The following is a 102,950-nucleotide window of genomic DNA, read 5'->3' as shown; positions in this document are numbered from 1 at the left end:
TCAGTCATTGCTGCCTAGCCTTAAAGATTAGGAGTCAGATGGTTGCAAGCGTAAGCTCCTGTCTTCAGTTCCCCAGTGCTGAATGTTCCCAGGGGGTTGCTGACACAGGAGAGAATACCACAGATTGGTCAACCCTTGCACAAAAAAAATTACTGAGGAGTACAATGAAAAAAAAAAGGAACAAGTCGTACATGTCTGGTAGAGAGAATGCTCCCAGTCTCAGCAGCAGCAGCTGCTGCAAGGTTCGGATGCCAACCTGAGCCTTGCGGAAGGATATTTCCCCCTGCAGAGATGTGAGATACTTTGCCTGATCTGGGTCTAAACGCAGAGAGAAAAAACTAGATGGCATTTCAGACTTGCTTGAGTGCCCATCTAACACTGCAATCTACCTGAACTTGGAATCTTAATGGAAAAAAGAATGAAATTAAAAGGCAAAAAAAATCAGAATTTAAAGGCTATTCAAGTATCTAGTCATAAACAAATAGCTTCTAGATACCTTTAGAGCTAACAGAAGTGGGCCTAGAGGGGATTAAAAGAAATATGAAAGCATGAGTAATTGGAGTAAGTAAACACTGACTGTTTCCTTTTCCCTGATATTTGCTTTAGTCAGATCTATGCATATAGAAATCAAGTGACGCAAGACTCTATCTTCCGCTCACTCATTCCACCCTCACTCTTCTGCACATGGAGTTCACTAATCTTATCTGGGAACTTCTCCTAAAATAAAACAAGCGAAACCAAGAAAATACCATAAATGACAAATAATTAATTTCTCCACAGAGTGTGGTACTTCAAGTTTGCACTGAAAGCTGAACCCACCAGCAAGATTCCCAAGGAATCTCATCCCCAGGCTGTGCAACTGCACTGAAAGAGAAGGCGAAAGAGGCTGCAAACAACTCCTAAAGAAGGGGCAGGCAACTGGGAATCCACCCTCCTCAACAAAATGCATTTGGCAAAATTAGGCTTAATTCTGGATTACCCTTTCTCTCTGTTGCTGGAAATCAATCGTTTCACTCGGTCTGATGACAACATAAAGACTAACAATGCTGAGCACATATTATGCACACATTTATTTTGCACAAACTGCTTTGTGCTGCAAGAGAATGTCTCACTGGCAGATTGCAAAGCTCCCCCAGACTGAGTGAGGATTACAAAAGAATCACCTTCTGCTGAAATAAAGCCCTTTTTCAAACACAACAGCTAGTTAATAACAAACCGCAAGACGTGCGCACAGTAGTTTAGTACAGGAAATAAGCTCATACTTCAGTGGAAGTGCAGGGGGACATTAGGTAAACAGATTAGTGGGGCTGGGACTTGGCCAAAATATTAGTACTCTGTAAGTATGCTGACAACAAGCACCGCTGGATTTTTCACTGTCCCTTCGCGTGGTTCACAGCCACTTCTTCCCCATCTTGCCAAAAATACTGCTCCTCTGCCAAAGCCGGGTTTTCTGCACGAGGTCTGTGCGAGAGACGTGGTTCCTGCTGCCCGCAGAGCCACTTCCTGCAGCAGGCGGCTGCGCTTGCCTCGCTTCTGCCGGCCGAACAGATTGCGACAGAGCCAACCTGGACCGTACGAGTGGTCCTCATAAGAAACATCAGTTGGTGAAACCAGTAATTTGCTGGATGGGTGGGAGCATCTGCAGCGGTGCTTCTGTGGGCAGAAGGGCCTGTCCTGCTCATTCGGCATACAGCAGATGTTGTCACAGCCGTGTGGAAGTTGTAGCTGAGTTGCAGTTCTTTTTTTCTCACCATTTCACAGCAGAAGGGTTGCTGTATCACACCCTCTTAAAATAGCTCAGGGGTTTTAATCCCTTGTTAAATTCACCAAAAGTTCAGTGCCATCTTTTTTGTTCTTGTTAAGGAAAATCTAAACTACCTTTGTCTGTTGTAGCAGTAAAACTCAACGGTGCTATCCTGCTTTCTTTCCTAGCTACTGCCTTGTCACTTAGGCATCACATCCCACAATGATTAATATTTTACTTGGCTCTGACTGATGCAAACTCTTTGACACTAATCTCCTCCCTGGCAACCAGGTACATCTGGAGTTTTCCAGGATGAAAACAAAGGGATGGTGTCAAAAGCACTCTCTGAAGAGAATACGGTCCATTTTGAAAATGACTGTAAGGTTAATTCATGGCAGGTGTGTATTTTCTGGATCACCTTTTCTACACACAGAGCCACAGCTGTAAATTTTGGGAGGTCTGTTTTGTATTAGAAAGCTGCAAGGACTATAAAGGTGAGAAGCTCATTTCAATAGTTCCTTTCTCCTCAGGGTCCTTGGATTTTATTTCTTTGTTGGTAATCATGAAACTAAGGACAGAATTTGGAGGAAAGGTTCATTTTTGGACTGGGAGGAGGTTAAGGGATGGGAAGCAAATGGAAGGGCCTTCACGGTGGAGAGGAGGCAGCAGCGGGTGCTTGCTGAGACTGGTTTTATTCAACATCTTCATTCACGACCCGCAGAAGGGAACGCACACAAAGTCTCCAGGTCTCTGGATGCTCCTGACCTCCTTAGGGCAGTCAAATGCCATGGCAACGGCAAAGAAGTCCTGCAGGACCTCACAAAACTGAACAAGTCGCAATGTTGGCATAGAAGCGTCAATGTGGATAAACGTGCGGTAATGCATGTAGAGGAAAATAATCCAAACCAAAGCTCTTCGATGCTGATCCTGGAACTGGCTGTCATGGCCCAGGGAAGAGATCCTGAAGTCACTGTTGATAGTTGTCTGAGATCATCAGCCTTGTGTACGTCTGCAGCCAAAAAAAGCCAACAAAATGTTGGGCAACATCAGGAAGAGCACTGAAAGACAAAAGGCATCATTTTGCTGCTACATGTAGCCTCAGCGTGCCACGTATTGAGTCCGGCTTCCACGCCTAGTCTCTCACAGAGAACAGGAACATACCATTAACTCGTGCAGAAGATGGAATTAAACCACAACTTGTACAGAGTCTAAATTTGTGGAACATGTTTTAGCTGCCTCCAGCCCTAGAAAACAGCTATGAGATGTGTGTGCTTTGACATCCTCAGGCAAGAAGTTGTGCTTCTTTCTGAAACAGAGGCATTAGGGCAAAGTCTTTAGTACCATTTCCTGATCTTGTGTGTTACAGGTAGCTAAAGATTACTCCCTTTTTCTTTCTAAACAAAGCTTTTCCAAGTACAGCTTTGGATCTCTATCAGCTGGTTGCTCAGGGTTTACAAATGCATGATGGCGTTTTACCAGTCACATCCTAAGGCTTTAGGATAGCCCCGGTACTTGATTTAAGATGATTAATACACCAAGAGTTTATTTAAAATGCCTCTTTGTCTTTCCCTAGAGGCTACTTGCATTGCCTCCACCAGCAGCAGAATCAAACACCTATTTATTGACTAAACCCACTGCCAACTGGCATTAAGAAGTCTCTTCTATAAAACATATTCTAGTCCCAGACTTTTTCTGCAAAGTCACAGAATTTCAACCCTTAAAAAGTAATTTAACCCGTGCAGATGCTGGAACCAAGAATGAGATCGAAAGAGCAAGATCACACTGTTTGAAAAGAGCAACAAATTTAATAATTACTGAAGTGACAGTCTGTTCTGGCTGTTGTTTTGGTACCCGAGTCCCGAGCAAGGGTCCTGGTGGTGAACAGACAGCGCGTCTTGACCACATCTTACCCATGTATGGTTATATTTGCCAGCTGCAGAAAAGTATTTAAGAAAAGTTACATAGTCAGTGACCTAATCATTCATTTTGATGTGTTTGTTGCCAGCTGACTTGACTGAACAGCACAAACATTCCAGCTACTGAGCAGATCCTTGCAGTGTGCCAAAATTTGAATGCTTCACGTTAAAGCTGTAATTCCTGGCATGCTCAGGAAGCTCCTCTTTTCTGCACATGCTTCTCTTAGAAAGCAGAAGGCACTTTTTTTGTATAAATATGCCACGCGTTCACAAACACCAAAAGAAAACTGCAGTCTGTGTGACAAAAAGGATGCAGAGCAGAGCAGATTAAGGGCAGTGCAAATTGGAGAGGAGGGATGGTTCAGTCTTCAGCTAGGAAAAAAAATAACAAGAGAAATGATCTCTCTGTGCTTACATGAGATATATGCAACTTGTATGTATAGAAGAAAAGAGAAGTTGCTTGAGAACGCCAATAAATCCTTTCTTACCAGTCTAAACTTCACATGAGAAAGGTGGACTGAATTCTGCTTTGCTACAATCACGTAAACCTTCTGTGATTTTACTGACTTTGGGGAGCGTACCGGTAAGTACTGCTTCTAGTTATTATAATTGCACATCTAATTAAACACTTTACGGAAGTGGACATTAGACTGCTACCAGGGGACCCACAGCATGAGTGTATGTTGCTTTCAGTACCACGGGATTTCATAAACAGTTCAGGAAGAAAAAACCACAGTAACAGATGTCTACGTGAGGCACGTAACCCCTTCGGCTCTAAGGACTAAGTTTTTGCCTAATCGAACCGCTTAGTCCCAGAAGCTAATGAACAGCCACTTTGTGCCTCTTACACTTGGCTCGATTAAGATGTATAATGAAATGCAACACATCATTTTCTGTAATTTGATTTATCCCTTTTTGCTGCCACCTAGCAACGTTACATGGTGTTAAATCTTCCAGCTTATGCTGTCCTCCCATCCTCCCCACTTTATTTCTTCTTTTTCCCCTTCTTGTTTCTCCCCTCCGTTTGATTTATTTATTTTTATGTTGTTTAGTTTTTATGCAGCTCCTTTCTGCATTAACCTTAGCATTAGGCAGCCTGGAAATCATCCTGCCTGAGAAACGCACTATGCACTGCAGGCAGCGCAGCTACACCACCGCTACAGTAGAATACAAGCAGCAGAGAGCTGCAAGCAGCAGCCACTGGTACCCGTTCTAAATTAATGACAGCTCTAGGAAAACGATAGTTCTGCCAGTGCAGAGAAGCCACTCATCAAAGCAGGAAAACCAAGGCACAACAAGCCTGGGTGCAGAAAGCAACTGGACGAATGAGTGTCCGACGTACCAGTGACAATGGAAAAGGCATTTGGTCTTCTCAGCAGGTCCACGTGAAATGTTCTGACCAGGCCAAAATAGAGATGCTGAGCGCTGATAAACTCAGCCTGCTGGCACCCGTGTTGCGCCATTCCCTCTCTGCCCAAGTGCTATGGGGAGATCGTGCTCTTCTACCTAATCCAGCCGGGGATCTGGGTGGGTTTTGTCAGCCTTGAAGCTTCAGGAATTGAAACAAAAGCCAAATTTAGTAAGAAATTCCATGCTCAGGATGGCTAAAGAGAAGCCAGCTGACAAGGTTTCTTTGCAAAATGAATGTTTAGTTTCACGCCTCTGTTCTTATCCTTCCTGCTATTCTAAAAGGTTCTTCCGTTACTGGAGTGAGCGACTGTGATATGGCAGTGACTCACGTTTCCATCTCTTTATCTAGCTGTATTACACTTAGAAGAAAAATCCCAGTCCAACTGCTGTGCAACTGTGCAAGATAAATTTTACAGACCCCAGCAGCACCAGAACAAGGTCCAAACTGCCACATGGTGTAAATTTTAGTAGGGCCTGCAGTCAGCTCTGCAGCTGGCTGTCAGGGAACTGGTGATACAATTCCTAGCTTCAAAGTGCGTGAGCCTCCATGCCTGAAAAGCTGCTTAATCCCAAACATGGTTATGCAGCACTTCTAGATGCCTGGGCTCAGACAGAAGCAATGCTGCTGAAAACAAACGAACAAACAAACAAACAACCCCCCAAAAAAACCCACACATAAATACATGCAGGTATTAAAAACCCCTTAAAAGCAGCATTGCCCACATCAAGCATCCATTGCACAGCGTTTGTTTCCTCCTAGTGGACCAGTGTGTGATTGCAGTGCTGGGCTCCTCCAGCTGAAATTACCCATTAGATTAACAGTACTTGAATTAAACGTGCAGAAATACCTGTAACTTACATCCATCTCCTCTTCAAGACTGCTGATTATAGCAGCCCTTGCGTATTTGACATTCAGGCTATTTTGATGAGTCACACTCAATTACTGCAGAATCAGTACTTCAATTTGTTCACCCTCCTAATGAAAAATAACAACGTAGAACAGAAATTCAGTTTTACTCTGGGGCACGAATCCTTCACTGCTTTAATATGAAGGATTAGCACGACGTTTTCATGTAGGAGTTTCCATCTGGGGTAAAAATTGTGCGTTTGCAGAAGAATTTCTTTATGTTTAAAGCTTCGTAAAAAACTAACCAATTTTCTTCATAGTCTAGAGATTATTTGAGGAAAGCACTAAAGAACAGAAATTTCAGAAAACACTGGAGCAGGCAAGCACTCAGACCATCAGAACACGATAACCTATACGGTACTAAGGAAAAAAAAATGAAGCGTTCTCTGTGATGTTCATCAACAACTGCTGACAAGTTTGTTTACTTGAATTCAAGTATCTCTTTTCATCACCACATTCAAACAGCTCACATATATGAGTAACAGGAACTTTTAGGTACAGCACAGAAAGCTGTATGTACATCAAAATAAAATTTAACCACTTTGTGTCAACGTTTAGAAGTGTGACACTTCTCCAAAACAAACTCACAGGATGTAAATCAACAAAGACTCTGCTTCTGCATCTTTGCTTCCCGGGAACAAAGACTTCTCATGGAGCCCACTTCCGTGACACCCAAACTCCAGAAAATGTTTTATTGGCAAATGCCAGGGAATAGTTTTATGACTTGAGAGACTCGTCTGAAGCTTCAGAACTTCACCTCTCAGAATATGAATGCAACTTTCAGTGAACTTTTATTCCTTCGAGAGCAGCCAGGCTTTGCTGCTAACAGGAAAAGACATCTCAGAAGGAAAACCCAACCCAGACATGGGTTTATGATTACACAGCATTGGTGTACAGCACTACTCACAGCATAACTCTCCCGGGAAAGAAACAGCACACCCATGAGATAACAGGACATTATGACCTCATGATTAAGATGAGCTCAAATGTGTATTTGACAAAAATACAGAAATATCCAGTGTCATAGTCTAATAATACAGAAATAACTTTTTTTCGGACAAAAGCAATGTATTTGATAATTTAAGGGTAAAACAACTTTCCACACGCATCAGTACTCAGCCAAGTAAAAAATATCAAGTACCTTACAGGGAAGACAGGAAGAAAAGATAGAAACTAAATGTATTTGACTGCATCTTTATACAAGTAGAGGTCTCTGACAGACAGTAGTCACCCCTACTATAGCACTCCACCTGCACACCCTCTTTCTCTACCTCTGTGCCACCTTCTCTGCCTTTTGTGCCTTCTGCCAAAGTTCAGACGAGTCAGCTAAGACCTCACCCTCTGAAAGTGCCACGTCAAGAACATGCAAAACATTTGCTGCATTCTTAGCCACTCATACCAACCACATCCTTAAAACAAACAAACAAACAAACAAAAAAACCCCAAACAAACACATACCACCTCTACTGGCCCAACCATCTGGAAGAATCCTTAAGGTTCCAGGTTAAAATGTCAGCTTCTTGAAAAGGTCTTCCTTCTAGCTCTGAGGTAGTCTCTCTGTCCCAGGACACTGAGAGCTCAATCTCACACAGGCTGCAATTATGCTAATGGACTGAGTTTAATACAAACCTGCCCTCTGCCACCCCGCTCTTTGGGTTTTGCTTTGTAGTCATTTGCATGTTAATAAATCAAAGCTATTAAATTTAAGGACACCAACATGATAGCCATTAATGCAACAGTATCAGACGAGGCAGACAAGTGCCACATGAAAGGAGGGTAAGAGCTTTCCTTGTCTCATCCTTCCTTTCCCCCTTGTTTCAAGCTGTTGCCAAAGCCCTTCCTTGTCCACGTCAGCTCTTTTGGTAAAAAGAGAACCACATTAACCATTAGCCCAGGGAGGCAAGAGTTATTTAAGATGCATGGAGCCTAAGGCCACTTAGTAAGAAAGGTGTGCCTCCTCCCTCCACAGCAGAGAGAGTCCTCCGGAACCAGCCAGAGCAATGATGAAGCAGACAGTAATGATGGGTGGGGTTTTCATCTTTATTTTAGCTTCTGGAATAAATTGGCATAGCCTCCCCTACAGAGGTGTCCTGTGGTCTGGCAAAGTTAGTTTCACTGCTAGAGGCTACAAGTGAAACTAAGGCTTTCCAGCAGCAATGACAACTCTGCCGCGCCCTGCCCATCACCTCTTCGAGCACTTCGTATCATTCCAGTTGTCTGTTAAGAAAGCTCTCACAGAGACCATCTTCCTAATCCTGCTCTCAATACAGGTCTACAGTTCTGGCAGTATGTTCCTGATACCGTACAGTAGTAGGGTCAAGTTTCAACACTGCTGTAAAACCAAAGGTAAAGTTGCCCTTCAGCCCCACCTTGCTTTAAGCCTTTCATGTTGTCTTGTTCACAGTTAGCAATTTTGAACTTGTTCTCTTACAGAAGCCACACAGCACAGTACTGTAATAGGCCAAACGTGATGCCTGTAGAAAACACAGCATCATCAGAGGTTAAGCTGCATTTTGGCACCATGGTTTCTTTCCTGCCACTGCCTTTTACACAGGAATCTATCCAGACCTGTCACTTTACAACCTCTCCAGGATTTTGAACACACGCTCTACTGAATAGCGTCAGAGTAATACACATGTATTTGCAAATAATTTAATACCTATATTCTGATGAAGTACATTCTGTGCGTCATTTTAGTTTCATACTCAATGAGAGGGTACATACACTTCACCGGACAACAAATTTAAACCATGACTATTTAGTAAATTATGCATTGTAGTGATTAAAACAAGACAAGCACCAGAGAAAATACACATGCTGAAGCCTGATGTATATACTACACGGTAAAGTCTTCAGTGACACAACCAAGAATTTGTGTTTCCCCCCCCCCCCCCAATTACAGTGTGAGCAGAGGATTTGTCAGACATTCATTTCGTAGCTTCTACTGTCCACTCTACGCCTCCTTCCTCTTGATGATCAGAGGCCCAACGTTGTCGCCAGTTTCCTCGTTGTGTTTTGTGTGAGAGCCATCACACAGCGGGAACTGAAAAAAGAAAGAATAAACACATCTGAAGTAGCTAGGTTGAAAGTTCATTAGAACATCTTCTCATTAAATCCACTGTGACCACAGACCACCACTTTTATGCTGGCATCCCAGGTCTCCCAAGTGTTAGCTGAACACTTGTTTTGTCCATGTGAGTGCAGAGTGGATAAGAGGCTTGTCACTGAAAAGCAGCAACTCTGCTCTATTTGGTGTTCCTGCCTTGGGCCGGCACGAGGAAAACACAGCCTGAGCTGACCTTCAACCATAACCTACCTGAAGTATCTTGCTCGCAACCTTGCCCCACACTCTGTTTTCCCAGGCAACAGCCAGAGCTGGCAACAGCCAGAGCTCAAGACAAGTGGAGTGAGGGAGAGAAACGGGAAGAGGTCCTCAGCTTTATTTTCTTCCTGGTTTTCTGTAGCACGTGACGATTAAAAAAGGTTTCCCTAGCTCATCTCATATTTAGGTGAAGCACCTACGTGTTAGTCCTGCCTCCAGACAGCTAGAGAGGCAAGCTGCCTTTGCTTCATCCTGACACAGCTAGCTTATCTCATCGACACACAGGTTGCTTTGCACAACCTGGTTTCCACATTAGGATTTTGACCTGCTAATGGAAATAAACTGCACTTCCAACTGACACGGCTATTCATCAAAGGGTAGCACTGAGGAAGTAATTTGCAGGAATGTTTGTTCCATAAAAAAAGCCCTAGAACAGCCTGGTCAGAGCAGAACCCACAGGGACTCCCTTATTAGCCAGCTGTAACTGCCCAGGTCCCAGACCACTCTGCTCCTGGGCAGCTCTTTTCACGTGCAAGAGCCAAAGGACGTTCTGTGAAGCAATAAGAGTGAGATTAGATTCCAGCACTTCTCCAGGATGCATTTTCAGGGCTATGCCTCCTCTGCAGAGGAAACTCTGGAGATGATCGCAGAAATCAGTTACCATTTTGTTTGCTTAGAAGTATTGGGAATCAAAGTTGGGCATTACTCAGCTTTTGCTGTTGCAACAGCAATATTCCCTCGCAGTACAGTCACAATCAGTCTGTGACACTCCACTGATCCAAATTCATGCCTCAGTCATAGCCCTTGAAAAAAATCAACACCTTATCACCCACGCTTATTTAGAGTAAAAGATTTCAAAGTATTGCATGAAAACAATATAATGAAGACAATATACTTGCAAAATATCTCCTAGAGCTCTAAAAATAAAGCTACATGACCTGTAGGGTAGCGTTGGGGCGTAGGGGGAAAGAGGTGAGGTGGGTTTTTTTTGTTTTTCACAGTTACAAAATGTCAAAACCGGCGCTATAAATGGCAGATGACATTTCCAAATAAAGAAACCCTGAATTCGGAGAATACTTGTATAGGCAGATTCATGCAGGAACTTTTATCATTGTGACTCAATCACTCGGTACTGACAGATACTTGGAAAAAAACTGAGCAAACAAGAACATATGTTCATGGGACACTGACCAGCTTCCAGCCCAGATGTTCCTGGGCCAGTTGTTTTTCCATGCAACACCACAGTCCACTGGTCTTCACACAAGTATTGACCCAGCTTCCATCAGACACAAGCATCTCAAATGCCCTGGGGAGGCAAGCCCAAGGTCCAGCTATAGCAACTTCATCGCTTCAAGTTTGCAATTAACAAAAATGGTGGGATTCATAGGCTTCAGATAGCATCAAGACAGCTTTAACAGCTACCAACTCTGATTGCTCTGAATTCATCCTCTGGGTCAGCTGCTCTCAGAACCACTGGCTCCCAGTGTCTACCCACTGCTCTTCCAGAGCACCCACTTGGTCACCTTGAAGACCAGATACTGAAGAGATGGATCCTGGGCCTGACACAACATGTTCATCCTTGATTAAGATAAAGGAGGCTAACAATAGTGGCCAAAGCTCAGCCCCTGAGGGAATTGTGCACTGATCTAGAGAGCTCAGCTTATTTCCCTTGACGCTGAACAGGTTTAGATTCTCTACCACAATTTCTTTTGATGTTCTGCAGCAGTACTCCCCAGCCTGCAGCCTGGGGACTAAAACTTCTATGGAAGACACAGAGGTTGCAGTTCATTGCAAAAAGAAAGCAAATTACTTTATCCCCCCCGGCCCCCCAGCTCACACACTTAAATATGAAGAGTAAGAAAATAAATGCTCTAACTTTCAACTAATTACAGTTTGGTTCTAAGACAAAACTCTTGCCTCTACACTGGTAAATTTGAATACTATTTTTTTTTCCATAAAATTTGACAAGCTATGAAGTGCCTGCAGAGCACAACACTGAATAGGAAAGGGCCATTTAAAGAAACACCTACCACCTACTTTAACAGATAACTACATCCCAATACAGACTTACTGAAAATACCATGTTTGGGTTTAAAAAAACCCCACATGCACCCCACAAAGACTTTGGCCAGCATAATCAAACAAAGTCTTTGAAGGATACTATTTCAGAAAAAAAAAACAAACCAAACTAAACAACCTGAAAATAATCCTTTTTTAAGCGTTACTCCAAAACACTCTGGTATGGTCCAACTGTTCTGTTCTTCGCCATACAGGAGGGTCACCATGTAAAGCCAGCTGTAGTGCACACGTACCATCAGTGCACACAGAAGTATCCTGTGGTTCGTAACGCTACTGGTTCAATTAACAGCCTCGCGCCTCAGATAAGGCTAAATCTGACAAGAGGTGCCCACGCAGTCATACAGGAGGACACTTCTTCTAACCTGTATTTGGCACTGAGATCCCCATACGCCGCTTATTTAACAAAAACACAGCAGTTACTCACTGCTTATTTGTTGTAATTCCCTGAATTGGAAGCACACAGATTCTACCATTTTGACATCATATACACATTATCTTACAAATTTTAACAGGACTTTAGTTTGAGAACTGTAAGAAACGGACAATGCTACCTAACTACTTCCAAAGACGACAAGCATGTGAGGATGAAGAAGAATGTCTCTGTATTTTATTACTGCTTGGCAATAACTGAACATGAGGAGAAGCACACATACTATCTTAAAGATTATGCTACCCACCATACAAGGTGAACTGATCAGGGCAAGAAGGCAGCAGCAAAACTGGAAACTGCAATCTTTGAAGCAGAACATGCTGATTAAAATACTCAGAAAAAGAAAACAAATGCCTTAAGAAATTTTCCATTGACCTTCTTAATGCGTTTAACAAGAACTTTCAGATCGGAATTCTAAGAACTTATTATAAGGTGGCGCCGTCTACTTCCTTTCAGTGTGTGACTACAGAGCCCTAACTCAGTAGGACAGTATGTTCCTAAACTGACAACACACCTTCAATATGCCAAAATGTACTTAGTAAGATTTTTACTTCCCACAAAAAAGATAGTATCAAACAATAGCTAGAATATTGGCAGGAGCTGCAATGCAACCACTAGAACCAGACACTATTGTCCATTTCTGTTTAGAAAACAGAGTAGGAAGCAGAAAGTAACAACACCAGGGTTCAAGTTCGTATTTTTTAATTTTTTTTTTTCAGAAGGCCTTGAAGGAGGTGCCTACTCCATTTCAACCTGAGGTAAGCCCAAAATCAGATATAAAACCAAAGTGCAGACACTTAGAGCAGCCCTCCTCCTCCCCTCTTTTTTTTACTGAAGGTGCAGCCCTCACAGCAGCTTCCAGTGTTGGATTCTGGCTGTCAGTTGAGATTTACCATAAAGATTTAGCAGCAATGCTGCAATACACGTGAGTGATACCTGCATGCTGTACAGCCATCAGTACTGCATGTAAATGTACACAATTCCCTGTTGTATGATCATACAATATGTAACTTAACTTAGCCCATGGAGCACACTGTGGCCACGGGAGAAGGGTAGGGGGTGAGGAATTCTGTTTTTCAGTTCAGGCTCCGGACAGAGCAAAGGAGACAGGCCCATCCCCACAGGACTATTTCAGAACCAAGTCACGATGCTGTTGAATCCCAGTAGCGTTTTAGGAGCATTTAGCAGAGGTTTTACAGCTGGGGTTGCAGGCAACTTCGCTCATGATAGTGTAGAGTTGCCTAAAATTGTGCAAAATTCAGGGAGGCATCCAGAGCATCAGCGGAGGAGGGAGGGCAGCTAAAAAAATAATCTGAACATGAGGAAAAACTTCTTTACTCTCAGGGTGGCAGAGCACTGGAACAGGCTGCCCAGGGAGGCTGTGGCATCTCCTTCTCTGGAGATATTCAAAACCCACTTGGATGCAGTCCTGGGCAACCTGCTGTAGGTGACCCTGCTTTGGCAGGGGGGTTGGACTAAATGATCTGTAGAGGTACCTTCCAACCCCTGCTTTTCTGTGATTTTAGTGTTAAACCAAATATAGCTACAAACATTTAACTTACAGTTATTTTCACCTGCAAAGTAATGAAGTCAATCTGACAACAGGAAGAACTAAAAGTTACACTACCTGGAAAATTGCTATGTGGCCTGATTAGACAAGTGTCTAAGGCTTGAGAAGTCTAATACGCAGTTTACCTATGGAGGGAAATATAGATTTCAAGGCTGTTGGCCTCAGTTATCTGGCTTTGAAGGTTTATATTATTTCAGTCGCCACACATCAGCACCTTGACTTCTAAAAAAGCTTTTAAATGTGTGCCAGTGGTAAACGGATGGGACTACTCATACAATCCGCTTTCTCACATTACAGATCCCAGAACTACCACTACAGATAAATTATACAGATCTCAGCTACATCAAATGTCACAGTTCTCTACCTCAGATTTAAATCTGATCTTAGCATTATTAGAAGGCTAGGTATCAGGCTTAGCACTAATTTTAGGCAACTGAGGCAACCCAACTTCATACACAAGTAAGTTGGACCAGCGTCTGGGCCAGATTTTTAATTGCTCAAAAACAGAGGCTTAAAGTATGCCATCATGATTTCACTGGCTTTACTTCAGGATTACCCATAGAACTATTTTGAGTTGCTAAGGCACAAACGCATTAAGTTCATCTATCTATATCCTTCAAAAGCTTTTAACCACAATGATTTCTTTTTAGATTACCTCCATCACCACTGGAAACAATTCACCACTGTACTCACTCCCATGGCAAAAGGCAGCTATCTACAGTACAGAGTACAGTAACAATAAATTCAGGACAGAGCAGCAGTACCACTGTAACAACCATCTGCACAAGTCAGGCTCTTCCCAAAACAATTCCGCATTGACTCTGGCTACAAGAATCAATGATGGGCTCAGACACTGCAAGTGACAATTTCACATCAGCTCTGGTACACCAAGAGACTTCTTAATCGATTTGTGTTGTAACACCATGAACCTGTAGCAAGGTACTTTCTGACTGACAGAGTAAGCTTCCAACTTCCTCCAGTAAAAGGCGTTTAAGGCCCTCTCAGACTGTGGTTCCTGAGCTCCTAGTGCCAACAGGCCACTAGTTTTGGATAAACCTCAGTATTAGCACAGACAGCGCACAAAATGGTACGTGTCACTAACGACTGTGATTGCTCCAGAGAGCTGCTCTCCTTTCAAGGGATCTGCCTCTTCAGAGCTACAGAAACATTTTGTTCACTATTAGCACTGATTACAGACTTTACGCTGAGCAACAGTGACACTACATAGTTTTATGGATTAAAATACTGTTACATCTCCCTGCAGAATAGTTTAGGCGAAGTTAGTTTCCTCCAAATAAAGCAGTTTGAAAATAGTTTTGTTGAAAGATGCATGCACATGAACAGAAATGGACCATTTATTCTTCTCTTACCTTCTTAGATCTCCAACAACGACAGTACACAGCCTTGTCTCCCAGATCTTCCATATCAAATGCATGGACTACCTTGGGGTTATCCTTCTGGATATGGGGATTCACCATTGCTTTGCAGCATTTGTCTTTAGAGAGAATTTTTTTGTAAGCTAGATACCCAACAGCAGCTGCTCCAGCAGCTAGGGAGACTGCAGCAATCCATTCAGCTAGAACAAAAGCGAAGAAAAAAAGAGACGGTCAGTTTGACCACAACATTCTATTGAAACTACTCAGTAGTAAAAACATCTTCATGCTTGTGGCAACACCTCTACTTTCCAACAGACCTTTTTGCTCTGTAGCAGTAACACAGTGCTTTAGAAGAATATTTTCTTTTGACACATTTGAATATTCACAATTTTCAATATTTTCTTTTCTTTCTATTTTCTAGTTAACCTACTCCTTTCTACTGATCAGAGTTCTCCTTCACCCCAATCCCTTCCACACAAGGGTGAGGATTAACCCGGCAGCATTTGGGGGTTTTTTTAACCTTTTATTTGGGAAGCCCTGATACCAACATCAGTAGTACAGTACTTCCAACTTCAGCACATCAAACCAGCTATACGTACACCCTGTAGCAGCAAAAAACTCTGTTGTTTGTTTCAGTTGCAGGAAAATCACTAAAGAAGAATGTTCAGTATCAACAAGCCAAGCAGGATCCCCCCCCAAGGGATGGGTACTGAGTAGCTTTTAATAGAATACATCTTGTAACTAAAAAAAGTTATCAGATGTTTGGCAATGGGAAAATTATTTAACATACTACCACCAGTAACAAAAGCCAGCTTAGATTAAACCCCTACTGTGATGTACAGGAAAGACGAAGGATCCAAAAATATTAAGAATAATAGCACAAGTTTATTTTATTTGACTCCCTGAAAGCAACTTTCATTAAAAAAATCCTATCGCTACCACCTCTCATCCTCACTTTTCCTCCCTCTAGTTACCTCCAAAGTCTTCGCAGTCTTGCTCGCTTAGTGTAATGTCCTTTTCTGCAAGGAGTTTTCCTACTTTTTTGTGGCTCTACTGTTTTCTCTCTGCCTCATGAAAATATGCTGGACTTTGGCCCGAAGGTTCTAGTTGCAGCAACAGCCCCAGCTGTTTCTCTTGGAGCAGCAGGTGGCTGCTCTTTCTTTCCTTTTTATCCACCACTTCTACTCACACACATACACGTAACACGTACATAACAGAGTTCGGCTGACTCTACAGACAAATAAACCAAACAGGAATTTAAGTACCAGCACATCTACACAACTTAAGAAAAGTCGAACAGTCTCCAGTCGGGAACTTCTATACTGCCCTTCCACTCACATTGCATTTGAAAGCCAGATGGCATCTTTGGAGCAAGAGACATTACTACATTAAAAGCTAAGAAGAAACAAAAAGCCTTTTGTTAGTTCTTTCTACTTTCCACGACCAGCTGACTTGCTGTATTGCCACTGGGAGCTCGCACTAAAAGGACTAAGAAGGTCTTCTGCCCCTGTCCCACAGCCTTTTCCAAAATCCATACCAAGCCCTTTCCCCAGCTAAAACATGCTGATCCACAAGGCTCTGCATATAGCAATATGTGGAATTAGACGTGTATTTGTATGATATCTGCAGCCCTGTAAGAGCAGTGAAGGTAGGTACTCCTCTAGTGCTACTAAAGGAGTAAAGGATGTAGAAATCCTCTGGAGCTCATTTTCTTTGTAAATGAAGCAGAAGAGACCAACATACACTGAGACCTCCCCTGCAAATGAGGGACAAACCCTCCCTGTAACAACAGGGTGATACTAAGATACAGAAAACCATCTTTAACATCAAAGAATTTAGGGCTCCCAAACTCCTTCTAACAAGAAAAGCCTCAAAGAGCTTATTGGAACTTCAGTGTTTTATATCCATCCAATGGATTCTCACCTCTTTATCTCCCCATTACAAACTAGCCAGAGTAATGCATGAATTTTAATAGGGTAAAGAAGTGAGGAGTTGAAATTAAAGAAGGGATTTTATGAAAATCTGCTTTAATTCAGCAAAACAACCCAAACTAATCCAAAGAACAGCCACAGCTTAAATCAGAGGCAGGAGGTTCTCCCAAGGAAAGCCACCACCAAGAGTCTGCAGCACCCTTTCCCCTTCTTCCTGGAGCACATTTCCCCAGGCAGAGCAGGGCTGGGGCAGGGACCAGCCAGCTCAGGGACAAGCTGGGTCTGACAAGTTTAAAGTGATTTCTGATGAAATGTCAAGCGTAGCCAGACCAGTGGCAGGCAAAACAGAGGGACTGCCCACACCGGGGATTTCAGAAAAGCAGCAGTTGCAAGGACTGCCCAAGCTGCTAGCTGACACGTTGCAAATGGATCAAATCTTAACCAATGTTTTCAAACAACTGATGAGGGGACAATGACAAACTGTATCCATTCCCTTAAGAAAATTAAGGGGAAAGAGCGACTTTAATGAAGACCAAGGATGACTCCTATAACTGAACCACCTTTTAAGGTGCTGCACCTTCAGGAAGCCAACCTATTGCACCTATCCAAAAGTCCAGGTCAGCTTAACAAACCAGCAGAAGAAAAGATTCTGATGATAAAAATGCTTCTACAACTTTTAGCACAAGCAGGGAAGTCCATACTAAAATTCAGTGGCTTTGCAGCACATTCAGAGGAGCTGTTCTGTGCATCTGCAGCTAACCCAGATCCCTCTGGCCATCCTTCAGGCCACCTACAACATAACCATGCACAGTACATCCAGCCCCACAAGCAGAGAGCATGAATTTAAAGTAATCGTCATTGTGTACTTCAGTGACTTTCTACTGCTTCTCTTGGGGGCCAGACTCATCTATTACAGACATGGGCAGACTGTAAACATACAAACAGCTTAATATGTTTTTTCTTATAATGGATCGTAGTGTATTTTTTACTGTATTAGCTTTTTTTTCATCACTTCTCTGGAGCTGTATCAGGGTGGAAAATTATATCAACCTGTAATACAAGAAAACTAAACATTTAAAGCAGTCTATTCTTTAAATTTCAGCATTGCTGTAATAAACAATGTACATTTATGAAGACTATTTGAATTTAACAAATAGACTCTCTCTCTCTCACTCTTATGATAGTATCATCCTGCAAAGTTTCAGGGGCAATAAGTCTTGTTGTCAACTGTTGTTTTGTTTCTCAAACAGATTTGGAAGAGCTGGAATGCCCAAATGCCCATTTCACCTTCCAAACTAAGTTAACCTAAAACTGCACCTGGAAGGAAAACACTTTCAGAAGTTTTTAAATACTTTAAACTCTGTTTCAAGAGGCCTCTGGTGCAAATTCAATAGTTTGCTGCCAAACTCTTAAGGCCATGCACATATCACTTGAAGAGGTGCCTGTTAACAGAGTGACATTGATGTGGAATGTCAAGGGGTTTATTTCTTTTTAAAACGAAAACAGTCAGAGCAATTTCTGAGTGATTATCAAACAAATCCCAATTCTGGTATAATACCAAAACCCAATGTTACAAGTCACTACAGGCCTGTGTAACATGGCAGAAAAATTGTTTCAATGTTCTAAGCACTAAACAATGGAAAGGGTTTGGCTAAAACTCCAGAAAAATTAACACACGAAGGAGAGAAGGGAAAAGAGATGGAAAGAAGGAAACAGAAGTCCAAGAATGCAATCCCAGGAAAGCAGGCAGTGCATAGAAGTAAACAAAAAAATCAGAACAGTAACAAGCCAATGGTAGGAATTTATTTTCTTCTATATTCTTTGGACATATCCTAATGAATGAGAGATTTGGATCACAAAGTTTCTCCTCTCTCCTCTTCTCTCTCCAAACAGCTAGAATATTACTCTGGATGTTTCCAGACGTAGTTTTAGGATCTGCCAGTGAGCTCAGACAGATTTTATCTGCAGGAAGAACAGACATTTACCATCTGCACTGACAAGCGTATGAAGAAACTGAGATGGTCTTGGCTCCACCAGGAGTGCAGGATCCTCATTACAACACGTATCAATTTACTTTCCACGAACTGGCAACAACATGGGGGGTAGCCGCACCTCTACAAAGTTAGTCCAAGACAGTCCTAACAGGCAATTTTCAAATTACTTCTGCTGCTTAAAAAAAATGTTCATGTAATTGAAAGTCAGCTACAAAGTAATAACTCCAGGCATGAAAATCTGTATTTTTTTGTTTCAGAAGCGCTTATAACTTTTAAGCATTGTTCTCTTTTTGCTGCCAATGAAGAGGCTATTATTGTCCAAGGGTTGTTTACAACAGTCCAGTAGTGTAACTGTCCACGACGAAAGGCCACCTTTCTGCAGGCCATGCTTGGATAAACACATGACACTTGCTTACTGAGGAGTCATCCAGGATAACTGGCTGCACGGAAAGCCTAATAGTAAAAGCCAACCAGCCAAGCAGATAAAGTCACTCCTACCACTTTGCAGCATTCACAACAAACAGGATTATGACCGGCAGGCTTTTTTAACCAAAACTGAAAGGTAAAGAGGCCACCTGGGGGAGAAAGATTCTTGGATCTGGTCAATAAGGGGCAAAAGACAAGTCACCATGATCAGATCTGTGGTCAGTGTGGTGTCACACCTGCAAACAACCACATTGCTTGCAACAAAAAGCACTAGCTGTGCTATTCACTGCCTTCCAAAGGTTAACCTTTCAGCATACACACACACCAATATACACAGAAGCAACTAACTCTTCAATTACTACCAAGAATTAAATCCCACAAAATTACAGTAAGTTTCTAGTGTGTAGTTTTCAGTAGGGAATGAGGCATTACTATGACTTCCAAAGTTTCACCAGCCTGAGACACAAGTGCCTCACACCAAGCTGAAGAAAAAGGTATGACCTCCCGGTGGCCAGGCACTAATCAAGTTTAATATTGACAGAAATCCTATTAACAGTATGCCACCTCCCCCTAAACAATGCACCCTCCAGACTGCTCTGATCAGCTGTTCCCCTGTTTTCCCAGGTTAGGGAGGATAATTTCAGTCTGATTAGGAGCACGTTCCTCTCCCTCCCCCACAAACTAAGTTTTCTTCTCCATTCCTAGTGTATAGAAACTGTTCTAATTCTTGCAAGCTTATAAATGACAGTAAGCTGCCCTTGGGAATGCAAGCTGGCTATGAACTATTATCAAGTCACCCTCAAGGCTTCGGTTTGACTGTTTTAATAAGCACAGCCTTTCATCACTGTAACCCACTTTGGACTACAGCAATGCCTTTGCCAGCATCCTCAGTACCACCCATCTGGATGGAGTCCACCGATTTATGGTGTAAACCATAAGCAGCTCTGCAACTGGAAACCACAACCACGCAGGTGAAAGTCATTTTTTAGAGGAAGTCAGATAACTCAGCTCCCCAGTCCGTCCTCCATCCATCCCAACCCTTTCATCCTGCCCCGTTGCCCAACAGCATTTACACCACACAACGCTACTTCAGGCATGGTTTGGATCAATCATTACACAGTGCAAATATCACCATTAACCCTACTGTACAGCATCGGGTTTTGAGAAGAAGTTAAAACCCCAGAAACTGACAGGTTTTCATGAAAATTAGGCCCGGCGGCTTCGCGTAAACCACGGGGCCCGAACAAAGGCAAGGCCCGACAGCGAAGCGGCAGCGGGAAAGGCAGAAAAAAAACCAGCACCGCCTAAAACGCGCTGTCCCCCATCACAAATAAAACCCAGCGAGTGGCCGGCATCGGCTCCGAGGGCTGAAGCGCACTCAAGGGCCGCACCTGGCGCGAAGCTGAACGCTCTCTAGACTCTCACACAAGGCCAGGCCAGGCCAGGCCGGGCCGGGCCACCGACCCTCGCCTCCCCTAACCAGCTACAGACGGGGTTACTAATGCGCACATCCAACCAGCCGCCTCCAGGTTCGCCGCGGGGGGAACCCGCGCCCCCGCAGGAGGCAGCCACGCCGCCATTTTGTCCCTGGGGGGCCGGCGGGGTGCGAAACGCGGGGCAGCGCCCCACCACCTCCGGTGCACGCAGCGCCGCACACAGCGCACCGCGCCGCACACCTCCCCGCCGCCAGCACGCGGGGTGCACGCAGGCACCCCCTCCCGCCCGTGGGCGCGCTCCTGCGCGCGCGCACACATCCACCCCGCGCGCACACGCCCCTACCCCGCACGGCGCCGTTCTGCCCCAGCCCCATCGCTCCCGCTCCGACGCCGTAGAGGGCACGCGCAGCTCGGCTTCGCTCCGCGCCCCGCCGCGCATGCGCCAGCAACCGCCCTCCCGCAAAATGGCGGCGAGGCCCCGCCTCTTAAAGGTCTGACCGCGAAGTAAAAGGGGCTCTCAGGGCAGGGGCCGCCGGCGGGGGCCGGCAGAGCTGTTGCGGAATCGCACCGCGCAGAAGGGCGGGGAGTAGGGAAGGAGCTCTGTCGGTGGCCTGGCGCCCGGCACAGAGCCCTCACTGAGGATAGAGGGGGCTCTGAGGCCTGCAGAGGCGCCTACAAGTGTAAAATGGGTGGTGGGCGTCCCTGCGGGTCCTGAGGAGGCGCCGGTTTGGTGTGCCCTTAGGTTATCCTCTGCTAGTAACGCTAAAGAGTACTTTGAGTCACTAGGGCGCTGCAAGCCGCTTCGAACGTGCTGTCCTACGAGCCCTCTCCTGCGAGGTTGTGGAGAGGTGAGCTAAAGAGTGATACCTTCTGAGCGGCAGCTGCCTAAACCTCACCGACTCGGTACTGACGCGAGAATCACTGGCTAAAAGCTGTCATCAGAACCCTGTACCTGCTGAAGGACTTGCTCGTCCGGGACCTACTCAACAGCCTTTTCGACCAGCACGGCCCTCCCGCTCCTTTCGCGCGACACCGTGACGGTGGCGCCCAGCCTTCCCTGCCACGCAGGGGCTGCAAGTCTGCAGCTCCGCGCGGTTCGTCTCCTCCTCTCCCCACCTCGCCGTGCCGGCGAGGGACGCGGCCTTCAGGCGCCGCAAGCTCTTCCAGCGCAGCCGGCCTCACAGCACTGCTGTTTCCCAGCCACCCGCACGATTCCCAGGGGGAGAGGACAAGACCAAAACAACGCCCACTCGCAAAACGCAGTCAATTTTGAGCGCCGGCAGAAAGACAGACGGACTACGGGAGTATCACGCAGGTGTCCCCCGCGGGGCGGGGTGCGTTCCGCCGGCCGCCAGGGGGCAGCAGCGCCGCCGCTCTCCCCACGGACTGCACTTCCCGGCGCGCCTCGCGAACGGCGCGGGGCTACGCAGGCGCAGGCGGACACAAAGGGCCTGGCGAGCGCGCGCCCCACGGTCCCCCTCGCCCCGCCCCGCCTCCGCGGCGCGCGCGGATGCCGTTACTCGCCCGCTCGGCCCCGCCGGCCGCGCTCCCGGCCGCCGCCGTCCGCCCCGCGCTCCCATGGCGCTGAAGCGGATACAGAAAGTGAGTGGGGCCGAGCCGCGGAAGGGAAGGAGCGGGGTGAGAAGGGCCCTCCGCCCCGTTGCTGCCCGGGGTTGTCGGCCGGCCGGGCCGCGGCTCAGTGGGAGGCATCGCGGGAGCTGTTAGCTCCGTGTTGTCTCCGCCTGGGGCTCTTCCTTCCCCCCCACCCCCACCTCCGTCGCCCGGGTCGTGCCCCCGCTGCTCTCCACCGGCTGCCGGTCCCGCCGGGCCGCCTTAGGGGGCGGAGGGGCCCAGCCCGGTGCGGGGCGCGGCAGCCTTGGTCGGAGCGGGCATGAGGGGCAGAAGGGGTGGTCCTTGTCGGTCTCCTTATGGTTTCGGGACTCTTCGCTTTCTTGAAGGCCCCCCCACCCCGAGGCGGTATTCTAAACTGTCGTTAATAAAACAGCTGACTTGTTTCCCGGGGGTACGGCCGTGTGGTTGCGAACTAGCGGGTGAAAGGCGACGTTGTGTTAACGGGTTATCTTTGGTAGAGATGCGAGTACAGTATCTGCTGCGAAAATACTGCCCTGCTGTTGTGCGCGGCTTGGTTAGCCCTGTGCGTAAGTTTTTTTTTTCCACATTAGGAAGTGTTGTCAGCCTAGTACTTGATGTGACCTTTGAGTGTATCCCAGTTGTGGAGTTTTTGGATAATATTTGTAAACAGCCAGGCTTTAATCCTGGAGTAGATTTCTAGATTCCTTTTGTTTGGCAAGACCTAACGGGTCACTGTACAGTACGGACAGAAAAAGCATTATGGATGGTAAACATGGAAGTTGAGTTAATGTTAGTGCATTAGCCGTGTTATAAAATATGCACTGTTCTGTTGCTCTTGATGTGCCATGTTTAGTCAGCGTTTGTGCTAACCTGGTTTTGTGACCGTGCTGAAATTTGTTCTTCTGGATTCCCTTTTGCTCTTTGAAAACGTTGGTATTATAGAAATAGAATTCTATAATGGCCAGCTAACCCTGTAGTGAGCAGATTTGGGGTACCCTACAATAGACAAAAGTTATTTGGATGGATTTCTATCAGTAGTCATGTCTCATGCTGCAAATCTTATTATGCCTTTACAGGTAGTGCAATTAAGGGAGATTTTTGTTACTTCATATCCCGTGTTTGTTGTGAATGTTGCATTTGAACATTGTATCAAATATGAATGAGTAACTACAGTGACTTTCTCTAGCAATAACTCTGTCATGCTTCTACATATTATTAGAATGCTTTACCTTTTGTTGCCTTTTTAATTTCACACCTTTTCTTGAACATCTCCTTACCCTTGTATTTATAAGAAAAGGACGGTTCTGAATAACTTCTCTTTCCTCTTCTTGTTTGGTTTGATTCTGCTAAGGTGAACAGACAAAGAAAAAGTGGAAAGTCTGGTAATCTTCTGGTATTTTTGAGGTGTAGCAGTAGCTTGTGGCCTTCCAAATGAGGTCCTGCTAGAATGGGATTGTTCTCTGTATTTTTCTCTTATCACACTGCCTGCATAACTTCTCTTTCTGCTTTAGAGACTTCCATATGTATCAAAAACCCACAGTTTTCCTTAGTGTGGCATTTAAAAACTTTGTGTTTGATAGATGTGAAATTATGAGTTAGGCTGTTTATGAAAGAGTATCTTTCATCCTGTTAGCCTTATTAGATTCTGTTTCCACTCTTTGAAGAAATGCTTACCAGTGTGCTGACTTCAGGGTAGTATGAATTTCCTGATTATGCAATAACTTCTACCCAAAAAATTAAGAGATATCAAGGGAGGACCTACCAGAAGAGTTGAGATGAGATTCAGAGCTAGTTACCTCTTGCTTCTGGTTTGCTGCAGAAATTACTATTGCTGGTTTTCTTTTTTCATTAACTACCCTCATCACTCTCTGCTGCCTTTCCAGGGTAAGAAAAAAGCACTACTAGAGGGACTTGGCCAGCAGCCTGCCTCCGGAGCATTAGAAGAGGAAGGTGACAAGGAAATAGCGTAGTTTCAAATGGGAAGTTAAAATGAGGGGGAGAAGTTCAATAAAACTATCTGGATGTCACCGTAATATGTAGACCTTTCCTGAAAATTATGAAACTGGAAGTTTAATGCTAGATGAAATGTATTTGTGTGATGGTGTGTTTATCACATCTACCTAACTGATGTTTCAGACTGGCTATAAAGGTTGTATCTCAAGGATAGCAAAGGTAAGATCTGGACCAGAGGAAACACTGTAAGGACTTCATAGTTTCGCAGAGTGCCTAGAGGAACTCTGGAGAACAAAGCGCTGTCAGAAATCACAGTGGTATTACTTGGGAGCTTGTCAGTGTAGACAGACTGTCTGAAGTTAAGCTTGGGTGGTTTTAGGGTGGTTCAGAATTGTACTTTAACACCGCTGAGGGATTTTGGTGGCACGCTTGACTGTTTGTTCACAGTAATTTTGATAATTTGTGTGTTGAGGAGGGTAGCATCTACAGAGGGAGCAAAGCTGTAATACACAGAAATGTTAGTAAGCATATTTTGTCTCATACCAGTTGGGACTCCAGCTTCCAAAGAGTATTATGCCATTGTGATCTTGTTGTTGCATCCGGTCTTTTGTTGATCAGCCTTGAGGGACTCCTCAAAGGAGGACAGCATGCAGACTTCTAGACTATATGTTAGTGATGGAAAGATGTATTGCGCTTGGGAGCTTGCTTAAAAAATGAGCAACTGAATAACCAATGGAAAAGGTGATTGCTGCACATGAAAGTGTGTTCAGCTTAGTGCTGTGGGTGGAAGAGCAGTGAGGACATGAGGCCTTGCTGTGCAAGCACAGCCATCAGTGCTGCCTCTGTGATGAATTCATCTTGGAGTTCCTTGGAGAATCTCAGAAGGATGGGGGATTCTTACTCATCTTAAGCTGAGGAGCCTGTGTTAGCTTAGCTTCAGTGCTTTGCATTGCCATTGCGTGAAAGAGAGGCACTGTGTTTCTATGCTGTCAAAAACTTCAGGCTGTGCTCTGTGTGTGATGTAGAATAGATGTTCCTTGCAGTAGGAGTTGTTTCTCTGTAGACTGTGACACACCAGTGAAAGAGCATGTTTTTGTGGGCATTGTAAATTCCAGATGTTGCAGATGATGCAGACAAAGCAAGTAGAGTAGGTTTTGGTTGGGAAGGGATGTGGTGCAAAGAAGACTTTATTGTTACCACCTCTGGAAATTGAGAAACCATAACTTTTGTTGCTGTAAATTGACTCAAGTAAACAAAATCATGAATATTTATGGTTTAGGTTTTGACTTTAAACTGTTGAATCACACACTGTCTTTGGATGGTCATAAACATACTGAGGAAACTTCTTTTTTTGATCTGTAATACAAAATGTTTTAATTCACTTTCAAAATGTCACCTGTGATGTCACAGCAATATTTTTTGCATTAAAACAATGTATAAAAATAGAATATGTATTTCATTACTAAGGCTTACCTTTATATTGAGAAATGTTATAAGTCTTTGCTTTACATTTACTAAATTTATGAAGAACAGAGAATCCTTTAACTAGTCTAAGTATAATCACTGGGTTTTTTTGACAGCTGGTTCTAAACAGCATTAATATAATAGCAGCAGTGTATGCATGGAATTGGTAGGAAGTGCGCCTGTGGTCTAGAGTGTGTTTTCTTTTTATGAAGAAAATAGCTGACAAATATAAAACCCTGTATTTGAAATAACAGTGTGGAAATGGGCTCTGGTTGTGGTTTTTTGTTGCTTAGAGAATTAAAATAGCTTCTAGTGATGCTTCCTGCCGTTTATTTTGGTCTTCTGACAGTCTGCAGTCTTTTTTTCTGACTTTTTAAACTGAAAAAAAAGGAGACATTTTAGGGCTTTTTTTTTGTTACTACTCATGCTCATAGCCTTTGAGTGTCCGTGAGTACTGTGCTGAGAACGTTTATCTCCTTATTATCAAAGTATGCTTTACAGTCTTGTTCCAGTAGCTTTTTAGGAGAGAAGTCTGACTGCTAATGAAGCTTGTAAGTGTTAAGCTGGCCTTCCAGTCTTCACCAACTTTATATTTTATGAAATACATCTTGTATTACACTTCAATAATGAGAAGTAGTCTGCACATTCAGAAATATTGCCAACATTTATAGTTTACCATAGTGCATGGTTTATGTCCGTTAAACTTGATTTTTAGGTTTTTTGCCTCATGCTGCCCACAGAGCTATTCCACAGTGTGCGTGGTGCAGTAAAAGATGATAACTTGGAGGCTTTGCTGTGTCCATCGCCAGTAATTGTTGTGTAGCTTTTGTAGCCTTATGCTAATGTTCCTTTATTAGCTACACCTGGTCATGCATCCCGCTTACTTTTGTGCTCTGCTGCTGTTCTGTAGTTACAAACAGGAGAAATATTTTGCTGTAGCAAACAGTTAAAGGCATAGAATTAACAGGATTCTATTCTACTCTGTAATATTTTCTGTGTTTGAGAGGATTAGAAGATTTATTCCTACCACTGTCCACAGCTTAGCTGTTTTCTCTGTACAAACTTATCCTGGCTGTACTGGGATAGTAGTGTGGCATGTGTTGGCGCTCTTGATAGATGCTTTTATGCTGTGACATTCACCAGCATTTGAAATAACCAATGTTTGGTTTTGCATCTCTTGCAGACAAAATTTTGGTATTGTGTATACTGTAATTTGTACTGTTGGCTTTCTCTTTTGAAACAAAGTCTGCACTGCTTTGAGTTGCATGGATCCTATTTGCTACCTTACATACATCAAAGTCTTGCACCACCATTTTCTATACCAGTGACTAAAAATATTGATATAGACAAGGCCTTGGAAGTAACCAGACCTGCATCAAGCAGCTACCTGGTGATAATCCATAAAACATGGACAAAGCTGCTGTTAACTTAAAATTACAGGGAGATCTTTAGTGTTGACTATGTAATGGCTTGCATGCAATTCTCTTGCACTTCTTGAGGTTTCAGCACATTGTGCTTTGTAGCTCTTCAACCTTGTCCCTTGACAAAGCAAGGTTTGGGGCTTCTTGTGAAAAGCATCTTTGCTGCTTTGTGCAGAGAATTCTTATATTCAACTTCTCATTCTTTTGTGAATATGTAAAGTCAGGAAGCAGTTTTTCTACGTCTACCTACTCTAGAAAATTGTCACAACTGTTCTGCAGTGTTCGGTTCTGGACACTGGCAAGTCAGTGTGACTTGGGGACATTCTAACTATCTCCTTGCACCATTTCAAAAGATGTGGGAAAGCTTGAAGCCTAAATCTTACAGCTTTCCAGATAATTTTGCTTTTAATATGAAGCTTGAACAGCATAATTAACACTATAAAGCTGAATAGTTCTTTGTTTTTATCACAGTGTGATCTGAGCTCTATTTACAAAGTTTGATCGTGTTACCATTTGTATTTTTAAACCACGTTAGCTTCAGTACATTATTTCTTATGATTGGAAAACTGGGCTTGAATTTGCTCTATTACAACTTCAAAGTTTGGTGTGGCTTTGCGTTTCCTGGCTGCAGAAGCTCTCTGAATGTATCCATGAACATTGCTCTCATTTAGTGAAGTCAGTTGAGAGTCTTTTCTTCATCGTTAGTATGGAAATATTAATAACAAGAGTTGATAGTTCTGGGTCTCATCAAGGTATGATTAAAAACATGAGTTTTTTATCATGGACAAATTTCAGCCTTTAGCCGGAACAAACTGAAAGTGTGTACCTGAGGAGCCTTCCCCCGGTTCCTGCCAATTATGAAGTACATATGTACATATGAAAGAAAACCAATTTGTGTAGTTTTGGGATATGTGAAGATTTTAAGGAAAGCATCTAGCAAATGGAGTTGCAAGTCTACAACAGTGTTCTCAAAATTAAGTGCTTGCCTAGCAGTTTGCATACACGTAAGTGATGTTTACCTGTATTTTAGAGACTTTCTGAAGAGTTTTAAGCTATGTATCTTTCCCGTCATTGCCTTTAATTTAGTACTCAGCAATGACCGTTATAAAATGTGTGATTTTTGGGCTTTGAGCTCTCTGTTTTGGCTAACAGTCTCATGTAGCTGACTTTTTTTTAGTGTGTGTATGACACTTAATCTTCTCTTGTTGGGTTAGATCATGAGTTGCAAATTAGAGTAGACAGTGGCTGTAACAGCTCTGCTGCTGGTAATGCTTGTTACAACTCCCGTGACTCCTGGAAACTTGAGACTTGTTGACTCCCTTCGGGTTCTGGCAATGACTTGGCTTTACATAGATTACTGGTTCTCTGTATGACTCCCTTCGTGAAATTTGAATCCTCTGATTAAAAAGGGAGCTGTGCTTTTAAAGGTTTTTGCTATTGCCTGTATTAGTCAAAGTCTGGACCAGAGTGTGGTTTCTGGACCAGCGTACAATTTCAGCAACGGAATAAAGTTAAGGGCAGACAAATAACACTAGTTGGCAACCTGAGCTATTTTGGTATATGAAAGAACCGTCTGTCTTGGTTAAAATCGCAAGGATTGTGACTTCAGAGCAAGTAGTGACATTACTACCCTAGTAACTGGCTGAAGATAAGGTGCAGTGCCGTTCTTTCAATTCAGGGCGAAGAGTGGGCCTGTAAGAATTGTGTAAGTGCCTAAATTTAGGTGCTGGGTCCATGGTAAATTGGGTCCCTCTCAAAGAGTAGTGTGCGAGTTGAGATGTTTACTGGATGTCATAAATGGATAAATATATCACAGCAGTTGAGAAGTGCAGAGTTTTAACCCTTCAAGTTGTACGTAAGGTCTGATCACACTGCATACACGAGTTCTACGCTTGAGTTAAACTTAGTTCCAATTTAAACCTTGATTTTGGAAGTAGCTGGCTTGACTATTGAGGTGGTTTTTAGTAGAAAAGTTTCCACCGTTATGCCTTAAGCTGAACTCAAGGAGGTATTTGCAGACCTGCTTATGTCTATTGTTGACTTGAATGTGTGTGTTTTGAATAATTAGTCAAGTGACTTAATGAACAGTGGTTTAGGACACATCTTTTAGCTTATTTCAATGAAAGTATTTACACGTAGTCGTTGAACTTATCGCAGCACAGTGCCTATCAGCTTAGATTTGGAAAAAGTTGGTTGTTATTAGTACAGTGAGATTTTTAGACATCAAGAGTAGTATATTGAATTAAACGGGGAAAATGAACCAACATTAATGCCTGGCTTGCTTTGCATTTGATATAGTGATGATAAATCAGGTGAAAAGCTGAGCTGGTTTTGTGTAATTACATAGTAATTTTAAATTATTTGGGACTGTGTGGACTTCTGTAAGAGAAATAAATCAGTTGACCTGCAAAAGCTTCTCTAAATGCTCTTAAATTTCAGCATTCTTGGGAGTTTTTTGGTAGTCACTTTGAAAAAAAGCATGCAGGAAATTAAATCAAGGTATGTTGAATGAGATGTAGAGCTAATATTTTTCCTTTATTTTCTAGTTTACTTAGGAAACTTTATGTGCATAGATCATCTCTAGGCAGACTGCACACATTTTGAGCTAGTTTAACTCGGCTAGTGTACATAGATTAGGCCAATACAAGAAGCTTTTGTAAAAACAAAAGCTAAAGGAACAGTCAGATTAGCACATAAATTTCGAAATTAAGCAGTGAGTTTACAAATAAACCAAACCCACTTCATTTTCTTATTTTTTTTTCTGTGTCTACTTCAGTATATCCAGCTTATTAGGAAGCCTTAAATACTTTTGATATTAATATATAACGCAGTGCTGTCTTTAGCTGCCGACCTGTCTGGCAAAAAAAGCCTTTCAGTATCAATGGGTATTTCTTTAAAAATACTGAAGGTCTGTTTAAATAAAATGTCTTTGTGTTCTTACTTGAAATGACTCTGAGTGGTATGTATTTTCATGTAGGTGTCTTTCAGATACTTGTGTGTTTCTTACAGGAGCTAAGTGATCTGCAGCGAGACCCACCAGCCCACTGTTCTGCCGGACCTGTTGGAGATGACTGTAAGCTCTTCATAGCACATTGACACAGTTGACCTTTTTTTGGTTACAAAAAAGCTTGGAAAAGCTCTAATTGTTGTATCTGCTTGACTTTCAGTGTTTCATTGGCAAGCAACAATTATGGGACCTGTAAGTATATAATTCATGCCCCTTAAAGTAGACCTCATCTCCCTTTTTGTTATGCAAGGATTCGTTTGGGTTTCTGTAAACATGGCAGTCAGATTCATCTGTGCTGAATTTATTAAAGATATAGGGTGGGATTGTTGTTCTTGGTAGTCTGGTACTAGTTTCTTTCTGTAACTGTTCCAAAATCCGTCCTCTTCATGAAGTTAGGGGTGCTTAAATCAGTCAACTGCAAAGTTTGAATTGGTGATGTGGGCTGCAAAGTGAAAAGCTTGCTTTTCAAAGACGATCATTTCCATCTGAAAAGATGAAGAGTGGGTGTAATACAATGTTAAAGTTGGTAACTGTAAACAAGAGTGGAGTTGCACAGGGTGATTTTGGGGGCTTTTAAATAGAGTTTTTTGATAGCTGTGATGTGGCTCTGGCAAAAAACAGATGGCTTTTGCAACCTGTAGAGCAGCAATTGTGGGTACTTTTGGTTTCTGTGTGAGAAAGGCCTGCGTTCTTTGGGTTGAGGGAGATCTCTGAAAACGCCATTTATGACTCTTGTCAGGGACATGACATAAGAAAGGACAATAAAGCTTAAGAACAGAAAGTTTCAAAGGAAAACTGAAAAGGGTTTTAGCAAAAAGAGTGAAGAACAACACAACCTGAGGGAAGGGGTGTTTATTATTACTATGGTAAGGAGTTTGTATTTCTGCTGTTTTCCTTTTGGGCTTACTAATTTAGAAAGAAGACTGTGGTTCAGATGGTGAGCTGAATTGCTGAGAGTTGAAATTTTGAGACAACACTTTATCCATTAACATGCAGCATCACATGGAGGAAAAAAGTGGTGTTATATCTGCTTTGAGACTATTTCTGCCTTTTCAGCACAGCTGCTCTGAAGCAGTGAAAGATCAGTTACTAATTTGCCAGTGGTATACTGGAGTCTGTTGTCCAACTTGTCAATGGCCCAGCAGCAATTGAAGTGATTGTGGGAATTTTTTTCTGTAGTATACTAATACTTTTGCTGTTTTTCTTTTAACAACTCTGTTCTTTCATATACAAAGTCGTTCTGACCCTTCTCCTTCTGCACTGCTTAAAGATGAATGACAAAACAGCAAGAATTTAGAAGTTAACAAAAGCTTATGTGCCAATTGCTGCCAATAATGTCTCTGTCCTGAAAGACACTGATGACCTGAGTAAGAGTAATACTAGCACATAAATCCCAACTTAAATTCCATTTTTTTCTTCCAGCTTGCAATTCACCTTTCGTATTATGTAGTGGAAAATATTCTTTTCTTTGCTTCAGGTTCCCCAGATTTCTCTAGGTAAGGACAAGAATGAGCGTCTCTTGCCAACCTTTCTCAGCCATATCTGCTGAGATACGAGAAAAGAACACTGTTGGGATATGAATCCTTTATCTTGATAACACAAGGAAATAGGAATGTACATCCTGTATGTTTCCTGGTTGCCTGAAGGAAGCATAGGACTAAAGCTTACCTTCAAAATTCATTTCCTTTGTGTGGAAGTAGGGCAACCTCTTCTCCTGTCTGTGGGCATCATTGATTTTGTATACCTTACTTATAAAACATAGTGTGACTTCACTTTGCCTTCTCTCTGACACTGAACTTCTAATCTTCAACTTTTTAACTTTGACAAATCCATTTAGTATGCATGCAAGCAGTCCTTTCAAATGTAATTGGAAGTACAGCAGCAATCTCTTCTGATGTTACCTAATGCTGACTTCTTAACAATACTATATATAACCTGCCTTGCACTGCAACGCTGGCCGCATTTTGAGTATGTAAGCCAAGATGTCTTAGTGGACCTTTCATGACTTTACCTCTTACTCACCTCTAAAACTGTAATTTTTGCTCATTTCCAAGGTAAACATTTTCTTTGAAAACAGTCTGCCTTTGCTTCCTTGAGAAAACCTACAAACTCGATCTGCAGCTTTGCTGAGATTGAGTTCCTATGTTGCTGTTTCAAACTTACCAAGTAATGAGAAAAGTTTTCTTCTCCTTCCCTTAATCATAAATGGCAGCACTGGTCTCTATCATTTAGCATTGAGACTTTCCCCCTCACTTTTCTAGTTAATAAAAATGAAAGATTTCCTCAACAAATGACTGCAACAAAGTTATTTCTATCTATTAACTGTGTGCAACCTGGACCTAAACCTGTGCACATGTTCTCTAACAAAATGCATGTTCACAGATTTGTACAGGTCACAAAGATGTTGTGTGTTTTAAAACTCCCTGATGTCATCATGATCAACTGAGTTATGTTGGAAAATCGTACTCTTTGCATCTGCAAAGAGAAACCACTTCTTAAGGTGAGTATATTTGTAGCTTAAGGATGGAGGAGGCTCAGAGCAGCTGTGGTGTTGCACAGAAACAGGATTTGGAAGACCTGCTCTGGGTTTTGTGTTCCCCTTGGTGCGGTGGAGCTGATGGATCAGCAGTTTTGTAGTTCCACCAGTCAAACACTGCTCCCTCCCTTTTTCTCCCCAAGAAGGGCAGCACTCAGTAGCTGTGTTGTGCCACTGCTGGAGTAGCCATGGTTGGCTCTGCTGTAGCTCTGCAGGCCAGTGGGAGGGCTCAGTTCCCACTGTGCCTTCCCAGTACACAGCCCATAGTGGGCTGTGGCCTGTAGCGTGGACTGTGTGCTGGGGAAAAATGGATTTTCTAAGATACTCGGAGCTTTGGGAGGTTACCTATGCGCAGAAAGGAAGTGGCAAAACAACTGAAATATATTAATGCATTTTGTTTGTTTTGTTTTTTTCCCCCAGCCTGATAGTGCGTATCAAGGAGGAGTGTTTTTTCTCACAGTGCACTTTCCAACAGACTATCCTTTCAAACCCCCAAAGGTAAGTCCTTTCTCTCAGCACTTAGGCAATTTTTTGGGTCAAAGCTTTGCTTCTGTATCTTAGTTCTTTGAGGCTTAATTTTGGAAGTTAAAACCAGAAGGGCCGGCAATAGGGTACATGTTCATAGTGGATGAACAGATAAGACACTGCAATAAATTATGTTGGCAGATCTAGTATGACTGGAACTGAAGGGACAGTGTTAAGGCTTCTGAATATAATAAACGTAATTTGATGTTACTTGGGTGTTTTTTGTTGTGTTGGTTTTTTTTTATTCCAGATTGCTTTTACAACAAAAATATACCACCCAAACATAAACAGTAATGGGAGTATTTGTCTTGATATCCTGAGATCGCAATGGTCACCAGCTCTGACTGTATCTAAAGGTAAACTCAGATTTGCTAATGTATTTATGAAATTGCATACGCTGTTTTGTGTATTACTGCACTGTCTAAGGGTGGTGGTGGGAACTCATTTATCCTGCACGTTACAAAAGTGGTAAATTCCATTGAAATTCTTGTTATGATCCGAGATCTTGCACAATTTATTTGGTGTGTCACATTACATAAAATATTATATGCGTGGCAAAGAAGTGTTCTAAAACAAGTTGGGTGAGATAATAAATATCCAATTAGTCTGAAATGCAACTTCTGTATTATAGCTGATTGTGCATGCAGAACTGAGGAGAAACGGGTGAGCAGAGCTTTAAAATCAAATTAATTTTGATGTAAATGGAAACCCTGATACTGATGTGTGTGGGCTCTTTGGGTTGCCTGAGCATCCTTGTGTGGGCTAAGGCCTCAATTACACTTTATTTTAACATGAGAGAAATTGTTCTGGTTTTCATTCCTCTGAATATTTTAAGATGTGGCTGCTTTCAAAGTCATCAGTAAAAGATTTATTAAAATATTCTAGCCCTGTAGTTAAACTTTCTGAAGTCGAACACTGTAGATTTTTGGCACGTTGAAGTTGCAGTTAAGCAGTTCTTTTGCTGCAGGCATGTTGTGTCACTTCAAAAACTGCTTAAAATGTGGTCCTATTGTTTTTTCTCACCCATCTTCAAAATGCTTAGGCACACTCTTAGTCGTATTACAGAAAGGTCTCATATGACTCAAAAGGTTAAACAGTATCACATCTTGCTCATGTGCTTGAGAGCTCTCTAAACCATGTGTCTTTTTTTGGAACAGGGTCATTGCGTTTGGTGTACAAGCAAGGAAAAAAATTGTTAGTCTGTCCACTGGAAATCGCTCTACGCTAAATAAAATCTAAGTTTAACACTTTCCTGAAGTAGTTGCTGAAGACATGAATTACTCTCCTGTGTAGTTGGTATCAACTTTCCACAGAAACTGGTGGTTTTATTGCTGAGCAAAAATTGCCTTATTTCTAGTTACTTCGAAGGTATAACAAATGAAAGTTGGCACTTACATCATATTTAACAGTTGGCATTTACAACTGAAAAATCTTGAGTTTTTAGATCTTCAGCACTTTTCTGTGTCTTAACTTGTTGAGCATTCCTTCAGTTATAAAGCGGAACAGTCTGATGGTCTTACGTGTTCTGATTTGATGTGCTTTTAATGTGCTTGCACATTATATATTTCATAAACTGGAAATTATCTCAGTGGCTCATGGAAATTTCTTCTTTATAGCTCTTGTTTTGATGAATCAATCTGATGATAACAGACTGATAACACCTCTGATTGGCATGACCAAGTATTTTAACACAATTTTCTAATATTACTGGTGTATTTGGCACTGAAAAAAATTAAATATGTCAGTATGAAGTGGTCGAACTTGCTACAGCTGAAATTAGGTGTTAGTCTGGGCTCTTTAGTAACAAGACAAAGCAACAAAAAAAATCCTGTTCTACAGCAGATACTTAAGCATCAAACTCCCTTTCACAAGACTTTTAGAATGATTTAACTGTGTACTCTTGTATTCATATTAGTTCTGAGTACAAAAATAGAAATCCCCTGAAAGGTATGGACTGAAAATGGTAGAGAAATCAAATGTCCTTGGTTCAATACCAGGAAATTAATATGGAATTATAAGTGAATACCTGCATATTATGCTGATAAACTGTTTTCCCAAAATGGAAGTCAAGCTTGTATCAAATTAAGTGAAGTGTTCATATGAAGGAGAGAATAACTGTCAGCACAGAAGTGGAGAAGAATATGCACAAACAGAGTATTGCACAGCAGTGTAGTATTGACAATTTTAATTTCCTGAAGTAATTGTAGATGGAAAGGCTTAGTTTGGTCAAATATTTGTATGTAACTGTGGTCTGTAGTTTAATGTTCATAAGTTAAAACCTGGGAGAGAGCATTACAAAAGGTACAGGTCCATGGGTTGCAAGTTCTCTAGGCTAGTGTCACGTGTTGTTTAGCTAGGACCTAGAAAAAAGGATGCCGTCTAAACATTGCTGAGCAGAATTGCTATGTGAAAGCTTAATACTAATATACATTCTCTTTCCAATTTCCCTTCCACCACCCTCCTTCAGTGTAGTGGAATATAGTAAAGGATTACAGAAATAAAGCAAACTAACTTGTTTAATCTAGTGTCTCTTTTATTTAGTTTTATTGTCCATATGCTCCTTACTTTGTGATCCTAATCCAGATGATCCATTAGTACCGGATATTGCGCAGATCTACAAGTCAGACAAGGAAAAGTGAGTATCACGTATACATAGTTGTGAGTGTGTGGTACTTGCAGATGGTTATCCGCTATGCACCTTCTGTCCTAACTTTTAAAGACACTCTTTTCATAGATTTCTACAGGATTAGATTTTGAAATCTTGAAAGTACCCATCAGTGGAATGGCAAGCAGAAAACTAGGCATGCACAACTGCTGGATACTTGCTAATTTTTTTGTACTTAGTTGCATAAAACCTTCACACTTTTGTGTGTTGTCTTTATATTCATTGCATGAAAAATCATTTCTCAATATGAGTTGTTTGTTGCTGCTGTAATCCTCTGATTGCAAAACCTCTGCCTTTAGTGAGGTGTTAGGTATGAACAACAAACGTGGGTTTGACACCATTTTATAAATGTCAGATAGACTAATATTCAGCTCTTTTTAGTGCTAAGAACCATTGTCACATTGCAATTTGCAGCATCTTACAGAGAAAACCTTTTTTACATTCTGGAACAGCTGTAGAACTTGCAGGACATTTCTGACCTTGGGAAGGTAACATGTACAGCACATAACTGAAATATTACATGCTTCTGGACCAAACCCGATTTTGATTTGAGAAGTTTTAACTCTAAAAGTACTGTACTGACTGAAGCATCTAGTCTGGGGTCTTTTACTTATAGTGTGGAACCAGCTGGGTTTCCCAAAGTTCAGTTTTAAGGCTTGCTGACTCCTTCTTGTACATCACCCCTAAGGAGGGTTTTGAAGTGCTGTCTTATGACTACATACATGGCTGAACCCCCACAATATCAGATCACAGCATTCAGAGGTCACTGGCAAGCCCGGTGCTTTGGCATAGTGGTGTTTCTTTCCAGAGCATGACCTCTCTGTGCGATTCCTTTGAGCGCTCAAACTTTGCATACTGCTATCTGCAGATATCTAAGCAAAGTGATGCATCAGTTTCTTAAGACTCTGTTGCAGTTGCAGGTGGCAGGAAGCTCAGGCCCTTTATCCCACAGATTAGACCACATGATTTCCAAGGGTTCTGTGGAGTAAATACTACTTGTGTGAGGTTTTTTCTATCTTTGCTGCTTTCTGCTGACACATCAGCTACCTGCTTCTCCTCGGCTTACAAACTTTAAAAACTTTATGCGTGGGAAAGGTTACAGAATTGGTGATCTGGGAAGGAAATACTATTTTGCTTACAAGTGGGAGATTTTGTTGAACTCTGCTGCTATATGTATTTTGAGCACAATCCAGGATGTAGTCCGCAGTCTATCAGCATGGCCTGAGCTGTCTTCTCCAACAGAGTTTTAGCACCTATGGATTTTCTAGGTGTGTGTGGGATTACGAAAGACTGAAACACAAAATCTATTTTGGATAGTAAAAAGGAGTAGAAGTCGCTAAGGTTTTCCAACTATGTCCAGTTTTCATTTGCCTAGAATGGAATAATCTCCCCCAAAATGAATCTGCCACAAATTCTCTGGTGGCCTTGACAGTAAATTAAATAGTCATAGCCACGCAGCATGTCCAGAGACAGCCTAACCACCACTGTTTATCTGACTTCTTCAAGCTGCAGAAAAGGTTATGGATTTAGTTTGGGGCAGGCTTTTTATCCTTGGTACTTAAGCTGCTTTTTGGTAACCTTGCTGTTAACTGTTTTCACTGTTAAACTCTCTGCTTCAGATTCTGTGGAGCATTTGTGATATCCAGAGGAATTTTTGACTTTCTGGTTAACTGACTGAGAAATTGGCACCTATTTTTTTAGTACTGAGCCATTGAAGACTTGCAATGCCTGCTAACGGTCTGTGGTTCACCAGGTATCACAGGTCCGTGAAGATCTGAGTATGGCTTTATCCTTGAGGACTGGATAGAGGAGGAGTGATGTAGAAGTTACATGGAAGTCTATGGTCTAGTATTTCTTTCCCTGGAGTTAAGAATTATTAAAATGGCCTTTTTTTCTGACAGTTTGATACAATCAAATCATGGAACCCACTTTTGAAGTGCTTGAACTCTGTAGCTTGTACTGCAGAGCAGATAGTGTTCAAGTTGAGGATGTTGTGCTTCAGCTTCTCCCCTTTTGTGTCTCAGCTTTTGTCCACCCACATACTTAGCAGTGATTGCAGCTGTTGTGCCTCCTGTTTGTGACAAAAGTGAACAAGGGATAGTTCTCTATCTCCAAACCTTGAAATTTAATCATTGCTAGAGAGAGTGAGAGAACATATAGTCTTGACTACGGCTTTATCTTCTTATGCTGATGACCTATTAATTTTTTTTAATCTCATCTTGGATTTAGGAAATGAAAGATATGGCTGGTTACCCCTGAGCATTTATCTATGGGATTTTTAGTATAAGGAAAAATCCAAAGATTTGAGTGGTAGCATATTCTTCAGAAGAAAACTAATTAGTACCTGAGTTGCTATGCTGATCTTAAAAAATGGATTTAAAAACTATCAGCATTTTCTCTGGAGGACCCAGAATAAAGTGAATCTAGTCTGAAGAGTGGAATGTAACAAATGTAAGGAACAGAGGGGAAGTTACTGACTTTCTAAGGACGTTACCTTTGGGAGTGCTAGTCAGTTTTATACCAGAATAGAACGACCCAAGACGTAAAATCTAGTCAAAAATGGTTTTCAGAAAATTTTCCTTTCAAGTTGAAAAATGCAGAAGACAGTGCAGAATGGAAAATAAAAAAAAAGTCATTGTGCCTTCTATCTCCACCCTTTCCAAAACCAGTTAATTATACTGAATTTTATGCAACTAAAATGTGTGAACTTTGTCAGAAATGTGTTTAGGAATAATTGACAACAAAGACCCGTTAAGGTACAAATAAGGGAGCCAATTGTGAAATGCAAATTTAAGTATGCACAATGATAGGTATTTTAGTGCCTAATGTGAGACTGATTTTGAGTCTAAAGATAGAAACTGAATGTACAGTGGGTATATGTTTCTTGGCTTTTAGACTATTTTAATGCTAAGAGTGAAAAGCTCAAAAATATCTGTATTAAGTATGTGGCCATTGTCAGTGTATCACTAACAGCTCTTCACTGTAATGCCTTCTTTCTGCACATACAGATACAACAGACATGCAAGAGAATGGACTCAGAAATATGCAATGTAAACTTATGAAGACTTTTTCATATACCACAGAGTACTGTAAATTCTAGGTTTTTTCAAAGTTCAAAGGAAATGGAGCACAGTTTACTCTTTCAATGTGTCATGATGCCCCTTGATTTTTTTTTTTCACCCATTTAAGTGTGTTTCTGGAGCAAAGGAGAACAGACTTCCAAAAATAACCTTATGACTGTGATAAGAATATTTATCCTCTTTGTATGCTTTGCAGAAGACATTTATTATGGTTTTTAAGAGTTGGACATCTGCATCTTCAGACTCCGAGATCCATAATGCAGTTATAAAGCAACCCAATTATTTTTGCTGGAAAAAGTAGCTGGTTTTGTGGTGAATACTGTATGTGTGTCCTTAAAGTCTGTTGTCTGTTTCATGAGTGTGTTCAAATTTTGTTTTGTTAGTTCACTTACATAATTTGTATTTTTTTACTGTATAGACTAAATATTTTATTTACCATGTAAGTCATTTCATTTTAGGCTGACTTGCTTGCCACAGTATTGACAAGATACAACTGCTAGTAATGAAAATAGAGTATCCCACCTATTAGGATATTCAAGACTGACTGCGGATTTCTTAAAACCTAAAATGATCTTTGCACTGTAATTCTTTGTATGCTGGTTCTTGAGAAACACTTGGGGTTTGATTCTGTTGCATACTTGACTTAATTTTATTGCAATGTGAACTAATTGCACTGCTACATAAAAAGATATGTAACCGTTTTGTTGCTATTCACAACTGATTTTTGACGCGTGGGCAACATAACACGATCACAGACCTTTTACAAATCTAAGTGTAGCCTTTTCCATATAAATAAAATGCGTTTTCTACTACTTGTCTTGGCTGGTTTTTTTTAAAATCATGCATATCCTTTAAAGTGCTTGTTCTAACATTAGAGAATCATAATACTAAGTCTGCATGTGTCTTGTTAGACAGAAGGGACAATGAAGCTGTGTATCACATACTGCTTAGAACCACGTTGCAATTAACTCTGATGCTAGCTTTAGCCTAACTTATTTAGCATGCTGTGCCTATTGTTTTATAGAGGATTTCAATTAGTTTAATGACCTGTGACATCTATATTCTTTTAGGGAGGAAATACCACCAGTGTTGGAACATGAAACGTTTCAGTTAGGGTGGTGCATATGCAGTATCAGAATGTTTCAGTAAACTTCTGACACTTGAAGCTAACTTTTTTCATTAACTGACACTTCAGCTGCTTCAGACTGTGCATGTGGAAATCTAGTAGTGCTGGAGAGGGGCAATCTTTTCTTATAAAGCCAATTAAAAGCAGAAACACTTTGATTTCCTCCTGTACATTCTTCTCGGGTATCTGAAAAATAAAGATGTGTGACTAATGTTTTTCTCTGTATGTTGCATGTGAAAGTGACTTGGTTGGGAAATTGGTCATCATAAAATACATTTTTAAGATTACAAAAATATTTGGAGTTTTATTGCTGTTATGAATGCCAAACTGGAATTTGGGATGTGGGTGGGAAGCATGCACAGCAGGAGCTTTTATTCCTACCAGTGGAATATCATTACCTTCATGCTTGCAGACTTACTGACCCCCAAGTGGTGTAAGTTGGTCACATATGAGGAAAACATCACTTCTGTGCTACTGTTTTATCTATGATGTAACAATGACTTCTGAAACAAAAGCTTTATGGAGGGTGGCTCTATTAACCTTAAAATATCCTTGTTCAGTTCGGACTGTAAGCTGAATAAAAATGGGGTGTTTTCTTATGAAAACGAGTCCTTTGTTATACTTTAACTAGGACACTGTAGCCCGGAAGGCAAAGCCGTTGTTTATACTTGCTGCTGAAGTGGCAGTAGAAAACTTGACCATCAGCATGTGTTCCCAGAGCTCTTATTTTTTCTAGATGGGTAGTAATACGTTTGTACTAGAAGTTAGTTACATGTTTGCAGTATCGGTGTTGAACTGTGTGAGACTGGAAGTTTGACTTGCATCTTGGAATACTTTCTTTCGGTTTGCTGATTTGTGTTAGGGATGGCTTGGAAACATTGAAACTCCAACTGGCGCTTTTTCTGCTGTGTGCCATACATGCAAGGACTTTCCATCACAGTGCAAGACCAGCAGGAGCATCAAAAAAGAACTTAAGTACTAAAAAAAATTTCTGTCTTATGAACATGCCAAGTCTTTGATTCTTACGCTCCTCCAAGATCATAAGCCTTTGACATGACATGAGACTTCAAAGAGTTGGTCAGGTTTCACCCACGGAGATGAACATCAGTGCTACTCCTTCGGAGTTCCTGTTAGTGCTTTTTACATAAACGCTGTTTTAAGGGGGGGAAATTACAGCTGACGTGTTACTTCACCCTGTGTTGTTTACTATGACGGCAAGCATTGGCCTCGTCTCTGCAGCCCTTTTCCCCTTCAGCCCGGCCCGGAGCTGCGGTGCCGGCACGCAGCTACCCCCTCTGCTCTGCCTTTGGCACGGCCGCAGCCAAAAGCCTGCTGCTGGCAGGAACACAGGGAACCTGCGCTCTCCCTTGTCGGCCGCAGCTCGTCACCTTCTCCGTAACTGGCTTCTGATCTCGGTGTCGCTCCCTGCCCGCACGCGCCACCCGCGGCCGAGCAAACGGAATAAACACGGAAGGGTACCACCGAGACCCTGCGCGTTGCGCTCCCGTCCGAACGAGCCGTACGCAGCGGAGGGCGGCACCAGGGTCACCTTGGCCGGGGCCCCGGCGGCTCCCCTCCGTTCCTCGCCCCGCCTCCCCCCTCGCGCGTCATCGCGGCAGGCAGCAGCCAATCCTCTCTCGTCGCGTCGGAGCGGTCTGCGCGCGGCGGCCGCTCTCCCAAGGGGCTGTGCGGCGGTCGCGTCACCCCTGCGCGCGCAGGCGTGGCGGGCGGAGGCATGGCGGCGGCGCTGGCGCTGCTGGGCCGGGCCGCGGCCCTCGTCACCGGCGCGCAGCGGCTCCTCAGGTGCGGGCGGGGCGGGGCGGGGCCGGGACGGTGGCTCCGGGGCCGGGGGTGACCCTCTTCGGCTCGGCCGGGCCGGGCCGGGCTGGGCTGGGGCGTTCTGTCTCCGTGGCGCGTGCGCCGGACGTCCCGTGAGGCGTTGCGGCGTGGCAGGTGCTGTGGCGGTAACCGGCGGTGCCGTGTGTGCAGGGGCAGCGGCCTCGGCGGCTCGGCGGAGAAGTGCCTCTCCAGGGGGATCAGCTCGGAGGAGCGCCCGAAGCGGCCCCTGCCGGCCTACTTCCGGTTCATGAAAGAAAACCGCTCGGCTTTTCGGCAAAGCAACCCAGGTACGCGCGCTGAAGCGGGCTGCTACGAGAGGCCGCACGGCTGGCAGTGATTTGCTTTCGGAAACGCAAAGTCTTAGCACGCCGGGTGTGCCAGAGATTTTGTGGTAGAGCTACCGCCGCTTTGGGTGCTTGGGGTGTTTTCCTTCCAGACCGTGCGATTTAAAGAGAAAACCGGAACAAAGCGTTTCTTTGTGAAGCTAAATGTCATGAATTACTTAAAGCGCGTTACCCTCCCTTCAGGGGACCGAACCCATCCTGGTACCCGTAGCGCACCACAAGTAAATTCGGTTTTGCCACGTGTACTGCCTTTGCGTGTCTTACCTTAGTCTTCTGTAATAACTCAAGAAAGCGATCGTTGGTGTGTAACTTTAAAAAGATTTGAAGAAAGAGCTACCCTGGGCAATACGTGTTAACAGTGATTTCTGTTTCTCAGTTATTTTAAAATCTGTATGTATTTGAAGTACACCACTGTTGCTACAACAAGCTGTATATGATTTTATTTTGGTGCTTAGTAATTCAAAAGCTACATGTACTGGATTGCCTCAGTATACATGTGAGAAAAAGTACAAGTATTTAGAGGAAGGTGGTTTTCTGTGAATACATTTAATTTGTTTGCAAAAAATTCACAGACGATGCAGTCTCTCTTGTCAGGGAGCAGTGAAATGGAAAGCTGTGCTGATTTTGAAAATGCTGTTGAAATGAATGTTAAAATGTTTAAAGAACCATGGTCGTATTGGGCAAGCCACGAGTTAAATTTAAGTAGGGAAAGCCATTTGATACCCTGTTTTGCTTGGGAGTTCAAGAGTTCAACAGCCTGAAAGGTTGAGAACTGAACTTGCAGAGCTTATTGTAGTTACGTGCCACACTGATGTTTTCCACATGTTTCCAAACTTCTAATAATCTGCAAATAAATGTACTGTTTCTCAGACAAAAATTGAGAATTTTCGGCTTTCTTGTTCCCATAGAGGGAACGTTAAAAGATAACTTGATAATTTGTTTGTTTCCTTTTATCAGTGACAAAGTATTGTATTTTCAGAGGTTTTAAGATTGGTATACTTGGACTAAAAACTCCCGATCTGTCTTGTTTTTTCAGAAATATTGAAGTCAGGTTACTGAGAAGAGCTCAGTTCTGCTTTTCCTCTGTTGAGGTGGCTGAACTTTACCTTTGAGGAGGGAGAAAGGAAGATCTATTTTCTTGTTTAGTGTGAAGCAGAGGGAAAGCCTGTAAAGGATTATAAAAGCTTATCCTCTTTCCACCACCCTTGGGTATTTTATTTTGTTTTTTTTTTTAATTATTTCCCCCCCCCCCCCTTCACAAGTTCAGGTCTGGCAGGAAACCTCATCGAATGACCACAGTGCAAGGGCCAGAGTCAAAATGGAATCAGCTGAAAATCAAAGCAGATTCAAGTCGTCATGATTTTGTTTGTGAGAGGAGACAACTTTTCCTTTAACTTGACTTCTGTTGAATAATATTGTAAATAAAAGACTTTAATAAAGATCCAGCGTATGTGCTATGTCAGGTGGATGAGGTCACTTTATACTTGCTTTGAAGAACGTTTTTGCCAAAAACCTGAGAATTGGAAATTTTACATTTGGTTTCTTCCCTGCTCCCCCTCCAAGTTCAGACCATCTTGCATGGTATGGGAAAGGATCTGACTCAAAAGAAAAAAATAATAAATTGCTGTGGAGTGGTAGTAGCTGTCTGTCTTGGGATGGAGCTTCAGTTTATAACTGCACATTTCACTGCACGTTTCATCCGAGTTTGAACAAAGAGCAGGGACTCTCTCACCCAAATGTTACAGTTCCCTTTAACTGCCATGGTAAGTTAGTTTTACGAAAGGAGTAAAATATATTTGTACAGGAAAAAGACACTAGTGACAGCTTTCCTTGGGAAAAATGAAGAAGCTTACAAGACAATAGCGATCCTTATTTTCTTGCTTTCTGTTTTTAATGTACAGAAGTGAGCAATATGGAGCTGGTTAAAATACTAGCAGGTGCTTGGAAGGAGTTACCAGCATCACAGAAGCAGGTAAGTTTGTATCTTTGCCTGGTGTGCTTTGAACTCTACAGAGCCTTGGTGGTTGTTTTACTTGGTTTGGTGTTTCCTGTGTGTTTTTGTCTTGTGTGGTGTGGTTTTTGTTGGTGGTTTTGGTTTTTTTTAAACAGTAAAAAAGCACTTGAGTACAAAGGTTCAGACATAAAAACAATTCTGAAGGGAATTGTGAGGTTTGAAGTACTTGGGGGAAGGTGCTTTGCTATTTCTATGCATGACCTTGGGTTTAGTATTTTTAATCAGTTGCCAGAGACATGAGACCACTCTTGCTCTATGTGGCTGTAGGGCTGGGAACGAATATCTCACTTCTTTTTGAAGGGTAACGTGTGCATTGCATGTATAACAACCTAAGTATTGTGAAGTTGTCCTGCTTTCATATGTGTCAGTTGGGTGAAACCTCAGTTAATTTTGATGAAAGGACCGGCTTTGTTTTGTGCTGATTAGATAGTAGCCAGAGACTTGACTTAAGGGTCACCTTGAGTTTCATCTAACTTATTTTATGTGACGTTTCTTTAAGGGACAGTGTAAAACACTTCTATGAATTGCTAATCATTGCTGAATATAAGTGCTATTTATAGCAAAGTAACAATTGTTCTTCCTTGATTGCAGTTAGCAGTTAGATTCAGTTAGGTACTAATTGCAGCTTTCCAGCTAAAGTAATATCTTTGTTCAATAGAATTGGAGTGCTCTTATATCCCTTCTGGACTTCTGGCTCTACGTGCCTTACTTGAAAATTTGCCTTTCCATTTGTGTGCCTGAAATGGAGAACAGGATGGTGATTTTTCAGGTCTAACTGGGTCCATGGAGCCTGGTTCAGCTCTTCTTGGTGCTCTGGTACCAAGGCCATGATTTTATGGTGCTTCCATACCTGGTATTGGCTGGTGTAGGAGTGTGTTCGGTGACTGGAGCGCTTGTGTACTACAGTGGGTATACACGCTTCAAGAGTAATCATTGCAACCAGGCTTCAGCTTTTCCTTCTTGTATGGAAGATTGTTACTGCTTTGGGCTGCATCAGAAGATTCATCCCATGTTATCAGATTAACTAAGGTAATTCATGGGGAGAGCCCAGGTTTTGAATCTGCGTTCTTCTGAATCCTTTCTGCTAATCAGACAGATCTGAAATGGCTACTGTACTTTCCAAATCTTACATTTCAGGGTAGTTTGTAATTTTTTTGATTAGTAGGTTAGCATTAGCTTGTCCAATGGCCAGGTGCTTCTGACTGAAAGCATCTGTTTAAGGTTGATGATTGTTCGTGTTGTAGGTTTATGAGGAAGCTAGAAAGACAGACTGGCAAAGGTATGCAGAGCAGCTGGCCGCATATAAAGCACAGCTAACTCCAGCCCAGGCTGCGGCTTTGAAAGAAGAAAAGAGAAGACGTCTGGCAAGGAGGAGATCGTTCAAGGCAAAAAGAGTAAGTATTTTCAAGTTCAAGTTTCTTTTCTCTCAAGGAACTATTTGTCTAGTATACAGAGCAGAGTTGAAGCATGTTTAGAAATACAAAAGTGACTCTGAGAATAAAAAATAAAAAAAAGCAGACGACACCACAAACCCAAAACAAAACGCAAAAAACTCCATGGACTAAAATAATTGCTGGTGTTAGCAGATATTTTAGTGGCTTTCCTTTGCTCGAAGACCAGAACTAGCATGTATCTTTGTGCTTAGAGGTAGCTTCTCCATGCTTTTTTCCTTCCTATTCCTGAAGCTGCCTGAGAAATGAAAGATAATAGAAGACATTTGAACCAGCAGCACTTTCTTTGCTTGGGAAGACAACCAGAAATAGCTTCTCACCAGGGCCTTGTTACTTCAGAGGCACCTACAAGGTAGCAGCTGTTTGAAGTAGCCATGTTTCCTTCCTTTCTTTGGATTCTGCCACTTGGCTATCTGCGTGGCTGCTGGCGTGTTGAATTAGGGCTGCGTAGGGGTGTGTCTTATTCATACAGATCATCTTCCCTCTTAGCTGGCTTACATATAAATCCTGAGAGACAGAGCCATCTATAAAGGTACAATGTTATGGTTTGTCCAGTGGCAAAATAATTGAAGGGGTTACTTATTGCTTGTTTGTTCCTGTGAATTAAACTGCTGGTGTGACATTGCCCTAACTGGAAAAAGTTAAATTAATTTGGTTTAAAAGACCCCTACTTATAGGAAGTTTTTAATCCAAATGATTCTGCTGATCCTTTTTAGAGTATGGCACCACAAGGAATTTACCTGGCATACTTAATACCTAAGCAGATGTTAATTTGCAGCACCGGGGCTGCAGTGGGAGCGTCTTAGGGCTGGAGAAAACAGCAAGTGTAACTGCATCCATAACTTGCTGTATTTTCCCCCTCTCACCATCATGCCTGTAGGCAAAGCTTTCTGACAGCAGGAACCTAGTTCTGTTCCTGGAAATCTGGAAATCTGTTGGTTCTGTTCCAGGTTCTCACCTCCCACAAAATTGGGTGGCTGCCCTCTTCTCGGCAACAGTACAGTAATTCACACCAGAAGCCGCCACCTTACGAAGATAATAGAAAACCTGTCGTCATAACTTTCTTCCTGAGTGGAATTTAACATCAGTCTTTGGTTTCTGGAAGACTTAACTGAAGTTAGAATCAGTTTGAAATGCTTTTTTAAATTTCTGTGAAAATTCAAGTTGTTAGCTTTTCTTCATTTAGTTTAGCATGAGTCTTCACAAGTGGTGAGAGCATCTTGACATACAGTCCAGTTCACAGAAAAAAAACACCAAAAACTGAATTTTAGTCTGATTTTTGCATAAAATGTAAAGACAAATGGTAAGTTTAGTTTTGGAAAAATGCATGCTTGGTAGACTGAATAACTTTTCTTGCTGTTTCTAAAGGAATTGACTGTGCTTGGAAAACCTAAAAGACCTCGTACCGGCTTTAACATTTTTCTATCCGAAAACTTCCAAGAAGTTGAGGGCATTTCACCTGTGGTAAGCCAGGAAAGGTTCTTCTTTAAAATAGATCTATTGTATTCAGAAAATCTGTTTCAGATTCTGTCATTTTCAAAGAAACTGTTCAATAGTTCAGTATCTGGATTTTGCTTTGCTTACGTTGGTTTTTTTAGGCTGTGGTGATCAGGCTACGCTGCTGGTGGCATGTCCTATACAAGCTGCTGTGTGGGTATACAGACTTAAAATACTTGCGCTATTTTTTGCACTTCAGTGTTAACTGACTTCATCTGTTCCTTCTGCAAGGAGAGAATTCTGTTTCTCTCTGTTTTGGTGCAGAAAGATCTTGTTTTTTTCAAATGGTTGTGGTGGTCTGCTACTGTTTCTGCAGCCATGGTTGTTCTATTAAGCCCATGTGACTTTGTCCTTTTTTACGGTGGTTTATACTTGGCTTTGACTAGCGTGGCATTCATCTGTAACCCCCTGTGGTCAGTCTGCTGCTAAAATAATCCTAATGTATTGCATATTCTGTATCTTGTAGGCAAAGATGAAGCAATTGTTTGATGCCTGGCAAAAACTGTCCAGTTCTCAAAAGCAGGTATGTCACTGGGTTTTGATGAGGCTCTGATCTAATCGGAAAATTACAAACTCGAGTCACAATTAATAAATTCATACAAAATCTTGAACTTAGTTGCTCAAAATATAATACTGAGGAAAAAAGCTCTGAGATCTTATTTATGTGTCTTGAAAAAGATTGCCATTACTTTTATTCTAGTAGTGACCATTTCTTTCATAGTGTTGATGTGAGTGGGATAGGGTGGAAGTTCTGTATGCCTGGAAATGGATGCTGAGTGGCATCAGGGGAGGAAGGTGGAATAATTTGCAACAATTTGATTTATTTTTTTTTCTAATTACATATAACATTTTTAAATGCCAGCATAGTAATTTGCTGCTTGTGGAAAGACTCTTGACAGATAAAAGCAACAAAAATCTACAAACGATGTGCACACAGTAATTTATTATCTTTGGTTGTCTCGGTGATAGTTTTCTGCCACCTTTCTCAGTGTATTGAAATAATGAACCTGCAGACGGGTACATGAAAATTGAGGGGATGCTATACTGAAATCTAATCTAAACCTCCAGGTTTTCAAGTGTTCTGTACCTTATTGTTCTGAATACTCAGAACATGCACTGGGTTAATGTTTTTTTCTGTATAAAAAGGATTTCAAATAGTTGGCAGAAATATCTATTCCTGTTCCTTGCATAAGCCAGCTCTTTAAAACCAGTACTCAAATAAAAAGCTGTTAGTAGTAATGTAGAACGAACTTCCTCTTCAGGAATGGCCAGCTGTTGACAAAGACATAATTCAATGCTAAAGTTTTGTATTTTTTGCAACTTCAATAGTTTTTGAGTTTTCTGGTGGTGAAAGTGAACGCCTGGGAGGTGCACTGCACGCGTCTTGTAGCAAAGTCACCTTTGTATCAAAGGGGAGGCCGTGACGTGGCAGTTATCCTGACAAAGCCCCTTCTGTAACTGTCAGTACGTAATTTTCCTCCAGCCATACCTGCAGCTTGCTGAAGATGATAAGGTTCGGTATGAAAACGAAATGAAGTCATGGGAAGCAAAAATGGTTGAACTCGGACGTGAAGACCTGATACGTTCCAGAAGGCAAAAACCAAGAAAGAAAACTGATGAAACTGCAAAGAAAGCTGAAACAGCCAAAGCTTCCTCACAGAAAAACAAGGCAATATTGAAGTGGAAAAAATCGGAAGAATAAAACGGTTAAGTATTTTATATTTAATCTCCTTTGATTGTCTTGTCTTTATCCTGCTGTGTTAATGCTGCAGTCAGCATTAGCACTGAAATTTGGAAAAGCCATAAAGGGCCCATTGGAGAAGCAGGTGATCAGTGTCTCGGAACTGACTGAAATAATCATTGCAGGTGTAGCCCAAGCTGTACAACAATAACCGGTTAATCAAGCTGTGAATAGTGATACTGACATCAGCAGAGACCTCCAATAATGGTAGATAACAGCTAGCTCTTATAAGATATTTTTTATGAAAGTGAGAATATTCTACAATGTTGCCACCTAAATTCTGTAAATATGAGCTGAAATCCAAGTTCATGCTGCTGTGTTTTATTCCCCCCATGGTATTGGTAGTGAAGAGAAATGTTCTACATTTCAACAAAAGGCACAAGAAATGTAAAATACCAACTTTTATTTTATGCATCTGTCTTTTTGTATGTATCAGTCTGTGTATACCACTTACATGACGATGAATTAAAGACCATATGAGTTTTGTATAAGCATATCTTTATTGGGACTCTTATTCCATGGTTTTGTTCGGATACATGCAAACGCTTTTGGGTTCCTGTTGTCATATTTGTGGCAGCCTGGAGGGAAAGGAAAAGGTGTGAACTGTTAAAGAGCTTTGAGTTTTGGTGTAATAAATACAGGTATTTTGAAGAGCTGCTTGTTTTCTTTCCTGGGGTCTCTCTTAGTGAAAGTGTCATAGGTATTTCAGAGAATCTGTTTTCAGAAGCAAGTCGGGCTCTTTCGGTAGTTGGTGGGTGTCATGCATCCTGAATGACCTGCAAAGCCAGTTCTTGTTTGCCAATGGGAAGTGGAAAGCCAAAGAGGAGGCCCCTGCCTTTTTTTTAATTTTATTTGATTTTTTTAAATAATTTGCTGATGGTAACTGCTGCTTCTGCGTGCTCTGGGCTTTCCTGCTGTCCAGGAGGACACATACTGATGTCACAGGCAGGAGGCTCTTGCTTATAGGTGGGTTCCCAGCATATCCCCGAGAGGGAGCGGTGTGAACCCAAACCACTGCACCTCGGTCCCCGCGCCTGTGGGGCCACCCGGCCGGGCACAGCCCCGCTGCGGGCGTGTGCCCAGCTCCTGCCCGGTTCCTGGTCTGCAGGAAGGCTCCCCTCTGTCGGGGTCGGTTCCGTTCGGGCAGGTGCTGACAGCTTCCCTCAAGCAGCCCACACCTCCCTTCCGCCGGCCGCCCTTCTCGCGCATGCGCGTCACCGCCTCCCGCCCAACTCTCGCGAGCGGCGGGCGGGGCGCGCGGCGTTTGGCGCGCTCGGGGCGGCGGGCGGGCGGTGGTGGGATGGGGCTGCTGGAGCAGTGTGAGGCCGCCTTCGGCTCCTCCGACCTCTACCGCGTCTTGGGCGTCCGCCGGGAGGCCTCGCCCGAGGAGATCCGCCGCGGCTACCACCGCGCCTCGCTCCGCGTACACCCCGACCGCGCCGAGCCCGATGCCAAGGAGGAGGCGACGCGGCGGTTCCAGGTGAGCGCGGGAGGCGGGTGGGGAGGGCGGCCGGCCCCGGCCCCCGACTCCCGCCTGACTGTCCGGCCGGCCCCCGTGTCCCCGCAGATCCTGAGCAAGGCGTACGCCGTCCTGAGCGACGCGGAGCAGCGCGCCGTGTACGATGAGCAGGGCAGGGTGGACGAGGAGGGCGAGGCGCTGAGGGGCGAGCGGGACTGGCAGGAGTACTGGCGTCTGCTCTTCAGAAAGGTGAGGGGCGGGCGGGCTCTAGGAGGCGGCGGCGGGGCTCACCTCAGCCGGGCGGGCGGGAAAGGCGGCGGGACGGGGCAGCCCGCGGCTTCAGCGTTGTGGCCGTGTCTCCCTCCCGAGCCCTGTGTAAAGCACTGGGGGGGTTCCATGCAGACTCTTAAATCCTTCTGTAAATAAATCCTGCAGCTCAAGAAGTGTCACCTCTTTGCTTCAGATCACGGTAAAAGATATTGAAGACTTCGAAAAGAGCTATAAGGATTCGGAAGAAGAGCTAGCTGATATTAAAGCAGCGTACATGGATTTTGAGGGTGACATGGATAGAATAATAGAGTCCGTGTTGTGCGTGGACTATACAGACGAACCAAGAATACGGAAGATCATAGAGAAAGCCATTGATTCTGGAGAGGTCCCGTCCTACAAAGGTTTTGTAAAAGAGTCGAAGCAGAAAATGATCGCAAGAAAAAGGCGGGTAAGTTATATCAATCTGGGACCAAAGGGAAGCGTTATTTATAAGCTTTTAATCTCCCTTGGTAGAAATAAATGAAACTGTTCTTGAGACAAATGTTTGTCCCAGGACCGCTGGGTTACAGATCTTGCTCAGTACCTGACTTTAACGTTCGGTCACCTGTGTACTCAGTCCCTGCCAAATTGTTGTGAATGGCTTTTGAGTTGTAATAGGCTGTTGTCTATTACTTATTTATTTCATTATTATACACAATGGCTTATTACAGTTTAGCATGTCCCTGCATTTATTTACAAAGGTATGAGTTGCTGCAGTTAAGAAGTGAACATCGTGGAAATATATTGTGCCTGCTTTTGGGAAGTGTGAAGTAACGTTCTGGACTAAATGGACCTCTTCTCCAACCTGGGTTTTTTTGGACACTTTATGTTATATGCACATCACAGTAACCTTTCTCTAAGTTAAAGAAAATTGTAACAGCTGCTAAGACAAAAAAAAAAAGTGTGGGTGGGGAGAACAGGGGTGGGGATAGACGTCGCATTCAACATTGTGAAACAACAGAAAACTGCCCCGCTCTACTAAATTGTGGAACCAGAAAGGGCTTTCTTTGATTTCTCATCTGTGGTGAAACTTGGAAACTGTTCGTGTTTTCTTGCAGATGTTTGTGTACAGATTAAAAAAAAAAAAAAAAAAAAGTTTGGTAATTAGTATAAGGCTTTGTCAAATAACATGCAAAATACTTTTTAAAAAACTAGTTTGCTGTTTTAGGCAGAAAAAGAAGCTAGAGAGGCAGAAAAGACTAAAGACGAACTGGGCCTCAGTGGAGAAGATGACTTGAAAGCACTGATTCAAGTAAGGCTTTTTGTATCTGTTCAAGATAATTATATTACTGGCTTATAATTGTGTTTTCCCTGAGCATCTTTGTGTTCTGGATCCTTGCAACTCAGTTCTGAGTTCCTGAGATTAAAACCTGACTTAATGTTAACTATGTACTTTAACGTGTAGTCAAGAGTATGGTATGGATTTTATTACCTCTCTTTACAAATTGACAAAGTATTCTAATATCCTTATTGCACACATAATCAAAACATTTAACTTCTAGTTTTAGGCAGTTTGACAAGGAGCATTAATGATTCTTTCTTTTTGAGGGATTCCACGAAGATGTAGAGGTTGCTAAGTCTTACTATTTTGCTTTTGTATCTTGCGGATTGAGGAAAGAAACGTACTGTTTATGTTCCGTTTTTCAGAACATTTCCAGTTTCTTACCATCCAGTGGACTTCCTAGAATGTTGATGCTTAATCATTCCTCAGGTTGTAATAGAGATTTGGGTCTAAACTAGAAATCACTTTGCTTTTCCTGGCCATATGTCATGAATTTTTTATAGCCACTCTTTACCTCTGTCTTGATACTTCAGGAAGTTAGGTGTAGAGCCTAGAGTATCCAAGTCAGCTTTGGCTTGATGGTACTGTACTTGCTGTAGCTTGTATTCCCTGTTGAAGGTATTCCAAGTTTTTATGTAGCTATCTAACTTCAACAGAATAATCTGTATTGGGAAGTAGTAAAACTTTTGGTTGTGGGGTTTATTTTTTTTTTTTTCCCTCCCCCAGAGCAGAAATAAAGATCGAAAAAAGGAAATGGATGACTTTTTGGCCCAACTGGAAGCAAAATACGGGAATAACACTAAAAAAGGAGGAAAGAAGACTGCAGCCAAGAAAGGAAAGAAATAAGTGTATAGGCTGAAGTATCGGGTATCATTTTGTATGGGAACATGTGGATTTGGGAGAATTTCAGAGTTCTGGGCTACTGTTTTAGAATCTGTGCATCACCTAGCTGTGACTGGGAGGTATGATACAGAACGCATCATGAATAACACAAAGCATTCTGGTGCTACTGTTTAAAATCCTCTGGGTGCTCTTCAGTTAAGATCAAACAGATTCTTGGCTAAAAGTTTCATCACAGTAGGGAAGCGGTGTGATGTTTGGGATGGCAGTGTGTTTATTAAACTCCATTGAAGCACCTTCCTTCCAAACACCTAATGGATATTGGTACTGTTGATGGTAAAACAACGTAATCCCACACCTTTGAGAGTCTTCAGTGCTGACTCCTGGGGTTTCTCTGTTGGAAACGTTACCTTTTTGCTGTTCGCACGTTTCTTCTGTAACAAACCTTCTGTTTTTAAAGGTCTTTGCACTTCAGCTCAACGGGTGTTTTTCAGATATTCCAGTCGTTTTATAAAGATACTTTGGAAAATCACAGATTTAATAAATGAAAAGATTTTGCAGAATTCTGTGCTATGTTGCTTCCCCAGCCCTCTCTGCATTTTCTAAGTAGCTGTTCAAAACAAACTGGTCACGTTGACTCTTCTGACTGATTTAAGTAAAGTAAGTACCATGTCCTTCTACAGCAGCTGAAAATACAGCTATATTGTTAACTGTGGTGTCAGAGCTGGTGATGTGACATTAGATGAAATGGCCACCTCGTGTTTTGGTCTTTGAGTGCCTGTGGCAGATGCCTTAGGAACAGGAGACTGCAGCATGTATGTGACTGCAGAAATTCTCTGACACACTGAGGTGAGGTATTAAACTTAAAAATCCACAGAACAGAGTCAGTTTTGTATATTTCTAGCGTTCATGATGCCCCACAACAAGGAGTTCCAAACCTTAGAAATGTATTGCATGTTATTTCAATAGCATCGCAGTCAACTCTGCTGTAGGATGGTTGCGATCAGGTACTTAATGGTATTTGTCACCACTTCTGTTATTTTGGAAGTTAATTACTTCTTTAAGATGTGCAAATACTTTGAAGGTTTTTGCTTCAGCTGTTTTTAACCACTTGACAATAGTGTGCAGAGGTATGGATTTGAAGGGTAACTAGTTTTCAGCTTACTATAGCTCAAAGGAATGAGGCTGCCTTTATTGGTGGATCATTTTTCAAAAGCTCATGAGCCACAAGGTGAACACTTACTTTTGAGTCGAAGGTCCTCATTGCTTCAGTGATAGCATTCAGAACTGGCTATTTAATAGAGCTTCCTGGGGGGAAGCTGGAGGTAGATGGTAACTGCTCCCCTTTACTTGGCTGCTTTCAAAAATTATCCTGATTCTGAGAGTACAGAGTAGCGTTATGTTGCATTACACATGACCTGAATATCGCTTTTACCAAACAAAATAGGCATCTAACAGCCCAGGACAGGTCTCTGGTGTCAACTGTTTGTACAGAAACAAAGAACTACCTTATGATGACACTGCTTTCACTCAAATTTTAACAAACCTCTAGGCTATAAAATACTACATTATGTTACTAGAAGTCTATTCTAGTTTATTTGTATATTTTTGTAACTCTTATGCACTAGGGCTACAGAAAACTGTCTTGGCCCCTGAGGAATGGCAGTGATATGAAGGGGAAGCTTATCTCCAGTTAGCTTGAGATAACTGAATAACACACTGTACCACGTTCAGTAGTCTCAACTGTTCACAGGAATTGTATTTTGAAAGGGTTTAGAGGCCTCTCTTCAGCATCAATTTATCTCTATGCAAACTTAAGAGATCTAGATGGAACCCAGAGCTTTTTTTCCCCTCTAGAAATGCAATGGAAAGTTAACCCAGTTACATTTGCACAGTTCTGCTTTGCTTTCTTTTCCCTCCTTGATTAAAGCATGCTTGGATCAACTGGACTCAAGAACTTCAATATTGATTAAAAATTATTAGCTGTTCTGTAAGTACCATGAACATTTGACAGGTTGCGTAACTTAAGAGTGGGGGAATAGGGGAGCCACTTCATAAAGAATACTGGCAGGTTTTTTTCCATTATGAATTGTAATTTGGAAAATATTAATAAGGAAACTTATCAAAAAGTGCCTTTTAATTGGATTATAAGGGAACAACTGTTCCTGTGCAGTGTCCTAACTTTGTTAAAATAGAGCACATGGTTATCCTCACCTTGTCTTTACACTTCCTTGTAGTCTGGCACTTACTGCTTGGGAGTAAGACCTTCAACTAATCACTTATCTTGAGAAGCTTATGTTTCATGTTTTTGTCTTATTTGGAGCCACAAGGGCAACTACAGTTAGTACCTCCGGTGCGCGTGTCACAGTGCAGAACACATCTACCAAAACCGATGTTGTGTCTGTGGGTTGTGGGACTTCATGGCAGAATGCAGAAATCTTCTCTAACCGCAGGTATTTTTAGAAAGTGAGACTGACCTATTCTGTGAAATTACCATAAATATCTCACCAGGAAGACAATGTACTTTCTTTGAATACTGTACTGTCTGGAACTACTTGCAGTAAGAGACTCCTTTTTTGCCTCTTAAACCTTCTTCAGTCACTGAGGAAGAGGTATAAGTATATAAGCAGACAAGTCAGTGGTGTGCTACCCTGAAAGCTGTCAACTCTGTTCATCTGGTTTGCTACCTTGTTTTCACACAACTGTGTTACTATCTGCTGCAATTACTACAGGATTCTTAACTTGTCTAAGTTGAGCTGTAAAAGCAGTATCACGTGCAGTGCTTGCTTTTGATAGTATAATATTGCTTTAGACATATAAATATAGCTTTAAAGATTTCAATTACGACTACTATGGAAGGCCTGATGAAAAAATCAGCAGGTTCTGCAGTACCTGCCTGTGACAACATGAACATGGGAAAACAGCAATGACTGAGAGCATTTGCTAGCTTTTCTAGGAGTTAGCTTCACTATCCACTGGAGCACATTCACCCTTCCACTGGAGTATAACTTGTTCTACTGGTAGAAAATGGAATGTTTAAGTATACCCCTCCAAATCTTTGGCAGCTGCTTCCTGGATTTATATAAAAATAACTGTTCCTAAGGAAGGGTGCTTGAAAACTCTCTGTAAACAACGTTGACATTGCTGAGAATGAGAGGTGGTTTGTGACTCGAGATGGATGGATACTTCTTCATGGCATGTCAGAACCCCTGTTTGCTTTTTGTGACTGATCCACTTCGACTGTGGGCTTTCACAGAACCATGCAGCTGAAGACCTAATAAACAGAGATCATGTACAACTTTAAGACTCCTGGAAGGTGTTAAAACTAAGTACCAAATACATCTCCTTTATCTTAAAATTAAAATGCCTTTTTTTTTCTTTTTATTCTAATATGTCACTATCAACTGCATTATGTATAATTTAGGCAAGTTTGAGACAAGAGACTGGCTTTCCAAAAGGGGCAAAGTTTGTGCTTTCATAGTTGCTGCATTGAAGGGAACTACTCTATTCCTTGATCTCTCATGAAGTATTCAAGTCTACAAAGTTCTGCTGATTTCAGTCTTCTTGGTTTTTGGTTGTGGGTTTTTTTTTGTTAATACAGCAGTCATAAAACTCATCTTGCATTTAAATATCGTGAGGTGTGGCTTTGTTTGTTTTGTTTTTTTTTGTGGGAGCATATACTTATTTTAATTTTAGTAAGAACCCCTCCTTTCTTGTTTAAAAACAAGTTACTTCAGTTTAGTGCCTTTGTTAAACTCGTTTCCTCTTGTACCACTAGTCTCAGTGGTACAATCCCATTCAGCTATTAAATGAGCTAGAAGACCCCTCCTGTCCTCTAATAATCACCCATGTGCTTGCTACCTTAACCTTTGCAGACCCATGTGCTTGCTACCTTAACCTTTGCAGCTTCAATCCTATCTTGTTGGTATATTTTTACATGGGAAATTCTGACAGCTCTCTAAGGAATCCCAAAACACTGTGATAAAAGGAATCCAGTGTAACTTGTCTTGGCAGACCTAGTTTTCAGAAAGTGCCTCTAACACCCTACCCTGGGCCACCCTTTCCAGGTGGAGGTGATACTTGATTTTGTATTGAAGCTAACAAGGAGTGCTCAGGGTGAACTCAGCTGAGACCTATGAAGATGGCATTCAGAAAAGCTGTTCCAGGGCACAAAAGTTAACTTTCTGCTCTACTGTAATCTCTGAACAAACTCCCTTTCAACTGGCTAGACTAGCCCTTGTGTGTGCAGCAAGAGGTCAAAACATAAAGGTAAGGTTCACTGGGCTACTGTAACACTCACGTATATACATGTGACTTAGTATTGTAGCTTCCTACTATTAAAAGAAAAAAAAAACAACAAACCACAGAACAACCCCGGTTGTGACTGTGAAACTACCCTGAAGCATATATGAAGACTACTTTCAAAGTGTATTAACCATAAACAAGAGATGACTTTGCAGTGAAGGAAGGGAAACGAGAGGGAAGAGTTATACATTACGTTCACAACAAAAACAACTTCCTGCTGCCTTGATACTTCAATCAATTAAAAATGAGTAATATCAGATGAGATTCATCTTAGGTTGTGCCAAGTAACTCCATAAAGTTCATCCAGTTGTTACAAATGAAATCCTACAAACAACTCTGATTTCAGAGTAGGCATGTGAATTGTACTGGTACAGATACTGGCTTTAAAATATACTTTGAGTTGATGTAATGCAATTTTCAGGTCAAGTAGAATCCCTTCCAGATACAGTGCAAATAAGTTTCTTTTGGACATAATGCAATTTCTTTTACTTTTGTAGAGTTGAGCAGAAGAAAAAACCCTTAGAAAGAAAGTCGTTTCTGTTTAAATTGGCGACTCCTGCTCTTACCTTTGACATGAGAGGCATTGGGGCTGATTGCATTAAGCTTCCTTAAATGATTGAAAATACCAAGTGGTAATAAAAAACCACACCCAAACATACTCTATATGTAAGTATAAAACTTGTATAACAGACATGTTAAAACATTAAATAGAACTTTGACAAACCTCCTCAATGTAATTACCTATATAGGAAATGCATCCCTGTCCCAAAAGCCTACCTCTTGCTTGATCATACTAAGTTCTAGGAGTGATGAGCATACCTGAGCCTGCTGATCCTCTGCTGGTCCAAGATTGATTACTATAATCAATAACAGTGCAAGAATGGCGGTGCTGTGGATCTGGCTGAAAAGACAGTTCAAGTTATTTATGCTTGCATGAAAAAAATCTTAAACATCAAGATTATAATACAGCTACAAACTACTTAAACATATGGGGTTTTTTTATTTGTAAGATATGTAGGTCTAAGTAGAGCTTTTAGAAGTTTAAGAAGGGTTAAATTAACTTTAGGAGTAGGAAATACACTTTTAAAACACTCTTACTTAGAATGACCACTGAGCAAGTTAAAGGCATTCTCGCCACTTCTGGAAATTGTTTTCTAAACAATTTAAACAATCTAAAAAATAGACTTTAGAAAGTTTATACACTCCTAACTGCTAAGTCAAGGATGTTGAAATTATACACAGAAACCATACAAGCAGTTATTTAAAAGCTATTGTTGAAATTGGAGCTTTTAAAGCTTAGATAAAAATACTTTGTTAGATAGGATAAGGTATCAGTAGAGTAGGTGTTTCAATAAAATAAACCAAGAGCATTTGATGCTGAAACAGACTGGCCATTAACAGTACAGCAAACTTGTGCAAGAAAGCAATGAAGACTATCCTACCCCTGTGCTTCTGAATACATCTGTAGGAATGACTTCTCGATGTCTATGCAAAACTTAAAGCATCTTCTCCCATCCCACAGTTCTTCTTAAGCCTTCACAGAAGATGCTAGACTGAATATTACACCTCAAGTAACACTTTTCCACAAGTATCTCAAACCTGGGTTCTTCAAGAAAAGTGTAGTACCACCAGCTGCTTATAGGTGTAGTTAGGAGCTGGCTACGGGGAGTAGAGTGAGCTCCTTATCTGTGAACAAGTGCCTTGTCCTGTTTGTTCTGGAAGTGCCAAGCAATAATGTTTCTGTTAACCTGTGAGTGTCCAATCAAGGGGTGAACTCGATGAACTCCCTGGCACTGATCACCTGTGACATTTGGTTCTCAAGTGACATTTACCGATGTTAATTGTCAAAGCACCCTACTCAGTAACTAAGGATGATTTGGTATAATTTGCCATGCTTTACCGAGAATGTGTTGGTTGTGTTAGGCCCGGAGAAATGATCAGGTAAGGAAAGCCGTTCCTGTAGCTGCTGGTGGGTATCTTCGCGTGTTGTTACGCTGTGAGCTCGACTTGAGTTCCCTCGAGGTTTCTGCATTGAAGAATAACACCGTTACAACTCTTTCTCATTGCAGCAGTACATACAGAATTTTTAGCGCAGGAATGAAAGCTAATTTTCCACATCAATCATTCCACACATTGTTACAGGGAGGAAAAAAAATCTGGCATTAACTGGAATTAAAGCATTCAACTCTGTGATGCTGGTAGTCAAAATTGATATGACATTTTTTTATGCATGTATTTCAGTTGCTCTCACTTGTAACATAACAAATAAACTGGAACTCCTGGGTTTGGTAATTTGATCAGCAGCAATTACAATTTTAGACTATCCAATAATAAAATTGTTGTGCCTATTACCGTTTGCCCCTGAGATCCTGCAGCGCTCGCATGCTCCGCCACATTGGTGGTAGTAATAGGTGGTAGGAGATTATTTCGGCTTAGCAGCAGTGGGGAGGGTGAGGTCAGCTGCTCATGTGCAGTCGGACTGAAATGCACCAATAAGAACAGAAAAAACACACAGTTTATACGTTTGATATTGTGTAAACATGCAATATTGTCAGTTTGTTTGGCATTATGTAGACAAACAATGTTAAAACTAAGGGCAATGGTTGTGGAATATTGCTACAAGATGCTGGTATCAGGGCTGACTGTCAGAGACCAGATTTAAAAGAGGAGCTGTGCAGCAGGTCAAGTTTGGCAGAAACCTTTTTAATCTATGAACACAAACTTCTAGTTTTTACAATGTTTAATATTAAGCATACAGGCAAAGCAAGTCTGAGAATGAGCACCCCATCAGAAATCCTGGTAACGGGTGTATCTAAAAGCTAGCTGGGGTTGAAATGCACCTCATCTGCTGCATTTGGAAGGAGTGTGCTGAGCAGCTAGCTGTACTGCAGAATAAAGGTGTGTATATAAAGGCGTCTTCAGGGGCAGTTACCATACAACAGTAGAATCCTGTCTGCCTGTTCCCAGACATGGGATTATCTTCCTCTTTTAGGATGACGTACTGCTTACTGCTAATGACAGTCTAGCAACTGACGGTAAACAGCAAGCCTAGAAAACAGCAGCATGCCATATATTAAGCAGAGCAAGTAAAAAAGCTACACAACTGTAGCCCTTTCACTTACTGCAAGTGTCAAATAAAACGTCTGAGGGTAAACCAAGGGTTCTACCTTCTCCATATTTTGTTTATTTGAAGGTGCAAGAGGCTTTCAGAAGCCTTCTGAAGGGAGCTAAACCAATCAAATTGCACAAAATACAAACTTAGTTAAGTATTAGTCACAGGAGGAATGTAAAAGGGTATCGTATGTTCTAGATAAGCCTTTTCACATGAAAGCCTTTTCACACAAAGGTGTCTGTATATTATTGTATGTTTGAAAAGTTCTAGAAATGATCAAGAGGCCTTAGCTCTATACATACGCTGGAGTTGACTGAAGGAAGGATGTTCTGTGAGAATATACTAGAGAAGCTTCAGACTATAATCCGCATTTAAAAAACTTTCCCAGTGCTCTAAATACATTTAAAAATAGATGGTAAGAAAGGGGAGACGTTGACAATTGTTAAGATTGATCAAAGCCTGAGGAAAGGGAACAGAAGCATAAAATACTGGAAGTACAAACATCAGTTGTTCCTTGTTCCTTCACAAGTCTCTGAAGAGTACATGACAAAAAATAACAGACTGGATGAGTTTATAGGTAAACTGCAAAACTGAAAGAAAACTATGCCAAGTTACCACACAAGTGGAATACAGAAGTGTATTAAACCCTGTATTGTTTCCCAAGACCCTGTGGTCCCTGTAAATGACTACATTCAGTCAGATCATTATGCCAAACAAAAATAAGATATTACAGATGTGACTTAGGGTTCACTGAGTTCATTAAGAGTCCTTTGGTCAGTCAGATAACCTAAGATGGGCACCCTCTTTATAGCCCAGTCTGGGCTAGGATAGCAACAGGCAGTTTGACCTCCAAAAACTAAACTTCCATGTTCACCTTGACAACAGGCTATAGAAAAGAATGCTGATGTCAAGAGAGAGATGGTGGTATTTGCTTTGCTTGTACTGGACAGACTGAGGTCTAGAGTTTGTGTGCAAAACTACCTAAATATGTGTGTGATTCAGAGTTGCAGCTTGTAGCACAGTAAATGTCAACTTTAGCAATTCAGCTTTCTCAGAGGAGATTGTGCTTTATGGGCAGTTAATTTCTTTCATCAAATACTTCAAGTTCTTTCTGTTCAACTGAATGCTTTCTGTATAAGCTGGGTTCTCTAAATATGGTAATTTGCAGTGAGAAACTGGTTTTGAAACATACAGTCGAGTTCCCCTGAAGACATCATCCACAGACCCTGGTGTCCCAGTCCGAGAGTGGCTTGTGTTGATGGGATGCAGAGTGCGTGGTGGTGGGTTTCGCCTTCTTGTGGAACGTGGCAGGGATGATGTGCTGAGCTCTAGAGGACGGTTTGGCCACACTCTAGTAGAGAGGATGGAACTGGAGCCTGTACGTTTGTCATCTAGGTCCCTAACATAAAATTTACAAAACCAAAAGAGAATATGGTCAACATGACTGATAACTATCCTGCTACCAAAGTACTCACCTACCTGTGACATTAATAATATTATGTGTGGATAGAGATTATGTGGTTTTGGGTTTTTTTACATAACTATATAAAGTAATTTACAGGCAAATTAGAAAAGAATAGGGGATGGAAAAGAAAAAAAAAAGAAGCCTGTATTTTTTTTTACTGAACTATGAACTTTCTGATTGAAGATTCCCATATAAAAGTAAAAATTAATTACAGAACAGATTAAAAACACCCATACTGTAAACACCTGTTATCACACCCATAACCTGGACCTTACACAAGTCCACTTGTAGGAACTGAGCAAATCAGTTTCTCTATCCCATTCTGAGCTTCCTCTCTGTTCAGGATGTCAGTTAGTGCCAGTAGAAATGCCACAGCATAGTTCTTACACTGCTTTCTCCATTACAGGCAGATTCCTTTGCTGTAACCGCATCCCGTGTATCACCATCAAGCCATTTAGGTTACGTTGAGAGCCGCTACTTGACCCTTGAGAGAGATTCACCTGGAAGTTTTAAAAATAAATAAGTAAATTACTGTTTGGCGGACACACAGATACGTATTTACAGATTTTTGTCCTTGTAAATGATTTTGGAGGAAAGAAATTAATTTCTTCTGTGACATTCAGACATATACTCAGTATTATATTATTTCCCCATCTAAGACAAGCATCTTAGCATTCCATTTTTCTTGCAAATGGTAGTGCTTAGAAAATGCATCCTACCATGCTATGTCACACTTAGTATTTTCCAACTGATCTCATTTGCATGACAGAATCTTTCAACAATGACTATAACCAGAAGCTTTACGAAATTAATTTTCGGTGTGTGTTGACCTTTTATGTCAAGAATAGAACCGCAAACTCCTTTCCTGGAACACAGATTGATCTGGAAAAACATCAAATTCCACCCACCATAACGACAGCAAATAGAAAATACCAGAGCTTTAATCTCTCCAGCATACATACTTGAGGTGGTTTTCTCCTCTTTTTGCTTTTGCGGCCACATCTGGTTTTTGGGCACTACACATACAATAAGGAGAACATGACAAAGAGGCAGGAGTAGAAATACAGGAGAAATAAAAACAAAATAGAAGGAAAGAATTGAATTAAAATGGAATAAACAGATAACACTTTGGTGCTTACCACGCTAGGAGCAGATCTAAAAAACTGGTTTACAACTGCACTGAGATTTGTCCTTTATTGCCTGATGAGTTAGCTATAGATAAGCCAGTAAGAATAGGATCTCACACACGCCATCCTTGATCTCACAATTTTGTTCAAAAATTACTGAAGTGTAGAAAGAACTACATCATTAATGAACAGTCACCACATGGTTGTCCAATACATATATAAAATACTAATTTTTTAAGAGAAAAGTAGGAATTAAAATTTGCAACTGAGGAATAACAGAATTTAAGTGTCAGAAAGGACAGTCAGCATTCACATAAAATTCAAACTAGCTGTGTATCTAAGCAGTCCCCTGACATACTCAAATCTGTTTCCTGAGGTAGTGCTGTATTGATTTGTCCCTACACAAACCAGCTAGCTAAAAATACTTACCAGATTTGATGTCACTGAGGGCATTTTAGTTTGTGGCACATGAGGCAACAGCACTGGCAGAGGATCGAACTGCAGAGGGCTTCCAGCATCTGCTCTGATTGTTTCCACTGGTATGATATTTTTCTCATCATCTATGCAAAGCAACAGAGAATTCCTGGTAAATACAGACTATTGGCATTGCTAGTTGTGGACAGTGCTATGAATCCAAGTATTTTTAAAGACGGTCCTCTTAGACACTGAGCTCTTAAATCTTTTGAGGGCCTATCTCACACTGTTAGCAAAATAACCTTGCCCCCCCCCGGCCTGAAGAGATTATTCCCAAACACATCTCCCTTTCATTGCACCCTTGCAAAATTAAGTAACTGAAATGCCCTTTCAAATCTTCAGTTTAACTGTGATCCTTACCAGAGGCTGACCCTTCCCAGTGTCTGCAAATTAGTTCTTCCATGCAGCCTAGGACTTCACTCCACAGATCATCAAACACAAATGTGAGCACAGAATCCTTCATGCAGGCATACGGAGAGACAGGAGGAAACCCCAATTTCCGTCTGCCAGAGGACAGTCCCATTTTCCTCTCATGCAACTCCTCCTCCCTGTAAAAATTGTAAGCATTACCTGTACCCTAAACACATTTTATTTGCTTCCTCTACTTTGTTGCATTTATTTAATAGGATTAAAACATCAGCTAAGGCTGCAAGGCTGCATTCCTGTTCTATTTTTCTCTTAGACTGAAATAGGTCAAGGCAGGTAACCGAATTGCTTGAGGACATGACTTCATGTTTTGTATTCATCACAAAATACCATTTTCTGAGAGCTGACAGTTTAATAAACAGCAATATCAAAGAACAGTCTAACACTGAAAGAAGCAAGCTTCTCTACATTGGGCACGTGAACTTTTATTTCTTCCAGCATCTACCCCTGACCTAAATGAAAAATTACTAAGACAATCACCTTATTACTGCACATCTTCATTCCCCAGACAGAATGACTATAAATGACACTTCATGAACAGTAAATAGTTTACCATGATCAAAGTTCCATTCTAAAAGAAATATTAATTGTTACAGTGATATTTGTTCATCACATCGCTAGGCTCCATATCTAACATCACTACAGAATTCTGAAGATGAGAGAGGAACATTACTACTCCTGACTGTTTAATGCCGCTCTGAGCCTGCTGCTCTAACAGCCAGGAGGTGTTCAGGGCCCAGGCTTAATTCCGTTTTAGACAATTAGATGTAACCAATGAGGGGGGAGAAAAAACATAATCACAGCAGCAAGTGGCCTTTGCTGCAGACTCTTCCACAATGCAAGGGGTATTCTGAAGTGTGAAACTGGGACGACAATCTCAAAGACGTTTATGTTCATTGGCCAAAAGAAACTTTATAGAAGGGAGAAAATAATACTGATCAAGCACATATTTATTATGGCTTTCACATCTGCTACCTGAATTAGTACTTCACATCAAAACCTTAAAAAAAAAAAAAAAGGAAATACCACTAGAAAAAGCTATAATACTTCTACCATTATTTTATTTTATAGACACAGCAATATCATTTGCTGCAGCAACGGCTCTCTGGCCTGGTCAAAGCAAGCCACGTACCAATTTGAATCTCGTGGTCCATGCAGCTAAGTGGTTTTATTTATTAAAACCAATTAAGTAGTTCGCAACTGACAGTACCATCCAGAGCCCTCACCCAGGCCGTATGTTCATATTGTTGGGTTGGATAACGGGACAAAAAGAATCCTCTTTATGCCACCTTTAATCCTTTCTCCTTAAGCTAAAAATAGTAGTAATTATTTCTCGGCAGGCATCAAACCCACTCTAATTCTTAAATTACCACTGAAAATGGGGAAAGGTACAATTCTGCCCAAAGTGCTAGTACAAAACCAAAGCAGCACACTGCTAGTGTATAACAAACAACAACGAATTTGACTTAGTTTAAATGCCAAGTATTTTTTTATACAAGCTTTATTAAATATGCCAGTACATAGCAGGCTCTTAGTTATGATGGAATTAACTATTTAAACCAGACACAAAAATGACTGGTATGAAAAATTACAAAAAATTCAGAACAATAATTTAGCAAAACAAATTGTTCTAGGAAATGGATTGGGAGAATTCCCAGTGCCCTAGGAACTTCAGGTCTTTGAAAGTTCTCTAGAGGAAAGACACAAAAAAATAAATTAATCAAATATTTTATCAACTAACATCAAACCCAAATATGTACATCTTGACAGCAGGAATTCCAGGACACTGGTACTAGTTGCTATCTTGATACTTAATACCTACACATCTCTGCGGTCAAATGCTAAATACTCCTCCATTACGCCTTCAGAGACGATTACTCCATCTTCACCTTCTTCGCTCTCTGGAGAACACAAGGTCGGAGCCTTGGAACAGTCAGCCTTTTTGTGAACGGGAGTCACAGAAAGAGGTACCTTCTTGCCAAAAACACTAAATCTGAACAGGTGACAGTTTTCAGAAACCAGAAATGAAAATAAGTTGTTACTCCACTTCAAACAGCAGCATTTGGTGAACTGAGAGACAACATGGTCGTTAAGGCCAAGCAGTAGGGTGGCCAACAAATTATGTATGCATCACAGTAAAAATGCTTTTGGTTTGGGTATTTTTAATTCTTGCTAAGGGACTTAAAACTTCAGAAAAGAAATGCAAAGCTAATTAAAAAACATTCTAAAATATTAAATAATAAAGTAGTACTAATGTAGTGCTTCGTATTTTTGAAGTTCTATACAAATTTAATAGATGATTAACAATAAAACCAGCTACAATACACACATATTTTTAAGAAGTCAGCAGCAGCAAAGGTATTTCTATTTACTGACCAGTTTACTGTAGTTAGTGACAAGCACAGCTATGTAGTCTTGCTATTCTGAATGTACTAATTTTAGTTAAAAAGAAAAAAAAAAAAAAAAAGTGTGCCATGTTCAAAACTCAGCCTAACAGGAAGAGCCAGGCTTCACATTTTAAGAAGTTTATCGCTGCAGTCCACTGAGAACAAAACTCCCTTCCCACTTGGTATGGTCTGGGTTCACTGCTGGTACTTACTCATTAAAATCTTTTTCTCGTGGTGAACTTAGATCTGAGGAACGTAAACTGCCAGAAGGTGAACTTGAATACCATCCATACCCTTCATCTGTAGGGATCACTATCTGCTTCCCCACAACCCTGCCATGGCAAAAGCAAAGGACAAATGGATCAGAAAATGTTGCAAGTAAGATAACTGAAGTGTGTAAGAACACACTCCAACAAATCCTAAATATTCTGTTGGAAGCCATGCAGTTTTCTTGGTGACAGTTAAATGTGCTTTCAGTTGTTTTCCTTAGTATAGGTTGCTTTGAGTCAGGTAAATATATTAAGAAAATTTTGCTTGTTTTTTTTTTTTTTTTCACGCTCTGCTAATTGTAAGACTTTTGAATATGGACAAACCTATTCAAGTACATGTAACGAAGATTTAAAATGTAAGTTTCCAGATCACCATAAGGACTGCTGAGCTAAGGTTGGAGGATTTTAAAATTATTTTAAGCACCTGGCTTTTAGCTCTACCAGTCATCTTTCTAAGAGAATTTTGCTATGTTAAGGCCAAGTCACTTGCCAAAGGCAATAATCTTCTGGCAAGGAACCAAATGTGACATAGCAGAATGACAATTACGTTATTAATGACAATATGGCAGGCAGACCACCAGAGTGATCTTTTTATCTGTATCTATTATAGAATCACATAAAACCGCCCTGCTACTAACATTGTTTTGAAAGCAACTGTTTCCATCCCTACCCCTTTATAACTCTGTGATGGTACCAGCATTAGCCTATGAAGAAAATACCTGAGATGAGGAAAGTTGGCTGTCCACTGGTGGCATTCTTCCCGCAGTCCCTCAACATGCACATTTTCTTTCTGCTCATAGAGAAGCTCATCAATTTGACTGAATATTTGCTGAACTTGCTGTGTGGCAGCTTTATCAAAGTCCTAGAAGGGAAAGTTATCCAATAAATACCTAGTGAAAAGCATTTGGAGGTTTTTTTTAACTGAATTTTTTAATAATTGAAAAAGACAACTATTTGTTTAAAGCTTAGCAGGATTGATTTAAACAGTTCTATTTCTTTTGCATAGCAAGATGTTAACTTTAAATAATTCCCCCCCAGAGACAACTGCTGTTAGGACTGATGGTAGCTACACAAAAAGCTTACATTGACACAAAAGAAAAACTATTAAAATGTTTTTAAATGTCTGTATTATTATATGAAGTTAAAGACATAGTAATTTACATAAAAGAAATCAGAACAGGAAGGATAACATTCAGCGACATTTTAATGAAATGGAAAATTGGTTGCTTGCAATGTCCATGGACAATGACAAACCAAAAAACAACGCAGACTGGTGGGAAACACTGTGGAAGTGGAGGATGTTCAGGACCTTTCTTACATGTTTTCATGTAGCTAGAAAATGGCGTTAGTTCTCAAGTAATTTAAATATAAACAGTTCCGTCTTCCCTCACAGAAAGAGATAGCACACTTTGTTTTGGTTGATGGGGAATAACCCAAATATTTCTAAGTAAAAATAATGATTCAGGGGCTTACTATATTTTGAGAAACATAAAAGCATGCACAAGTTTGATAAACTCACACCAAATATCTGAAACTCATCCACTCATGTTAGGGATACCACAATAACAGCATTTATTTTATTGTATAGATACACTTATGCATTAAATGATTTACATTCCCAAAATTTTAGATGGAAATGCAGAATATTAATTGAATAACAGGAGCCTAATATGTTTTGATCTGAGAGAAAGGAAACATGGGGAAAAGGTATAAAAGATGTCTCTAATCACCACCATGATTTATTGTCAGATCCAATCCTCATTTTTATCCTGAACTGTATTTGCAGCGGTATTTCAAATGTCTTTCTACTCGCTCTGCTCCATTTGGCTTGGATGATTAAGTTCTACTCACATCATAGCCCCAAGAGAAGACTGAGCTGTCTTCAGTGGAGGTGTCAACGTAACTCTGACTAGCAGACTGTGAATTCTCATGATCAGCTGGAGCAACAGAAGGGCAATCTGATTCCTTCCAGATTTCAGACTCCCTGGAACGCCCATGTTGAGGAAAAAAAAAAAAAAAAGAAAGAAAAACACCTCAACAATACACCACGACAAATAAAGTGAGTAAGTAAACTTTTCTTTCTGTACAAAAAAGCATGGATGTATCGGAAGAGGCCTTAGCAACTATAAGAGTTTTCATAGGGTAAATATTTACTTCAGAGGCATTTAAGCAGAAGCCATAGTACGCAAGTAATTGTAATAGCTGTAACTCCTAATAATCTCAATGACACAGTAAGTCTAGAGGTCAAGCAAAACATAGACTCTTCCAAAAATTATCTCAGTTAAGCTGCAGACTATTTCTAGTCCTGGTTCTACACCACTCGGGAATTATTTTTATCTTCTCTCCTCTGGTTTCTGCCATAAAATTAGATGACCCAGGCTATTTGCGAGCTGGCAACAGAACATAGCTACACACTTTTTATTGTTTCCAAAATAGGACAGACATGTTCTGAAATGGTACAAATCTGAGGTAAAGCCTAAGCCTCCCACCTGTATCACATCTGTAAAGGTAATTCAACACAAAGGCACCTGGTTTTGCCACTGTCTCCAAAGATTCATGTTATATTATCACAAGTACCTGGAGATCTCAACGTAGTTTTCGGCTGGGGATGTGGCTGCGGACACCTCAGCTTGTGGTTCTGGCAGTGGATGATGCCGCAAGGCATGTTTTGGAAGTCCTTGTCTAAAACAAGAAGTGGAATTTGACATTACTTACAAGAATAAACATCTACAGAGTTCCCAAGCTTTATAGAGGTTTTTTCTGCTTTTCAAGGAATGCACTAATTTGCATACCAGAGCTCATTTATTATTATTAGAAGCCTAATTCTTGATACCAAAGCTTTAGAATTAAGGTATCAAAACTAACTCTAGGCTAAACACAGAGTTAAAGGTCTTGGCTTAGAAATCAGTATCTTTAAACTTAAAATGTTGTGAATTGGGCTACATCTCTCTCAAGGCAGATGCAATGTCATTATCCCTGCAGGAGATTTACAATCAAACGGAACAAGAGTAGCCACCACACTATCCACAGGCAAGTTAGGAGAAACAGTATTTGCTAGTTTTTTGTCAAAGTTCAGATGTCTAGGAAAAAGGGACAAGAGTCAGGGTAGTTGGAGAGCGAGAAGAGCCCCAAGTATTGGCTGGAAGAGCCTTAACTAAAGAAGCGCTCTCTCCTGTCATCTCTCTGCTGTTCAGAAAAGACGACAGAATTAAACAGGACTGCATTTAAGCCGCTAACTACCAAAATTACTGTATTTGTTTAAACCTCTCCCCCCCAAAAAACCGCGCTTACTCAGTTACCTCTTGAGCCAAAAAAAAAAAAAAACCAACAAAACACCAAACAAGAAACACCAGAAGAGGGATTTAACCACGTTCTCTCACACTTGTTTTTCAAGCAAGGCATACGCTGGTTGCCGGGACCGGCGTGAACGCGTTCCCGTGGCCGCCCTCACGCCGGCCGCCTCCCGGGCAGCACCGCTGGCCGCAGCCTCGGCACAGGCCCCCGCTCCGCCGTTACGGCCCTGCGGTCACGCAAATCCCCGTCACCCCCGGCCTTACGGGCAACCTGCGCCCAGCGCCAGCCTGCGGCTCCGGCCCCCCGCCCCACCCGGGGACGCGCAGTAACCGGGGCCTCAGCTCGGCCCCGCCACCCCCTGTCTAGGCACGGGGCCCGGTTCTGGGGGTGGGGTGGGTGAGGGCGGGCAGGCCCGAGCGCGGGGCCCGGGGGCTCGCCGGGGTGGCGGGGCCCGGGAGAGCGGCCCCCGGGGGTGGCGGCGGCCACTCACGTCTCCAGGGCGCCGGGGGACACCGGCTTCCGCGCGTATCGCGAGATCATCCTCAGCTCTGCCGCGCCGCCGCCGCCCGCTGCCGGCCCGCCGCCGCCATGACGACGCCCCACCCCGGGGAGGCGGAGCGCCACAGCTCGGCTCGGCCCGCCTTGGACCCGTTCGGCCCGGCGCCATGGAGGAGCTAGCTCGGGCCGCGGCGGCAGAGGACGCCGTGCGTTACCGCCTCTTCGCGGCGGCGGGGTCGGGCAGCGAGGCGTTGCTGCGCCGCTGCGCCGAGGGGATCGTGGTGCGGTTCGCGCCGCTGCTGGCCGCCTACATCTGGCAGCGGCAGCCCTTCTGCCTGCGCTACGTGCCGCCAAGGGGTGCGCCTCGGGGGACGGGGCTGTGAGGGGGAGCTGAGCGGGCGGGAGGCGGCGGCGCCGGGTGAGGGCGGGCCCGGCGGGCGGGAGGCGGCGGCGGGTGAGGGGGAGCCTAGCGGGGCGGTGAGCCGCCTCTCTTCTCTCTGCCCCCGGCCAGGCGAGACCCCAGCGCACATCGGCGGCACCACGCTGTTCGGGGATAACGTGGAGGACGAGTGGTTCATCGTCTACCTCATCCGGGAGATCACCAGGGAGTTTCCGGGGCTGGCGGCCAGGTAGCGGCGTTGAGGGGGGCGACGGTTGGGGCGGGGGTGCGGAGGGGCCGTGCCTTCTCTAGCAGGTCTGACTTGCTATTAATTAATTACTTAATATATATTAATTAATATCAAGGCAGGTTCTGCCTTAATATTAGGAAAAGAACGCAGACATGCATTTAGAAGCATGCGTTACTGTGCTGTGTGAGACTTTCCCTGGTAAGAAACCCATTTCTCCTTGGCCAGGATCGATGACAATGATGGGGAGTTTCTCTTGATAGAAGCCGCTGATTTTCTCCCAAAGTGGCTGAATCCTGAGAATAGCGACAACAGGGTGAGTAGAACTTCGATACCAATTGGCAAATGGCTCGCAATGGCCATTTACTTACAAGTTGTAAAGTTTTCTCTTGCACGTCTACGTAGCCAAGTGGTCTGACTCCCACTGAAAATCCAGAGTACTGCCTGTGAAGAAACTTCTGGTCAGGGCTCAAGACTTGTTTTAATTAACAGCATGTTTTTGTCAGCACAGTCTTGTTTTCATTCTGGTTTTAATGAGCTTCTTAATGCTGGCAGTGGACATGGAATAAGAGAGTTAACCACTGGAAATGTCTGATACTCAATTCTGCTCTGCGTGCTCTTTCAGAATACTGTGTAGATTGAGAGCGTCCTGAGAAACTGATATATAGATACCTGGAAATTGTTACAGATACCAAGTGGTTCTTCTAGAGTTGCTTTGTTGGTGGAAGAAAGAAAGAGAAGGTTCTTATACTAACATGTCCTTATACTAGTGGCAGAGCATTCATATGGAGACTACAGACCTGCCTGCTAAGCTGTGAGTCTGCGTTGTTCAGCTAGATCTGACTCTTGCACATAAATAATTCTTCAAGGGTTGCTCCATAATGTAGAGCTGACTAAACTTTTTAAAATGTACTACTTATGGTGGTAGATGTGATGGCAGTGGAGCTCTTGTGCTATTGATTGATCTGTAAAATCGGTGAGTTTGGCCAGCTTCCCATTTTCTAGGATACTGGAGTGCAAGGAAACCTTGGATAACATAGGAACAATGGGATGTATTTGGCAGTGTAATACGAACGCACCGTATTGCTCTCCTCAGGACCACTCTTGGATCCACCTGAACTTTCTAGTTCTGCTATATCTGCTTGGATTTTTTCTACCATATTCTCAAGTGCTCAGGCACGAGGGTTCACTACCCTCAAGACTGGGGAATTCTCAAGACTGGAGCGTTCTGACTCTACAAGGAGGCAGACTAGGTCTGGCATAGGTGAATTAATGAGTGGATGCCTTCAGGCGGGGTCTGCAGCCAGACCACCTCGCTGTGGATGATTGCTAGTAATTACGTCACTGAGTTTCTTGGCAATGGATTTAAATGGAAAGAACTTACTTTTTCATTAGCGAAGATTTTCTTTTTTTTTTTCCCTACCACAAGACTCTTAAAAGAAAAGGAGTGGAACACAACATAACAATTAATTGCAAACCTGCATCTGGACTATTGGGGCCATATTTTCCATCTGTTTGAGGGAACAGATGGGGTAAGGGAGTTGATGTTACATTCAATTGTTTTCTTAGGTTCAGGAACTTAACAGGTCACCTGTAGCACCTGGAAGAATGCTTTTTAGTCCCTCTGCTGTTCTTCAGCACTTAGGTTGTGCTGTCTGATTCTCCTGAAGCGGGTCTCTAGTTGAAGAGAAACTTTTGGTATTACTGTTATTGTGGAAACAAGATATATTTGACCAAACTTCTGACAGTTAAAATAGGTGGGCTTTTGTTTACTAGTTGGATTGTGGTCTCTGGCATCTGTATTTACCTGTCCTGGCTTCAGCTGGGATAAAGATAATTTTTCTTCTTACTAGCTAGAATAGTGCTGTGTTTTGGATTCAGTATGGGAATTGGTATGAGAAGAATGTTGATAATACACTGATGTTTTTAGTTGTTGCTAGGAAATCAAGGACTTTTCAACTTTCCATGCCTTGCCAGTGTGCAGGTGCACAAGAAGCTGGGAGGGAGCATAGCCAGAGCAACGGACCCAAATTGACCAATGGAATATTCCATATCATATAATGTCATGCTCAGTGTATAGATGAGCGCTGGCCAGGAAGTTCTTGCTCTCTCTTCTGGGATTGCAGTTTTGGGGTTTTCTCTCCTCTGGGATCACTAGCCAGGGACGGGCTGGGCGTTGGTCGGTGGGTGGTGAGCAATTGCATTGTGCATCACTCATTTCTGTAGTCTATTATTACTATTATTATTATAATTATTATTTTATATTTTTGTATTTCAGTTATTAAATTGTTTTTATCTCAACCCATGAGTCTCCTGACCTCTGCCCCTCCCAATTCTGTCCCCCATCCCCCGGCGGGGGTGAGGATGAGCAAGCGACTGTGTGGTACTAATTGCTGGCTGAGGTTAAACCATGACATTACCTTGTCTCCCATTTTAAAAAAAGATATTTTTTTTTTTCCTGTCTTATTTCTCCACTTGTGCTTCAGTATTCTCTGTGTTTAAACAAATGCATTCATATATGAAGCTAAATTTTCCATTGCTTAGTGTGTTGACTGTTCTTGTCCTGTGTGATGAGAATGTTACTGTCTGCCAGGTGTTCTTTTACAAAGGAGAACTGCACATCATTCCACTGTCAGAGACTCATGAGCAAGAGTGTGACTTATCTGCTGCCAGTCCAACCATCTCGCAGGCGTTAACACTGTTATCCACCCGTTCAGAGGAGTTCCTGGCTGCAGAACCTATTAGGACAGCAGTGTATAAACGGATCAGTGGGTATGTGGGTGTTTTATTTTGGCCTTCTGCAGCAATAAGTTTTGATTCTGGGCTGTTTGGGGTACCTTCTTATATTCAGTCATTTTCTGTTAGGTGTGATAAAGTTGCTTCCTTTTCAGAAACCACCAGCTAGAGGTTTTTCTGTGGCATTCTTCTAAAGAGGGGGACCAACATCTTGTAGGCTGTACTGTGTTCCAGGGGCTCTGAAAGTGGTTCACTGCTATGATGCTGCACCTGACAGTGACAAAGAGTTATTCTTCCTTTGCTTCCTTCTTGCACTGAAAAATCTGAAAGTTCTGTGGGCCTTTAGGAGCCCTTTGTGGGGGTGAGAAAGAGGACTGCAAACTAAAATGTAGAACCAGCATGCTTTTTCGGAGCGTCAGCTTGTCACAGGTGTGTTCAGCACTGTACATTATTTTTTGGAAAAATTTGACAGCACAAGCCAGATGACTTCTACACTCGGTGCGGTGAAGGATGCTCTATAGCTGGACATGTTAGTCTAGTTAATAGTGATTCATCTTACCAATGCGGGGATTAAATTTTTATTAGCCATGTATAAACAGTCGTTCCAGGTTTTAGATTAGCTGAGTTTTAACTTTAGTTTAGAATAATCTTCTGGCACTTGGCCCATAATATAGATTAATATTAAAGTGAAAATCGGAATAGCAATTGAAAAGGAGTGATTTGGGCTTGCAATACACTTAATACACTATGTTGCTATTGTGTGATACAGGTACCCTGAGAAAATTCAGGCCTCATTTCACCGAGCCCACTGCTACCTTCCAGCAGGTATTGTGGCAGTGCTGAGGCAGCGGCCTTCACTGGTGGCTGCAGCAGTCCAGGCCTTTTACCTGCGAGATCCTGTAGATTTACGAGCATGTCGTTCTTTTCAAACTTTCCCTCCAGAGGAGCGTGTGATGACTGTAGTAAGTGATCCTTCTGAAGCTACTTGTCACTTAATGAGGTTCTGTCAGTGATGGAGGTTCTGTGGTCAGGTGATGTAAATAAATGGATTTAATTTTTAAAATGGCATGTTTTCTGATGTATTTTTTTCTTTTGACGCTAGACATGAATTTCCAGTTCATTACATTAATAGTTGTTCTGCCTTCAGATAGACATGGATAGACTTTCAGATGGCTAGTCATGAGATAAGTGTTTCTGAAATTGGAGGTTACTGCTAAGTGTTCCTCTGCTGAAATGCTTGCTAAGTAAATTGATGTAATTCTGTGATCAGAGCAGTTTGACAGTACTGCCAGCCAACAAAAGGAGTTGCTCCTAACTACCCCCAGCTGTTGATTCCAAGGCTTTTCACCTTCTCAGTTGTGCTTACACAGGTCTGTGAAAGCTATTTCGTTAAGTGTTTTATGAGCATTGTCCAGGCAGTGCTGTATCTGGTATATTTGTGTTATAGAGTTATAGCCCTAAACTCCTGAAAATTAGCTTGGGAGCCAAATTGTAGACTTCTAGACTGTTCTTGAAATCTCAGCTTTGGTTTTGTTAATTGAAAAGAGCCTTTACGTTTTTCAAAATATACCTTGTTGTCGGAACTACTGAGGATTTTTTCCTAATGTATTTAGACTGAATGACGTTCATGTTTATGTACAGTTGTAAACTTGCAATATACTTTATAAGATCTGAAAAGCAATGTATCTTAGGCACATATATCTAAGATGCACTTTGAATACAATCTTGGGTATCATCCATAATATGGGTGCTATAAACCAAAATTTAGGGGAGACTGGTGTAAAATTGATGCTGGTACACAACACAGTCACACTGCAGTGAGTGTTTTTCTTTTGCTTTGGCTTTTTCAGGTTACTTTCACAAAGTGTTTATATGCACAACTGGTGCAACAGAAGTTTGTTCCAGATAGACGCAGTGGATACATGCTGCCCCTCCCATCTCACCCTCAATACAAATCCTATGAACTGGGCATGAAACTGGTAATCATTTTTTATGCGTTTTGTACTTAGTCTTCAGTTTGCTTGTTGACGTATGTCTGAGAAATGACTGTTTGCTTGTAAGTAAGTTGCCTGCTTGTACAGAAAAATGCGAGCAAATTGCAGTTACTGTTTTTCTGTCAGTACAGTACAGTATCATGGGAGTTTTCTTTTACAGAGTAGAGCACTCTTGTACTTCCATAGATTGTAAATACAGGTAAAGTCTTCATGCTTATGTGAGGAGTAGCTTGTGCGCTGTAGATCTGTCTTCTAGGTTGCTTCACCCATGTAGAGAAACTTCGCAAAGTCGAAATGGTCCATTTTTGCTGCAGAAAGACAGATTACAACTTCCAAAGCAAGATACTGCTACCTGACATATAATTTGGTTTGGCATCTGCTTCTCAGATGGCAGCATCAGGAGCTCGATGACAGTTTTTATGCAGTCATTTAAAGGTGCACCTGAATTTGTCATACCTTGAGAACTTCTTGCTGTTGCATCTCTTATACAGGCTCATGGCTTTGAAATTTTGTGCTCCAAGTGCAGCAAAGTATCTCCTGATTCCAAGAGAAATATGTTAAGCGGTCCCCTGTGGGAGAGATTCCTCAGCAGCCTGAAGGAAAAAAGTTATTTCAAGGTGAAGTGTTTTGTGTGTGTGTGTGTCTTTTAAACAGTCCAGGAAAAACATGTTTTAGCTCTTGAACTTGTGTAAATAGTTAGAGCAGAGCAAGAAATCTAATGCTTCTGTCTATGGAAAATGAACTAATGTCTTTAAAGGAGATATGTGCAGTTTGTTCCCATTTGAATTTTTTTTTTTAATAAAAAGGAAAAAGCAGGATTTGGGGATGAATCCATTCATCTACAAAAAGGGGAAACACACTTGAATAAAGGAAACCACAATATGGTGGTGTGTCAGCATAACTGTTTTCACTGATTTACATTTTGTCTGCATACTTATAGAATTTTATGTTCTTTAAGAGCTATACTTAACACCCATGGACCCATTTGGGCCCATGTAAGTGTAATTTTTGTTTGTGTGGTTTTTGTGGGGTTTGTTTTTTGTGTTTTGGGTTTGGGTTTAAAAAAAGATGCCTTTGGCTACTAATTCAAAGTTTATAAATTGGACAGAAATTGACGATTTATTTAAAGGTTATAAAATCGGACAACTCTTTTGGAACACTTAGGTTAATATCTTTTAAATAGGGGAAAAGGGGAATGTTCTTACAGTACTGCCGTGACACTTCTGTGGATAATTCCCAAACACCAAGAGATTCATTCACAATTCCTGTACAATTGTGACCTGGACATGATAAACCCACCCTGTTATGGGAATCATAGTACTGTCTTTGATTGTTTTTAGTGTGCACCATATGATATTGCAGCATAAGACTTCAGTTCATATTTGTGAAAACACCTTATGCCCATTTCCTATATTCTGTTCCAAGTATATATGGCAAAGCAGTATTACTTGATTTGATTTTCTGTGCACTAAATTTGTGTGACAAATAGTCATTGTTATAAAGCCTGACTGTGAAAAGGAAGGGGAGAGAGAATTGTTTAGATTCATACTTGTGACTTGCATTAAATAGGGAGAATTGGAAGGATCTGCTAAGTACTTGGAACTGTTGCATATGGCAGAAGATTACTTCCAACAATCTGTTACCCAGCCAGAAAGGTAAGAGGTACTTGAAATTCATGAGTAATTGTACACAGTTCCTACACGTACTTTAACTTACCTTTTTTAATACTCGTTACAAAAAAACTGGACCTTTTTCTCCGTTGTACACTTAACATAGGTGCTGTGGCTAGGACATATGGGTATTAATTCCTCTAGAATAATCTCTACTAGTAGAAGTTACTGCTTGAGTAACTGTTTATCTTGGTTTTGTAAAACACTAAGCTATTCCAAGTGGGTTAAGAGGTGACTGAAAAGCATCATTTGGTTGGTTGGCTGCAGAAAGTGTTTAAAAGTTTCATTGAAAAGCAATCCCAGTGAATAATAAATACGGAGTAATCTGTCTCCTTTACTCAAGACAGGCAGCTGGTTGTAGATTTCTTCAGAAGATCAAATCCAAAAAATAAATCATTACAAAAATATCTGTGGGTTTGCCAGCTCGTAATATTTTAGCTGTTAGTTGCTGGAATTTCCAGTCTGTGCTGTTTGGGATCTGGCAATCCTAATGTTTATCAAGACAAAATAAAGGACAAAGGAAACATGAGAAATGGGCTTTGGAGCTATCAACAAGGAATTGTAGTAACTGGCTGTGCCTTGTTTTGGCTACTACTATCTGTGTAGTATTCTGTTGCTTCCCCCAAGTTATCTCTTTGACATATTTGCACAGGAAGAATAATGAGGAATTTGGGTGAAAAGCTGCATGTAGAGTGTGTGATGCCATTGGCATTGTAATGCTAGTAAAAACTTATTTCAGTAAATTGAATTTTTTTGCTTCTAGCTCTGTTGAAGTGAGCCCAGGTGATGAAATCTTGACATTGCTACAGACGACAACCATTGATTTGAAGGAATTTGAGAGAGAAGCAGCTTGTCTTCCTCCAGAGGATGGTGAGCAGAATGGGGGGGTGGACTGTTCCTATCACTAATTATTATTTGTGGGCAGAGAGGGTGAACGTTCACAGGACTGTACTAGTCTCTGTATCTGCTTTCTTTGTCTCCTATCCTGTGACTGCTATAGGTATTATTCATGGGCTATCATTTAAGATTGAGGCAACCAGTTAGCTTGTGTAAGTCTCAAAGCTCGGGGATGTGAATTGGCAAGATAGGCAATCCAGTTTCTGCTTTGATAACACTAGATCAGTAACACCATGCACACTTACACCAGATCAAGTGCTTTGTGTCAACTGTCTGCCAGACAGAAAGTATCAAAACTAGTAGAAAGAGTTTTCTACTCTTTCTATAATAAGAAAACAATTCCAATACTGACAATATGAAGTTAATTACTCTCTGGTCTACTCTGATGACTGATACAAGACCAGCATAAACTTTGTATAATAGGGTTTTTCCCACTCATTTGACAGAAATGTAGTTGTTGCCAGTGTGCAGTACAGGTCATGTCTGTATTTCTGAATGATGCAGTAGCACCCAAGTCCAACATTCAGTGTTAATGATCATAGTCAAAGGTTGGATTGGCTCTCCCTTTATAGTGTAAACATTTTCTTCCTTCAATTAGTGGCAGAAGGATTATCTGTGACTAGAACAGTATCTGCTAGTTTGAAGCTGCATATAAAGCAGAGTTTTAAAGTAGTAAAATGAAATCTCAACTCTCTTCTTAGCCTCTCACTGCTTTACGCCCTGTGTTACCCAATAGCATGAAAACTTAGTAATGCAAAAATAAGCTACAAAATGCTAGCAGTAGTACTCTCAACTGCGTGGATTTGGCCTTGTGGGCTAACAGACTTGTGCGGAATAACAAATATGTCCTATGTTCTTTCAGATGACAGTTGGCTGGAAATCACACCAGATGATCTAGATCAGATGCTGAAGGAGGCAAGGAATGAGTCCCTTTCTTCCTCAAATGAGGAAGAGCAGAAATATGACTTGGAAGCAGTTGCTGAAAGTATGAAGGCTTTTGTGTCCAAAGTCTCAACTCATGAAGGAGCAGAAATGCCATGGTAGTAGTATTTTGAAGTTTGGTGCCTGATGTAGAATGTGTTTTCATTCTGCTGCAGCCCTTTGGTTGATTCTGTAATGCAGGGAATCAAAGTTCGAAAAATTCTGCTTAGCAGAGGCCTGAAACAAACCCGTCTTAGTAGTGAATATGTAGTTGCTTTTAAACCAACTTGGTGACCACTGTGACACTGGTGCAGGTAAAAATGTTGGCAATTGTGCTATTTTCCAGCACTCCTAGTTTGGGCTTGTGGTTTAAAAATTTTTTTTAACCCTTTGAAGGCTTACAGTTGTCTGTTACCATAGCTCTTAGCAGTTACTAAAATGTACATCTCGAGTTCATTTGTGCTGAAACTTCTCTGCCATGGAAGACTTAACTATTCAGACTGCTAAGGTTCTTCTGATAAGGCGGTGCAGAGATAAAAATGAAACTTAAGTTGGGGGAATCTGTCTCTGGGAATTAAGATTTTTGTATTTAGATTTCCTGTAGATGAGTATTTTGAATATACTGGGCCTGTTTTTGCACTACTGAAGCACATACTGTACACCTAGAAGCAGGAGAAAAGAATCACTGTGGATCCCTCTCGTTGTTCATAACAGTAGAAGGAAAGTGCCAACTGAAGGTACTTAACTATTTAGTTTGTCTAGGTTCTTTTTAGTAGCTTTAATATTGAGAAAATAATGCTGTGTAAGCTCTATCAAGCATATAAGGGTCTATTCAATTTATGCTCTTAACTGTATGATCCCTTTAAAATAGTGTTAGTTTCAATGTCTGAGTTACAATGTAGGTTTTTTCAGTTATTTAAAAAACAAAAAAAAGGCCAACAAAAAAGGCAAACCACTGAACCTTTAGGGAGACCAGAATGAAGCCTTTAGTGTTCTTTCTAGGCAGAAGACCTCAGAGATTCTCAGCTTTTTAAATCTTTGCTAAGGTATAACACCACCACTTTGTTTCAGGAGGATTCAGGCATGCTTATTTTTGTTGTCTTCAGTGCAATTTTTGTTTGACTATGACAAACAACTGAAGTTGTTTGTTTTATTTTCTCTTACATGCCAGGAGTTCCTCCACTTTCATTTCTAATTCATGCAGGCCTCAGACTTCTAAGCACTTCCAGGACCATGGGGTCAAACGTCCCAACTTTAATTTAGGCTTGAGAGAAGTCAGTATACCATGTGGTTTGTGCCTGTGTTAGGCTTCTGCAAGCATAAATGCTTTATTTATTTAAAAATATTTTTATATTTCAGGTCATCTGTTGAATCAAGTGTTACCTTTGATGTAGATTCTTTTACAGAAGCATTAGACAGGATTTTAGGTGAGGTTGGTTCTTTGTTGCTTTTGTCAGAATATGTCATGGTTATTTGGCTTCCTTGGGTGTTCCGATCACCCATGGGCACTGTGCTGAGGTGTTTGCTGTCTGTACTGACACAAAATAATACATAGGGGCAGACTCAGAAGAGCTGGATTCTGATGATCTGGATGAAGAGGAGGAGTTTGATTTCTCAGATGAGGATGATGAAGACTTAGATGCTGAAAATGAAAGGCAAGACCAGAAGGTACCACCTAATGAGCTTATAAGCAGTCTCAAGTCATATATGAATGAGATGGACCGTGAACTGGCACATACCAGTGTTGGTAAAAGTTTCACCACCCAAAAGAAAGGGGTAAGTATGCCTTGAGTTCTAGTTTGTAGCATAATGTTTTTGAGAGCTCTAGTAGGAAAGAGGAAATACACTAAAAGTGGTCATTCTGAGTAACGTGATCAAAAATTTCTGTCTTCTGAGCACATGCTAACTAATTATTAAAAAAAAAAAAAAAGTCCTGTGGGCAAGCAGTGTGATGCAATTGCACCATGGTATTTTTCTTTTCTGAAAAAAAACCCCAACAACTTAGCTGAGCTTTAACTTGCACATCGTTTCCAAGACTTCGTTTCATTTCCCTGTTTTGCCCTATTTTAGTAGTAAGGTGAGCAGCTTCAGCTTGACTTCTTGAGTTCCTGTAGTAGATTACTCCCATAGCAAACTGAGCCAGGACTCAGTAACCCTCTCTGCCCTTCTCTTGGAACTTAAATTGTATGATGGAAAGTGATGATTTTTAACTGGCGTGTGCATTTGGTGACTAAATTCCTGTCTGTCAAGGCAGTGTGGAACGTAATGAACCTTGTTGGCTGGAGAACTACTTCCTGGTTTCTTTTCCCTTGTGGCTTGTCTTTTTTTGTTTGGTTCGTTGTTTGGCTGGGTTTTTTTAAACCTGTTTATGCAATTTGATAAAAGTTTGTCTTTTTACTTACTATAGGCAAGTTCTGTTAAAGCAACAACGGCTCAAAGTGCTGGCCCTGATTGTGGAGCTGAGGGTACTGAGTTGACACCGGTCGATGTGGATATGAACCTAGTAGCTAACCTGCTTGAATCCTATAGTGCTCAGTCTGGACGGGCAGGACCCACCTCTAACATTTTACAGAGCATGGGAGTGTATTTACCTGAAAATGTAGATCATATTTGCTCTAATAAGGGAGCAACAGAATAAAAACCTGTCAATTCGGAAGACATGGCTGATTGAGAAATGAAGCACAGAAAGACTAGCACTATTTGGAAGAAGAGTCAAAAGGTTTGAATTTAAAGAATTTTATGCATTAGTTACATGTGACTTTTTAAAGATGCAAAGTGAATTTACCTGCAGAAGCTGTCTGTTTGGATGCTATCTTGGACAGAAATTTGATTTTTCCAATGCTAACGTGTTTTCAGAAAACTGATGTTGTGACTTGAATGAAACTTTTATTTTAAAACCTATCTTCAATTTTGCCGTATTTCTAAAATGTTCTTTTACCGAAGACTAGGTGATTTCAATATATGGAAAGCAGTTCATGTTCTGAAAATACTCCTGCCTTCAGGGGGAGATGGAAGAATACCGTATTACAGGAGCAGTGTTCTCTTGTGGGTTTGGGAACGCTGGATAAACATTCAGCAGACACTGAATCACTTTTCCTGAAGTACAATGCTTCATTGTAAGAAGTTCTGATAATTACTATAAGAATCTGTTCCTTATTAACCAGGAGGATTTGAAGAGTAATTGGATTGAATATGTAAATATTTGCTATAAGTAATTTTTGAATTTATTTAAATAAAAGCAAAAATAGAACTTGATTACTGGAGGTGGGTTGTTTGTTTGTTTGTTTGTTTTTCTTTGAAGGTATGCATAACTTCCTCAGTGCAGTAACAGAAGTTCTTGTAGTTAAAGCATTTTCATAATTGTGCGTTTTTTTAATTCTATTATTGATGAATGTTGGTATCATGCCAGCAATAGCTGAGTGTGAGCCCAGTCTGAACAGTTTAGTTTTGGTTTTCAGTGAAAATGTAGCTAGAAGGCATTCAGCATGTTGCTTTCACATGGAATGAAAAATCTATTCTAGATATGAAGACTTGGTTTTCACAAGATAAATTTGAAATAAAATATGTAGAAATTCTTGATTTACAGACAGCAAGAACGCAGTCCTGCCAGATCTGAACTGGTTTCTACGAGTCTTTATTCCGCACAAAAATTAATCAAGTGTCTTAACTGGTAGGAGAGAAGCTCATTGGTTGAATTTTTGGGGTTTGTTTGGTTTGTTTTTTTTTTAAACATATTCAGAAAAATAGTGTTCAATGATACACAAGCCTGATTGATCTTGAAGGCACGCCTAACTGCTTTTAAAGGACTGAATAATATTATTAATAATAATTATTATTATTATTGATGATGTTATTAGTCTTAAGGTTTGGAGTCTATTTAGTTGAAGTCTTTGCTTTAATTTTTTGGCGTGAAGTGGCATTATTTTAACTGACAAAGCAAAACGTAGCAAAAGTTGTTTCCATGTAGGACTTGGACCCTTGTTGGATGATGCATTTCAGTATCTGACTGCTGTGCCAACTAAGCTTGACCAATGCACAGAAAATTCTTAGAAAGTCACACATTGGCGTAGTTCCATTGAAATCGTGAGACCTTGACAATGTATAGTGAATGCTTGCTTGCTGAATTTCCTACTGATCTATGCTCATGGTTTGTTGTTTTTTTTCCAAGTTTTTGTTTGTTTTTACAAGTTACAAATATCTGGTAAAATGCTCCAGTATGATATCATAAATATTGGAGATTCTTTACGTGAATGCATGGAACAAATGTGTTTGAAGGGTAGAATGGCTATGCTGCCTCCACAATTGTCCTCCATCGATGCACTGGAAGTTACTTTGTCAACAGTTTAGGGAGAGTACTGGCAAGTTGGACAGGGATTAGAGAATGGACAGCAAGAATTAGGAAGTATAAAGATTCTGCTAAAGTTCAAGGAGTTTGGACTGCGGAGAGGTGAGGTGGAATGAGGTTGAGTTAGATAAATCTACACTGGAAAAATGGGGATAAGAGGAGTTCTTGAATCTAGCAGACAAGGGTGACCAGCAGTTAGTGGTGAAAAATGTTAAAAAGGGTTTATGTTTTAACAGGAAGGATAATTAACACTGAAACTACATAAAACTCTCCACTGATGAGTAGTTAGATCAAATTTAGATACTTTAAACAATAATTCAAGAACATGATCACATTTAAACTGTCTTGTGGCCTGCACTATACGAAAGGTCAAAACAGATCAAAGGAATCTTCTAATGTAGTATGTGAAGAAGACTTTCAAGCTCATGTTTTGGAAGTACTTACGCTGATATTGCTTCTTGGATAATCTCACTTTTCCATCAATTTGACTGTTTTTTCTGTGGGGCTGTACTTATTCTGATTATTTACTTTTGTTTAGCAGCTTCACGATGGAGATGTTCAAGACTCTGGAATTGCTCACAAGAGAATTTGCTATCAAAGAATAAGCATTTCCATGCTGCCTCTTCCACTGCTTTGAAGTAACATGAGGCGTCTCTGCTTTTAATTTTGAAAGAGAGTATTTTTAGTGAAGGAAGCCTGATGGAATTAATTAGGGGAGACAAGTGCACTGTGGTTCCCTTTCAATGGGTTGCTATCAAAGATCCCATTATATTCTAAATTAGTTTAACTAGAACTGCATTCCAACACAATTTATTCACTTTGCTCACTTGAGCATCTGCCTTTCGTACAGCCTTGTTCATCCTAGAACTTCTGATGCTTCCCAGAAAGGTAGTTGTCTTGTTTGTGGCTTGATCCCTATAGCCCCAGTTCTGAATGCTGTAGTTGTTGACTGGTATGTTTCAAGCAAGAAAACAAAGAATGGATCTTTCATCTTCCGTATATGAGATTGAAACTAATCCCAGGGGACAGCAGAGGCCTTTAACTTGATAAAACTCTTGTAAACACCTGGGCAGTCTCTTTCCACTGATAAGCTTTATGGAACAGTGAGCAGCCTAAGAAAGAAGGCGGTTATTTTGTCTCTGTTAATAGAGGATGTGCAGTTTATCTTGGAAGTCAGCAGCCTGCAGGCTAGCAATGTTTCCAGCATGAGCCTAACTCCTGTCTGGTCAGTGTGGAGGAGGTGTGGCTAAGGAGGAGTGGTATTTCAGTACAGCTAGTTGTGTTCAAGTGCACTTTGGTGTCAGTGATACTACCTGCTATTTGAAGTCCCTGTCCTTAAATCAGTCTCCTGCAAACAAACTGTTTTCAGCATCCTTGCCATGTAAGTGGATGTCAGCCTCCCCTGTTGCCATGGAGGATCACCTCCCTGCACGACACCTGCCTCCTGCCTTTCCTTTCTAACACTGCAGTGTAGGAATAACAGTTATCTCCAGGGCATGTTTTAGCTGTAGTGGTGGAAAAGCATTTTTTAATGCATGTTTGTGCAGCTCCTGCTGCAGCCACTTATCTAACTCCTATGTGAAACTGGATTTTGCTTTTAATAGCAGCAGGAGTCAGGGCAGGCCCTTTGTACCACCTCAGGATCCCTTGGGATGCTGCAAAAGCTGCAACAGCAGCAGCTGCCCTCCCTTTTGCTATTTATGTCTTTGGAGCGGAACACAAGAGCATCTGTTCTGGCAGGTCTAAGATGGAAATTTATTTCTTTCTCCAACTTTGTTTATTCCCCTAAGAAAATACCACCATGGAGGGCAGTTAGGGTTCTCGGCTTAAACACCAGAATACAGAGCTATTAAAAGAAGTGAATTGCTCGAGAATATGAAGTCAGGGGTGTGAAGCCTAAAACATCACCTTAGTTGATGTGCCTCAAGTGTGTTGCTCAGCTGGTGGCTGAGAATCCTGATTACCACCTTCTGAGGAGAGAGAGGGTATCCTATAACAAATTCCAGGTGCCAATAGTGAATAATTAATTCAACAGCAAAAAATAACTTGGATTGCTGTTGTGGTCATGATTCAGTTTTTCTTGTGTTTGAATTCTTACACTAACATCCTGCCCTGTTGAAATAGGATAGAAACAATAGCAGGTGTAGGGGTATGTGCTGGCTATGCTTCCAGGCTAGGAAACTGTCTTGTAGAGTGCAGTGTCATGGAAAAGGGTGTCATGAACAATTTATGGGTTTCTGGTATGAAACTCTAGCGAAGAAGCATAGTAATTAACGGAGGCAGAAGAATATCCCATTGTGTGTTACTGCTGTGTGAAATGTGGATTGTTGTTTGGAATAAAGCCTATGCTGAAGTGGGTCAGCACTCCCAGATGGATACTCACGATTTTGCAAGCATACAAGGATGGGAAGTGAAGAGCAAAGCTAATGTGAAGGTAAAGCTCAGTTTATTCAGAAAAAAATATGTAGGTGACTTGACCACTGTGGCAGGTAGGAGGTGGAAAATGAGATGTTTCCAGTAAAAACTTCATAATTTGATGACAAAAAGGAGTGATGATACGCACTGACTGCAGTGATATTAATCTAAATTAGATCAGACCAGACCTTTTTTTTTTAATTGGTGAGGGCAATTAACCTTACCTGCAGTTATAAGGCCATACAGTTATAGTGCTGGAATATAATCTAGTTCAATCTAGGTGTTCTTCATGCTGTGTACTAACAGCAGCCATATTTATTGTATTTCCTCAGATCATTACTGCATACCCCTTGTGACTGTAGACATATTTTCTTTCACTAATAAAAACTTCCCAGGTTTTTGCTGTTCAGACAGATCGCAGTTACTGAATTTTGTGCAGTATCTGTTTGCTTTTGCTGTATTCCTGTGAAACAAATCAGTCAACAGTGTTTCATAGGTAAAGGTGCATAGCTGCTCTTGTCCTAATCCAACCCATTTATTTAGCACCCTGACTGCAGTGCTCAGCTTTCCTTTTATGAATTTTCAGCTTCCCATTCCTTAAAAGATCTTGTTGAGATGCTTAGACTTATTAATAAAAGTGATGTGTGAATTTGCTTTTGTCCCTATCCCAAACCTCATTTGTCTTCTTTTTCTGCTTCTATTAATGTACTAGTAAATCTTCTGGGTCCCTTTGCAGTATTTCCACTCACTGAACTAGAGCCTTCTTTGCATTTCCTGCCATTAGAATGACATTGCTGTTTACCACTCCTTTCCCCAATCACTTCAAATCTTACTGAAAATTTTTTTTCTTGCCTTGCCTCCTAGCTTCTGCTATTTCTCTCTGTAGCTGTATTTTCTTTAGATGTGAAGTTCTGTGGAGAACGCTGTATAAAAAGATGCTACATACAACTGAGCACAGTGACCACTGGAGAAGGATTTCTGTTCCTGTGCCAATACTGCTCTCCCTGTGAGGGAGCTGGGGAAGCTTTATGTTTCTGCTCCTGTGATCCTTCTCGTGTTTGACAGCCAATGCCAACTTCAGTTTCTCCATATAATGATGAGTCTGGACATCGCTGAGCACATGTGATTGTCTACAAAATACCACTGTTGGGTCTTAAAATGCAAGTCACACCATTTCCAGATTGGCAACCTGGCCTCTTTTTTTTTTTTTTTTTTTTTAACAGAAGTACTTTTGGTGGTGCTTCAGTCATTCCCAGGTGTATGCATTGTTGTGTGAATGACATCTGGCAATATTTTTTCCCTTACACAGCTGCTTACCATCTGTTCCTAAGTTGAAAAGTGAACAAGTTTTAAATGGGAGCTGAAGGCTGGGGCTGTCAAATATATTTCAGCAGTGCTTCAGACTGAAGCACAGGAATTTTATTTGTGTAATTACAAGCTATTCTGACAACCTGTCCCTTGCAGCTGCCAGAGTTGAACTGTTTATGGTTATCTGAGAAATAATTACCTGAAAAATTACTTTAACGTGGTCATGTTGTCAGGTCATTCCAATAAGTGCTCATCTCCTCTCAGGCTAAACATCAGATTCCACCATGTCTCAGATCATGTTTTAAGGTGCAGTAATTCCTTGATGTAAGAGCTTCCTCTTTGACCTGTAATGCCAAAGTCAGACTTCTGCCATTCACAATTCCTACCTCTGGGTAGGAAAATGTGACCTTTCCGTGCAGCAGTAGAGCAGCCCAAGGTGATGAGAGCATGTGGTAAGTGACTTCTCAATCCACACCATTTCCAGCTAACATTTTTCTGAGCTTTGTTAGTCAGAGATAGACAAGTTTTGTTATGAGGTTTGATTACTTTAATCCTGGAATCTGTTGGAGATAAACATAACTTTTATGCCTTTCTGCTTTGGATAGGTGGGTGGAATGTTGCTCTGAACCTGCTTGCATTGCTCTCCAAAAGGCTATTTCAAATTAATCAGATGAATGTTATTATTTTGTAGCTGTCTGTGTATCCTGCTGCTGGTAATACTTGTAAACAACTGGGTTGTAATACCACAGGCTGGCTGCTTTTCAGTGGTTGGGTCTTGCTAAAGTCCCAAGCTCTTGCAGTCTCTGAAAGCAGTGGAGTCTCAGTGATTTACACAAGCCACATGTTCCCAAAGAGGATTCATTTAACGGCTGTGGTTTTGAGAGAAATATGTTGCCATGTCCCTTCTGCCTGCCTGATATGTTTTACATGGGAAAACCGTGCTGTATCTTGTTGGAGAAGCATCTGTCAGGAATTGCCTGTTTCTTTTTCCAGGTCACCTGCCTTTGTGGAACATGTTCTGTCTTGACTGCAGTATTATTCAGGCTTCAGCCAGATTTCTGAGGCAAATGCAAGTGAGAACAATGTGTCTCATCTTGTTTTTCTGTCCTGTTTGAAGCTGTGTATTGCCTATAATTGGCTATAATCATTCCTGCATTTTTAATGTCAGAGACAGAGGCCACCATCATTGTTTCATACCTAAGACAAAAGGGTATGGATTAAGGATTCTCTAAAACAGTTTAAAATTTAAGGCTTTTCAAAAGATGTGATGAGAATACTGCCTTGCTCTGCCAAAAAAAAAGTATGAGTAGATTGAAAAGTCTTTTTCTTAATGATAATTGAAAGGAACATGCAGACATTTAAAACTGTGTTTTAAAAGGTGAGTCACAGAAGCAAACAAATGAAAAAAAAAGCTTTGCCTTTCCTCTACCTTTCTTCTTGTAGGAAACAGGCAGGAGCTGATGAAAACTGAAGCATGGTATAGTCAAGAGTATTAGACAGACTGCAGCTTTTAAGAGTTGTCCTGAAGTCTGTGGATATCTCACAGCTTCAGCCTGGGCAGTGTCTGGCCCATCAGCGTCGAGCAAGGGGGTGGCAGTAATGATCGCACCTCCTGTGACCAGCCTGCCTTCTGCTGTGGTGCCCACATCACCGAAAGGGACACACTAGCAAGACAGGTCTGTATCAGCAATGTAGAAGGGACAGTTCAGAAGGAGCTGGTGCAGGCAGTACTTGCTGTCTTTCAGTTAGAGCTCACCGATAGCCTGCATGTTGACGTTAAAAACCATAATTTTATAAGCAGAGTAACCCAGTGTTTCCCAAACAGAGGTGAATTTTCTCTGATGTTGAATTTGATCACACTGCAGCTGGTTTGACAAAGACATACACTGCATATATGAACTGTAAAAGTACAAAACCAAAACACACAAAGCTCAGATGACTGCAGAAGTCACACAGCCATTCCTCCTTTCATTCGTAGGTATAGCTTTTTGCTGCTTTTACTTCTCAGTCCTTTTTCTGCCTGTTCTGGGAGAACAGATTATGTGGATATTAAAAAGTACTAAGTACCTTGAGCTGGATGTTGTACACTGGAAGCAAGCTTGGGACAGATTAATGAACTACGAAAGGGTGAGTTGGGAAGGCATTAAGGAGAAGTAGGAAAGAGGACAAGAAGCGGGAATACCTTGCTGGTGGGTATCTAACTCTTCCATACCTTCTACTGCAGAGAAGGGGAAGAAAGGAGTGGGGCTGAAAATAAAAATGGCAGATTCCAGAGATGAGAGAGGAAGAGAGAAATGCCAGGGAATTAAAATGATGTGGTGGGAGAGAAAGCAGGAGGAACTACTACGAAGAGAAATAGCGGGACATGTTTCAAAGGAAACTGGATGCAGGAGTGTTGCAGTTAAGTTCAGTGGTGTGGGGGCTCCTGTGGTGTGTCTGGCTGGGCTGGAGGGGAGGAAGCAATGCTCTTGGCTATACCACAGCACATTCTTTCCAGAAGGACTGACAAATTGAGTTCACAAGCGTGAAAGACTTGCTCTGACACATGGGTTTTATTGACTGAGAGTTAGCAAGGGTGGGAAAGGTGTTTCCACATGCCACTGTGGCCTGAAAAAATCTCCCAGCCTCCTGAAGTAAAATTGACTCTGAGAAAACAAAGCATGTCCCAATGCTGTGAGAAAGCCTTCTTTTTTTACTTATTGCTCAGGTGTCATGACTAGATTTTTACCACTGCTCAAAAGGTCTTTCACCTACAAAGAATCCTAATGGTGGCAGTCAGTGATACATTCCTGTTCCCCCTTTGAGAATCTCTGCTGATGGCTTTGCAATCTAGGCATTTGAACTCTGACCAGGTAGGCAGAAAGGCTTGTCAGCCTCAATCAGCAGCAGATCAAACATCCTTCTCTTTTACTAAGCTTTCCTTGCCCAGACTGTCTCTTTGTTGCTTTCCTTCTAGAGAAGTGATACCATTTCATCAGTGAAATGAGACCAGCTCTCCAGGAAAGCCATAGACTTTTGACACAGGGTAAGAGGCACTGTGACTTCAGGATTTTTCTCTGTCAGAAGTGCAGTCCCTTTTCGTCAGCAGTTACTCTCACCTTTGCATTATCTGGGTGGTTCTAATAAGCTTATATGTAGGTTTTGCTCTTCCACTCTCTACCACCACTGTTCTCTCTTCCTTGTGATGGAAGTAACACTGACTTACTGGTGGTGAAAATGGTGCCTCTAGAGAGATTTTTAGTTGCTCAGATACCTGAATGAAGTAGGACCCCACTTAAAAAAAAAAAAAGTTTTATATGAAACTGGGAGACTGAATGGGAACGGAAACAGAAGAAGGGGAGAGTGGCCTTTTAAAGTCTTTTTGGATAGTTCTTCCAGATCCATATAAATGTGAACACTGAAAGGCACCACTGTCCCTTTATTTTTTTCTAGAAAAATTGTGCATTTGATATCCATCCAAGATGAGCAAAATGGAGGAAAATGGGACATAGGTACCAGGGCTCACTGTTCTATTGCTTGCTGGGCAACGGCAGCAACTGGTCACAGTTAGTTTGATGCTTTGGGACTAAGAATTTTATTGTACATTTACTGCAAGTCATGGGACCTCAAAGGTGACCCACCGTACATGGAATTGCGTAAGGATGATAAGTTTAGAAATGGCTTTGTATGTCTATGTATCTAAGACTGCCATCAGTCTGGTGCTGATGGCTCACTGTAACACAAACTTTGCCTTCAGGTAGTTCTCGTAGAATTGCAGACTTGACATTACACTTAAGCTGGCTGGGAAGTCTGCTGCTTAACCCACTCACAAATCAGCTGGTGAGCAATGGCCTGTTTGGGAGGGAACCAGGGTAAAAAACTACCATTCTCGTGCTTTGAAGATCTGGGCTCTCTCTTGAGACCCTCCACAATTTCCTCCAGGCCAAACCAGTGGGCTTCCTCTAGTTCCAGGCTGTTCATACTGATCTGGAAAAGAATTCAGGGAGTACCAGTTCCTTAAATCAGATTTAAATGTGGGCAGCGGTACCTGGCTTGTTCTTGCACCCATAGAGATCCTATGCTAGAATGCCCAGAGTGCTTTATCCATGCCTGAATTCAATGCTGATGCCAGTACAGGAAAGGCCATTACTATCCACCAGTGCTTTGTTGCCTTGGTTTCCTTAGGGAAGCCACAAAATAGCCCTATCCATCACGGCACTGGCCTGCAAAGTACCAGTGGCTGGGCACAGTAACTAACATGCCAGAATCTGCATGTTCTATGGAAAATATGATATTAATACTAGAGAGTACCTCCGTACCTCCTCTGCAAAGTTCAGAGGAAAAAATATAGGAGTGTTGGGCTCGGGGCTTGTATATATATAGTGACCTGTGCAAAATCTGGCACATTGCAACAGAAGATATGATTGGTTTGAAGTTTGGTCTTCACTTGTAGAGAAAGCCGATGGAAAACTGCATTTAGAGAGGATCTGATGCTCTCCAGACTGAAGTCTGTGGACTGAAAGAGATTTTCTATGTAAGGTGGGCAGTAAAATGCCTAGGGAGAACCTGAGTCTTCTCACCTCAGCCTGCTGTGCTCTCACCAAAGCATGACAGGCTATCATTAAGCAGCTGCTGGGAAAGGGCCAGTGCTGAGAAGCTGAGTACCAGAGCGACTCCACCTCCAGGCCCACCTCTTCTGCCACCTCTCGCCGCACTGTCTCCTCCACATTTTCACCTGGAAGCAACCAAAGTTAGGTAAGGATGGCCTGGCCTAAGGGCAGCAAACTGTGGCAAAAATGTAGGCATGCTCATTTCTGAGGTGTTCCAGCCCTTGACTACTCATGCACACGCAGGAGCTCCGACTGTGTTGACCTGGAAACACTTGTCAGCAGGATGCTCAATTAAATTTATCGACAATGCTTGCCTCTCTTAAACAGAGGTATCAGAGACATTTTTGGCTTTGTCTGTATACAGCTGGTGGACAGAACAATGCTGCATCTCTTCATCGCTTTCCTTTTTAAGCCATTTTCCCTCCTGTAACAAGAGTTCTGTAGTTTTTCTGCTGAGCTAGAATGCACTAGAACAAAATGGACTAAAAAAGTACCCGGGGTTCTAACCTGGGGAGTCTTATACTTGTATTTACCATCAGGGACTACAGCAACTGATATATACTCGTAAGTCCCATTCTCTTCAGATACATACAGCTATTTTGAATTCTGTCTGAATGGCAACACCGATCTACTTGGATCCAGTGTGTTTTTCCCTGATACCATCTATGTTTCCATCCTCCTCTGTGAACAGGCGCTTCCTTGATGTCCCATCGTTCTGCCCCCGTGCCCTGCATGTCCGAGGCCACCATGCTGGATCAGAGACCGCCTTACCCACGTCACAGAAGCCTGACAGAGCAGTGTACATCCCCTGGGGAAACGAGGGCTGTCGTGCGAGGAGGCACCGGCTCCCATCAGACACCAGGATGATAACCACTGGAGACATCTAGCAAATACATCAAAAAGCAAAGCAAGGAGTTCGGACCAAACAAGTAAGTGCAAATTGTTGCTTTTCCTAGTCCGTTGGTGGTCACTGGGTGAACAGTGAAGAAAACCCAGCTGTATGCAAAGCACTCCTGCTGCCTCTTACAGCTTCCCCTCCATGCAACCAAGCAGCACTGGTTTGTTGCCACAGAGCCCCTGTATTGCTTACCTTTGCTGTTCAGGTGCTCACCTGTGGATAGTAAGTTATTCCACTGGCGTGGCAGACACGCTTGCTGCCAGCTATGTTCTTCTGAGTAGGCTGCCCAGTTTTGCTACAGTACTGGTGGGAATCGTGCCACCGGAGAAGGGACTGGGCCTATGAACAGCAAGAGAAAAATCTTACTTATACCTAGGGCAAAGAGATGATTCAGAGCAGTCTCCCTGAATGATACTTTGCTGTCTTCTCCCCAGCATGCAGTTGTGTGGATAAACTCTGATTATGTTTCAGAGCCCTAGAAAGGTAAATGAAGTACAGGCACTGCTTTGAAAAATGGCAGATTCTGCAGTCGGTGCTTCATGCTTTAGCATCCAAATTTGACCACATTCAGGGGAGGTTGGGAAGAGTTGTTCTTTATTGGGACATAATGGGAGTAATGGGAACTGAACTATTCAAAGGAGTCTCCACGTCTGAATACATCCCTGAGAAATAGCCCAAGCACTATAAACATTATAAAGCAGGAAAAGAAACATAAGCTACTTCTACTTATGGGTCAGGACAGCTGATTTTCACACACAAGTCTTTTAGGACTTCCAAACATATGGCATTGGCAGAGTAACAGCTTATAAGTGAGTAGTTTCAAAGGAGCAGCTCTGAGAGAAGATCTGTAAGTTCATTCTAGGCAAATTCAGTTTGCCTAGAAGATTACAGAAAACTAGTGCCTTCTATTTGTTAAGCTGAGGGCAAACTGGCATTGCTGTGACTACTGATAAGATCAGCATGTTTCATACTGGGCATACAGCAAATTGATGCTAAAGGGCTAATTATTGTGGTCATTTTCAAGCCACTTATATGTTTCTTTTTCTGTTGCAACTTGGTTCTGGTATTGGAAATTTGGGAAAACTGCTGGAATTTATAGTGTGTTTGTACATAGGATACTGAAAGTGTACAGTAGGTATTTCCACAATACATATTAAATCATAAAACACTATGGGAGACAAAGAGAAGGATTAGAAATTGTTACTATGTTAGAAATTGCAACTTCTTAAAGTAAAAAATCCTGTACAATACCGAAGACAGCAAACGAGAATCCTTCCCATCCACTACGAAGAGAGCCTTTCTTAAGTCAGTAAACGATCCCTTGAGTTCAGACTCAATGACTGATTTCTCCAAGTCTCCTGTTTAAATTAAAAAAAAAAAAAAAACACCACCAACAAACAAATCTTTGATCTCATAAATTGCAGTTATTATCCCAACTTTATGCCCTTCATTATTCCGGTATACAATTTCTGGAAGTTCCCGTGGAAGTGACATCACATTAGTGGTAACATTCCCAAACGTTAAGTGACCTGCCAACAGCCCACCTTTACTAACACACGCACAGGAACAGCAGTGCAGTTCTGTGGCTCTGACCCACCACGCTCAAAACAGCTCCTACAGAGACTTAACCGAGTCCTCTTTGGCGGAAAACGTTCACCCAGCAAGGACTAGGGATGCTGCCTAGGCAGCATCTCCATCTCAGTCCATCAAACGTGATGCTGACACAGATGGAAGAGGAGTCATCCCAACCTAAATCCAGGGCAAAGTGTGCTACGTGCTCGTCTGAACAACCGATCAGCACCGACTTCTCTATCCACTGTTCAGTCTCTTTGAATTTCTCCAGGATCCTTTTCATCTCTAAACAGCACGGGAAAGGGGAAGAAAAAGCTGTGATGAAAGAAAATTTATACAACATTATGCTCTTTCAGTCTTCAAGGGACACACACTCTTGGCTCAAGGCAGGGTGCTCATGCGAAAGAGCAGACCAGACAAGTGGTCCCACACAGATGGAGACCAAAAGTCTGGCTTTCCTCCTAGCTGTTAGAAGTTTTGATCATGTCAAGCTGAAGGTACAAATGTTGTAATGCTTGGGGAGCAGATGTCCATTCTCTTTCTGTTCTATATTAGCCAATACCTTTCTCTCAAAAGAAAACTTTTCCTGATTCCGCCAAATACCCTTTGTCAGTTAGACCTTGCTTGTTTTCTGCCAGCCCTCTCTCTTCAAACAGCATGGTCCCAAAGGTTTAAAACTCATCAGCTCAAACCAGATCAGGTATACGTTGATACCCTGTGTGTGTGAAGAGCATAAGCTTGTGTCCCCATGCCAAGGGTTAACTAAATGGTCTTTGGCTGTTAACAAATAGCGTGCTGCATATAGCAGGATGTTCCTGCGCAGCTTCCCAGATTTTCAGCCCCCATGTAAGGAGTTGCGTATTGCAAATGACTCTGTCATTTCAGCTGTGTGATCCGGGAGGTTTTTCTCTCTGGACACCTGCTTACCTGCTGCACTGAGCTGTGGTACCAAATATTTCTTCCCAACTTTCTGCAGGAAGGGGCAGAGCTTGTGAAAGAGGTAGAAAGTTCCTGAGGTCTGTGCTTGTCTACAAAGGCTATCATCTTCCTTTAGCTCATTTAAGTACCTGCAGTGAGAAAAGAATTGAGAAGATGAATTCAAGATCATGTTTGGATTATGCTTATTTGGACGCATTTCTTTTGCACAGAGCAGGGGGGCTGGTATGGATTTTACGTATTCCACATGCTTCTAGAGTTTTTGAGAGCTGAGAGTCTACCCTTTGGTGGACTGTAGCTTCTAGCGAAGGTGCTGTGTGGCAGAAAACATGGCAATTCTTACTACCGCACAAGTAGCCTTAGGTCTTGGACATCCAAGAAGATTGGTAACTCAATCTCTTAATGCAAGAGATCTGCTTCATAGACATGATCGTTTGTGTGGAGGAAACCTTGATCCTCCCTTTTATCCCCCCCAATCTGGATGGCTCCAAGTCCTGTTTGGCAAAGCTACTGAGCACTTCAGATGTTGAATATGCTTCCTGTCAGGCTACATGCACTATTACAGGGTACATTCTACCTGTCACACTGATGTGAGGGGTAAAGACCAAAGTGAAGTCTTAGGGCTCAGCTGGCTGGGGCCTGAGTTGGGAAAAGCAATCATTGGAAAAAGGGTGTTAGGATATGCTTCTTTCATACTGTTTGAAAGTAGTATTTAAAATGAGGTGAGCAGGGTCACTTCAAGTCTGCCATGTATTGTAAGAGATCTTTAGCTAGGACAGTGAGCATAGGCATTCATTAACAGAGCTTCAGCCTGCGAGAACCAGTTCTTATCAGTGGTGAAGGCAGTAGAGAGATTTTGACTGTTTTCATTTACAGAGCTCACATAGCATTACTGTGTTATTGCTGAACTGTTAAAAGATTAACCCCCAGGTTAGATTTAGGTCAAGCAGCTTATGACAGTGGACACAAGAGCGCCAAACTCTGGTCTTCTCACTGTACGCAAGAATCAGGTGAGAACTTACCTCATTTTTCTAACATAGGTAGAGTGTAACCTGCAGACAAGAGAGGAAGCTCTTCTATGCACTGCTTGATAAATTGCAGCCATAACCAACACTTATACGTAGCTGTCTCTGCCTGAAAAGGGAAGCATAGAATATAATGCAGCAGCCCTACAAAGTTAAGTTTGATTTAAAAGGTGCAATAACCCCCTGCTACCAGAAATCACCTTCTTGCAGGGTCTGCAGAATGCTGGCATCTGCTTTATAAAATTAACACTTTGGTCTTAGTTGCTAGTCATGCATCAAACCCAGTTTCAGACAATTTTTAAGACTATTTAAAGATACCTCAGTTTGTTTCCAGCTGTGAGTGTGCACAGGCCTTACAGGCCTATAAAACAAGATAAAATATTCCTGTCCTAAACTGCTATATCCCTGGGGAAAAGAGCAGTGAAGGTGGCTGATCTCTTGTTTGTTTCTTACACAGTTGTAATGGCCTCAGTCCAATTGAACATCCTATTCAGCACACAGTAGATCTGTGGGAAAGGCACTAATGCCAAAAGAGAATGAAAGACAAAATATCAGCTGTGGAAGAGAATTCCCTGAGTTAGATGAGAGACAGCAGTTGCAGCTGAATTGGATCATCTTCAGCTACGAATGTTTTTTTGTGCCAAAGGATCCTACCATGTTTTCAGCTCAGGCAGTCACAGACTGCAGTTTGAACTCAGGTTCAGGATGCCAGAAAATAGCCAGAAACACTACCATCTCTAGCATTCATCTGAAATGAAAATGAACTATGATTCATAATCCTTAACAATTATTTTGAATATTTCACTTTCCAACCATAGAACTCGAAGCCCTTTAAGGAGGAAGTTAGATTCGCTTCGATTTACAGACACGTAAGCAGTGCCAAAGAAGAGTCTGAGAGTCATTCCTTTCGGTAAAGGTCAGTGATGGCTCCCAAGCCTGCGTGGTGCCCGAGCAGAGGCTCCTACCTGTACACAGAGGCAGTTTCTGTAGCCAGTGGCTTAGAGGCTTTGCCTTGCGGCTTCTGGCATCTCTGCCCTAGATCCCTCTTTTCCACTGCCTTAGCCGAGGGCGATCTTCACCGGGATGATCCTCGGGGAGACAGGGGAGCCAAGCCTGCTGCGGAGAGTATCGGTGTCCCTGCTCGGCACTTCAGCCACGGCGGTGGGAACTTGGCACGCTGCCGACAGGCTCGGGCAGACGCACGTGAGGACAGTGGCTGGTGACGATTACATGTCCGTCACTTCTCCACCCCCACGTCTCATATAGCCTGGCGTGTGAAAATCTCCAGGAACTGAGGAGTTCACAAACAGCTCCACACTTTGCTCTGGAGCAGGCAGCCGGATGTGACCGGCTGGGGACAAGAGGAATAGCTTGTACCTACAATGATGAAATGCCATATATGCAGGCGCTTAACCCCTTCCTTCCTAGGAACCTCAGTGCCAGGTTTTGGTTAGGATCACTGATGACTCAGACAGTAAAAACTTAATCTTGCAAGGCCAGCCCAAACTCCCCTGTCTTGCCTGTAAATCTCATCCATGCCGTACAGCCAGCCGGAGGAGGATCAAGGTCTCTCATTCCCTACACATTTTCCCCACTTACTGCGCTCTATGTAGAAGGACTGCTGTCCCCAGCAGCCGGGATCAGCTGGGAGAGTCCCACGTTGACCCCAGTTAGAAGCACTGCTCCCACAGCAAACAGCAGGGCAGCTGTCTCACTGGGTCTGAGTCGCTCTTCCCCCACTGGGAGTGCTGGGAAATGTAGTTCTGTGCAGGCTGCTCGCAAGCCCTTGGCAAAGCTGGATGGCTGGCTCTCCTCCAGATTTTGGTTAACTTACGGAGTTAGTGAGGCTGCCTGAGAGTAAACTCTCTTCCCCCCCCCGCTTCATTCTGTCAGAAATCCACATGCTGCATTTTGCCAAGCAGCAGTTATGAGAACAATGCTACTGCAGTAATTTGAGTTGTTCCTGTTAGTTTCTTTCTCTTTTTTCTTTTTGTTTTATTTCTTCCAAGCTTCTCTGTTTTTTGTACCAGTAACATAAGAGCATTGTTTAAAGTTAAGGACCATATGTCCTCAAACAGGAAAATATGTCAAAAGCTGTATATAGATATATCTCTGAAGAACAGAGCTGTTTAGTTTTCAAGCACCCACAGTTGAATTCGTAAGTGAATAGCTCTGATCAGAAAGTGTGCTTTGCCAAGACAGATGTCAGAATAATGACAAATTATTTTCATGCCTTTATAACTGAACAAACAGATTCCTCTCAAGTACTGAAAACATTATTCTGGGCTGGAACCTACCTGCCTATATTTAGCACAAAGAGAATTTTATAAACATATGAAAGTAAATGTTTTCAGGGCAGCCTTTTGCTTTTTGGTCGTGAATTGAGACATTCTCATCAAGAATTCATGTCATGTAATTTGAGAGCATAGCTTGTAAAAATAATAAATAGAATATACAGGGAAATAGGGCTCTTGTTACCAGCGTTACTTACAATTTTAGGTTTAATTATGCTTGACTGTTATTTGTGAGCTTCCTGAAACAGAGCAAGCCCAACCTTATTAATCCACTAGGCTAATTGGATAATGGACAAAACACATCTTCCCTTAATAAGATAAAGGATTGAAATATAATCTTGAAGGGAAGTATCCCCCCTGCTGCTAAAACAAACTAACAGAGTTATTGACCCTAACTGCCCCCAGAAACAGATCTTGCAAGAAGAGCTGGTTTTAGAGGGAAGCAGTTGGGGGAGATATTTTGGACCTCAAATCTTGGCACAGCCTCTCAACGTTCTTCAGTCCAAAGAAATCAGTCATTCAGTAAGTGCACCCCTACCCAAGTGAAGGATTAAAAGCCAGAGCACTATGCTGCAGTGTAGAGACTCCTTTTGAAGGCAGTGCAGTGCTTCATATATAGCCTTTCATTGCTATATGCATCAGAAAAAAAGTCCTGGATTAGCCCAGTCCTGTATACCTGGCCTCTGTGCTGTGCAAAGATAAGCAGAGTGAGACCAGAGTCACTTCTGTGACTGGTCTGACCGGTGGGAAGCCATGCAGCCTATGAGAGATTCCTTGTGCCTTATCCAGGGGTCCATGTGCCTGCATGTGATTGCACATTGCCCAATTAAATATTTCTGCAGCACATAAGCAGGGGAGATAATTTTGAAAATACAGAGGCTTTCTCATCATTTATTCATGTAATTATTTAACTTAAAGAGCACAAATACCCGTTGTCACTTCAGCACTGAGTTGCTTCCTTGTAAGTATTTTTGAGATGGGCTCTGAGTTGTGTGAATTACATCTATAAACTGTTATTTGTCCCCTGCAGATACTGTACTCCATGCAAGATGCAATCCTGTGAGCATAGTGAAGGCCTGGCTGTACAAACACATCTCTGACAGCTTCCTGTAGCTTACTAATTTGAGCTTTGGCAGGCCACCAGAGGAAGTGAATCTCTCGGACTCTCTTGATGCAAGAGCAGCAAAGGAAAGGAGCAGGCAAGGAGGACAGAAGCAGTGGGAACTTGTGATCTCTTTAGATTGCAAAATAGGCAAATCTTTGGTCCTGTATTGCTGAGGTTCTTTTAATTTTTTTCTTTTAAATCTGGGTTTGTAAAATACTCATATTGGTATTAGCAGTTGGTAAAAGATTTTTCAAGCCAGATAACTGGCTGGAAATTCTAGGCTAATAATGGCTATACTAGTAATCTTGATTTTTCTTGCTGTTTTTTGTCTCTCCAGCTGCCCCCAATAAGCAGAAACAAGCATTAGAATTGCTAACAGCTGGCCCTTGCAAAACAACTGTTAATTGCTTTAAATACATAAAACTAGCAAACTCACATTAAAAACTTACGGTCAGGCCACAAGAAACCTCTTGGTAAAAAAACACTTCTCTTTTAAGAGGAGCCCAAGGAAAGACAAACCACTTCTTTAAAGAGAAAGTTAATGAGTAGTCTTTCCCCCTATCATTAAATTTCAGATGCAAACTAACCAAATCTGGCTTTTCTCTAAAGTTAGACTTGTAGTGTATATGATGTATATGACTCCTACAGTTTCTCATACTCGGGGTGGGGACCTTGAAAGAAAGAAACTGATTTGATCCTGCTGATTACATTTCGTGTTCCTAACACTTGCACAGGCGTAGAGGAGACTCTCTTACATCTGAATGACCTGTTAGTGGGATTTGCTTATCTCTGCTTTTACTGGGGTAGCATGTGTGGGGGTTTTTTGTCTTTTCCCCTCCCTGCTGCTGTTGGTTTGGGAAGATCCTCAAACTCTGTCACTTACTTGGTGCACTGCACAAACTAACTGATAGTAGGATCCAGCCTCTTGACTGCAGGTAATGACTTCATTTGGGGAGCAGGCTGGCACCGTTTGATGAATGTGTGTGAAAACAGATGAGGCTTCATCCCTTTACAAAGGGTAAACCTAAGTTGTTAATATACTTTAAAAAGCTAAGCAGTACTCTGAGCTAACTTGGTGTGATATCAAGATGACTCACCTGTGTCTTAAAACACTGCATGTAGGTCATGGCCTATCATCTCCAAAAGGATAATGAAGAACTGGAAAAGCCTCAAAGAGGACAACAAACATGGTCAAAGACTTGGAGTATGGCCGCTGTGAGGAACTAGGTAGGCTCTGATGCTTCCGCCTGTGCAAGAGGTAGGTACCAACTGTTTGCTGTCTCATCCCGTGCAGGAACCTGGTTAATCAACCTACCTAGCTGGAGTCACGTTCACAGTGAACAAACAGAGGTGGTTTTCCGTGCCCTGGCTAAGGGATGGTGCAACTCCTTAGTAAAGGATGTTGTGGATGCAAAACAGTTCTAGCTCAAGAGAAATACTTAACAGAGAACTCCTTGAGGGTTACTGAATAGACAGACCACATCAGCCTGAGAAAATCCCAGAGTTAAAGGTGTTTGGAGGCTGGGACAGTACTCTAGGCAGCATGGACTAAATGGAACTTTGGTGTGAGCAACGGCAGTTGTGTTCTTATGAGTCCTCTTGCGCTTCGTTCTTGTTTTAGATGGACCTTTCTTTTAGCATCCTTCAGCTTAAGGCCTATGGAGTGTTTCCACAGGATTGCTCAGAAAAGGATACATGTTCTTAGGCTTGTGCTTGCTAAAAGGAGTCAGTGGTTCTGCTAGAAAACACACAGGGCTCTGCAAATCCTAAAGAAAGTCTGAAAGCCACTTGTTCTGCTGCGGTCCTCTCTCAAGAGGCGTTCCTGTTGCATTTGTTTTTATAAATGCTTCTCAACAAGGTGCTGACATAACAAACTGCTCTGCTTAGGCCTACTTGAAACTGCCCAACCCCATTGGCATTTGACAGCAGGTGATAACGCACCAGTCCAGCACAGAGCAGTTTACAGTCTTTTAATGCGACTGGAACACCAGTGGCTCTGCTGGAGTTGAGAAAGGCAGAAGAAAATAAGTACTCTCCACCTAACTGGCCGAAAGCACTGATAAGGGGTAGAAACAGAATAATGGAGCAAGACGATGCCATGACTATCGGAAACAACTCTTGATTTGACTGCTTTGTAGATGCCAAAATGCAAAATTTCTTTGCCTTCAGCCCCATGCTGACCAGTACAAGCGAGCCCGCTACTAAACATGTGAATAAACCTGTTGTTCTCCACCGTCTGCCTTACTTTCTAAAAATATGTGAATACTGCAAAAGATGATGAGAAAGCAGTAAATCTCGTTAGAAAGAATCTGAATGCCTCTACAGTGTGTGAGGTTTTGCCAAATCTCTAGAAGCTGCTGTTAAATCTCTGGCTAGATGTTATGGACTCTTTGGATAATAGGGCTTTAGCTAGATGCCTCAGCTAGAAGCTTGGATATCATTCCAGTGTTTCCTGCTAGTTGTAGGAGTTGTATTTCTGTTGGAAGACAACCAAAATGAGAGGAAAGGAAGGCTTATTTTTTGATGGATAGTTCCACTGGCCTCCTTCCTGCTCTGGCGCAGCAGCACTTGCAGTACTAGCGATTTAGTCAGCTGTGTGGACACATCTGTGTCCACATCTGGACACAAAATGACTAAATTCACTTAATGTTGTTTGTTTCTCGTATGAGATACGTCATATCTCCTTGTCTTACACCAAATGGGGCGTAACACCTGACGTTGTGATGTTTGCTCTTCAAAAGCCATTGCTGAGGGTGTTGAAGCTGAGGGAACAGTTTAGAAGTAGGGAAGAAATCTTAAGTTATGGATCATGCTGCAACCTCCAGTTACCTCTTATGAATGAGGTGGTTTTCAGCCAGTTGGAAGTAACCCTGCTACAGAACATGAGTTAGAAGGGGATTTTGACCGCTGTGACAGCACTCTGTAATTGTTGTTGTGCAAGCTTTCCAGCTAGCGGTGGCCAAAAATGTTTGTCTCAAAAGAAGGAAGATCACAGCCTGGCTAGACTAGTGAGGAGATGGTTCTTTATTTGAAGCCCGTATCTAAAAAGAAAGGAAAGATTGCTTATGAATGTCCCTGATTCTAACTTAATTGTTGGAACTGTTGTCAACAAATAACTAGTTTATTTATGAACTCCTAGAAAACAAGCACAGTCAGCATAGATCTGTTATGGCAAGACACATCTGAGCAGCTTAACGTCTTTCTGTGATCGCTGAGAGCTGTTGTGCCCCAGAGAAGAGTGAGAGGTGACACACTTTGTGACAGCTTTTGACACCACCCTGCAAGATGCCTGTGATCTGCAAAGTTTAGATGAAAGCCCTGGAAGGAGGGGAGGCTGCTTCAGAAACAGCTTGGTCAGTCTGGAAATATCTTGACCTGGGCTTTGTGGGAGAAGGCTAGCAGAAATATTGGCTACCAGCAAGGATGGGGTGGCAGTACTGAAAGTATGTTGTGAAACACAGCAGGTGACACCAGCTGGAGAGTGGAGTCCAAGGATGGGTTTGAATCAAAATTACCAATAGAAATTAAAGCCTCAGTCCATGATAAATGCAGTGAGGCTCCGGGTTAGCCGAGCG

General features: G+C 41.9%; 7 protein-coding genes across 10 annotated transcripts; 4 read left to right on the top strand and 3 right to left on the bottom strand.

Annotated features, from left to right (window-relative positions):
• Positions 1 to 6,749: 6,749 nt before the first annotated feature.
• On the bottom strand, positions 6,750 to 20,949 carry CISD1 (CDGSH iron sulfur domain 1). Its single transcript, XM_086466537.1, has 3 exons — positions 20,885 to 20,949; positions 14,749 to 14,954; positions 6,750 to 9,020 (listed from the first exon to the last, which is right to left on the bottom strand). Exons 1-3 carry the CDS (start codon positions 20,913 to 20,915, stop codon positions 8,931 to 8,933), a joined length of 327 nt encoding a protein of 108 aa, XP_086322663.1. The 5' UTR covers positions 20,916 to 20,949; the 3' UTR covers positions 6,750 to 8,930.
• Positions 20,950 to 22,096: 1,147 nt separating this feature from the next.
• UBE2D1 (ubiquitin conjugating enzyme E2 D1) lies at positions 22,097 to 39,597 on the top strand. Of its 4 annotated transcripts, XM_086466372.1 has the most exons (7): positions 22,097 to 22,143; positions 29,982 to 30,045; positions 30,140 to 30,171; positions 32,936 to 33,013; positions 33,291 to 33,396; positions 35,582 to 35,675; positions 38,714 to 39,597. In XM_086466372.1, the coding sequence occupies exons 1-7, from the start codon at positions 22,120 to 22,122 to the stop codon at positions 38,757 to 38,759; spliced, it is 444 nt and encodes a 147-aa protein (XP_086322498.1). In that variant the 5' UTR covers positions 22,097 to 22,119; the 3' UTR covers positions 38,760 to 39,597. The 4 variants fall into 4 exon arrangements, with proteins under 4 accessions (XP_086322498.1, XP_009948888.2, XP_086322499.1 ...); XM_009950586.2 differs by lacking the exon at positions 22,097 to 22,143 and having other exon boundaries at positions 29,919 to 30,045; XM_086466373.1 differs by lacking the exons at positions 22,097 to 22,143; positions 29,982 to 30,045 and adding an exon at positions 32,362 to 32,479.
• A 2,049-nt stretch (positions 39,598 to 41,646) lies between these two features.
• Positions 41,647 to 49,448, top strand: TFAM (transcription factor A, mitochondrial). Its single transcript, XM_086466493.1, has 7 exons — positions 41,647 to 41,714; positions 41,901 to 42,037; positions 43,996 to 44,066; positions 45,353 to 45,502; positions 46,928 to 47,023; positions 47,523 to 47,579; positions 48,540 to 49,448. The coding sequence occupies exons 1-7, from the start codon at positions 41,647 to 41,649 to the stop codon at positions 48,756 to 48,758; spliced, it is 798 nt and encodes a 265-aa protein (XP_086322619.1). The 3' UTR covers positions 48,759 to 49,448.
• A 649-nt stretch (positions 49,449 to 50,097) lies between these two features.
• DNAJC9 (DnaJ heat shock protein family (Hsp40) member C9) lies at positions 50,098 to 55,400 on the top strand. Its single transcript, XM_086466382.1, has 5 exons — positions 50,098 to 50,277; positions 50,365 to 50,505; positions 50,720 to 50,974; positions 51,734 to 51,817; positions 52,574 to 55,400. The coding sequence occupies exons 1-5, from the start codon at positions 50,098 to 50,100 to the stop codon at positions 52,691 to 52,693; spliced, it is 780 nt and encodes a 259-aa protein (XP_086322508.1). The 3' UTR covers positions 52,694 to 55,400.
• A 10-nt stretch (positions 55,401 to 55,410) lies between these two features.
• Positions 55,411 to 70,101, bottom strand: FAM149B1 (family with sequence similarity 149 member B1). The gene is made up of 15 exons (XM_086466381.1): positions 70,037 to 70,101; positions 68,830 to 68,934; positions 68,104 to 68,236; positions 66,972 to 67,114; positions 66,196 to 66,315; positions 65,419 to 65,589; positions 63,531 to 63,718; positions 63,126 to 63,256; positions 62,532 to 62,585; positions 61,957 to 62,069; positions 61,297 to 61,503; positions 59,345 to 59,471; positions 58,893 to 59,018; positions 57,812 to 57,893; positions 55,411 to 55,961 (listed from the first exon to the last, which is right to left on the bottom strand). The coding sequence occupies exons 1-15, from the start codon at positions 70,084 to 70,086 to the stop codon at positions 55,888 to 55,890; spliced, it is 1,824 nt and encodes a 607-aa protein (XP_086322507.1). The 5' UTR covers positions 70,087 to 70,101; the 3' UTR covers positions 55,411 to 55,887.
• A 110-nt stretch (positions 70,102 to 70,211) lies between these two features.
• ECD (ecdysoneless cell cycle regulator) lies at positions 70,212 to 82,143 on the top strand. The gene is made up of 13 exons (XM_086466632.1): positions 70,212 to 70,401; positions 70,556 to 70,673; positions 70,899 to 70,986; positions 73,264 to 73,442; positions 74,176 to 74,368; positions 75,257 to 75,385; positions 75,892 to 76,017; positions 76,970 to 77,055; positions 77,834 to 77,940; positions 78,830 to 79,007; positions 80,248 to 80,315; positions 80,444 to 80,664; positions 81,296 to 82,143. Exons 1-13 carry the CDS (start codon positions 70,212 to 70,214, stop codon positions 81,524 to 81,526), a joined length of 1,914 nt encoding a protein of 637 aa, XP_086322758.1. The 3' UTR covers positions 81,527 to 82,143.
• Positions 82,144 to 90,727: 8,584 nt separating this feature from the next.
• On the bottom strand, positions 90,728 to 96,056 carry NUDT13 (nudix hydrolase 13). The gene is made up of 8 exons (XM_009958301.1): positions 95,974 to 96,056; positions 94,943 to 95,082; positions 94,193 to 94,300; positions 93,695 to 93,801; positions 92,657 to 92,782; positions 92,317 to 92,428; positions 91,516 to 91,670; positions 90,728 to 90,922 (listed from the first exon to the last, which is right to left on the bottom strand). The coding sequence occupies exons 1-8, from the start codon at positions 96,054 to 96,056 to the stop codon at positions 90,728 to 90,730; spliced, it is 1,026 nt and encodes a 341-aa protein (XP_009956603.1).
• Between the last annotated feature and the right edge of the window lie 6,894 nt (positions 96,057 to 102,950).

This window comes from Leptosomus discolor, chromosome 6 (assembly GCF_034619465.1).
Source record: "Leptosomus discolor isolate bLepDis1 chromosome 6, bLepDis1.hap2, whole genome shotgun sequence".
NCBI lineage: Eukaryota > Metazoa > Chordata > Aves > Leptosomiformes > Leptosomidae > Leptosomus > Leptosomus discolor.
Note: the sequence above shows the minus strand (reverse complement) of the source record. Positions and strands in the feature narration are given on the sequence as shown.

Bases quoted from the DNA above. Each gene is read 5' to 3' on its own strand.
- CISD1 (XM_086466537.1), bottom strand. From the start codon at position 20,915: ATGGGGCTGGGGCAGAACGGCGCCGTGCGGG. The intron at 14,955-20,884 runs GTAGGGGCGTGT...CTTTTGTTCTAG, and splicing joins GCAGAACGGCGCCGTGCGGG to CTGAATGGATTGCTGCAGTC. The intron at 9,021-14,748 runs GTAAGAGAAGAA...TTCTTTTTTCAG, and splicing joins GTTGTTGGAGATCTAAGAAG to TTCCCGCTGTGTGATGGCTC.
- UBE2D1 (XM_009950586.2), top strand. From the start codon at position 29,919: ATGACTCTGAGTGGTATGTATTTTCATGTAGGTGTCTTTCAGATACTT. The intron at 33,014-33,290 runs GTAAGTCCTTTC...TTTTTATTCCAG, and splicing joins ATCCTTTCAAACCCCCAAAG to ATTGCTTTTACAACAAAAAT. The intron at 35,676-38,713 runs GTGAGTATCACG...CTGCACATACAG, and splicing joins TACAAGTCAGACAAGGAAAA to ATACAACAGACATGCAAGAG.
- TFAM (XM_086466493.1), top strand. From the start codon at position 41,647: ATGGCGGCGGCGCTGGCGCTGCTGGGCCGGGCCGCGGCCCTCGTCACC. The intron at 42,038-43,995 runs GTACGCGCGCTG...TTTAATGTACAG, and splicing joins TTTTCGGCAAAGCAACCCAG to AAGTGAGCAATATGGAGCTG. The intron at 47,580-48,539 runs GTATGTCACTGG...ATTTTCCTCCAG, and splicing joins TGTCCAGTTCTCAAAAGCAG to CCATACCTGCAGCTTGCTGA.
- DNAJC9 (XM_086466382.1), top strand. From the start codon at position 50,098: ATGGGGCTGCTGGAGCAGTGTGAGGCCGCCTTCGGCTCCTCCGACCTC. The intron at 50,278-50,364 runs GTGAGCGCGGGA...GTGTCCCCGCAG, and splicing joins AGGCGACGCGGCGGTTCCAG to ATCCTGAGCAAGGCGTACGC. The intron at 51,818-52,573 runs GTAAGGCTTTTT...TCCCTCCCCCAG, and splicing joins ACTTGAAAGCACTGATTCAA to AGCAGAAATAAAGATCGAAA.
- FAM149B1 (XM_086466381.1), bottom strand. From the start codon at position 70,086: ATGATCTCGCGATACGCGCGGAAGCCGGTGTCCCCCGGCGCCCTGGAG. The intron at 67,115-68,103 runs GTGAGTAGAACT...TTTCCCTTCTAG, and splicing joins TCTTCTCTTGGGGCTATGAT to GACTTTGATAAAGCTGCCAC. The intron at 63,257-63,530 runs GTAAGGATCACA...TGCTTTGCATAG, and splicing joins CTGGGAAGGGTCAGCCTCTG to ATGATGAGAAAAATATCATA.
- ECD (XM_086466632.1), top strand. From the start codon at position 70,212: ATGGAGGAGCTAGCTCGGGCCGCGGCGGCAGAGGACGCCGTGCGTTAC. The intron at 70,674-70,898 runs GTAGCGGCGTTG...CTCCTTGGCCAG, and splicing joins TTTCCGGGGCTGGCGGCCAG to GATCGATGACAATGATGGGG. The intron at 70,987-73,263 runs GTGAGTAGAACT...ACTGTCTGCCAG, and splicing joins CTGAGAATAGCGACAACAGG to GTGTTCTTTTACAAAGGAGA.
- NUDT13 (XM_009958301.1), bottom strand. From the start codon at position 96,056: ATGGCTGCAATTTATCAAGCAGTGCATAGAAGAGCTTCCTCTCTTGTC. The intron at 91,671-92,316 runs GTAAGGCGGTCT...GGTTGCTTCCAG, and splicing joins GTCAGGCTTCTGTGACGTGG to GTGAAAATGTGGAGGAGACA. The intron at 90,923-91,515 runs GTGAGAAGACTC...ATTCTTTTCCAG, and splicing joins TGAGAGCACAGCAGGCTGAG to ATCAGTATGAACAGCCTGGA.